General features: G+C 38.7%; 1 protein-coding gene across 2 annotated transcripts; it reads left to right on the top strand.

Moving 5' to 3' along the window:
• RAP1B (RAP1B, member of RAS oncogene family) lies at positions 80,237-127,571 on the top strand. 2 transcript variants are annotated; one of them, XM_018047553.1, is made up of 8 exons: positions 80,237-80,448; positions 117,099-117,180; positions 118,190-118,258; positions 119,473-119,529; positions 120,395-120,535; positions 122,515-122,658; positions 123,284-123,400; positions 125,512-127,571. In XM_018047553.1, the coding sequence occupies exons 2-7, from the start codon at positions 117,124-117,126 to the stop codon at positions 123,368-123,370; spliced, it is 555 nt and encodes a 184-aa protein (XP_017903042.1). In that variant the 5' UTR covers positions 80,237-80,448; positions 117,099-117,123; the 3' UTR covers positions 123,371-123,400; positions 125,512-127,571.

The raw sequence follows: 144,179 nt of genomic DNA, 5'->3' as shown, positions 1-144,179 counted from the left end.
CACTGCCATTTTCTATGAGCAAATCAAAAGTCAAAAAATCAGGGACAAACAATGTCCCAGACTCTAATAAAATATCAAGACTTCAACAGTATCAATGTATATAAGAAAAATGAAGACTAAGAAAAGGTCAAACACCTTGGTGATTAAGAGGTTCTTAATGCTCCAATGTTTTGGCCACTGGATGTGAAGATCTGACTCATTTGAAAAGCCCCTAATGCTGGGAAAGATTGGGGACAGGAGGAGAAGGGGATGACAGAGGATGAGATGGATGGCATCACCGACTCAATGGACATGGGTTTGGGTAGACTCCGGCAGTTGGTGATGGACAGGGAGGCCTGGCATGCTGCGGTTCATGGGGTCGCAAAGAGTCGGACATGACTGAGCGACTGAACTGAACTGAACTGAATGCTTTCAGGGTTCTTAAGATTTCTGGAAAGTCCTAATGGTGAAAGGCAGTGAAAGAAAGGAGTTAAGAGTGGGAGATGTTAAGGAAGTGAAACCCACTTTTAGCTGAAGCTCAACAGTCAAAGAGAAGGGAAGGATGAAATAGTACTTCAATGGAGTGACAAGCCTGAGAGGAAAATGGTTCTGTTTCTTGTTTGTGAGGTGGAATACACCCCTGCATATTGGTAGAAGGAAAGAAAAAGGCCAATGGAGATGAGCGGAAGGTACAGAAGCAAGATCTGGAGCTTATAGGAGAAGATGTGCTCTTTGCCTTCCCTCTGTTGTCTGCTCCCTGAGCTCTGCTTGAAGCAAAGGCGCTAAGGGTTGGTCAATGGCCAGGCTGAGCTAATATAATCACTGCTACAAGTTATTAATAATGAATGAACGTTATTTCTTCTATGCATTATTTTAATAGCCCTTTTTAAGAGGACTGTTGGAAAAAGACCAACGTATCTCTCCAAAGGGTATTTTTTAAATGCATAGTTACTACAAAAAAGTATCGCTGCACAGTAAAAACCAATATATATCTCATTCTCCTAACAGAATGTGTCCTACAAAGAAGAAAAAGGTGAAAAATATTATTAAAAATAGAATGGTTTTATACTGGGTCCAAAATTCTATCATGAAATGACCTAGACCTACATTACAGACAAAAAGTTCAAAGAGAATAATAGAAGTTCCCACTTAGTAAGAACTTACTATATGTTAGGTCTATGTTAAGCACTTCATACACATTTAATCCTTATAATACCTTATGAAATGGGTGTTATTACATTTATTTTATGCTGAATGAAATGAGTCTCAGAGAATTTATATCCCCAAGATATAATTGCACTATTCTATACCAGTTTTTAAAAATCAATTATGGCATCATCAGCTCCATGGATATGAGTTTAGGCACAATCTGGGAGTTGGTGATGGACAGGGAAGCCTGGCATGCTGCAGTCCATGGGGTCACAAAGAGTCGGACACGACTGAGCAACTGAACTGAACGGATTCATCTATACTGAGTGTTAACCATGTTCTGAGAAGTGCTAGGTACTTCCTAGTCTCACGGCAGCCATGTTGTTGTGTTTTTTTAATCCTTATACAGAAGCACATCTCAGGGCCAGAAAAGTAGCCACAGGATACTAGAGCCCATCCTTTCAACCCATATGCTTTGATGCCTACATAGATTTTAAAAAATGAAATCAAGGAAAGACTCTTTAATTTAAATATGGTTTCACAGGCTCGTTTAACATATCCAACAAGTATGAGCCAAATCTCCAGTTCCTTGACAGGAATAAAGTATAGTATGAACATCCAAGAATGAGCATGTGGTCTCTAGCATGTAAGCTTAGTAGTGTAGTTAAAAATCTTTTAAGTCAAAATCAAATGTCAGTCATGAGACACTGAAGTGTGATATGTTCAGTACTTTTTCCCTTTATAAAAGTCAGTAGTTGATGTTCCAAAGGAAAAGATGTGTTTGCCCTATGGTGCATTTCACTATTAGTGCATGTTGGCTTAGGCCTTTAAAGGGCCCTAGCTCATCACTTTTCCCTGAATTCAAAAATAATAACCAGAATAAAAAGAAATATTACAAAGCATCTCTCAGCAATGTCATTATTCCATTTAGTAGAAAGAAGGCACATTACACTAAGAACATTCTGAAGCCATAATGCTTTGGTTTATATCTAGGCTATTCTACTTACTTACCTATGTGATCTTTGGTGTTATTTTTCACCCTCTCTGGGCCTCATATTCTCAACTGTAAAATGGGGATACAGTGATAATTAAGAGAGTTAATGTATACAAAGCCTGGCACATAGTAATGAGCACCATATAAATGTTAGTTATTACACACACTTGGATGTTTATAACACTACTTGTGATTACCATATTCTCAGTTTACTCTTGCCTGGATAGATTCTTCATCTCTCTTGCCATCAGGCCTGGCTCTACCATTTGCTGGGCCCAGCGAAAAATGAAAATGTGGGGCTTCCTGCTCAAAATTGAGAATTCCAAGATGGCAACAGCATGAAAGTACAGAGTCCCTCTAAGTGCAGGACTTTGGGGGTACACATCACATGCCCATAAAGCTGACCCTGCTGGGCATCTTTTCTTCAGTAAGAAGATAAGATTCAGAAAGCACTCTAACTTCACTCAGTTACTAACCCTACCTTGTCCAGGAAAAAGTTTAAGGTATTAATAATTCTCCTTCTATGGAAATAGTCTGAGAATCAAAATATTCTTCAGAAAATCAACTTGCTATTCCAGGACAGATAGTCAGTATCTCATTAAATGTAACTGCTCTCCTGGAATGTGGGAATATCAATCTTTGAGTTAATAAGGATTCTCTCTGTTCAGGTGGCTCAGTCAGTAAAGTGTCTGAGACTCGGCTTCAATCCCTGGGTCGGGAATATCCCCTGGAGATATATCCCCTTGAGAAGTATCCACTCCAGTACTCTTGCCTGGAAAATTTCATGGACAGAGGAGCCTGGCAGGCAAGGGTAGGACACGACTGAAAGACTTCACTTTCTTTCCCTCTCTCTGTTCAGTGATAAGCTCAGAAACCTTTCCTGGACTGGGAACTGCCCCCAGTTGCCTAAAAGCAGGGGTGGAGCATCAGTGAAACCTGAGGCACAGGACTAAGTCCTCACCTCCAACCAACAGCATGAGTCCTGTACTAACAACTACAAGTTTTTATTGTAGTTTTTATTTATTCAGTTGAGATCCAACTGAATTTTCTAGCATGCCTTTCCCTTGCAGTTTTTTGCAAATTGCAAGTTTCCTAAATCATTCAAGAATATTCAAGGCTGAAATCTATTCACCTTAGTTCTGTATCACTATTGGTGATAATACTAATTGAACAAAAAGAAAAAAGCCAAACCCCTTTTCTTAATGAAGAACCTTGATTTTATTAGGTTCAAAGAGCAGAAAAGTATAAGCCTGCGCATTTCAAAACCATCTAGTGCTTAGCCTAGATTTATCCCACACGTCCTCCCTCTGGGCAGCAGCAAGGAAAAGCTCAATTGATAAAGGACCCAACGTTTACTCAGTCTCTTCGGAAACTTCTTTGAACTGAAAGCTGGGGAGGAGCCACCATTTGTTGAATTCAGTTGCTCCATTATCTTAACCTAGGCCCCCTTCAGAACTCTCAGCATTCTTGAATCTTCAGGAGTTGTTTAGAAGCAAGAGAGGGGTGATTTTTGCCACTATTGGCAGATATTAATCACATTAAAATAGTAATACCTGCTTAAATCAGCTCATTTTCTCGTGCTGTTCTTTATCAGCTTTTGAATTTGAGTTGTGGTTGGCAAGGCCAAAGCTAGGAAGCCAGACAGCCCTATAATCAGATCATGGAATAAGGCCAGGCTTCAGTTATTGAAGCAAAAGGAACCTTGAGTCCAAAGGTAGATCCCAAAGTAAGAGCATATGCAGGATAGAAGAACCAAGAAGTAGAGCCAACGCGAGTCCACATGCCAGGGCGCATATTCAAGCAGTAGCAGGGCAGGCGAGCAACAGAAAGCAATATAGCATGTGATCGCCAGGCAAGCGGTCCGTATGTGATTGGGGCCCAATTTTAAAGAGCAGAACTTATATGACTCAAACAACCCTGGGTAAAGAAGGCATCAGAGAGAAACCAGTATTCAGGACCAAAAGCATTGTCTGGACGGATGGTTGTATCCATGACTCCTTGGTTGTTGCGAACAAAGTACAAACTTGAGTCCTGAGGACCTGGATCACAGAGATTAGAACGTAGTAACATAGTGAGAGAGCTAATGCTACCTCAAAAAGCTACTGACCCAGAGCTTCTAATAAGTGCCCTGCTTAGGAAAAAGAAAGACTGGTCCCAGGAAATTTGGCTGGAAGGACCTATAGGGAAAGGAAGTGATGACAATGGTGCAGAGGAGTTGGCTCCTATCTGCTCAAGACAGCCAATTGTTAAAATTTAAGGAATTTTGTAAGGCAGCCGTTAAACACAGTTACTAGTAAAAATGAAATTATATAAACTTCAGTTCAGTTCAGTCGCTCAGTTGTGTCCAACTCTTTGCAACCCATGGACTGCAGCACGCCAGGCTTCCCTGTCCATCACCAACTCCCAGAGCCTACTCAAACTCATATCCATCACGTCAGTGACGCCATCCAACCATCTCATCCTCTGTCATCCCCTTCTCCTCCCACCTTTAATCTTTCCCAGCATCAGGGTCTTTTCCAATGAGTTAGTTTTCCACACCAGGTGGCCAAAGTATTGAAGTTTTAGTTTCAGCATCAGTCCTTCCAATGAATATTCAGGACTGATTTCCTTTAGGATGGACTGGTTGGATCTCCTTTACAGCCCAAGGGACTCTCAAGAGTCTTCTCCAACACCACAGTTCAAAAGCATCAATTCTTCAGTGCTCTGCTTTCTTTATAGTCCAACTCTCACATCCATACATGACTACTGGAAAAACCATAGCTTTGACTAGATGGACCTTTGCTGGCAAAGTAATGTCTCTGCTTTTTAATATGCTGTCTAGGTTGGTCATAGGAGAAGGCAATGGCACCCCACTCCAGTACTCTTGTCTGGAAAATCTCATGGACGGAAGAGCCTGGTGTGCTGCAGTCCATGGGGTCGCTGAGAGTTGGACACGACTCAGTGACTTCACTTTCACTTTTCACTTTCATGCATTGGAGAAGGCAATGGCAACCCACTCCAGTGTTCTTGCCTGGTGAATCCCAGGGACGGCGGAGCCTGGTGGGCTGCCGTCTATGGGGTTGCACAGAGTCGGACACGACTGAAGCGACTTAGCAGCAGCAGCAGGTTGGTCATAGCTTTTCTTCCAAGGAACAAGCACCTTTGAATTTCATGGCTGCAGTCACCATCTACAGTGATTTGGGACCCCTAAAAAGTAAAGTCTCTCACTATTTCCACTGTTTCTCCATCTATTTGCCATGAAGTGATGGGACCAGATGCCATGATCTTAATTTTCTGAATGGTGAGTTTTAAGCCAGCATTGTCACTCTCCTCTTTCACTTTCATCAAGAGGCTCTTACAGTTCTTCTTTGCTTTCTGCCATAAGGGTGGTGTCATCTGTATATCTGAGGTTATTGATATTTCTCCGAGCAATCTTGATTCCAGCTTGTGCTTCATCCAGCCCGGTATTTCACATGATGTACTCTGCATATAAGTTAAATAAGCAGGGTGACGATATACAGCCTTGACGTACACCTTTCCCAATTTGGAACCAGTCTGTTGTTCATGTCCAGTTCTAACTGTTGCTTCCTGACCTGCATACAGATTTCTCCGGAGGCAGGTCAGGTGATCTGGTATTCCTATCTCTTTAAAAATTGTCCACAAGTTTGTTGTGATCCACACAGTCAGAGGCTTTGGCATAGTCAATAAAGCAGAAGTAGATGTTTTCTGGAACTCTCGCTTTTTTGATGATCCAGCGGATATTGGCAATTTGATCTCTGGTTCCTCTGCCTTTTCTAAATCTAGCTTGAACATCTGGAAGTTCACAGTTCATATATTGTTGAAGCCTGACTTGGAGAATTTTGAGCTTTACTTTGCTAGCATGTGAGATGAGTGCAATTGTGCAGTAGTTTGAACATTCTTTGGCATTGCCTTTCTTTGATATTGGAATGAAAACTGACCTTTTCCAGTCCTGTGGCCACTGCTGAGTTTTCCAGATTTGCTGGTATATTGAGTGCAGCACTTTCACAGCACCATCTTTTAGGATTTGAAATAGCTCAGCTGGAATTAAATCACCTCCATTAGCTTTGTTTGTAGTGATGCTTTCTAGGGCCACTTGACTTTGCATTCCAGGATGTCTGGCTCTATGTGAGTGATCACACCATCGTGGTTATCTGGGTCATGAAGTTCTTTTTTGTATAGTCTTTCTGTGTATATAAATTTAAAGACATATTAAAGTCAAATGTAATAAACACTCAAAATTCATCACTTACTAATTATTTTACTACATTTACATACTGTGTAAATACATACATACTATATTTACATACTGTGCTCATCAAGTCATTTGCGTCCATTATAATGTGTAGGGAGAATATTTTTTAATGGTATAATACTGTGCATTTCTTTCTACATCCATATTCAGTAGTAACATCACATTGGTAGCTTGAAACTGGCTGTGACAGATAAGAAATATGGTCAATAATATTGTAATAATTTTGTATGGAGACAGACATTTGCTAGACTTATTGTAGTGATTATTTCATAATGTATGCCAATGTCAAATCACTATGTGGCATCAGTTCAGTTCAGTTCAGTCGCTCAGTCGTGTCCGACTCTTTGTGACCCCGTGAATCGCAGCACGCCAGGCCTCCCTGTCCATCACCATCTCCCAGAGTTCACTCAGACTCACGTCCATCGAGTTAGTGATGCCATCCAGCCATCTCATCCTCGGTCGTCCCCTTCTTCTCCTGCCCCCAATCCCTCCCAGCATCAGAGTCTTTTCCAATGAGTCAACTCTTCGCATGAGGAGGCCAAAGTACTGGAGCTTCAGCTTTAGCATCATTCCTTCCAAAGAAATCCTAGGGCTGATCTCCTTCAGAATAGACTGGTTGGATCTCCTTGCAGTCCAAGGGACTCTCAAGAGTCTTCTCCAACACCACAGTTCAAAAGCATCAATTCTTTGGCGCTCAGCCTTCTTCACAGTCCAACTCTCACATCCATACATGACCACAGGAAAAACCATAGCCTTGACTAGACGGACCTTAGTCGGCAAAGTAATGTCTCTGCTTTTGAATATACTATCTAGGTTGGTCATAACTTTTCTTCCAAGGAGTAAGCGTCTTTTAATTTCATGGCTGCAATCACCATCTGCAGTGATTTTGGAGCCCCCAAAAATAAAGTCTGACACTGTTTCTACTGTTTCCCCATCTATTGCCCATGAAGTGATGGGACCAGATGCCATGATCTTCATTTTCTGAATGTTGAGCTTTAAGCCAACTTTTTCACTCTCCTCTTTCACTTTCATCAAGAGGCTTTTCAGCTCCTCTTCACTTTCTGCTGTAAGGGTGATGTCATCTGCATATCTGAGGTGATTGATATTTCTCCCAGCAATATTGATTCCAGCTTGTGTTTCTTCCAGTCCAGCGTTTCTCATGATGTACTCTGCATAGAAGTTAAATAAGCAGGGTGACAATATACAGCCCTTTTCCTATTTGGAACAAGTCTGTTGTTCTATGTGGCATACCTGAAACTAGTATAACATTGTACATAACTATTTCAATTATATATGTATATATATATGTAATTTTTTAAAGACTGGTTGTGACAGAAGCATGTATACCATGGGAATCAAAACACAAAACAAATCAGAGCTTTGGGCACGGAAAGGGAAGGAAGAAGCTGTTAAACATATACTAGCACACCTCTGGTTAGTGTCCCCGTTACAGAGTTTGAGACTTGAAGAGTGTAATATTCATGGTTGTGAAAAGAATAAAGGATTTTGTGGCTGCTGCTTGCAAATTTCTAAACCTAGCATATAGCAGTCTTCATGATCTGACCCCAATATTCCTGCACAGGTTTAGCCCAGATCCTCTATTTTCTGGCCTCAACCATCATATAACCCATTAGGTTTTCTCATGCCTCCATTTATTCAACAGTTACCGAGCTCCTACTGAATACTGGGCACTATGCTCTGGATTGAGGGTTCAGGAATGTAAGGAATCCTTCCTGCCCTCAGGGAGCTCATAGTTTAGAAAGGAAAGGGAAGCAACAAATATACACATGTGAGGATTAAATGTCATCATAAGTGTAAGGCATTTAGTGTAAAGTTGATGATACAGAAATGCTTTTACAACATTTGTCTTTATATTAAGTATTAGCCAAGTGAAAATGAAGAAGGCAATGGCAACCCACTCTAGTACTCTTGCCTGGAAAATCCCATGGGCAGAGGAGCAAAGAGTCTGACACAACTGACTGACTTCACTTTCACTTTTACTTTCATGCACTGGAGAAGGAAATGGGAACCCACTCCAGTGTTCTTGCCTGGAGAATCCCAGGGACGGGGGAGCCTGGTGGGCTGCCTTCTATGGGGTCGCACAGAGTCGGACACGACTGAAGCAACTTAGCAGCAGCAGCAGCAGCCAAGTGAAGAAGGGAGTGAGGAATGTTTCTGGTAGAGGAAATGGTGCATGCAAAAACCTAGAGGCATAAAAAATTATGACATGTTTCCTCAAATGCATTTTTTTAAATACAACTGTTACCCAAAACAACAGCAAAGTGGGAATTTACCATCTTTTTAAAAAATGGTTGTTTCTGTAACTTTCTATAGCCACCACTCCAGCTGTGTGACCTAAGAATCATCTTACACTCCTTCCTTCCACCCACTCCATGTTATTCCATCACCAAGTCCTGCATGTGACTGCTCCTCAGCCACTGAAGACCTTAAAGTATTTTGAACAGAGTCATGACAAAATGTCTTATTGGGTTTTTGAAAGATGGGTCTGGAAACAGTATGATGGATGCATTGGGAATGAGAAGAGACACATGAGCCTAGAGAGACTAGTCTGGAATCTACTGCAGCAACTCCAGCAAAAAATGGAGAAGAGTTAGACAGAAGACTGGTTCCATAGACATGAAAGAGGTTGAAGTGTGAGAACCCTGTTGAGCAATAGGAGTGGGGAAGATAATTTCCAGATTTTTGTCTTGGTTCACTGGAGCCAATCGTTGATCAGAATGATAAGAGTAAGGAGTGGGTTTTGGAGGGAAATCACACACGCACTCCTTCCTTTCTGCTCAGTAGCAAATTCAAAGCTTCACACTTTTCTCAAGTCTCATAGGAGAGCCCAACAGAGAATCTCACTTGTTTATCCATCAGGGAAAAAGAAGTCATCAAGCAAGAATCTCTCCATTTCCTTATTCCTTAGTCCTGCTGACTAACTCTTCTGTATCTTGCTTCATACTCCAGTGGAAGAGGTTGCCCCCTCAGGTCTCACCCAACCCTATGCCCTCGACCTCAGCCCCAGTGAGAGTCTCTCCTCAGACCCTTTCCCTCTCCCTTATTAACTCTTTCCCGCAGCACATAGCTTTCAAATGTTCTCAAATCCTCTTCTACCGTTTTGCTTATGCCTTGCTTTTCTTTCTTTCTTCTTCTTTGTCTTTTTAAGAATATTTATTTCTTTGCTGGGCCAGATCTTAGTTGCAGCACTCAGGATGTTCAGTCTTCACTGATGCATGTGAACTCTTATTAATTGTGGCATGTAAGATCTAGTTTCCTGGCCAGGGACCGAACCCCAGACACCTCCCCCCCACCCCAGCACAGTCTTAGCCACTGGACCACCAGGATAGTTCCTATTTCTGGCTTTTCTTTAACCTTTCTTCTCTAAGATAAATCTCCACTGCTAACTTCAAGTTACATTTGCAATACATTATCATTGTTAAAAGTTCAAAAATACACAGAATATGAAGGAGAAATCATTTGTAATTCTACTATCCAGAAATAGTTCTTGCTAATGGACTGGTATATTTCTTTCTTTCTTTCTAGTAATTTTCTGTGTATATATCCAAGTATGCATAAATGTCTACTTTATAAATATGTTCACTTCAAATTCTACATGTTTTGCCATGTTATTAAAATTTTTTTCCATAAATATTATGTTAAATGATATATAAAGCATCTATTATCTGGCCTAAATGTATTTAATTACCTCTCACTTGAATTTTTTTAAATTTTTCTAGTAATTTGTTAACATAAATAGCACCAAGTATTATAAATATCTTTATTCACATTTCAGATTGTTTCTTTAGACTAAATCTGTAAAAGTGGGACTCTTGTGTCAAGAGTATAAACATCTTTCAAGATTTTGATACATAGTTCTAAATTGCTTTCCAGAAAGCTTGTACTAAAATACATTCCTATACACTCTGCTTTTGCTAGATTTATTATCATTTTCTTTTAAAAAGAAATTTTTTCACTTAATGATCAAAAATGAGATCTGATTTTGTTCTGTACTTCTTCAATTAAAACTGTTGATCATGGAACTGTTCACTTAAAAACGATTAAGATGATAAATATTATGTGTATTTTACCACAATTTAAAAAATTGAAAAAAGTATGGTTAGGCATTTTAAATATTTATTGATATCTACTTTCCCTTTAGTGAAATATACATTCTTGTCCTTTGTCCCTTTAACTATTGGACTCAATAGTTTTCTTATTGATATTTATGAGTCCTTTATACAGTAAAGGCATTAAGTCTCTTGCTGTCAAATTTATTGAAACTATTTTTCCCTATTAGTTTCTCATCATGTAAGTTTGTTTATGAGCTTGAATGTTTATGGAGGAGAGGGTAGTACAGACACATTTTAAATTTATTATATTCAAATCTTTTAATGATTTCCTTTGGGTTTTCTTCCATTTCTATTATGCTCAAAAAGTTATTTACTAGCCAGCCATCAAGTAATCATTCATCTGCATGATTTTATTACAGATATTGTTCTCCAGTCCTAGGTGTAAAACAATATGAAATTCAGTCTCTTTCTCAAGGAACTCCACTAGCCAATGAAGGAGACAGACATATACACACAGGTAAATGCAAACGTGTAAAAGATTGGCAAAGGAGTTTTCACCCTACTTAACAGAGGTTCATGACTAGGTCAGGGGGCCAAATTTGCCTAAAGCAGTTCATCTTGTGATTTTATCATCAATTAATTTTGGACCATGTAATACATGCACAAAATTGTGCTATTTCTAGAGATATATGGAATGGGAATATGATCGCCCATTCCAACTAATCAGCACCTTATTCCTGACTTGGGAGGTTTTAAAAGCAATGACTCATAAAATATTTCCCAGGCAACCGTCCATCTAGTTTCTTCCCACAAGTCTGAATTTGTCAGCCTGTCTCAATTTTGCCTAAGAAATTAAATCTCCATTTTAGTTTTATTAGCATTTTTACTGGTTTGCTGTTTTTAAAAGAAAACATGCAAATTATAATGAAAATAAACAAGAAATGAAAAGTCTACAATGGCGATGATTTTTAGTAAATGACCATTAGTAAAGGTTTCCAGAAATTAATCAAAACATATAGGTGTGGCAATCACTTGTGAAGGAAGCCTTCATAGAAATGCTTAGGGTTCTAGGAAATATACTGAGTCTCATACATTGATAACAGGAGTACAACCTTGCCATAGGATAATTTTTTTCAATATGAGTTAAGAGGCTTAAGGGGGTTTTAATTTGGGGGGGGGTTAATTTTTTAAATAATAATACCATTTCTTTAAAATTATTTTAAAGAAATCAGAGATTTATATATCAATATAGTGATATGTATTATGGCAAATATTCTAAACAGCCTCAGAAATAAAGGAAAAGATTAGATGAATTATTAATAGAGCTGTACTACAGAAAACTACATAACCATTCAAAAAATGGTTTCCTTTGGGTTTTCTTCCATTGAAGAAACAAATTTTTTTATGTTTTTAAAAATTCATATGTACAATGACATAAGAATATGCTTTGGATAGTGCAAGATGAAAAAAATCAGGTTACAAAAACTATGTATGGTTGATTCCAATTTAGATATAAAAGAGACTGGAAGAAAATACACCAAAATAGTTTTCTCTGGCTAGTGTGATTACAGATGGTCTTCACATTCTGGATATTCAAAATTTTCTACAATAAACTAAGTTCTATAGGGGGAAGGAGCTATTTTCTATAAATGTTTGCCCTGTACAATAAAAAGTCAATCCTTGTGATTGGCTCTGAGAAGGCCTATTTCCACCCACACTATTTCCAGAAAACAGGAAATGTTTAGAGGTCTGGAGCATACTGAACGCTTCCATGGAAAGGATAAAAAAAGACATGCTTCACACTTTACCTGAGAGATGTTCCATATTCATCTTTGGTCCCACCCAGATCTTACAACGTTCTCTATAAAGACCCATCACTTCTTACAGAAAACAACAAAAATAGAAAAATGCATTGAGTGTCCACAATATGCCAGGTAATTTTACATGCATTCTCTTATTTGATCCTCACGGAAACCTATAACATCGACTTTGAATATATCTAGGCAACTTACCCAAAGTTACAGATACATTAAGTATTAGAGCCAAGATATGAAATCTAGGCCACTGACTCCAAGTCAAGAGCTTATCACAACTGCCTCTTTTGCCTGCACCTGCATATCCGAAGTATTAATACGTATAGTCCAAAACGTGTCCATGCTGCTTCAACTACTTGTCAGCTTAGAGAAATGAGACATTTGTATTTTTCACTAATCTGTTAAGTGTCTGATTATTTATATGTTATGCATAAATATTGGCTACTTGTGTTTTATTTAAGCTCTGGTCCCCATTATCATCAATACCAAAAAACAAGTTCCAAACTTTTTCATGAAGAAAAGGTACATGGTTCTTCTCAAACAACAAACCTTCCCTAACATTTTTAAAAGATTTGTTTAAAAAGAAAAACTGAGTTAGAGATTGTGTATTTAAATTTGTCTTTCCAGATTCACTTCTTTAGATCACTTTCCAAGTAACTAGAGATATGTGTTTATCTTTCTGGCAATCCCTTTGTACTTACCATCCCTCCCCAGTCCCCCATGCTTCCTGCCACACCAAAGAAATCAATCTCTCTCATCTCAATTAATCCTAGATTAAAACCAATTTGAAATTTTTGTTCAACATTCACCAAAATAGTTTTCTAAGACTGGTCCGGTTCTGCTTTAATCATCTACCATTTCTCTTATTAGTGATGTATATGTTCTAAATGATTTCACACTTCTTCATGTATCATCTTGTGTTTGTTCTCCTTCATTTTATTTCTACCTATTTACATTATACATTTCTCAGGAATCATGACTAAACTTCTTTTTTCTCTTAAATCACCCCACACACTTTATTAAGTGTTACGTACATTTCTTCTGTTGTTGTTGTTTCATCTCCTGATTTATTAACTAGTCATAGGCCCCATCAGTGACAGAGGCAGTCTCACTCTTGTAACATTAGTTTTAAAAGTATGATTTTCACCCAGCTATAGAAGAAGGCTGAGCGCCGAAGACTTGATGCTTTTGAACTGTGGTGCTGGAGAAGACTCTTGAGAGTCCCTTGGACTGCAAGGAGATCCAACCAGTCCATTCTGAAGGAGATCAGCCCTGGGATTTCTTTGGAAGGAATGATGCTAAAGCTGAAGCTCCAGTACTTTGGCCACCTCATGCGAAGAGTTGACTCATTGGAAAAGACTCTGATGCTGGGAGGGATTGGGGGCAGGAGGAGAAGGGGATGACCGAGGATGAGATGGCTGGATGGCATCACTGACTCGATGGACGTGAGTCTGAGTGAACTCCGGGAGTTGATGATGGACAGGGAGGCCTGGCGTGCTGCGATTCATGGGGTCGCAAAGAGTCGGACATGACTGAGTGACTGAACTGAACTGAACTGATAGCCATTAACATGCTGCTGCTGCTAAGTCGCGTCAGTCGTGTCCAACTCTGTGTGACCCCATAGATGGCACCCAACAGGCTCCACTGTCCCTGGGATTCTCCAGGCAAGAAAACTTTATTTGATATGTACATAATGGTTTTCCAATAAATGCTTGTTAATCAAATGTTCCCAGCTTACTCCTGTTCACCTACAAATACATATTCCCAAGAAAATCAACAAAATGGAAAATAAATAGGTGAAGAATAAAATACCACGTTTTGAATTAGCATATAAGCCTATGCTCTCTTTCACTTTACTGGGTTCTTTTAGGCTGGGGAAAAGAAGTTTGGTATGTCTCCTAGCTTTTTTAGGAATTTCAGAATTGATGGCCAATTTCAGGGTCTGTCATTGTGACTGAGTTATCAGTGGAAATATTATGAAAGTTCAACTATTTACATTAGTTTGGTCTTTTCTGTGAAAAAAATTAGCAATGTGCAAAAATATCACTATGTATTAATCTAGCCCTACAGCTGCTGAAGGTTTCATAATAAAAAACAAAAAAACTTATCTGAGGTAAAAGCTTTTATATATAAGAATTTCTAATAACTAAATGTATGATCTTATTCGAGTCATTTAACCACTTGAGTAGCAATTTCTTCTTCTACACAATAGGGATAATAATACATTCTACACCTTAAATGGATGGTTGTAAGGATCCTATGAGATAATGTATGTGAAAGCACATTATAAACTCAGCTGAAATATACAAACATGAACTTACTTTTTTAATGCAGAGTTCCCCATATGCTCTTTCAGTTATGATTTTAATATTTCTAGTTATTTGTGAGGATGATGGATATGCTCCCCATTAATGAGTGACAACACTTTCTTGTCTTCATTAAGACCATTTCCATCTCCTTGCTTCCTGCTGGCTTTATTGAATGATAATCACCACAAACCACATGCTCTTTAAAAATAGACCTGTTTTAGCCACTGTTTCAGATCACAGTCTGATCCTTTTATTCTTCTAGTGCAGACTGTCCCTTCAGGCACAGTAAAAGAGCTGTATTCAATTAAAATCCTTGCACAGTCCTAAGTGGACAGATAAATAAGTCCACTTTAACTATGCAAGATAAACTGTGCTCCTTAAACAAGTTTTCATTCATTTTTATCACACACTATCACTTTATCAAAATTTTGCTTTAAAAAAAAAACCTTTTCTTTTTTAATTGGTTCTGGCAAAATTCCAAATATACACTCTTCCAAATGCTTAATTATTTGACATTACAATTCCCAAAATATCCCTAAGTAGTTAGAGGAAATGGAAGAGGGGAAAAGGTGTGAAAAACATTAGAAACATTAGAGGTAATATGGTGCCTTGAACACATGTTTCCAGCTGTCTCTCTCCTATTATCTTATCGAAACAATCCAGGAAATAAAAACACATCTATGTGAGCAAACCTACATCAGCAGTGGGAACGGAACTGGGGCAAAGATACAAACATTTACTAGCAACACTGAAGACAATCTGCTAGACATAGGGCAGACTAATATGCGCTGAAGAAGGAATCCTTGTGTCCAGAGGGGCTTAAGAACAGGTGATCCCAGCAGGCACTTAATACTAATTCCTCACAAGGAGGGACAAAGACTGAAGGCAAGACTAGAAAAGTCAGGGGCATTCAAGAAAGCCACCACAGAGACTCTTAGGAAAGTACTGGTCTGAGAGAGTATCCAGATGGGCTTGCTCTTGACACAGACGTGTGCATTTTTTTAACCCAAATATATGCTCTGCTTTGGCTATTTTCCCATAATGTATAGATCTACTGCACTATTTCTAATTTTTCAGTCACACTACTGTATAGCTGTATCACATCTGGGTATACTGCTGAAAGAATAGTTAGCTAAATTCCAAAAAGTAAATTGCTAATCTAAAGGTGTGTGAATTTCATTTTGATTAATACTGCCAAACCGCCTTCCTTAACACATCAAAGCCACCTATTTTGCACCACCAAAGTATGTGTCAATATCTACAAATCCTTACCAATTATCATACTTTAATTCTTTAGTTTTCATGTTATCTCCCTATTGCAATCTTTAAAAAAAAGTTTCTTTTTAGCCACTCTAGAGGGCAAAAGGTGACATTTCATGTTCTTTTATTTTTCTTTTCTTGAATGACTCATGAGGTTGAGCATATTTTCTTTTTTTTTTTCAAAGAGCATATTTTCACACATTTGTAAACCACTGAATTTTTCCTCTGTGAAATTTCTACTTTTTTCTTTTGTTTATTGTTCTCTTGGAGTTTTGTTTTGTTTTGTTTTTGGTTTATAAGCAGGAGAGTAGTTTAGAGAACAGAAGCTGGAGCCAACCCATCTTGATTCAAATCCCATCTCTGACCCTTAGCAGATACATCACACTGGAGAAGTTAATTAACCTCTCTGTACTTATTTCCTCACCTATAAAATGATGATGCTAGAACCTATCCCATAGGGCTACTGTGGGATTTTGAATGGCTTAAAATTAAAAAGCACTTAGAATAATGCCAGACACAGAGAGAAATGCCTGATAAATGTCAGTAATTTATAGGAGTTTATTGACCAGGACTGACAGGAATCATTTATCTGCAGTGATTATTTTCTTCCACTCTACCTCTACTCTTTTTCATTTTGTTTTGTTTTAATCTGTCTTAAAGTAAGGCCCATCTAGTCAAGGCTATGGTTTTCCTGTGGTCATGTATGGATGTGAGAGTTGGACTGTGAAGAAGGCTGAGCACCGAAGAATTGATGCTTTTGAACTGTGATGTTGGAGAAGACTCTTGAGAGTCCCTTGGACTGCAAGGAGATCCAACCAGTCCCTTCTGAAGGAGATCAACCCTGGGATTTCTTTGGAAGGAATGATGCTGAAGCTGAAGCTTCAGTACTTTGGCCACCTCATGGGAAGAGTTGACTCATTGGAAAAGACTCTGATGCTGGGAGGGACTGGGGGCAGGAGGAGAAGGGGACAACTCAGGATGAGATGGCTGGATGGCATCACGGACTCGATGGACGTTGAGTCTGAGTGAACTCCGGGAGATGGTGATGGACAGGGAGGCCTGGCGTGCTGCGATTCACGGGGTTGCAAAGAGTCAGACACGACTGAGCGACTGAACTGAACTGAAAGTATACTAAATTGTTTTCATTTTTATAGAGTTAAATCTGTCAATCTTTTCCTTATAGAAAATGATTCTTTTTTTAATTGAAGTATATTTGATTTACAATGTTGTGTTAATTTCTGCTGTACAGCAAAGTGATTCATTTATACATACATGTACCTACTTTTCCATTTTCTTTTCCATTATGATTTATCACAGGATATTGAATATGTTACTGTACTCTACAGTACAATACTATATAGTCCTAATATATTATACAGTAGGACCTTGTTGTTTATCCAGTCTATATATAATACTTTACATTTGTTAACTGCAACCTCCAAATCCATCTTGCCAGCCCCCCTTGGAAACCTAAGTCTGTTCTCTATCTCTGTGAGTCTGTTAGACAAAGATTCTAGTATCATGCTCAGAAAAGTAATTCTTACTCCAGGATTTTATAAAGGCTTCCTCCACATGTCCTTCCAATGATTTTGTAGTTTTTTTCTTTTTACACTGGGCTATTTAATCAATTCAAAACTTATTTGCATAAGCTAGGTAAGATAAGACAAACTTTACTCTTTTCTTCATGGATAGCCAATTGTCCTGCTCCCCTTCTACTTATTAACTTGAAATAGTGCATCGAAGTTCCAACTGGAACTGCATTATTTCCATATCACCTTGGAGAGGATTGGTAATTTTATAATATGAGTTGTCTTATCTTAGGACATAGTAGTTTCTCTGTTTATTCCAATCTTGCCTTGTGTCTTTGGTTAAAGTTTTGTGAGTTTCCTTTATAAATCTTACAATTTCTTGCTCATATATTCTTAAACACTTCTTTAATTTACCAGTTGAGTTTACTAATTAATGAATTACATTAATATATTTTCCAGTGTTGAATCATCCTAATTGACTATGGGGTTCCATTTGATGATTTCTTATGAAATATGCCAAACATACAAAAAAGTATTACATATATTTAATTTATATTATTCTTTGCTGTGCTTAGTTGCTCAGTCGTATCTGATTCTTTGTGACCCCGTGGACTGTAGCCCACCAGTCTCCTCTGTGCGTGGGGATTCTCCAGGCAAGAATACTAGAATGGGTTGCCATGCCCTCCTCCAGTGGATCTTCCCAACCCAGGGATCAAACGCAGGTCACCCACATTACAGGCAGTTTCTTTACCATCTGAGCCACCAGGGAAGCCCATGAATACTAAAGTGCATAGCCTATCCTTTCTCCAGGGGAATCTTCCAGATCCAGGAATCGAACCAGGGTCTCCTGCATCGCAGATGGATTCTTTACCAGCTGAGCTACCAGGGAAGCCCATGTTATACTTACATCTTATATTTAATTAATAGTTAATATAGTATAAATTAAACACCTCTGTATTATTCACCATTAATCTTTATCAAATCTAACGTTTTGCTACACTTAAGTAACTGGAGGGAGGATAGAAATTCATCAGTATAGGCCCTTTAGGCCCTTCCCTTGCTCCCTACTCGGATATAGCCATTATCCTGAGTTAAAGGCTTATCATTAGCATGGACATGTTTATAATATTAATTATGAAGAACTCACAAGCAATGCAGTATTTTTCAACCAGCATACAAAATGTATGATACTATATTATCATTCTTCAGCTTGGTTTTGCTTTGTTTTTTGACTCAAAAAAAAATTATAATTACTGATGTCTATAGTTCTAGTTTACTTATTTTGATAGGAGTATAGTATTCCAGTTTATGAATATATTACACTTTTATTTGTTCATTCTTATGCTGATAGACATTTAGGGTATTTCCAATGTTTTCCTATTATACACGGGGCTATGATGAAAACTCTGTACACATTCATAGATTTTCCTTAGAGCTATACTACCCACTACATTAGCCACGTCTCTAAATAGCTTGTTCATATCTTTGCTCATTTTTCTAGTAGATTTGCTGACATTTTAATTTTATACTTGTAGGAGTACTTTGTATAGTTAGAATATAAATCTTATATGAGTGGTATGTGATATAAACATTTTCTCCAATTCTGAGCTTTTCTATCAACTTCAATATGGTGTCTTTTGTTAAGCAAAGTCCTTTTAATTTTATCAGTCTTTGCCTTTATGCTCTAGGCTTTTGATTGTGTTATTCAACAAATCCTTTCTTATCCCAAGGTCAAAAACATATTTCATACATTTTCTCCTGAAATGTCCTGAAATATTAAAGGCTTTCATATTTAGGTCTTAAAGTCACCCCCTAGCATTAACACTTTAGTATATGGCATGATAATTTCCCCTTCTATGTGGACAGCCATCTGTTCCATGACAATATTTTGAGTAGCTCTGTTCCCAATTATCTGTAATGTCACATGCTATACCTCTATATGCATACGGCTCTTTTCTATGCTATTCTGTTACATATATGTATAGTGGGTCCTCTATATTCATAAATTCCATAGAAAGGTATTAAACCAACCATGAATTTAAAATATTTGGGAAAAAATTCCAGAATGTTCTAAAAAACAAAACTTGAATTTGTCATGCATCAGCGGCTATTTACATAGTATTTACTTTGTATTCAATATTATAAGTAATCTACAGTAATTTAAAATACACAGGAGGATGTGCATACATTATGCACGAATGCTATGCCATTTTATATAAATCACTTGCACATCTGTGAATTTTGGTATTGGGGACATTCTGGAACCAATATCCCATGAATATACTCAGGGATGACTCTATTTGTATATCTTTGCATAAATATGATATTATTTTAGTTGCCTTGGGTTTATAGTAGCTCAGACGATCAAGAATCTGCCTGCAATGCAGGAGACCTGGGTTCAATCCCTGGGTTGGGAAGATCCCCTGGAGAAGGGAATGGCTACCCACTCCAGTATTCTTGCCTGTTGAATCCCGTGGACAAACAGACCAGCGAGCTATCCAGTCCATGGGATTGCAGAGTTGGACACAACTGAATGACTAACATTTTCACTTTTCCAGGTTTATAGCAAGCTTTGATATGTGGTGGTATAAGTTCCCCAAATTATTCTTCGAAATTTGGCTTAGCTTTTGTTCTTTCTGATGAATTTTAGTATCAGTTTGGCAAGTTCCACAGACAGCACTGAATTTGTAGTTTGATTTGGAGAAAATGACAGAATTATAACATTCAATCTTCCTTCTCACAAAAATGGAATGTAGTTCTATTTATTCAGATCTTCTTTAATGTGATTCAGTGATGTTCTATCTTCTCTATAAAGCATCAAGGTTATTTTGTTAGATTTATTCAAACATACCTTATTATTTTGTTGCTGTTATGTAATAGCAACAAAATTTCCAAATAATAATTTAGAAGCAACTAATTTTCTAAATAATAATTACCAATATAGGAATGCGATTCTGTCTTACAAACCTGCTGAATTTTTCAATGGTCTTTAAATTCCCTATAGACAATCACATCCTTTGCAAATAAATTTTTATCTTCCTTTTCAATATCTTAACTCTTTTCCTTTTTTTAATGCATTTGCTAGGACTACCAATATAACACTAAATAGAAGTGCCAGAGGCCTCTTAGTCTTGCTCTTAACTAGAACAAGAATGAATACCTCCAAATTTTCACCACTAAAATATGATGTAAACTATTGTCAGGATTTTAAACTTTTCCTTCTATTTGTAGTTTTCTAACAGTCTGGATATGTGAGTGGGTGAGTGTATAAATGAGCTCTGAATTTCATCAAATGCTCATTATGCACCTACTGAGATGATGATCAGAAAGACAGAAATAACAAGAAACTTATTACTATATACCCTTTTGTACTTGTTGAATTTTTATCAGGACTTCCATTTCCAGTATTAAGGAGGGCTAAATAACTGGAACAATCCTTCACCTGAAAATACTAGATAAAATATTAGTAAAATCGCCCCCCTCAAAATTAGTAAAATCTTAAAAGCATCAAAGGAATGTTAAGAAGAAATTATTAAGATGGAAACCCAGAAGTGAATAGGACACTGAGGGCGCTTGCCAAACCTAGTCTATTTCAGCCTTGGTTTCCATTGCCTCAGGAAATGTGGAAGAACTGAAGACAAAGCCCTGAGCCTGCATGGGGAATCAAATAGCATACTCATTTCCCAGAGGACTGGTAAAAGGATGAACCTCTGGTGCAAGAAAAAATCAAAAATAAGTCCCACAATTCCTGGCCTAGAGAAAGCAAGAATAAAGGAAAGGAAGTCCCCTGATGAGTTGTAATGACAAGCCAGCCCTCATGAGGATTTACAAATTCACACAATCTGGATGATCCAAGAAAAAGTAAAGAACTGATAGTGGTCCCAGGCACACAACCAAAGCAAACATAAATTCACACTGGAAAAGCTCACCATCACCCAGGGCCTCAAAGAATGCTCACAAATAATTCTCTAAAGAAAATGAGCAGCTCACAGTCATGCAGGAGACAAAGAACTAAAGCAAAACCAGCAGAAATAACAGAAAACAGAAACAGAGCGGCAAAACCTCTGATACAACAATTATCAGACACAGATTACAAAATGCCTATGAATTACGCTATTAAAGTCAAGCGTGAAAATAAATCCAGATAATATGTAACAAACTATACAAAATAACCAAGCAAAAATTTTTTTAAAAATCAAGTAGAACCTCAAAAGCTGGCAACTATAACCACTTAAACACTAAATGGATGGTTTTAACAGCATGTTAGGCACAGCTAAAGAAAGAACTGGTAAAAACTGAAGTAGAGGCATGGATGTAGAAAACAAACTTATGGCTACCAGGGAACAAGGGCGGGGAGAGGGGAGGGATAAACTGGGTGATTGGGACTGACATATATACACTATTATATACGAAATAGATAATTAAAAGAACCTGCTGTATAGCACCGGGAACTCTACTCAATACTCTATTAATGGCCTTTATGGAAAAATAATCTAAAAAAAAAGAGTGGATATTTGTATATGTATAACTGATTCACTTTGCAGTACACTTGAAATTAACACAGTGTTGTGAATCAACTATGCTTCAATAAAAGTTTTTTTTTTTAAAAAGGCATTTTTGAAATGGAGGATAGATCAGAATAACTTGTCTAGAAAGAAGCACAAAGAGGCAGAGATGTAACATATGACAAAAAGGTTAAAAGACATTGAAGATGAGAAAGCAACATGCCTCTAAATCAGAATTCCAGAAGGAGAAAAGAGTGAGAACGAGACAATATCTGAAGACATAACAAGATGAGAATTTTCCCAACTGAAGGATCCTAACCACAAACTCAAGAAGTGAATTACAAACAGGGATGAATTTGGAACTTTGTGAATGTATTATATATTTGAAAAACTTTGTAATTTAAACACCTTTTTGAAAAACAAACAACTTTGGGAAGAGAGGGGCAAGAAACTACAAAGAGTCTACAAAGCAGATTGCATGTTGTTATGAACTACTTTGATTAAATTTCCCTTTGTGAATTAACTTGTACATCAGAAAGTATACTGAAAATAAATGAAAAAAAAATCCATCTAATTATTTAGCATTTTAATATATGAAAAATGCTGATCCAAATTTCCCTTAAATCTAGACATTAAACATTATTGAAGTATATATTCTGGAACGTTCTCATGATTTTTTTTTTTTTAAAGTATTGGCTAAGGAATCTAGCCTACTGAGTACTTTTTTAACTGGAATTTTGGTTCAATCACAGAAACATAAATTGAATCAGAAACCTGAACTAAAATGAACCCTGAATCAAAAACTCAAAATGAACTACACTAATCTGCAGAAAATACACAAAGGGAACCAAAGCCAAATATGGTAATAATTCTTCACAGAACCAAAATTCTCGCAGAAAATCATTTTCTTGCGCCTGTTTTTTCTCTCTCTGATATATTTTTAATACTTTTAGATAAAATATTATCTAACAAGATAATGTGTCCGTAAGAATTACCAGTTGGAGATTTAACACATTGGCCATTCCTCTCTTCTCTTCAGACACCCTTAGCCAGCCCAGTCTGAGTGACAAGCTGAAAATCAAGCATTAAAGCAAACCAAGCCTTAAAAGGAACTCCAGAGAAGCCAGGAAAAACACTGAGAAAAACTAAGAAAGAAGCTACAAATCCCTGGCTCTGTTCTGAGGTGGAAAAGGTTCTGAAAAAGGAAAAGAATAAGAAAGCTAATCTCTGTTTTGCTTTTTTATTTAAAACTCTCTCTCTTCCTCCTGATCTTTTCCCTCTTTCTTCTCTCTTTTTTTACAAAGGATCTTTTTTTCTACACGTCTTTGGTTTTTTATTTCCATATCTTTGTATTCTGTGTTTTCTGCTATTATCTCTCCCATTTGTCTTCTCTCATCCCTTTTATCCCCATTCCTTTCCCTTGCCTTTTTCTACTTTTTTCTTTCTTTGGGCCTCATGTTCTATTCTCCAATATTTCCCTTCTTCCATCTTTTTTTTTTTTTTCAATTATCTGACCTTGCTGCTGCTAAGTGGCTTCAGTCGTGTCCAACTCTGTGCGACCCCATAGACAGCAGCCCACCAGGCTCCCCCATCCCTGGGATTCTCCAGGCAAGAGTACTGGAGTGGGGTGCCATTGCCTTCTCCCTATCTGACCTTATTCCCTATCAAAAATAAAGGATGTTTATAATCTTATGAAACAGATTTGACAATATTTACTTATTTGCTTTATGCAACATGATGATATATTTTGTTCAAATACATGGGGAAAAATGATATTTACACACTTATCAGGACTTTTTGTTAAATATTATTTCCAATTTTATACTACTCCATAATTTGTAAAACACTTTTTAGTGCACATTGATAACCAATTCAAAATTGGTGGAGGATTTTAAGATAACGCTAGTAATTTTCACTGTTCGTTAGCCTTCAAGATTTTTCCCCAGTGATTCCCCCTCCTGGTATTTATGCTCTTTTGTAGTCCCTTGACCTGTTGTATAAGGGTTGGTTTGTGTGACTTGTTGAACATGGTGGAAATGATGGTGTGTGACTTCTAGGGCTAGGTGATTTAGAAAAACATAGCAACTTCCACATTGCTTACTTGATCACTTGCTCTGCGGGAAGTCAACTACGTGTTGTACAGACACTCAAGCAGTCCTATGGAGCAGTACACAGCTTGAGGAACTGAGGTTTCCTGTCAACAGCCAGCACATATTTGCCAACTATGTGACTGTACCATCTTGGAAGCAGAGCCTCCTGTCCCTGTTATGCCTTCAGATGATTGCAGCCCTGGTCAACATCCTGACTGAAACCTAATGAAAACACCCCTCCAGCAAAACATTCAACTAAGCTGCTCCTAATTCCTCACAGAAACTGTGAGAGATAAATGCTTATTATTATTTTAAACCACTAAATTTTGTAGTGATTTGTTATGCAGAAATAGATAACTAAAATGATTACAGTACTCTTTCAGACACAAACCCAAAGTAATTTGTATGTAAATAAACACTTGAAAACAGTTCTTTCTTTACTCCACCAGTAATAAATAGATACTCACCAATTCCAGAAAGGAAATTTTTAAAAGTTCCTGGAAATTTCTTTTATGCACTTAGCTTAATTTAGGAGTACTTTGATAATCTTTTCATATGAAAATGGAAAAAATAGCACACATAGAAGAAAATTTAAACTTTGTCTAATGAGCCTAGTTACATTAAAAAAAGAAATCCCTGATACTACTGACGATGTATCACAAGTAAGATCATCCAAAAAATGTTCAACTCTTTCAAAACAATGCATCTGCATTCTGAAATACAATCAGCCCTCTGTATCTATGGACTTTCAGATCTTGAACATCTTCAGATTTTGGTAATCACAGGAGTAGGGGATCCTGGAAACAATCCCTACAATCAAGGGCCAAGGGGCCACTGTATATTCTTTTAATTATCCGTAATATATAACCAAAGAATGTTTTTGGTATTTGCTGTCATTTCAAATAAATTTATACATTCCCTATTCACAATTATATTTTCTCTTTTACAATTATATTTTCAAATAAATTTTACATCAAAAGTAATATTAAATCTTACTCAATCTCATAGTCATTATTATCCAACTCCCACTACTGAACTTTTTTTAATTTAAAAAAAGTGAACCCAACCTTCTAATGACCCAAGGATATAATTTAACACTGCTATTAACTTAAAAGCAAAAACTGAACATCAAAACATCCCTCTATTTGAAAACTGAACTCTACAGTTATATCACTTAATTGTACCTCTAGATACTTTGAGTGCAGAGCAACCATAATTCTGATTTTTTTTCCTTGCAAAGTATCCTGATGGGTATAATGTGATGATCATTTACATGATCTAAGATTAGGATGATAATCAAAAAGAATTAGATCAAAATACCAGTCATTGAATCCTTCAGTATGTCTTTACAATAATAATCACATTGTATTTGTAGTGGCATATAAGGATTCTGATAATCTCTACAGATTAGATGCTGGGTGAAATTCATTAAGTGATTCAACAAATACTTTATTGAGCTCTGATTACATGACAGGCATTATCCTGGAGCTTGAGAAACAGAAATGAATAAAGAATGTCAGTTCCCTGCTTTCATGGTCTCCACATTACAATGGTTGGCAGACAGACCAAAAACAGATTAAAAATTAAAGGAACAGGCTCGCTCTAGGTGGTGATAAGCATCCTGAAGAAAATCCAAAGAGTGATGTGCAGGGTAAAACTTTGTAAACGATGGTCAGAGAAGGCATTTCTCAAGAGATGATGCAATCTTAAAGTTTGAGTCCAGTCATTCCATTTGGAAGAAATAATGACACTGGATCGTTTCTTTAGGTGATATACTACTATTATTTTTATATCCCCAAAGTGCTAAGACACACTGAGTGAGTGAAAGTTGCAGTCGTGTCTGACTCTTTGCAACCCCATGGGCTATACAATCCATGGAAATCTCCAAAGCAGAACACTGTTACAGGTTCCCTCCCTTCTCCGGAGGATCTTCCCAACCCAGGGATCGAACCCAGGTCTCCCACATTGCAGGTGGATTCTTTGCCACCTGAGCCACAAGGGAAGCCCAAGAATACTGGAGTGGTAGCCTATCCCTTCTCTAGCAGATCTTCCCTACACAGGAATTGAAACGGGGTCTCCTGCATTGCAGGCAGATTCTTTACCAACTGAGCTATCAAGGAAGCCCTAAGACACACTGCTGCTGAGTTGCTTCAGTCTGTCCGACTCCGTGCGACCCCATAAACGGCAGCCCGCCAGGCTCCGCCATCTCTGGGATTCTCCAGGCAAGAACATTGGAGTGGGTTGCCGTTTCCTCCTCCACACTCCACACATTTCCTTCTCCACACTGAGCCAGGATCAAACATATTTTGTCCATTGGTTTATACTGTGGTCCTCTAGATCTGATCCTAGAACAGATATGATGATCTTGTACAAAGGTACCAATTTGTTGGTACATCTCCACCTGCATCTTAGCAACATGGGTAATGAAAAATTCCCTGGGACTATTGGAAATAGAAATTTTTAATTAGAAATTAAAAATTCCCTGGGACCCAATTTATCCGGTTCTGAATTTTATCTCTTATTCTCCAGGATTTTGAATTGATTTTGAAAAACTGGTGGTGTTGGACATTTATGAAATGTAAGGCTGGGATCTTAAATTTCTTTGATACTCTACTAAAAGCATTATTTTCCTCTGCCAGCCTCTTAAATTAGCATTATTTTGAAGTCTAGCCAGTTCAAAGACTGCAAAATCAACTATGATTTTTAGTGTTTACTGCATCACATTTCCACATACCTCTCCACGAAGTAGCTTAAGACAGTCGCTTCCCGTCAGTGAGGAGGGTATCACAAAGTAGTGATTCTGGCCATAAAGCAGCTGGTTTAACCAAGGTGCCATAAGGAGTTCTCTAATCCCTTCAGAGATTTCAAAAAACCATCTAAATCTGTGAGCATCCAAAAAAATTCTTAACACTTATTCTGAGAGGTTGTTCTTTGCCTCCACTCTTGGGTCCACACAAGTTAACTCGTGTTCTAGTCTATCTAGACACAAGCCTAGCCCTTACTTTATACATGTTTCTATTTTTTAAAAAGACTTGCATCAAAAAAAAAAAAAAGACTTGCATCAAATATTTAATCAATTTAGTCATTTCAGCGAAGCTGTGTCCGGGAGGGAAGCAAGGAAGAGTCACGTGAGCAGAGGAGAATGACTCTCCGCCCCCTTGGTGGCTGCGGCCCCTCCCCTGTCTCTCCTGACGCAGAGCTGGGAAGTTATGCCAAATTGCTCCCTTTGTCTCAGAAACATTCCGCCCACACCCTAGCCCCTCAGGGGCTCTCTCCTACTCTCCCAGCTCTTATCAGGGTATTTTTCAAAGAAAATCCATTTCCCTTTCTAGGGGGAATTCTGGTGCCAACTATTAATAAAATAACCTTCCTCTGCTTTGTCACACGTGATGCACCACTTTTCATCTTAGGGCCGCTTGGGATGGACAGCAGGAGGTTCCGTGTACTTTAGAGCTTGGTAAGCCTGACTTTTACCAAAAATAAAGAAGTTTAAAAACAAAGTGGAGCCACAGGGAGGGCTGCTTAGAGGGAAGGAACTAACAAGTGGTTTTCTACATTTGCTCAAAGCTTTGGGAGGCTGCTGATCTGTGAAGTTTGTCACCCCTGGCTTCCAAAACTAAGTCACATAAAAAGAGCAGACCTTTTCACTTTCTATAGGGTTGTATTTTGGTGCAGACTGATCACGCATAATGAGCTTTTGATGCATTTCAAGTTGCTTGGTATAATCATAGGGTTTTGCGTTTTCTGATCCTCCCCTCTTAATTGAGGGATTGCCACACACCAGATGACATCACGAATTCCTTAGTTTCATTAGAAACAGCCCCTGCTCTGTCCACTTAGGTTAGGTTGTGAGAATTGCTTTTCTAAAGGAAATACATTTATCTGAAAGCCACAGAAAGTTTCTAAATATAGGGTAGCTTTCAGAAACAGCAGTAGCTAGTGCCTTCAGGATACTTTATTTATATGGTTAATGAAATTTGATTCCTTTGAAATTGACAAGTAAATGTAAGTGAAGGAAAAACTCAGTTTTTATGGAAACATTTCATGGGGCTCTTCCTTTTCACATCATTACATGTTCCTTGGCTCAGTTGACAATGGACATGTAAACTGCTTCATGCAATTGAATAGAGTATAATTTTCAGTTAATTTGGGGGTGTGATTATTATTCAAATATTTATGCATGATTATTATAAACAAATGCCCATAGAATTAATTTATCTGGATGTATATATCCATGTTCAAGCCTCCCTCTTCTTTCTTGATCCCTGCTTGGTAATTTCTTTTTTGACTCACTTTAATCTTGTCTTACCATCACATTGCTTTTTAATAAGACAGTTCTTGCCATCTTTCTGTAATGAAATGCTGTTCATGGAGCTTGATCTGTACAACCTAAATGATTTTTGCAGTCAGTACCACAGAATTATTTGTCTCAGACAGACCGTGAATGATTGTCCTGTTTCTTAAGCAGTTCTCCTTTGCAAATACCCAATTTACAAAGCTTTTCAAAGATATTAATAATAATAGCAATGAGCCTCCTAATCAATTTTCCTGTCTCTGACCATCTCATGGAAAAGCAGGTGACAAGAATGTAACCCAGAAGAAACAGAAATGACTGTTTTCTCAGCAAAGCTGTTTAGAACATCAATTGTCTGGTTTCCACAACTGCGAATCTCTTCATATGCCCAGGACCCCTACCAGCTCCATAAAAATCAGGCTCCCAGGGAAGACCACAAAACAGTAGGATCCAATCTATCTAAATGCATGTTCAAAAAAATAAGGTGACATTTAGATGTGAAAGATATGCTTTTGAGAAATGCACCATGAATTTAAGAGCATTCAAATCCTCTTTCTAACACTGGACAATACCTGCAAGGAGAACATGCAGATTATAACAAGAGTATTTTCAGGAAGCTGGAGGGCTAATTGCAACACACAATCTTATTAAATGTGGATTCCATTCACATTGTGGATGTGACAGTGTATGGATAATGTGAGGCGACAAGAGGAGTAAAACAGTTCTTTCCCTCAAGAAAGGAATATCCTCCCGGAGAATGGAGAGGGTATTCGTAGTAAAAATAACCCTGACTAGTATTTACTGGATGCTTGCTATGTGTCAGATGCCCCACATGCTTACCTTATATAATCTTCATGACAACTATTTAAAAGATGATTAAGGAAGACAATTTAGGTGATACAAACAAACTTTATTTAACACTTCATGAAGTGGACAGTTTCTATCCCAAGAAGTGCAAAAAGGGGCAGAAGGCAGGAAGCTCTGATAGGACAAAGAATAAGGAACAAGGAAAGACAAATAGAAAATATCTGACTGGCTGGAGCCTTATAGTCTGCCTTGTTTGGACTGACAGGCCCAGACTTGGGTTGGCGTTTGGGGATTGATAGACTGGATATCCTGCATTTCTCTTCAAGAGGAACGTTTACAAGGATGTTATCTCCATTTCTGTTTGCTGAGGTGACATCCAGTTAGAAGCAGCTACATCTTGAGCCTAGAAATTTGTTTCATCACAACCTGGAAATACAAGGAATGTCATTATCCCCGTTTGCAGATGAGAAAACTGAGACGGGTTAAAAACTGCACCAAGGCCAGCGGCAACTGCTGAGCCCACACGCCCTGACTACTGAAGCGGGAGTGCCCTAGAGCCTGTTCTCCGCAACGAGAGAAGTCAGTGCGATGAGAAGCCTGCATACGGAAACTAGAGGGTAACCTCCGCACACCGCAACTAGTGGAAAGCTCGCGCTGCCAAAATTAAATAACTGCATCAAGGCCAGAAGAAAGTGCTGAAGTCGAGATCCAAACTCTGCGTCTGCTGCCAGGGATTCCACCCCTAGTCCTTCTGCTCATGATGACGGGGAGACAGAATATGCCTGGGGCCTTCCAGGGAGCGGGGAGTCCATGACATAAAGGAGAAAAGCTTTGCAGAGCTTGGAATGCTTGCTCTTTCTCTCCCCAACTCCCCCTCACCCGCGCCCCCAATACACATAGAATGTCCATTCACTTGAACTGAGAAAACTAAAAGCATTATTCAGAAAAAAAAAAGAAACCAAAAAATCAAAAGATGAGAGAAAAACATTTTCCTTTGCCCTATCTCACCTCTAAATATCAGCTCCCTGTTTATTTCAAGTGAGAAGTTTGGGGGCTGAATTACTCAGATTTGCCCCTTTACTCATGTAATCAAATCATCCCTCCAGACTCAGTCTGACAACTTTCATAAGGAAAATGAGCTCCATGGAGTAGTGACTACATTAATCATACTCATTTTATTCCATGTTCTAAAAATGTTGAGAGTTGATTTCCAACCATGGTCCCCAATTTTATGGGCAAAGTTCCCAGCATCGTCAGTGGGGGCAAGTTTCAAACATCAAGTCCAACAGCTGGACTTGTAGGAAAACTTCATTGAATTTAATACCCAAATGCATTAAGGTTTTTCAAAGATTTAAATCCTGATTAGGTAAACATTGGTAACACAGAGAAGAATATTAGATCTCATTCAGTCACTTCCATTCCCAGATTGTTACTGTAGTCATTTACGATTTTTAGATTGACTCAGATGGAGACACACAGATAACTAGTTAATGCAAACATTAATAACCCTACGTGATTAAAAAAAAAGAGAAATAAGATACGAGAAGAAATTAGCCCTAACAACAGAAAATAATGCAAGTAAACAAAGCAAGCCTCAATCTCCACACACCCCAGCCTCACCATTTCCGCTTTCTGAACATATGTACATTTCCGCTAAAAACAAAGTCCAAACCAGTGCTACATCTTAACAACTTCCTACCTTCCTCTTTCACTCCCCTGCTCCCTTCAGCAGTGAGCAACTCCACTGGGTCGTCTAGGTCTCAGCAGTATTTGTAGATTTGTAGCTCAATTTTTTTTTTCTAAGAGCTGAGGAAGAGACTAACAGATGTTCTCTGGTGCCCTTGCCCTGGCTCTTACAGGGACACCTCCAAACAGGGCAAGGAGCAGACTCTTTTAGACTCTGTGGGAGCCAAGACTGCACAGTCACATAGCCTCAGATCAGCATTTAGATCTGGACTCACACATCCTATATAACCCTGAGTACAGTAGTGAAATCCCTTTGACTTCAGTTACCTTATAAATAAAACACACTTACCCTACTAGGGCTTTCGTCTGAATTAAATAAACCTTGTTTGAAAAGCAAAGTATCAGAAGCAGAGCAGCATTCACCAGCCTCTATTTGTGCATCTTTCTGCCCACCCCCACCGCATAAATACCCACAGCTTCCTATGATTGATAGTGATATCAAGGAGTCTTTCCTCTCTAGGTCACATTACCTTTTCTGGGTTTTTCCTGCTCTCTCGCCTTCCATTCTGTCAAAATGACTTATCCTCATGCTCCCAGAAAATCTGATCACCACCATGGGGGTTTTTATTTTCTGTATTTTATCTTTGATAATAACAATCTATATCTGCTTAGCCAGGATAGTCTGAATGTTTGTGTTTCCCTTAAAATTCATATGTTGAAACCCAATCCCCAGTGAAATTGTATTCAGAAGTGGGGTCTTGGGAAGGTGATTAGGTCATGAGGGTGGGGCCTTTATGAATGGAATTAGTGTACTTATAAAAGAAACTCCAGGAAAGTTCCCTCCCACTGTCTGCCCTGTGAGAACACAGGAAAAAAAGCCATCTATGAACAAGGAAGTAGGTTCTCACCAGACACCAGATCTGCCAACACTCTGATCTTAGACTTCTCAGCCTCCAAAACTGTGGGGCCTCCCTGGTGGTCCAGTGGCTAAGACTCGAGCTCCCAATGCAGGGGGTCCAGGTTCCATCCCTGGTCAGGGAACTAGATCCCGTGTGCCACAACTAAGACCCAGTTCGGTCAAATATGTCTGTTTCTGGACTTTCCTCGTAACTCAATCGGTAAAGAATCTGCCTGCAATGCAGGGGACCCAGATTCAATTCCTGAGTCGGAACTATCTCCTGGAGAAGGAAATGGCAATCCACTCCAGTATTCTTGCCTGGAAAATCCCATGAACAGAAGAGCTTGGCGGGCTACAGTCCATGGGGTTGCAAGAATCAGACATGACTTAGTGACCACCACCACCGCCACCATATAAACCACTCCAGCTAGCTGTACTTTTGTTAGCAACCTGAACAAAGACAGTCCCAACATTTTACAGAGTACCATGATAGCCAGGCCCTCATTTGATCCTTCTGATGAAAGATACATGGGATGGGTGTTATTTTTTTCTCATTTTATATAAAGAAATCAAGGGTCCAAGCAATGAAGGGATTTGCTCAAGGTCACATCAAGAAAGAAAGAAGTATAGCCAGGGTTTAATGACAGGCTTTCCGTTTGGGATAACTTGCCCTTTTCCACTCTTCATGGATTCATTCGACAAGTATTTGTTGTGATGCCACCTTTGCACTGAGCACCATTCCAGAGCTGAAGCTACCTCAGGCAAAGCAATGCCTCTGCCCTCATGGAGCTTAATTTAAACTACACTGAGGTGAGGTGAAGTCGCTCAGTCATGTCCCGACTCTTTGCGACCTCGTAGATTGTAGCCTACCAGGCTCCTCTGTCCATGGAATTTTCCAGGCAAGAGTACTGGAGTGGGTTGCCATTTCCTTCTCCAGAGGATCTTCCCAACCCAGGGATGGAACCCGGGTCTCCCACATTGTAGGCAGACGCTTTACTGTCTGAGCCAAACTACATTAGATTTATCCAAATTAAATTAATTCTTGGAGTGAAGTGAAGTGAAATTGCTCAGTCGTGTCTGACTCTTTGCAATCCCATGGACTGTAGCCTACCAGGCTCCTCTGTCCATGGAATTCCCCAGGCAAGAATACTGGAGTGGGGTGCCATTTCCTTCTCCAGAGGATCTTCCCGACCCAGGGATCGAACCCAGATGTCCTGTATTGCAGGCAGACGCTTTACCGTCTGAGCTACCAGGGAAGCCATTCTTACATAAAAACAAATAAGTGACTGGCTGTGCTAAGACTTATAAGTGCTATGAAAAAATAATGAAGCAGGGAAAGGGATTAATGAAAATGACTGGATAGGGGTGAAAGAGGAGGCTTTTAAAAATAGCATCATCCTGGAAGACCTCTCTTGAGCAGAGACCTCAATCTGGGGAGGGAGGTAGTGATGCAAATATCCAGAGAAACAGCATTCCAGGCAGAGGGAACAGTGAGGACAAAGGCTCTGAGGTGGGTGTGTGCTTGGGGGGTGAGAGAACAGCGTGTTCATGGAACACTAATTTTGCTGGTGGTTATTAGGTGTTAGCTGACAGAAGCTTTCTGTGGTTCAGTAACTTTCAGAACCTCTGGGTAAAGCAGAACTTCTAAGAGCCTCCAGCCTATGCAGGCACCTTGCAAATCTTCCCTGAGCCAGAGGCAGTGTGTGGCATTGCACAATGTTGTTCAACCATGGAAACCTTTCTTCAAGGAGTATCTCAGGGGATTCTTCCTCCACAGAACACTCTGGAAAATGCCGCACCACACCCTGATTTTACTGGAAAGAGGAAGCTGGGCTCGGAGCTAGAGCTTCAGGCATGGCGTGAAGACTTTAGAGTCCACCCGCAGAGGCACCAAGATCACAGCAGGCAGAGGCTAGCTCCTCTTATCCACAGGGGTGAATGTTCAGCTCATCCTGAGTTCTGTCAACTATCTGAAAACACTCTTGGTTCTTATTTCCTGTTTGAACCTCTGGTGTTTCTCATGCTTTAACCCTGGTTAGCTGATTCCCAGCCCTGCTGGCCTTCCTCGGGGCTCTCATTTGGGGAAATAGGAACAGGGCAGAAGAGGAACGGTGTAGAAATCTGCTGAGATGATGCTTCCCCTCGGGTCGGAGGTGGGAGGCAGGGCAGGGGGGATTTCCAGTGTCCTGCACCAAGTGTGCAGGAGGGTGGCCTCCCAACAGCCCATGGCAGGAATTCCTCTCAGCTCCATCATGGGCTCTGAGCTCTGACTGCCTGGGACACATCCAGCAGCCATGCAGGTGGGCAGCGCTGCAGCAGGAAGGCTCCGTATGGCAGGAAAACTGCCCACTGTGAAGAACACTGATCGCTGCCTCTCTTGGGAAGTATTCCCAAGCCCTCTGCAAGCTGTGAAGCCAGGAAATGAATGGGAAGCAGCTGGAGTGGGCCAGGACAGCCTGGAGAGAGAGAAAGAGGGCCAAGCAGGGGCCAGACCCAGGGCGCCCAGCACAGGTCAGCTGGGCCTGCTGCACCAGAGGAGGAAGTGAAGGGGCAGAGGCTGGTCCCCGGGATATCACCCTGCAGGCTTAAATCAAGTCGCATCAGACAAGTGCCAGCAGGAGTCATCTGTTGGTTTAAAAAAAACAAAACTGTATAACTAGACCTTGATTCCAGATGTTGCTTACTCTTAAAAGGCATAAAGTGTAAGTGCTCAAGTGTAAATACCAAATGAATTCTTTCTTTGAGGACTTTCAAAGGAATCTTGCAAAAGATCTGACCACAGATTAACAAATACATTCCACGTAAACTTAGAATTTTTTTTCATTATGATGGCTTGTCACAGGAGTTAAGAAGTTGACTCAGGACTATGATCCATGCACAACTGAGAAATCCTACTGAAAACTGCAAATGCCAAATGCCCAGGTCAGAATTTGTGAGCATTTTCTCTTTATGTGATGTAACAGATAATGTTAAAAATAAAGTCTGTTGTAGCTTTTATTGTGTTGATAGCTTGTGAGGCAGCAGATGCCTCACACGCAGCGTTTAAAAATTTTTTGTTGAAGGACAGTCGATTTACAATGTTGCTAGTTTCAGGTGTATAGCAAAGTGATTCAGGTATGTATATATATGCATATATATTCTTTTTCAGATTCTTTTCCATTATAAATTATTACAAGATATTGAATATAGTTCCCTGTGCTATACAGAAAATCCTCATTTATCTATTTCTCTATGGTAGTGTGTATCTGTTAATCCCAAACTCTTAATTTATACCTCCCCACCTTTTCCTTTGGTAACCATAAGATTGTTTTCTATGTCTGTGAGTCTGTTTCTGTTTTGTGAATAAGTTCATTGTATCATTTTTAGATTTCACACGTAAGTAATGATATGATTTTAAAAAACATATTTGTCTTTATCTGATTTACTTCACTTAGTATAATCATCTCTAGGTCCATCCATGTTTCTGCAAATGGTATTATTTCATTCTTTTTTACAGTGGAGTAATAGTTCACTATACACACACACACACACACACACACACACACACACCTCATGTTCTTTATCCATTCATCTGTCAATGGACACTTAGGTTGCTTCCATGTCTTGGTTATTGTAAACAGTGCTGCTATGAACATAGGGGTACATGTATCTTATTGAATTATAGTTCTGACTTTGTATACACCCAGGAGTGGGATTGCTGGATCATTTGATAACTCTATTTTTAGTTTTTTGAGGAACCTCCATACTATTTTCCATGGTGGCTGAACCAACTGACATTCCTAACAGTGTAGGTAGTTTCCCTTTTCTCCATACTCTCTCCAGTGCTTATTATTTATGGTCTTTTTGATGATGGCCATTCTGACCAGTCACACATAGCACTGTTAATGCTTACAATAAGCTAGCATTACTAAGCATGTTTTACAAATGAAGAAACTGAGGTTCAGAAAGGTTAAGTAACACATCCAATGCCACAAGTTTAATTAAGTGATTCGTCTAGGGTGCAGACCCCACTCTCTTGAACTGGAAAGTCTCTCTTCCTTGTATCACCTACTGTTTGTGTTATCACATCAGTAGCACTGTAAGGTAGTTAGAACTGAGGATATGAAGTCTGAGAGATGATTAAATTATTTCCTAGCACAACCATCCATCTACCAGCAATTTTCCACCAGGCTTCCCTGGTGGCTCAGAGGTTGAAGTGTCTGCCTGCAATGTGGGAGACCTGGGTTCGATCCCTGGGTCGGGAAGATCCCCTGGAGAAGGAAATGGCACCCCACTCCAGTACTCTTGCCTGGAGAATCCCATGGACAGAGGAGCCTGGTAGGCTTCAGTCCATGGGGTTGCAAAGAGTCGGACAAGACTGAGTGACTTCACTTTCTTTCTTTGACAGAATTAGAAGAAAAGTGCTAGATTAAAAAATTATTGTACTACAAGATAAATCAGATCTAAATTGGACTGATTTGACTGCTCTGTCACCAACATGCCAGTAGTTTTAGGTCCTCATGGGAAGCTGCTGGCTTAGATTTCCCTGCAAGATATTAAAAGCAGTTCAGCCATGGTCACTACCTTGCCAGCTTCTGGGAAACTTGGTGTTCTTCTCATTCTCCTCTACTCCTCAAACTGTTCTCTCTCTGAATACCCTTTCAGAAGCAGGTAAAAAAATGCAACCACATAACTTATCAAATTGGACTCTGCAGGATCTATGGAAATCTCATGGATTTTATGGAGATCATGTGAAAATCCCGTGGATCCTCATATCCTTGATTGCTTAGGTAATCACTTTTTTTCTCTCCCTATAACATATGCTTCCAGAGCTCACTCATGTTTTTAACTAAATCCTTTTTGTTTAATTTGCTATTATTTTAATAAAGTATTCAATTATTCAATTCATAAGCCTACTACTGTGTGCCAGCTACATGTTCCCAGAGAAAAACAAGGAGAAGGGATTGGTTCCCATCAAACAATTAGCCACTGAAGTTGTCTTTACATTTTGTTCTTATTAAGAAGGCTGTGCATTTATACATTTTTTTAATCTACATATTATTGCAATACACAACCAGAGCCAGAAATAGTGCTTAAACTCTCAACCACAGTTATCATTTGACTAGTATGTAATAGGTAACCCCAGGGTTACCTAGGTTGTCTAATTTCAGTTTGTCCAAGTGATATCTGTGTAAAAAAAGAGAAGAGAAAATATGCTTTATGTGACTATAATCTGCACACTGATATTCATGATCATGTCTTAGAAAGAGTACCATGTTATACAAAACACTTTTTCATAGTTTTTATTAACAGTCTCTATTCCCATGCTATGTCCATAGATTGAAAAGATCTACAGTTGAAAGAGAAATTGAGGGAAAATTTAATTCATTTACATAAAACTACCAAGAAAGTTAATAACAGTGTGCAGTGTGGAATCTAGTTCAATTTAAGTTCAACATTAAAGTTACTGCATAAAAATTCTTTGTAGTAAAATAAGCTTTAATTTTAAAGGGCTTTGTAGCCATTCTTATAATCATTCAAGGTCAAAAGCAAAAAGAGCAGAAAAAGAACAAAGCTTGCCCCTGTTTGCAAAAACAGAAGCAAATTTCCTTTCAATCTTTTCCCTACTTCAATTATCAGAGACCAAGTCTTTCCCAGCCTGGTGGTGGTTTAGTCACTAAGTCGTGTCTGACTCTTAGGACCCAATAGACTGTAGACTGCCAGGCCCCTCTGTCCATGGGGTTCACCAGGCAAGAACACTGCCATTTCCTTCTCCATTCCCAGCCCACTTTTAAGCAACTATATCTATTCTTATCTGCCTACCACCTGAATGACTGCAGCTTTAAATGATTTGTTTTAGCATTTACACCCAAAGCAACATTCATTTTATGGACAGATGGAGTTAGTGCTATAATCTGAAGACAGAAGAATAACTTCCTTTTGGCCTTAATAACCTGAACTGTGAAATTCTTCTATGAAAAAATTTGTTTCTTTGGGCAAAGATATTGCCTCCTATTAAAACATGAATATTCACTTTTTATCATGCATTGGAATAAACTTGAATCACTTTGGATAATTTATTCAAAGACGGATTTCTGAGCCCCATGTCTAGAATTTCCCATTCTTTAGGGTCAGTTCAGTTTAGTCGCTCAGTCGTGTCTGACTCTGCGACCCCATGAATCGCAGCACGCCAGGCCTCCCTGTTCATCACCATCTCCCGGAGTTCACTCAGACTCACGTCCATTGAGTCCGTGATGCCATCCAGCCATCTCATCCTGGGTCATCCTTCTCTTCTTTAGGGTAGAGCGCCCAATTTTGCATTTCTCACAAGTCCTTGGTGATGCTGATGCTCTTTGTCTAGGGACCACACTTTGAGAGCTTAGTATATCAGTTCTGAACATCTTGGGTGATACCACAGCTGTTGCCATCAGGGGGAAATAAGATATAAATCTGGGACCACAAGCATACATAGGCTATATGCCCAGCTCTAAGAAATAAAATGTCATGGACCAGGTAGATGTAAAAGAAACTAAGAAGCAGCAGCAAAAAAAAAAAAAAGAATAAGAAACACTGCAGGCACAATGAGAGAAAGTACTTGTGAGAAGAATATCACCTCTTATAATTCACAATTTGGATGCTTGATTAAGCAGTTTATAAGAAGTAAATAGCATTCCTGGTATTAAACTTGAGAATACTATCACTGTTTAAGGTCCACACATTAATTGCATTTGTGTTTTGCTGAAAGAGGGCACTCCCAGGTTAAACAGGGGAGAGTAAACTGTGTAGGTGTGTCCTTGGCAGTGCTGGGATAATCAAAAGGTGAAGAATGCTTCTTGAAATCATGGCTAGCTAATGGTTATACTTTGATAGTTTTAGTCCTTTCTCTTTTTTCATTTTTATATATGTATGTATGTATGTATGTATGTACGTATTGGTTCCAACTTCTCCCTAATTGCCTTTCCTCAAATATCACTTCACTCCTCTAAAAACATAGAACTATATTTTAGTTATATGAGGACTAAAAACATAACTATTTCTAGGGATACCATTTGGTCATCAATCTTTTCTTTGTATTTATTCTTGAAATTTCTCAGAGGTAAAAAAAAAAGGAGCCACTTTCTTTTTTCTTTTAGAGTTCCTTGTCTCATTAAAACAGAAAAAAATACCTGAACAAGGTTACAAAAATTACATAAATGTTAACATTTGGCAATGTCATACTTTTAACACTCTTTGCACCTCACTCACCCACAGAACAATGTGATAGTCACAAGATAATTGCAAGATTTATTCTAAAACAATAATTCATGGGAATGTAATCCAGTGATAAGATACACATTTAACACTGTAGAATGCATCTGGCAATGAGACTCTACATGTGACTACGTTTGGCAGCGGTATAACAAAAATCCAAATTTAATATTATTTGTGAATATGACTGTCCCCAGCCACAATAAGACCTTATTCCTTACAAGGGAAAAAAAATATTTGACAATGTGCTTTCTTCTAGAACAAGGAAGAAAAGGACATATTTGTATGTTGGATTTCCAATTTGACCATTCAAATTTCAGAAAAGGGGAGCTTAAATCTGAGTTCCTTTGAAAGCATCATCCTATCAAGAAGAATTTATTATGCAGCATGCAGTTATTTCTCCCACACTGTCCAGCCCAATGATTTAAACATTTAAAACAAAAGAAGACTACCATGCCAGTTATGTCAATGGCAGAGTACAAGTGTATTCATATTATTCATTTATCAAATGTTACAATAATGGCAACACAAAAATTTAATAACCTAACTTTATCTTTCTTAAATTATTAAAATATTATAGAAATATGGCTTAAAATAAACTGCCTATGAGGCATTCTTCTAAGAGGAAAAAAATTGTACAAATATTTATGGCTCCAGATAATTTTCAGTATATTTGCCAGTTGAAACATATCATGATTCTACCTGATTATATAAATTTGAGCCTCACTATTAAGTAATGGTTTCTTTAATTTTAAAATATGGTAAACAAATGATTTTTCATCCTAGCTTTGATATTGTCAAAATCAACCTATCACCACGTTTATCTGTCTGTTTATAAAATGTATGGTTCATTTTTCTTCAACCTTTCAGCTCCACTAGAAATGCTGGGCAACAGAAAAGAATGAGTTTATGACTCAACCAGCTTATTAGGCTACTCTTCCCAGTGACTATAAATGCTGCTGTCAGTCTCATTTTTATGGTGCTAATAAACGAAGGTAACCTGTACAAAGGAGTTAGTTAAATGATCCAAAATATCATTGCTCAACACTGGAGATGCATTAATTTGTAGTCCTATAATTGGAAAACAGGATATGAAGGCTTTAGGGACTGACTGGCCAGCTGGTCAACCAAATAGACTACCATTATTACAGGAAAAGGAAATGTCATATAGCTCTTCCCTGAGTATATCACAGGATTTATTTTGCAAATCCTTTTCTTTTTTATTGGTTCATTTGCAGATTTTATTTGCTTTAGTTCAGTTCAGTTCAGTTCAGTAGCTCAGCCGTGTCTGACTCTTTGCGACCCCATGAATTGCAGCACACCAGGCCTCCCTGTCCATCACCATCTCCCAGAGTTCACTCAGACTCACGTCCATCGAGTCCGTGATGCCATCCAGCCATCTCATCCTGGGTTGTCCCCTTCTCCTCCTGCCCCCAATCTCTCCCAGCATCAGAGTCGTTTCCAATGAGTCAACTCTTTGCATGAGGTGGCCAAAGTACTGGAGCTTCAGCTTTAGCATCATTCCTTCCAAAGAAATCCCAGGGTTGATCTCCTTCAGAATGGACTGGTTGGATCTCCTTGCAGTCCAAGGGACTCTCAAGAGTCTTCTCCAACACCACTGTTCAAAAGCATCAATTCTTCGGGGCTCAGCCTTCTTCACAGTCCAACTCTCACATCCATACATGACCACAGGAAAAACCATAGCCTTGACTAGGCGGACCTTAGTCAGCAAAGTAATGTCTCTGCTCTTGAATATACTATCTAGGTTGGTCATAACTTTTCTTCCAAGGAGTAAGCGTCTTTTAATTTCATGGCTGCAGTCACCATCTGCAGTGATTTTGGAGCCCAAAAACATAAAGTCTGACACTGTTTCTACTGTTTCCCCATCTATTTCCCATGAAGTAATGGGACTAGATGCCATGATCTTCGTTTTCTGAATGTTGAGCTTTAAGCCAACTTCATCACTCTCCTCTTTCACTTTCATCAAGAGGCTTTTTAGCTCCTCTTCACTTTCTGCCATAAGGGTGATGTCATCTTATTTGCTTTAGCTTCTAATTAAAATATGCTTTACAATGACTGTGTCTTTTCTGGAAATTATTTGTATTCATTTCTATAGGACAGTTTCTCTTCTTAGTAATATGAAGTGATGTTTGTGGTCACTTTGGAAAGTAGCACAGTTAATGAGATTGCCATTAATTCAATAACACAATGAAATATAGGGGGACTTTAGTTCTATGCATTTCCTTCTCGTAACATTATTTGATGTTCTATGAGCACATTGTTTCAAGTAGTTGTATAAACCATATCATAATGGCACCCCACTCCACTACTCTTGCCTGGAAAATACCATGGATGGAGGAGCCTGGTGGGCTGCAGTCCATGGGATCACGAAGAGTTGGACACGACTGAGCGACTTTACTTTCACTTTTCACTTTCATGCATTGGAGAAGGAAATGGCAACCCACTCCAGTGTTCTTGCCTGGAGAATCTCAGGGACAGGGGAGCCTGGTGGGCTGCTGTCTATGGGGTCGCACAGAGTCGGACATGACTGAAGCGACTTAGCAGCAGCAGCATACAAATTGAAATACAAAAACACAGAAAACATGAGATGTATGGAAAGAGTAACATGGAAACTTACATTACCATATGTAAAATAGATAATCAATGGGAACTAAGATCACGGCATCCGGTCCCATCTCTTCTTGGGAAATAGATGGGGAAACAGTGGAAACAGTGTCAGACTTTATTTTTTGGGCTCCAAAATCACTGCAGATAGTGATTGCAGCCATGAAATTGAAAGATGCTTACTCCTTGAAAGGAAAGTTATGACCAATCTAGATAGCATATTGAAAAGCAGAGACATTACTTTGCCAACAAAAGTCCATCTAGTCAAGGCTATGGTTTTTCCAGTGGTCATGTATGAATGTGAGAGTTGGACTGTGAAGAAAGCTGAGCACCAAAGAATTGATGCTTTTGAACTGTGATGTTGGAGAAGACTCTTGAGAGTCCCTTGGACTGCAAGGAGATCCAACCAGTCCATTCTAAAGGAGATCAGTCCTGGGTGTTCATTGGAAGGACTAATGCTAAAGCTGAAACTCCAATACTTTGGCCACCTCATGTGAAGAGTTGACTCATTGGAAAAGACTCTGGTGCTGGTGCTGGGAGGGATTGGGAGCAGGAAGAGAAGGGGACGACAGAGGATGAGATGGCTGGATGGCATCACCGACTCGATGGACCTGAGTTTGAGTAAACTCCGGGAGTTGGTGATGGACAGGGAGGCCTGGCGTGCTGCAATTTATGGGGTTGCAAAGAGTCAGACACAACTGAGCGACTGAACTGAATGGGAACTTGCTGTATGGCTCATGAAACTCTGTATCAACCTAGGGGGATGGGATGGGGAGGGAGATGGGAGGGAGTTTCAAAAGGGAGAGGATATTTGTATACCTATGGCTGATTCACATTGAGGTTTGACAGAAAACAGCAAAATTCTGTAAAGCAATTATCTTTCACTAAAAAATTAAAAATTTTTTTGAAAAAACAAAAAACAAAATGTGTTGGGGAATCAAAATCTATATTTAGGGGTTAAAGAAAAATTTCAGTAAAATTACAAAAATAATATTGAGACATGATTTAACAGAGTTACTGTCAGGTGAGGCATTATTCCACATTAAGTGATTATACCAAAACCAAAAATACCATCGAAAACACATTTGATAGATGGAAAACTCATTCAAGAGTCCCCCCCCCCAAAAAAAAAAACAATAAAAAAATATACAGATCCAGTGGCTAAGACTCCACACTCCCAATGCATGGGGCCTGGGTTCGATCCCCAGTCAGAAAACTATGATCCCACATGCCCACAGCTAAAGAGCCAACACATGGCAGCAAAGATCCCACATGTCACAACAAAGAACCCAGCACAGTAAAAAAAAAAAAAAATTGTACATGTAACCACATCTAGACCTCAACAAAAATGAATATATATTATTACATAGAAATCTGTAAGGTTAAAAAATAAATTTAGGCCTAATTATTTTTGAAAGTGAGAGGAAACTTATTTTCAAAAATCCTGAATTAAAATTAAGTTTTTACTGTGGGAAAGATCTAGCTTTGTGTAAGAGAGTGTATTCAAGTAAATAAGGGTGTGGGAAAAACATATTTTCATCATCCTGTGACCAAAAGTATAAAGACGGAGGGACTGTCCTGAAGAAGACTTTTTTTTAACGGTGAGGACCGAAGAAAAAAATAGGTCAAAGAAAAGATCATGATAAGCTTTCTGAACTATCAGAAGATTTCCATAGTCGACCCAACCAGGACCCTCCCAGTGATAAATCAGAAACATTGCTTATTGACACAAAATTCTCTGCTTCACAAGAGAGGCTTTTTAATTTTGAGTAGGAATCTGCTGTGGCTAAATCAAAGTAAATTCTAAACATCAGGCTATGAAATGTTGAAGACTCTTCACACTCTAGAAATAATTTCTGTGTGTTTCTAAGAATTCACAGGAGAAAACTCAAGACTATAAGATTTTCTTAATGATGCTCTTTCAGGATATCCATGCATACGTGTATGCTAAGTAGATTCAGAAATATTTGACTCTTTGCGACCCTACGGACTACAGCCCGCCAGGCTCCTGTCGAAGGGATTCTCCAGGCAAGAACACTGGAGTGGGCTGCCATGCCCTCCTCTGAACCCACATGTCCTGCGTCTACCTGCATTGGCAGGCGGGTTCTTTACCACTAACAGCACCTGGGAAGTCCCCATTTAGAACATCAGTTCAGTTGCTCAGTCGTGTCGAACTCTTCGCGACCCCATGAATCGCAGCATGCCAGGCCTCCCTGTCCATCACCATCTCCCAGAGTTCACTCAGACTCATGTCCATTGAGTCCGTGATGCCATCCAGCCATCACATCCTGGGTCGTCCCCTTCTCCTCCTGCCCCCAATCCCTCCCAGCATCAGAGTCTTTTCCAATGAGTCAACTCTTCGCATGAGGTGTCCAAAGTACTGGAGCTTCAGCTTCAGCATCATTTCCTTCCAAAGAAATCCCAGGGTTGATCTCTTCAGACATGCACTTTATTTCTGAGTCTCCAAGAAACTTTCCCAAACGTGGCTGTCACATTCCATCCCTGGTGGAATTCCTAATTCTGTCTCTCATTTCTACTATTCAGCCGTAATTGAGAACAAAAAGAATGGAAAATAAACCTGAAGCCCATTCACAGTAATAATGAATGCCTTGATCTCTAGGAGAGCACTATCAACAAGCATTCCCAGACATGCAAGGGAAAAGGACCCCACCTTTTAGATTCTTTTCTCTCTAGGATTAAGCTTAATGATAAGATTTCCCTTACCCAAACACTATACTACCCAGCCTACCTCAAGCAGTTGGAAACTATGACATAAGAGTACCTCGGCCATCCTTGTTAAAAAGGAAATTTTGTTTGAAGACATTTTCTTACTGGCCTCATCCCAGCTCTGCTGCTGCTACTAAGTCGCTTCAGTCGTGTCTGACTCGGTGCGACCCCATAGACGGCAGCCCACCAGGCTCCCCCGTCCCTGGGATTCTCCAGGCAAGAACACTGGAGTGGGTTGCCATTTCCTTCTCCAGTGCATGAAAGGGAAAGGTGAAAGTGAAGTCGCTCAGTCGTGTCCAACTTTTAGCGACCCCATGGACTGCAGCCTATCAGGCTCCTCCATCCATAGGATTTTCCAGGCAAGAGTACTGGAGTGGGGTGCCATTGTCTTCTCCGCATCCCAGCTCAAGGACACTTTATTAGCCACTGTGTGATGCTGCTTCCACAAGGAAGGTAGGTAGATGAAACCAGTTGAAACCCAATCAAATCTAGAAAAGAACTGTACAATTGTAATGTATTAAATACGGATTTCATGATCTGAGCCACAGTCAGCTCCTGGTCTTGTTTTGGTTGACTGTATAGAGCTTCTCCATCTTTGGCTGCAGAGAATATAATCAATCTGATTTCGGTGTTGACCATCTGGTGATGTCCATGTGTAGAGTCTTCTCTCGTGTTGTTGGAAGAGGGTGTTTGCTATGACCAGTGCATATTCTTGGCAAAACTCTATTAGTCTTTGCCCTGCTTCATTCTGCATTCCAAGACCAAATTTGCCTGTTACTCCAGGTGTTTCTTGACTTCCTACTTTTGCATCCAGTCCCCTATAATGAAAAGGACATCTTTGGGTGTTAGTTCTAAAAGGTCTTGTAGGTCTTCATAGAACCATTCAACTTCAGCTTCTTCAGCGTTACTGGTTGGGAGATAGACTTGGGTTACCGTGTTATTGAATGGTTTGCCTTGGAGACGAACAGAGACCATTTTGTCGTTTTTGAGATTACATCCAAGTACTGCATTCCAGACTCTTTTGTTGACCATGATGGCTACTCCATTTCTTCTGAGGGATTCCTGCCCGCAGTAGTAGATATAATGGTCATCTGAGTTAAATTCACCCATTCCAGTCCATTTTAGTTCGCTGATTCCTAGAATGTTGACGTTCACTCTTGCCATCTATTGTTTGATCACTTCCAATTTGCCTTGATTCATGGACCCCCATGGAAAAGAAATGCAAAAAAGCAGAATGGCTGTCTGGGAAGGCCCTACAAATAGCTGTGAAAAGAAGAGAAGCAAAAAGCAAAGGAGAAAAGGAAAGATATAAGCATCTGAAGGCAGAGTTCTAAAGAATAGCAAGAAGAGATAAAAAAAAGCCTTCTTCAGTGATCAATGCAAAGAAATAGAGGAAAAGAACAGAATGGGAAAGACTAGAGATCTCTTTAAGAAAATTAGAGATACCAAGGGAACATTTCATGCAAAGATGGGCTCGATAAAGGACAGAAATGGTATGGACCTAACAGAAGCAGGAGATACTAAGAAGAGGTGGCAAGAATACACAGAAGAACTGTACAAAAAAGATCTTCAAGACCAAGATAATCACAATGGTGTGATCACTCACCTAGAGCCAGACATCCTGGAATGTGAAGTCAAATGGGCCTTAGAAAGCATCACTAAGAACAAAGCTAGTGAAGGTGATGGAATTCCAGTTGAGCTATTTCAAATCCTGAAAGATGATGCTGTGAAAGTGCTGCACTCAATATGCCAGCAAATTTGGAAAACTCAGCAGTGGCCACAGGACTGGAAGAGGTCAGTTTTCATTCCAATCCCAAAGAAAGGCAATGCCAAAGAATGCTCAAACTACTGCACAATTGCACTCATCTCATATGCTAGTAAAGTCATGCTCAAAATTCTCCAAGCCAGGCTTCAGCAATACGTGAACCGTGAACTTCTAGATGTTCAAGCTGGTTTTAGAAAAGGCAGAGAAACCAGAGATCAAATTGCCAACATCTGCTGGATCATGGAAAAAGCAAGAGAGTTCCAGAAAAACATCTATTTCTGCTGTATTGACTATGCCAAAGCCTTTGACTGTGTGGATCACAATAAACTGTGGAAAATTCTGGGAGAGATGGGAATACCAGACCACCTGACCTGCCTCTTGAGAAATCTGTGCGCAGGCCAGGAAGCAACAGTTAGAACTGGACATGGAACAACAGACTGGTTCCAAATAGGAAAAGGAGTACGTCAAGGCTGTATATTGTCACCCTGCTTATTTAACTTCTATGCAGAGTACATCATGAGAAACGCTGGACTGGAAGAAACACAAGCTGGAATCAAGATTGCCAGGAGAAATATCAATAACCTCAGATATGCAGATGACACCACCCTTATGGCAGAAAGTGAAGAGGAACTAAAAAGTCTCTTGATGAAAGTGAAAGAGGAGAGTGAAAAAGTTGGCTTAAGGCTCAACATTCAGAAAACGAAGATCATGGTATCTGGTCCCATCACTTCATGGGAAATTGATGGGGAAACAGTGGAAACAGTGTCAGACTTTATTTTTTTGGGCTCCAAAGTCACCGCAGATGGTGACTTGCAGCCATGAAATTAAAAGACGCTTAATCCTTGGAAGAAAAGTTATGACCAACCTAGATAGCATATTCAAGAGCAGAGACATTATTTTGCCAACTAAGGTCCGTCTAGTCAAGGTTATGGTTTTTCCAGTGGTTATGTATGGATGTGAGAGTTGGACTGTGAAGAAGGCTGAGCCCCAAAGAATTGATGCTTTTGAACTGTGGTGTTGGAGAAGACTCTTGAGAGTCCCTTGGACTGCAAGGAGATCCAACCAGTCCCTTCTGAAGGAGATCAACCCTGGGATTTCTTTGGAAGGAATGATGCTAAAGCTGAAACTCCAGTACTATGGCCACCTCATGGGAAGAGTTGACTCATTGGAAAAGACTGTGACGCTGGGAGGGATTGGGGGCAGGAGAAGAAGGGGACGGCCGAGGATGAGATGGCTGGATGGCATCACTGACTCAATGGATGTGAGTGTGAGTGAACTCCAGGAGATGGTGATGGACAGGGAGGCCTGGCGTGCTGTGATTCATGGGGTCGCAAAGAGTCAGACACGACTGAGTGACTGAACTGAACTGAATGTATTAAAATGTAGCATTATTTCCCCATAATTTGTTAATTATGCTGATCTAGATTGACATGATAAATATTACAAAAACAAAACTGCAGAGGTCTCTATAATTTTTAAGACTTTAAAAGGAACTTGAGACTAAAGAGGTTGAGAATCTTCTCTTAGGGTAAAACAAAGCAGGTTTTAGAGAGAAGGATCTCGTCACTGCCCCATTGCCCTCTAGTATTTCCTTCTCTCCTACCTTCACACAAAGCCCTGCCTAAGCAATCTGTGGAAATGTCAACCTAGTCCTTCCATCCCCTGGCCTTCTTTGTCTGCTTCTCCTATGTACTATTCAGGGGAAGGTCATGGCTCTATTACAGAGGAAGTGCTGCATTATCAGAGAACCTGCCCTTCTCAGCAGCTGCTCTGATCTGCAGCAACAAAAGTATTTTCTCTCTCTAATGAATACATTTTTATCCCATAATATTTTTGGAATTATTAAGAACTGTGGCCATTTTTCTATGAGTCTAGCCCATTCTTACTTTTGTGCATCTTTGTTGCGTTAGCCTGGCTGTTCAAGCAGAAAGATATCTACTGGGACATCTCCTAAAAATTTCAGTTAGATCAACAATAATTATTTTATTTAGTCAACAAAATTTCATTAGATCAACACCATGCACTTGCTGAACTTTAATCATTGTGATTTTGTCGTATGCATAAATACGTTCAAATGAGTAAGTTGTTCTAGTCCTGATTAATGAGTAAAGAGAAATGTATACTTATGAGGAAATTATATCCTTAATGAAACATCCACATGCCTAACTTGTGTTTAATGCTAATGCAAATGCTTTAACTTAAGTTACTTGCTACAAATATATGTATTGATACATGAATGTTTCCTGTGCTTTCTTCCTATTCATTTAATTCATATTTGAGTAAAGTGAATTTCCTCTGGTCTAATTGTATTATGTTGCATTGAGATTGTTTCATTTCTAAGACTTGCAGCCAGTACTTTGGGACCTCACATAACAATTTTCATGTCACAGGTGCACATTCTGACAGACACTGGATTGACAGTTGGCCCATAATAGCAATATATACTAACATTGCTTCTCTTCATATGTCGTAAAGGCAAAAGCTCTATTTCTTAGATTCTTGAAGCTAGATGTGTGTGTGTGTGTTTAGTCACATCCAGCTCTTTGCGACCCCAAGGACTGTAGCTTGCCAGGCCTCTCTAGAGAAATTTCCAGGCAAGAATACATGAGTAGGTTGTCATTTCCCACTCCAGGGAATCTTTTCCACCAGGCATTGAACCGGCCCCTCCTGCATTGCAGGCAGATTCCTCACCATTGCACCACCTAGGAAGCTACTTGAAACTAGGGTTCTGGGTTAACTGAGGCTCTACCAGTTAGATCCAATTGTGTGCGAATTGGTTTTGGAATGGAGTTAAGTGAGGCCAGAAAGAGCATGGGGCACCATTTAGGTGTGGATCATGCTGGATCTGATATAGGCGGCAGCTGTGTAATGCTGGAGTTAAGCCCTCAAGCAAGACTGCTGATTTTACAGATGGTTTCTTGATCATGGCAGGAACAGCAGTGCAATCCTCTGGGAGCTTTGATAGTTGTTGGTGGAAACTAGGCCCATGCTATTCTTCACCTTCTTGTCCCCAGTGCTTTTGTAGGCCTTTTAAAATCCTTCTGCTGTTAGAGTTGACCCTGTCCTCTCAACAGTGACCAAGACTTGCATTTAAGGCCTTGTTTATCATACATGATATTATCATTGAAAATCACTTTCTTTACCCTTGTCACAATTATAGGACATGTAGCTGGCATCATTTAATGGTTCCATGACACAACCATTTAATTTCCACCTGGACTTAGAAAATGCATTATCAGAAGTTGACAGGTCAATATAGAGATGGGATTGTTTCTTTGCTCAGGGTTTCAGGTATGGCTGGTTTGCTGGGGGATCTGCTACACTTACTCTTCTCTGATTATAGCTTCAGGCATCCTGCAGGTACAACATACCTTGCATGTATGCAATACTTTTATAGTTAGTTGTAAAAATGCTTTCGCAAACATTGCCTCAGTTAAATTTCACAACAAACAGGAAGCACCAGGAAAAGAATGGTCACTGCTAAGTAGCTGCAGTCGTGTCCGACTCTGCGCGACCCCATAGATGGCAGCCCACCAGGCTTCCCCGTCCCTGGGATTCTCCAGGCAAGAACACTGGAGTGGGTTGCCATTTCCTTCTCCAATGCATGAAAGTAAAAAGTGAAAGTGAAGTCGCTAAGTCGTGTCCGACTCTTAGCGACCCCATGGACTACAGCCTATCAGGCTCCTCTGTCCATGGATTTTCCAGGCAAGAGTACCGGAGTGGGGTGCCATTGCCTTCTCCAGAATGGTCACATCCACATTTTAAAATAAAATATTAACCTTTCAGGAAATTCAGTCATTTGTTGAAGGTGTTGCAGATACAAAGTGGGCATTTGTCTGCTAGTTCGATGCTCTTTCTCTGAATATGGGTATACTTAAGTCCCCATGTATATAATGTCATCATAGCTGCCACCTAACATCCACTCTCTTTTCTCCCTTAGAAATGAAATTCCAGTTTAATTGGAGCCAACAAGACACCTTGTTATAAGATTACATTTCTCATACTGCCTTAAACCTGCATGGGACCATGTGACTAAGCTCTGGTCAATGAAATATAAATAGAAATGTTGAATGGCTTATTTATTGAGAAGGCTGCTAAAAAGAAGCTAAGTTGGCTGAGAGAAGAACTTTTTATCTTTCTGTCTGAAAATTTATTTTTAGATTTTATTAGTATTTCCAGGTTTCTCTCCTTGGCCCTCTCTTAGTGGTGTTCACTCAACCAGGGCCATCTCACATACCCCTGGTTTTGGTGCCCATCACTTTACATACAGTCAACTCCTGGTCCTGTGCCTCTCACCAGGCAATTCCTCTGAGCTTTGAGCCTGCATTTCTAACCGTTTCCTTGGATATTTTCAGGCACCTCAATCCAAGATGTCCCAAATTGAACATCTTTCTCCTCAAACCCTTTTTGCTACTTGAATGCAAATGTGGTGGCAAGAACATCTGCATTGAATCATAAAACTAGACATTGCTTGGTAAGAATGGAGTAGTAAAAAGAGGGAGACTGGGACAGTAACTTTATAGAGATGTACTGCTCCTAGACTTCTTACCTCCGGACTTTTTTATACACAAGAGAAAATATGATAAATATCTATTTTGTTTAAGCTACTGTGATTTGGCATTTCCAGTTATATGCAGCAGATCTTAATCCTAATTGATACCTATAATTTTCCCAAATTGTTTCTATTTTAGGGTTATAGTCTTTTAAGTAGATGCTTTTTCCAATGAGTAATCAGAGAATGGGGTGATTTTCTCAAGATAATAGCCATTCCCAAGTTCAGAGACAATCTCTGGATATATTGTCAGATACATATTAAATTTGGAAAAGTAAAAGCTAGATTCTCCTGTAGGCATCTTGAAGAATAAGGACTTAAACTGCATAGCATATTATACATACTACGTATTCCCCTCAGTCTTGGTACAGGAGGACTTCTGCAGAAATCCACAATCTACCTGAATCCATTACTTTACTAGCGTGTGAGATGAGTGCAATTGTATGGTAGTTTGAGCATTTTTAGCATTGCTTTCCTTTGGGATTGGAATGAAAACTGACCTTTTCCAGTCCTGTGGCCACTGCTGAGTTTTCCAAATTTGCTGGCATATTGAGAGCAGCACTTTCACAGCATCATCTTTCAGGACTTGAAATAGCTCCACTGGAATTCCATCACCTCCACTAGCTTTGTTCGTAGTGATGCTTTCTAAGGCCCACTTGACTTCACATTCCAGGATGTCTGGCTCTAGGTGAGTGATCACACCATTGTGATTATCTTGGTCTTGAAGATCTTTTTTGTACAGTTCTTCTGTGTATTCTTGCCACCTCTTCTTAATATCTTCTGCTTCTGTTAGGTCCATACCATTTCTGTCCTTTATTGAGCCCATCTTTGCATGAAATGTTCCCTTGGTATCTCTAATTTTCTTAAAGAGATCTCTAGTCTTTCCCATTCTATTGAACTGTGGTGTTGGAGAAGACTCTTGAGAGTCCCTTGGACTGCAAGGAAGTCCAACCAGTCCATTCTAAAGGAGATCAGTCCTGGGTGTTCTTTGGAAGGAATGATGCTAAAGCTGAAACTCCAGTACTTTGGCCACCTCATGGGAAGCGTTGACTCACTGGAAAAGACTCTGATGCTGGGAGGGATTGGGGGCAGGAGGAGAAGGGGACAACAGAGGATGAGATGACTTGATGGCATCACTGACTCAATGGACGTGAGTTTGAATGAACTCCGGGAGTTGGTGATGGACAAGGAGGCCTGGCGTGCTGCAATTCATGGGGTCGCAAAGAGTCGGACACGACTGAGCGACTGAACTGAACCTGAATTCATGCCTGATATACTGTAGATAGAAACACAGTATATCTTGTTTGGCTATTGACTACTGGGGCCTGTTCACATCCCTGGCCATGGGCTGGTTGGTCTTCCTTATGTTCAAGAGTTCTGACTCAGACCTGTTAGACTGAGGGTCAGTCATCCTTGTTGAAAGCTAGAAAGGTAAATGAGGCTCTCTGGATACCACACAGGGAGTTTGGCTTACAGGCTACGTTTGACCAAAGCACCCTCAGGTATGACTCCCTGTGCTATTCAGTAAATCTTGGCTGCTTTTCTATTGGGTATAGAATAGTTTGTATCTCTTAATTTCATACTCCTCATTTGTCCCTCCCCACCTTCCTGCTCCCCTTTGGTAACCATAAGTTTGTTTCTATGTCTGTGAGTCTGTTTCTGTTTTGTATATAGATGGATTTGTACTATTTTTTCGAGTCCACATATAAGTGATACTATATAGTATTTGTCTTTGTCTGACTTCTTTTACTAAGCATTATTTGCTCTAGGTCCATACATATTGCTACAAATGGCAATATTTCATTCATTTTTATGGCTGACTTAATATTCCATTGTATATATATGCTACATCTTCTTAAGTCAATCATCTTTTGCTAGGCATTTGGGTTGCCTCTGTTTTTGGCTATTATAAATAGTGATGCTATGAACACTGGGGTACATGTATCTTTTCTAATTAAAGTTTTCAATTTTCCTGGATATATACCCAGAAGTGGAATTGCTGGATCATATGATAGTTCTATTTTTAGATTTTTAAGTAACTTCCACAATATTTTCCCTAATGGTTGCACCAATTTACATCCCTACATTTATGAGGGTTCCCTTTCTCTAGTGGAGCCCTTTTAGAAAAATATTTCCAAATCAATGAAATTAAAATAATAAGATTATAAGCCAATAACATCAAAGTACAATTATCAACAAATTTTTAAATATTATTTTAAGATATGTGCTTCCTTATTAAAACATTCAATTTTAAAATATATAATAATATCTGGCAATTACTGTGACTTTAGAGACAGGTGTAAATGATATTTTGTGACATTGGTAATAGCAGTAATGTAATGACTGAAGCGACTTAGCAGCAGCAGCAGCAAAGGGAAAATACCTATGATTTCTAAGGCAGAATCACAGGTATTATCAATGGGTAATATTAATACTACTGTAGTTTGTGGCCTGCCTTCATAAGGAAGAAAATTCTAAATTTCAGCCAGAGATTAGTGAAAATAAATATATGTTTTTATTTTCTTTTTTTTTCCAATCAAGTCTACTTAATTCTAAACAGATACCTTGGGGATCTATGATTCCCAGGTTAAGAACCCTACTTTAAATCACGAAAAAATCCTCATGACTTCTGCATTTCATTAGAGACCACATAGGAGTTCTGGTTTATAAGACAGTTTTGAACACTTGACAGGATTGGTCCTGGATTTTAGCTCCTTTCACAGTTCAAGAACCTTGTGAAAGCTGTCATATATGGATATCTGATTCCAGTCACTGTCATCCAGGGAAGCCTGCATTGTACCTTAATTCCATTGCAAATAACGAATGACATCAGATTGCAGTGATAGGGCAGTGCATGGTGGTAGTGGTTTAGTCACTAAGTCATGTCTGACTCTAGCCAGGCAGGCTCCTCATCCATGGGATTATCCAGGCAAGAATATTGGAGCGGGCTCCCATTTCCTTCTCCAGGGGATCTTCCCGACCCAGTATATGGATTAAAGGAAAAATGAACTACCAGCTAGCCCCTGAGGATCTCTCTGAGGGTGCATTGAGACTCAGGAAAATGGTTGTGTATTCACTTTGGAAAGATTCTGTTTTGGCTGATCTGCAAATAAAAGACTTTCTTTGAGGTATCCTTCTGAACATTAAAATCAAATATGAAACTAAGAAAAATAGTAAAAATCACATTCTTTAAAAAATTCCCCATAAACATTAAGCTCGCCCCAAAATCCAATTTAGTGAAAGAAAATTCTGCCATGAAGTGGTACTTCGTAAGAACAGTTCAAGAAGCAGTTGTAGTATCTTTGTCTACTGTTAAAGAGACACACCCAAGTAAAAGATGATGAAGTGCTCATCACACACACACATAAAAAAATACTTGAAGTTTTTTCAAAAATATAGGAAATTTAAAAAGATAGCCTTGGTGTTTATAAAAATGGACACTAACCCAGCCTTAACAAAATTTTGGAAGCCTAAATTTCAGTAAACTCAGTGAAATTACGAAAAACCAAGAGAAACTATTCTCACTTAAAATATACTTTTAAGTGGAACAAAACTTGAGGATAAAATTGTCTTTTAGTGAAAGATGTATTTTGTTGAGATAATGTATCATTAATTGCATTAATAGAGGCAGAAACATACAGAAAATATATAAATGTGCCCTGACAATTCTAAACACAGAAATGTACCACACAAGGCCAGATTTAGAGTCAGTTTAGCTCAGTGCAGTTCAGTTCAGTTTCTCAGTCATGTCTAACTCTTTGTGACCCCATTGACTGCAGCATGCCAGGCCTCCCTGTCTATCACAACTCCCAGAGTTTACTCAAACTCATGTCCATTGCATCAGTCATGCCATCTAACCATCTCATCCTGTGTCATCCCCTTCTCCTCCTGCCTTCAATCTTTCCCAGCATCAGGGTCTTTTCAAATCAGTCAGTTCTTCACATCAGGTGGCTAAAGTATTGGAGTTTCAGCTTTAGCATCAGTCCTTCCAGTGAATATTCAGGACTGATTTCTTTTATGATTGACTAGTTGGATCTCCTTGCAGTCCAAGGGACTCTCAAGAGTCTTCTCCAACACCACAGTTCAAAAGCATCAATTCTTGGTGCTCAGCTTTCTTTATAGTCCAACTCTCACTTCCATACATGACTACTGGAAAAACCATAGCTTTGACTAGACAGACCTTTGCTGGCAAATTAATGTCTCTGCTTTTTAATATGCCATCTAGGTTGGTCATAACTTTTCTTCCAAGGAGCAAGTGTCTTTTAATTTCATAGCTTCAGTCACCATCTGCAGTGATTTTGGAGCCCTAAAAAATAAAGACTGTCACTGTTTCCACTGTTTCCCCATCTATCTGCCATGAAATGATGGGACCAGAGGCCATGATCTTAGTTTCTGAATGTTGAGTTTAAAGCCAACTTTGTCACTCTCTTCTTTTACCTTCATCAAGAGGCTCTTTAGTTCTTCTTCACTTTCTGCCATAAGGGTGGTGTCATCTGCATATCTGAGGGTATTGATATTTCTCCTGGCTATCTTGATTCTAGTTTGTGCTTCACCCAGCCCAGCATTTCTCATGATGTACTCTGCATATAAGTTAAATAAGTAGGGTGACAATATATACCCTTGATGCACTCCTTTATCTATTTGGAACCAGTCTGTTGTTCCATGTCCAGTTCTAACTGTTACCTCCTGACCTGCATACAGAGTTCTCAAGAGGCAGGTCAGGTGGTCTGCTATTCCCATCTCTTGAAGAATTTTCCACAGTTTGTTATGGTCCACACAGTAAAAGGCTTTGGCATAATCAATAAAGCAGAAGTAGATATTTTTGGGGAATGTTCTTGCTTTTTTGATGATCCAATGGATGTTGGCAATTTGATCTCTGGTTCCTCTGCCTTTTCTAAATCCAACTTGAACATCTGGAAGTTCGCAGTTCACGTAGTGTTGAAGCCTGGCTTGGTGAATTTTGAGCATTACTTTACTAGTGTGTGAGATGAGTGCAATTGTGCGGTAGTTTGAGCATTCTTTGGCATTGCCTTTCTTTGGGATTGGAATGAAAACTGTCCTCTTCCAGTCCTGTGGCCACTGCTGAGTTTTCCAAATTTACTGGTATATTGAGTGCTTCACTTTCACAGCATCATCTTTTAGGATTTGAAATAGCTCAACTGGAATTCCATCACCTCCACTAGCTTTGTTCATAGTGATGCTCCCTAAGGCCCACTTGACTTCGCATTCCAAGATGTCTGACTCTAGGTGAGTGATCACATCATCGTGATTATCTGGGTTGTGAAGATCTTTTTTGTACAGTTCTTCTGTGTATTCTTGCCGTCTCTTCTTAATATCTTCTGCTTCTGTCAGGTCCATACCATTTCTGTCCTTTATCATGCCCATCTTTGCTTGAAATTTTACCTTGGTATGTCTAATTTTCTTGAAGAGATCTCTAGTCTTTCCCATTCTATTGTTTTCCTTTATTTCTTTGCATTGATCACTGAGGAAGGCTTTCTTATCTCTCCTTGCTATTCTTTGGAACTCTGCATTCAAATGGGTATATCTTTCCTTTTCACATTTGCCTTTCACTTCTCTTCTTTTCTCAGCTATGTGTAAGGCCTCCTCATACAACCACTTTGCCTTTTTGCATTTCTTTTCCTTGGGGATGGTCTTGATTGCTGCCTCCTGTACAATGTCATGAACCTCCGTCCATAGTTCTTCAGGCACTCTGTCTATCAGATCTAATCCCTTGAGTCTATTTGTCACTTTCACTGTATAATCATAAGGGATTTGATTTAGGTCATACTTGAATGGTCTAGTGGTTTTCCCTACTTTCTTCAATTTAAGTCTGAATTTGGCAATCAGGAGCTCATGGTTTGTGCCAGTCAGCTCCCAGTCTTGTTTTTGCTGACTGTATAGAACTTCTCCATCTTTGGCTGCAAAGACTATAATCAGTCTGATTTCAGTATTGACCATCTGGTGATGTCCATGTGTAGAGTCTTCTCTTGTGTTGTTGGAAGAGAGCGTTTGCTATAATCAGGTCATTAGAGTCAGAGAAACCTATTGTAAATCTTTCCTCTACCACATATTTAACTGTGTGAGCTTGGGTAACTTTCTTAGCCAATCTGATCCTCAGTTTCCTGATCCTCAGGAACAACAATTGTACCTGTCTCTTAGAGTTGTGTGGAGAATTAAGTAAGTAAATAACTTTAATGCCTAGAAGCATGCTTGGTATATTCTAAGCATTATATCTTTTATCATCAAGAAAGTCTTATGAGGATTAAATGTAATAATAACTCCAAAGTTCTTGACATAGTGTCTGACATATACTTAGGGCTCAGTAAATGATAGTTTGTATTAGATAGTTTGTGTCAGAAATAGTAGAAGCATTAATGTTGGCATTTAATAATTTTGGAATTAGTATTGGCACCAGCATTAATAAAATATTAGGATTAGTAAGGGCATTTGTATTGGTTTGGATTTCAGTATTGGTATCAGCATATGATGTTATCCCAGAACAAACACCTACCAGGTTGTGGAGCCCCTCCTTAAGATGCTGTTGTTCTGAGGAACTCCTTTCCTATCTTGCATCAAAGAAGATGAGGGCTGGGACCCACCATCTTTCTTTGGGCATATTTTAGAAATGGATTCCAAATCAACAATTCCATGGCTACATACAGCCATGGCCATAGACTCCATGCCATTGTTTTGGGGTTCAGACAATAGGGCCATGTAATACTAATAATACATCTCTCTCAATAAATCCTGCTGACAAGGAACTAAACATACCTGAGTCAGTCACTGCCTTTGGCCCCTACAGCCACAAGACCAGCTCTGAAAAGACTAGCTGTTTTTGTGCTCAAGCCGGGCTCATTAAGAAAGGGTTCAACAGTTCAATGATTTCTTAATTTGTTCGTGGTGAAAATTTTTTTTTCTATAAAGTCTTATTGTCTGGAATGCCTTAGAAATAAGATCTTAAAGTTAGCTATATTTCCTGCACACAGAGATGATCCTAGACTCCATCCGTAAATCATCAATCAACTGTAACAGGGTATTGAGGAGTGTCCTAGTTTCCATGCCCGCTTCAGGAACCCTGAGCTCTCTCTGTCATATTGGCCAAAAGAACCATGCCCCTTTAAACACCAGTCTCAGTCACCATCGACTAAGTGTCTGCAACATCCAGGGATCTTCATGAAGCGCTCCTGCTTCTCAACAAGCCTGTGTAGAGACATTAATGCCTCCAACTTATGAGTAAAGAGAGTTCCAAATTTTGAATGACTTGCCCAAGGTCACAGGATTACCCAACGCTAAGATTCAAACCTAGGTCTTCCCAGTTCCAAAACCTACATTTATATCCCTCATTTAAAAGACTAGCCCAGGTCAACAAGACGAGCCATCACCTTCTTGGGCAAATCTCTCTTCTGATTCCAGGGTCAGCCAAGCTGAGCCAATGCCTTCACACTGACAGCATTCCTCGTGGTGGCAGGAAAAGGTCGAGTAAAAATGAGATCTTGAGCAACAGGAGTCACAGCAAGATGGCCAGGGCAGTAGCATTAGCTGTGGGAAGCTAGAGGTGCCACCAGGCCCACGTCGTGAAGCTCAGAGGGGACCCAGAGTGCAGAGCTAAAGTGAATGCTCACCTCGGCTCTCCCCACTGCCCACTTAGTTACCCAAACACTGTCTGAGTGACCTGAATCAGGAAGATAGGTCGATGCCTGTGAGTGAACACAAGCGCCAATTCCACCCAAATAGCAAGGTGCTGGGGAAGTGTCGTTAGTGACAGAGTCAGCTGCACTGCACCCAGGCACAGACAGAGAACATCCTCATTTGCTTTTGTAAGACATAGACTCACCCACTGCCCAAGAGCCGTCCTGGGCTTGTCTCTGCAAAGATCTTTGTACGAATCATCCTTGAGTGAGCAACTTGTATACCCTTCCAGGAATGATGTGTGTCAGGAACTCAACCAGATTTAAATATCAGATTTTTAAATTTTTCCTTAGGAAGAGCAGGAAGAGACAGAAGGGAGGGAAAGGAAGGTCCTAGAAAGAATCTGGTCTTTAGACTCTCCCTTCCTTCTCTGCACGTCAGCACGTCCCTGTTTATCAGCACACTTTCTCTTTCATCCCTGCTGTCTGGTTGCCCAAATTTTCCCTCAAGGGCCCCCAGTAAAGGTTTCTTTTCCCCTTAAACTCCCAGTACTCAAAATGTACTTCTTGCTCATTCTCCCTCATTTCCCCCATTCTCCTCAGAAGTCCCTTCCCTTGGTTCAAGAATTCGAAAAGCATTTTAATTACACTCATTTATCCCAAGTGTAAATAATAGACATTCTGCTTCAGGGACTCCTCCAGATGAATGTCTGATAGGAAGCAGGGAAGCACTGTGGAGAAAAGAGCTTTGAGCTGAGGGCCTTTCCCTCGAGCACATCTGTCAGTGAATCCTGATGGAGAGTAGAGACAGGGCGGTCTCCACTCCTGGTGACAGTCAGAGAAGAAGGAATTGGAGCACCTAGGGTTTTCTTCAAGAACCACAGGGGTAGTTATGCAGCCAAGTCCCCCCATGCGGCTGAGGTGGGGGACTGCTCCGTGACCCACGTGTTTTTGGAGGTCCTCAGTATATCAGGGCGATGACTATGAATTGTTGGGAGTCCAGACACAGCGATAATAGAAAACAGGTTTTGCTAAAACAAAGCTCGTCCTTCACTCCACGCTGGGTGCTGACTCTGACTCTACCAGGATTGGTTCTGGCAGTTGAACCTTTCAGATTCCAGCAAGAAACTGATGGGGAAAGAGGGGGAGAACACTGGCTGATTCCTCCATCAATACAGAAGTAGATGAGTGCTTATCCCTCCTCCCAAGAGAAGAAGAATTCAAGAGCGCTTCCTGTCCCTTCTCCTTCCAAAACCACCTCTCAGCCCCTCTACCTTTTGTCAGAAAACCACAGCTACCTAAGCCTCAGAGTCACAAGTCTTCAAAAAGGCCCTCAGAGCAGTTTCCTGCTCTTCATTTTATTTTTCACTCTGTTGGCTTGGTGTGCAAAATAAATACGACACTAAAATGAACTACTTACCATTTATGCTGTCTTATCATGTAGCACAATAATAATTATAGCTATCATTAAATATATGCCTAAATTTATTATAAATGTCCTTGATTGGAATCCTAAACTGTTCACAGATATTCATATTTGGTAATTTATTGCTCACGTGGTACGATCATTCACTCAGAACTTTAAAAATATTAGGGCAACCATTAATTAAGAGGCCAGGTTCTAGTCCCAACTCTGATTATAATTAGCTGTGTGATTTGGGGCAATTCCCTTAGTCTCTTTGGGTCTTGATTTCCTCAAACATAAAACAACGTAATTGAACTATAAAGCTCTCTAATTTACCATCCATCTCTAGAATTTCACAAGGTTGTGATTTCACTAATATTGAGTATCCTTTAACACTGTTAAGACTTTTGAGACTCTTACACAATCTTGAAAAATTATTATAAAAGCTGCATGTACCATCATGAGCTTTCCTGGTGGCTCAGATGGTAAAGAATCCACCTGCAATGCAGGAGACTCAGGTTCGATCCCTGGGTCAGGAAGATTCCCTGGAGAAGGGAATGGCTACCCACTCCAGTGTTCTTGCCTGGAGAATCCCATGGACAGAGGAGCCTGGTGGGCTACAGTCCATGCGGCCCCAAAGGTTTGGACACGACTGAGCAACAAGCATGCTATGATAGCCTGACATCCACTGGACATTATGTTTATCATAGACACTATCCTTGATATTTCACAAAACGGTCTCATTTAATCTTCTCAACAAACCTATCAAGTATGTACTATTGCCCTGATTTTAGAGATAAGAAAACAGAGGCTGATGCTCCTGAAGTCAACTAAGCTGGGATTCAGTTAACTATATGAATTCTATATGGTTCCAAAATCTGTGTTCTTCAAGCCACATTGTGATGCCTTCAAAATAATTTTGCAAAATGTAAATGAGGCAAGAGATTGGTTTGAATCTGTCCCAAGTTGGAAATATACCTTGGATTTTTCATGTCTGGTGTGTGTGTATGCTTATGTGTGTTTCCTCCTCCTTCTCCTCCTCTCTTTTCTCCCTCTTCTTCAGATAAATTTCTCTATAAACTGACTTTTTCTATCATCTATTTCTTTCTTACAAAATAAAAGTTTAGAACAGCCACAAACATTCCTGTAACAGGAATTAATTAGTTGTTGGAAAGCCTGATAAATTCAAATTTATTAATTTATCCTAAAATTTAAAAATCATATAGAAAATATCCTGTAATGATTCACAGTCCATAAGCAGAGGGAGAAAGTGCAGTGAGATGCATAGGCTTTGGAACTAGATAGTTGAGGCACAAATAACGACTCAGCGCAAAGTTCTGAGACTTGGGGTCAGTCACTAGGCTTCACTGGTTATGCATTTACTCATCTGTTAAATAGATGCAATAATGCCTGTCTCACAGAGTAATAATAAAAACCGAGGCTGTTAATGTAAGTGGAGATAGGTAGCTACAACAGTCAGAATGAATGTCGATTAAGGACAGGTACCATGCTAAATACTGTACCGTATTATCTAATTAACACTCACAACTACAACTGAACTATGTCCTGTCATTATCTCCATTTCACAGACAGCAAAATCAAGGTATGTAAGATTAAGTAATTTGCCCAAGTCATGCAGGTGAGGGTGGCGGCACTTGGATTTCAACCTACAAAGTCTATCTTCAGGGGTCAGACCAGAGTTAGGTGCCTGACATAGAAGAGAAATTTGATAAAGACATATTTCTTTCATACCTATAAGAATTTTTAAAGATTTAGAGTAAAAAACTGATCAACACATTAATGAATGAAGTGAATTTAATTTCTAACCTTAAAAACCTTGGATTTTGTAGAGAATATTGTATCAGAATGTTGGAAAATATAGAATGACCTACTTCAAGTAAAGAAGCCTTAAATAAGGTCTGTTTTAAATAGCACGCCCTAGAGTATTCACCACAAAAATTGCCAACCATTTATCAAGTGAGCTACCAGTGTGTGTGTGTGAGAGAGAGAGAGAGAGAGAGAGAGAGGGCACCTCACCCACTCCTTTATCCTCCAGACATTTGGTAAATAGACTTGTGATATCGTTTTTGTTTTTGACACCAAATAATTTAGCCTGAACTTGACCCTTGAGATTGAATGCAATGTGAAGCAAGGTTAGTCACATTTTAAGGGAAAGTATTTAAGCATCTGAGACCCTTATTAGATTTCTAAGTTTTTGTTACTGGATTTTTATCAAATAATAGAAATCCCACAAAGGAAGGAAGGAAACGAGAGGAAAAAAGGAAGAAAGAAAGAGAAAGAGGGAAGGAGGGAGGGAGGAGCTTCAAGCTAAGGCAAAAGAATATAGCCACAGACCTCCAAATCAATAGGAGAGCATTTCAAAAATAAATTTGAAAGATGATGTCCATCAAATACTTCAAAAGCAAAATTAAATGAAACACACACACAAATAAATAAATAAATAAATGAAACACTTTTAGTGAAACAAAAACATACTGTTTGTGTATTTATCATACACATTAAAATTCAGATTTACATTCTGTAGCTTTGATGACAAAGGAACCAGTCTAGTGCTGCAAATAAGAAGAGGAAATAAAGGTTTCATTGGCAATCAAATGCAGCTACTCAGTAGGAACTGCGAAAGGAGTCTGCAGGCTGTGGCTGTGGACAGTTGGACAAGCACTGTGACATGACATCTTATACAGTAGGGCAGACGTGCCCTTTCTCATCAGAAATCACCAGTTCTGGGCTCTGTTTCAGCCTTGTTATTTAAGTTACTATGTGGTTTACAGTAAATTATTTAAACTCTTTGAATGCATTAGAAATGATGATACAACCACAATTAGGCTATGTAGTGTGTTTGAAACTCTTAATTTAGAAAAGTAGTTTGAATGAAATATCAGTGACATGATTTCTTCCATTTCTGCTTGTTTTCAATGTATTTCAGGTGAGATGAGACTAAGAATATATATTTTAAATATGGCAATTTGTGTCATGTTTATGGCAAATAGGAAGAGGTGTACCTAGTGAATTCTTACTAATGGGTCTCTTCTCTTGGGGTTACTCTTCATGTTCCAGGGGAGGAAAAAAGTATGTAAAATTGTAGAAATATGAAGTCCATTAGATGAGAGGTGTATTAATCAAGAATAAAAGTTCTAGCCTACATCCTCAATTTTGTTTTCTTGATTAAAGTTAGATTTTTTAAAATGCTAATTATAGTGAAATTCAATAGCAGGGAGAAGGAAAAAGTAACCAAACTGACCAAAATTTATTTTTCTTTAAGTCAGTTTGTTAATTGGGTTAGAATCCTACTGTTAAAAAAAAAAGGAGACTAGAGAAGATTATTTTTAGCTTGTTGCTCTAAAATTCCTTAGTGCTTCTTTCAGCTTCGTGTCAAAAGAAGAATAAATGTCTAAACGTGATAAAAGGTTAAAGTTTCTTTCACACTGGCAGCCTGGTTCTAATGACCAGACAGTTTGATTTAAAGACGTCAGACCTGTATTCTGCTCGTTCTGTTTGTTACTAGTTCCCAACCTCTGACTTATGTCGGTGGAAGTTTTACCATTCTCAGCATTAATGTATTGCGGTTGAGTGCTTTGTCACTTTAAAACATACACCACAGCCTCATATGTATTCATTTCAAACTATTTACCAGCTCACTGTTTTTTTTTTTTCATCCGTGAATAATGCATAAGAGAACAAGTGGAATCAGCCTTTTATTTCTCCACCATCAAAAATAAAAAAGAAGAAAATCCTGTGCCAACTCTTATTGAACACCTTTCCAACCTAAATCTTTGCCACTGAACCACTGGGAAGCCCTGCTTATTCCATCTTGGATGACTCCCCAGGGCCAACCTCCATGTCTTGCAGACAGTATATATTCAATGCATTTTGCTATTACTTTTCTTTTATGAAAGGTATCCTTTTTATAGAAAAGAAAATGAAGAAATAAAAAGACTTGCCCAGGGCTACAAACTGATTAAAAAAGAAAGTGCCAATTTGCAAGATAGCCTTAAGGTGTTTATCATTCTATTATTTAATGGGCCAAGAAAGTTATCCCCATCATTGAGTTACTTTATCAGAGGACTTTAAAGGGACATTCCCAGATTTGCCTGGCTGTGCTCACATGACTTCAGGCCATTCACAGTAAAACCACAAACCTCACCACCTCTGAGGTCACTAAAAGCTTTATTTACTGGAATGATGGCCACATGGAGGTTAGACTGTTTACTCAGATTTGCCTCAAAGCAGAGTGCTGTCAGTTGTCACAAGGTGGAAGGGGCTGGGCTCACTGCCCACTATTTAGTAAAAGGCTTCCCAAAAGTCCAGGTAAGGCAGGAAGTTGCAGGTGACTCACTGTTCAGAGCCCTCATCCTGAGTCATTCTCCACCAAACTTCTCAGGATAGTGTTAAGGAGAGACAGGGCCAGAGCATCATGACCCCAGGGAACTGTGAAATAAGCCACTCTTTTCTCTGATTTCCCACTCTTCTCCGTGCTGCCTTCCTGGCCACGACTGCCCCTCACGCTGCCACACCTTGCCACTATAATTGTTGTCTTCCTCACTCAAACTGTCTTTCCTGATTCTTCAGAACCAGCAATTAGTTTTATAGCAAAGAAGCTCTTTTGTGCTAAATTGCCCTGGTTGTGTCCGACTCTCTGCAACACCGTGGACTGTAGCCTGCCAGACTCCTCTGTCCATAAGATTCTCCAGGCAAGAATACTGGAGTGGGTTGCCATTTCCTTCTCCAAATGAAGCTCTTACTCCTGGTCAAGGCAATCTCTTTCTTGCCAGGAGACACATTTTCATCCTACTATAACCTTTTAAAGTTAAGGCCACTGTTCTCAGTCTCTAGTCCAAGGATGACAAGTAGGTTTCATCTTACATGTTAATTCCAGCTGGTTGGTTAGTGGGGACTGGGATGCTGGGCTTGTCGGGGTGCTAAGGACGTACCTAGGCTCAGTAGTGGAGAGGACTGTGATAGCGAGTCGGTACTCTGGGCGTGGGCATGTCTGCCATATGTTGGTCATCCCTGACCACAAGGAAGTACTTTCAATAGAGGGAATCTCCAGAGATGCAGGAGAAAAGGAACTACCATAGCAGTTCCATGTGACTGAGTATTTAACTAGATCAGACTCCATGGCTTTCTGCAAATTATTTCATTCAAGAAGCCTCAGACTTTGCCATACGCAGAATCAGTTTAGACCAGAAATGCTATCCAGCAAATACAATGTTCTTATGAGGTTTTAACTAACATTATCTGAAGCACTGTCCCATTTTTATATTTTTTTCTTATTGTTTCCTTCCAGAGTAAACGTTGGAACTCTACCTCTTGGTCCTAGTTATAAACTGGGTGATTACTTACTGTCTTTTTCTCTGGAGAGCCCAACTGAACACACTGTTTTTAATTTCCTCTTCTAAAAACAATGTTATATAATGACATTGGGTACTACCTCACACCACTAAACTGAAAATGCTGCCAGAGTTGTAGAGTGATCTCGATTTACCACATATTCACAGAAATATGAAGTATTTGAGAAATAAATAATTCTCATCACTACCTTCAGATCTAATACACTTCCAAGTAAGTACAGAAGGCATATTTTCACTTAAAAATATCCTTACTTTCATTTGACTTCCATGTAATTTGCAGAGGTGCTGGAGGCCACAGCTACCACCTAAAGACCTCTTGTGACAACCCCTAAGACTTTCGCACTTGCCGTTAACAAGCAGACTGCTTCAAAGCCTGTCCTTTCAAAGCCCATCAAAGTGACCACTGCCAATGCGTAAAAAACCATTACAAGTAACAAGGGTCTCCTTGCATTCACTGTCAGAGGTACTGCCTAGTCACCAAGTCACCACAAACGCCACTTGTTCAGGCAATGAAGGAACCAAGACCAGCCCAAGAAAACCTGGAAAGTGGAAAAATGTCTTTATGCTGGCCTTTAGCTATCATCCAAAAAAGACTTTAAGCTCTGCGAGGGTGAAGACCATGTCTTTCTTACTCATTTTTGAAACTTTGGTAGCAGAGTGTATGACACACAGCTGGAACTCAAGAAATCATTATTGAATGTGTAGATGATGGATGGAAGGATGAATGAATGGGGGGAGGATGGATGGATGGATGGGAGGATGAGTGAATGTTGCTCCCTTCCAGTCCTTTGTGTTAACGTGTTGGCATCGGCATGAAATAAACAACAAACCCCCAGATGGCTGCAGAAACATTTGATAGTTTTAGTTTGACACAGGAAACAGCTATCAAGCAGATGATTTTTTTTTTTTTTTAGTATCAGGAGAAGCCTTTTTGATGTCATACTCAATCTGAAAGTTGTTTTCTTCCTGTCACCCTTACTGCGGTATGACACACTGAAGAGACAGAAAAATTTCAGGGTATTCGCAGGCAACTCTAGAAATCAGCATTTTCCATGGAGAATGATTTCTTGTACCCCAGTAATACCTGAATCTGTACAATAGCAAATAAGAATGGGAATAGCTAGAGCTGTGTAAATATAGTTCTTAAAAGACTCCCTCCCTAAAGTTTCAATGCTTAGTGTTCAATGCTTAGACTCCATTGTCTATACATGAGTTACCAGTCCTGATAAGAGAAATCCACTACACTAGGGTGGATCAGTGAGGGGATGGAATGGGACTGGGCGTAAAACATTATGAAGCCCAAACGAGGTTCAGCAAATAATGCTGGACTAAAATAGAGATTTCTTCTTTCTTAATTATTTTTATCTATAGGTTTTACTGGTAACTCAGTCAAAATGACTGAATAGAAGAGAGAAGAAGCTTTATTGAGATATAACTTACGTACCATAAAATTCATCCTTTAACAAGTGTATGTTTCAATGATTTTGGTAAATCCATGCATTTGTACAACCACCACAGCAATCTAGCTTAAGAACATTTTCTATCACCTTCAAAATTTCTGTCATTCCCATTTGTAGTTAATCCTCACTCCCATGCCCAGCCCAGGCAATTACTGTTCTGTTTATATGTCTCTGTAGCTTTACCATTTCCAGAAATTTTATATAAATAAGATCATGCAATATATAATCTTTTGTGTCTTTCTTCTTTCACTTTGCATGGTAGTTTTGAGATTCACCTATGTTGTGCACATATCAATAATATGTTTCTTCTTATTGCTAAATAATATTATATAATAATACCACATTCAATTTAACCAGTCAATGGACATTCAGATTGTATCCATATTTTGCCAAGAGCCAATGCATGTGAGCATGCTAAGTCACTTTAGTCGTGTTAGACTCTTTGCAATGCTATGGACTGTAGCCCACCAGGCTCCTCTTTCCATAGGCTTCTCCAGGCAAGAATTCTGGAGTGGGTTGCCATTTCCTTCTCCAGGGGATCTTCCTGATCCAGGGATTGAACCTGCATCACTTATGTCTCCTGCACTGGCAGATGGGTTCTTTACCACTAGTGCCACCTGATCCATTTTTTAGCTATTGTGAACAATGATTGTGTGAGCATTTTTAGACAAGTCTTTGTGTGAACACATTATTTATTTCTCTTAGGCATGTACCTAGGAAAGGAATGGCTGGTTCATATGCTAAATTTATGTTTTACTGTTTAAGACATTGCCGAACTATTTGCCAAAGTGGATGTATTGTTTATACTCTCACCAGTACTGTGAATGCATTCCAGTTTCCCCACACCTCCTATACTTGGTAAAGTCACTCTTCATCACCGTCATTCCAAAGAGTTTAATATTGGTATCTTACTGAGATTTTTAATATGCATTTCCCAAAACAAGGATGTCAAGCATCTTTTCATGTGTTTATTAGCCATTCAGATAGCTTCTGGTGAAATACCCTTCAAATCTTCTGCCCGTTTTTCAATTAGTCAGTTTGTCTTATTATTATTATTATTATCGAATTTTAAGTGCTTGTTTCTTCTGGACTCAAGTTCTTCATTAGATATATGATTTACAAACATTTCTAGAAGTATTTGGCTTGTCCATTCTTTTAATGGCACCTTTTTTTTTTTTAACCATTTTAGCCTACTTTCTTTTTTTTCTTTTTTAAATTTATTTACTTCTTAATTGAAGGATAATTGCTTTACAGAATTGTGTAGGTTTCTGTCGAACATCATGAATCAGTTAATGGCACCTTTTAAAGACCCTAAGTTTTTAATTTTGATGAAGCCCAATTTATTAATTCTTTTCTTTGTGGATTGTGCTTTTGATGTTTCATCCATATTTTTTCTTTTATTGTTTTTATTTTCTTTGTTTTACTTCTTTTCTTGATATCTGATATTGTTGCATCTGTATTTATGCCTGAGTCCCCAAATAGGTATTTCAGCCAAATAGATATTTCATAATGAAGTGTTTATCTGATTGTGTTCCTCTTTCTTTCTTACAGTTACATATTAAAAGAGCCCCACTGGGTATTTTTAAAGTGAGGAGAGCCCATTTGATAATTTCAATGAATATTATGATGCCTCAAAAGCTGGATAATAATAGTGATTTATCCAGGGCTTATTGTGTGCCAGGCACTGTTTTAAGCTCTTTGTTGGTATTAGCTCATTTAATCCTAATGTTCTCATGTAGTAAAAACTATTACTATCATCACTCTAGAGAAAAGCAAACAGACACACAGAATACTTAAGCGAGTTGCCCAGGAAGTGATGGTGCTGGTATTCAAGTTCAGGCAATACAGCGCCAGAGCCGGCGCTCTTGACCACCTCACAACTCCCTATACGGAATGACTCCCCAAAGAAGATCTGTAGGAATATGTGGTAGTTGTGGAAGATCTGTAGGAATATGCGTCTGTAGGAATATGTGGTAGTTCTCTAATACAGTGTTAGCCCAGCCCCTCTTCTCTGGAAACTGCCCATGGGGAGGGTTCCTGTTTCTGTTGTGTAAACTTGTCACTGTATGGATCCCTGCCCCTTCCTGTCCCCACAGCCAGTGCTGATCAAGTCAACTGTGAACAATCACCTAAGCTGAACACAGTATTCTCACTCTAACTTGAGGCTCAAGATATACTGAAATCAGGAGCCAAGTAAAATCGCTGATTACTATAGGCTGGGACGTCTACCAACTACCACTGTCATCTCAGAACCTTCCTTGGTTCCTCTTTTCCTGAGGTCTGTAGTGGTTTAGCTGCTAAGTCGTGTCCGACTCTTTGCAACCCCATGGACTAGGCTCCTCTGTCCGTGAGACTTTCAGGCAAGGATACTGGAGTGGGTTGCCATGCCCTTCTCCAGGGGATCTTCCCAACCCAGGGATTGAACCTGGGTCTCCTGCATTACAGGCAAGATTCTTTACCATCTGAGCCACAAGGGAATTTCCTAAGATTTGGTTGCCCCTTAATTCTAGGATTCCCTGAGATACCTCCCTATTCTTCTAATCTGCTCCCTTTCTGCTTAAGGTACCTCAGGCTGGTATCTGCTACTTACAACCAACAGACCATCATTATCCCAGGCAGCCGTGACTGAGGCCCACACTGTCCCAGGGTCCACAGTCGGCCCCATCACTATGTGGGTTTCAGGATCCCTACCCAGACCTGCTGGGCTCCTGGAGCACTGGTGACACTTGCTTGTCAAGTGTGTTTTCCCAGAAGTAGCCTTTCTAGGCTTTCCAGGAGACAACAAGCTTATGTCATAAACTGTGCTAATGAGAGAGAGCAAGCACTGCTTCTGACTCCCAGGTATATACTCTAACTAGGGCTTTCTGAAGACTAGTGCCCTTTTGTTTTCCAAACTGAGTGGCTTTAATAGTGGCTATTTCAGGTCAAGAAGGAGGTGAAGAAATATTTCAGGGCGAGAGGGGCTTTATTGTGCCCTCTGGTTCACTTCCTCTGCGTGGCAGCTCCCCGCCTTAGCAGAGGGTGGGTTGGCAAGCAGAGCCACCATCACAATCATCCAGGGACAGTGGTCGTCTCCAGAAGATGATTTCAGAACCTGAGCAGCTCCATTAGGCACACTAAGTCCAATGACAGTAACAAGAGGCAAGAAGTTCTGGCTTGGAGAGTGTGGTTTGAGAGAAAGAACACAGCGTTGGCGCCAATCTACATTTAAATTCCAGTTCATTGCTCACACAGGCAAGTTCCGAGCCTGTTTCCTCATCTTTAAAATGCAGTGATGGCCAAAAAAAAAAAAAAAAAAAGTTTTTTCATAAATAAATAAAACTTTAAAAAGAATTTTAAAAATGCAATGATGACAGTGGTCACATTGAAGTGTTGAGGATTTGTTTGCAAAAAGCATGGCACGCTTTCTCCTTTGTATTATTCAGGTTTATCCTTTTCCAAAAGCAGCAACTTCACAGCTTTTTCTACTGTTTATTCTATACACACACACGCACATAGATGAAAAATGATTCACAAAGAGATCATAATTCTGAGTGTAAAATTGAGACATTTCACAATTATAGTTCTGTAATTATTCAAGTTAGCAGATGTATCCTCAGTGCCAGCTTTCCAGAGAGCCATGATCCAGGCTGGAGGAAATTTCCCCATGGTTGCAACTTGGAGAGTATCTCTTGGATTATGCAGCAAATGCCACAAAACTATTGAAAAACTATCTCAAGTTTCAGATTATTCAAAAATCAACATTATTTTCCTTACTACTTATTTCCTTGCTGAGAGAAAGTGGCTGAAAATTTCATTTCCCAAACATAAAGGGATACTTTTAACACAATTCCAAAATCTTTGTTTTTTCCACCAAGTTTTGCAAACTCATCAAAATGTCATGCTGTTCGTTAGTATCTCTGGATCAGCTACCTTCGCAGCTGATCTAGATCCTGAATCACCTTCCTGGATCCACATAATTAAGACATCTAAATCTGGAGTAAATTTCCAAAACCCATAGGAAAATCTACCCATCTAACTTGGGCTTTCCTTGTGGCTCAGCTGGTAAAGAATCCACCTGCAATGTGGGAGACCTTGGTTTGATCCCTGGGTTTGGGAAGATCCCCTGGAGAAGGGAAAGGCTACCTACTCCAGTATTCTGGCCTGGAGAATTCCATGGACTATATAGTCCATGGGGTCACAAAGAGTTTGACATGGGAGCAATGAAGTAGTAGAATCTTTAAAAGTGAGCTAAATGTAAATAAATGGTCATAAAATTACAGTGTCTAACATTGATTGAGTGCTATGTGCAAAGCAACATATTAATATAAATGATATTAGAGAGAAATATTTAATTTTCACAAGCCTTTGCTTGTTTGTTTAGAGAGGAAACAGGTTTAGTTAGGAATTGTTGCTCTCCCCATCATATATTTAAGTATGTACTCTTCTTAATCCAGATTTTAGGTGAAGCAAATCAAACTCAAGATGTAGAAATAGTGTGGATTCTCAAAGCTAAGTGAAGTGAAGGAGTCATAATTTGAACACAGGTTTTCTGATCCAGAGTCCAGTTTCTTAACAGTTTTTTTTTAATCGTAGTAAAATTTGGGTAACCTAAAATCTACCAGTTTAAGCACCTTTATGTGTGCAGTTTCATGGCATTAAATACCTTTACACTGCTCTGCACCCTTCACCACCATCCACCTCTAGAACAATTTCATCTTCCCAAATTAAAACTCTGTACCCATTAAACACTAGCCTCTTACAATCACCATTTTACTTTCTGTCCCTATGAATTTGACTGCTCTAGGTACCGCATATAAGTGGACTCATGCAAATTTGTCTTTTGGTGGCTGGTTTATTTCCCTTTGCATAATACTGTCTTCAAGGTTCACCTATGATATAACATGTTTCAGAATTTCCTTTAAGGCTGAATAATATTCCATTGTATGTACACACCACATTTTGTTTCTCCATCTATATGTCAGTGGACATTTGAGTTGCTTCCACCTTTTGGCTATTGTGAGCAATGCTTCTAAAAACAAAATAATCTATTCTCCCTGACACTTCAGTTCTTTGGGAAATATACCCATTAACCAAGACATTGTAAATACTTTCCTTCTCTTGGCTATTGGTCAGTTATTCTTTGCTTTTTGTTTGTTGTTTGTGGATGTCTCTATTCATGAAGCAATTATAAATGTGTGATTTTTCAGGGCGATTCTTGTGTCATCTTAAGCTAGTAGCATGGAGAAAAGCAGGAGGAGGCCAGGCTAGCTCACAGCTGGAGTAAATGCAGGAACATGCAGGCACACTGGTGAAACAGACAGAATTTTTCAAGCCAAATACATTTTAAACATAATTTCTCTCCCTTGGTTAACATAGCCCTTTGACATGTCTTCTTAGGCATTAAGGACATGACAAGCCACTGAAGAATTTAGAGACAGTTAGGAGGGGCAAGGGATCCTAGTGAAAAGAAGCTGTGGTTCTGAGGTCTACAGAAAAGCAGGAAGGAAATGTATAAGCATATTAACGATGTTAAAGTCCGTCTTAAAAAGGCAAAAGGATATAATTTAAAAAGAAAAAAGAAATGGACAGAATCAGCAAGAGCAAGAGGGCACTGAGAGATAAATGCCCTTAGGAGGCTGTTTCTGTCACTGTTCGACTTTTATCAGACTTTTACCAATTTTCATTGGGATTACACTGAGTAGTTACTTTCTCATATACATTCACCTTATTTCAAAATAACCTACTCCCCCTGATATACACTCAAGTAGGACTTGGACTCTTTTATTATTTTTTCTAAAGCTGGTTGAAGAATCTACCAGAATTGTCTTTTGATAGTTTTTCCCTATTGAAACCACCTTTCATTGCTTTATTACTATAGCAGTGTGGCTGGATGGAGAGACCATGAGCCTCTGGGAAACAGTCTGGGGCTTCGATTCTGACCCTGTTTCAGACTGAGGCCATAGTCCCATATTTTTTATTTAGCCTCTCTCAATCTGTTTCTTAACCTGAAGACAGGGATAAAAATATCCAACTCAAAGGATTTTTTAAAGGAGCAAATGAGATAAGTTCTAGTATGCAGTATATTCACTTCTCTGGATTTTGAGATAAATAAATAGTTTTTGATCCATCTTCCATATTTTTTGACATAATGTAAATATGTGAAAGGAAGATCCTTATTTTCTCAGTCTAGCATTTGTAGATAAGTATGTGTGATATCAAAGCTATAGGATTTTTTTCTAAAGCTATAGGATTTTGCCACAGTTATCCACCAAAAGTCATATTATTTATACAGAAGTTGAAAGATGAAAAAAAAAAAAAGGCACATCACACACACAAAAAAACACAAATGGTTATCCATTCAACAAAAGGAAGAGAGCTATTAGAGATTAAAAAGGATTTAAGATAATATTTAACATTTAAGATAATATTCAATTAAATATTGTGTTTGAACTTGCTTGGATGACAAATGGAACAAATCAACAGTAAGGAGCCATCCTGAATACAATCAGAACATTTTAAATTTGGCCTGGGGATCATATTTTGTTAAGGAATCTTTTAAAAGTTTATAAGGTATGATACTGACATTGTGGTTATATTTTTTAAATGTTCCTATCTGTGGGAAATACATACTAAATTATTTATAGGATTTTCCTTAAACTACTCCAACCAGAAAAAAAAAAAGAGGGGACAGATGAAACAAGAGTGGCAAAAATTAGGATAAATGTTGGAATTGAAAGATGTGTACATGGAGGCTCATTAATTCTTCTATGTGTAACTGAAATTTTCCATTATAAAAAGTTTTCTTAAAAAACTAAGATCACTTTTAGTGAATGGATGGAAGGAAGGGCAAAAGTATATAACTGAACCAGACAATGAAAATGGAGAAAAGTGGTCATATTTTAGTGGTTTAGGAAGTACAGCTGATCCTTGAACAACATGGGTTTGAACTGTGCTGAGCCACTTATATATAGATATTTTTCCAAGAGTAAAAACTACAGCTCTATAGTACCTAAGTTTGGGTGAATCTGCCCATGAGGAACTGAGGATCTAGAGGACCCTCCCAACTCACAAGGAGATCCAACTACAAATTATACTCAGATTTTGGACTGAGTGGAGGGTCAGTGGCTCTAACCCCCATATTATTCGAGGGTCAACTGTAAAATCAACAGGACTTGGTAAAGAATTTGATATGTGGAGTAAGGCAAAGGGAAGTGATAGTTCTCAGTTGTAGGGAGCTGATACCATTGGTTGATAGGAGGATTCCTGGAGGAAGAGAATGTTTGGGGAGGTCAGCCAAGGAAAGTTTTCGTGGAGGCAATTGGTTCTATGCATGTGGAGCTCAGCAAAGAAGTTTGAACTGCAGATATAGACCTATGAGCCACTGGCACTTAAGTGGCATACAAAGTCATAGGAAAGACTAGAAGTGCCCAGAGGAAAGTATCCAAGAAGAAAAGGGCCCGGGATCAAGCCCTGGGGACTCCAACCCTTAAAGGTCAGGAGGAAGAAGGGATAGCAATAGAAAGGGGAAGATGAGAAAGCTGGAGAGAAAAAACCATGAGAATAAGGTGCCTTGAAAATTAAGGGGAAAGTGTTATAAATGCTGATTAGTAGCAGCTGAAATAGTACTTTTGGAACTGTGTTTTTCAGTGTCAATGGATTAAAACAGCCTTTTTTTTTCTCACCTTTCCTAATAATCAAGTCATATTTTAAGGTAGCCACACTATAAACTTTATAGCATTGTTTCCATTCCATAAATATTTTCAAGTTACAAACTGTTGATGTGAAGAAAGTTTAGAACACAACCAATCCTTCACTGAGGACTGTCACATTGTTCAGTCACTAAGTCATGTCCGACTGTCATAAAAAGAGCAAAAGGAAAGTTTAACAAGCATTTGTTGAACTCTTACTATGTTTGTACAAAGTTTTATTGTGCCAGAGGATGCAGTACGAACCAGCATTTATTGAGAATCTTTTCATGATGACGTAGCCAACATTTATAGAGTGCTTAGTTTGTGGTGGGTACTATTCTATTTGCACTGTTAACTCTTTTAATCCTCACAATAAAACCATAACATAGGTTCTATTGGTGTACTCCTTTTACAAATGAGAAAACAGGAACCAGAAATAAGTTCCCTAAGATGAATGGAAACTCCATTTGAACTCGTAATCTGACTCCAGCACCAATCCACTTAGTTGTTACTCTATATTACTTCCATTTTTATACAGGATCCCTTATTTTAAAATATCAAAACTATATTTTAAATACTTTTATGTACATTTTAAAGATTACTAGTAAGAAACTCTGAAAGGTTAAATAACTGCCAGAGGTCACAAATCCACTTTGATCAGCTTGGAGAATCCAACCAAGATTGGCAAGACTGATGTCCCCTCAAACTACATTTTTATTTCTAATATGTGATGCCAAGCAGTTTGGTAAGTACAAAGAAATGTTAAGATATGTTTGGGTTCTCAAAGATCTCAGGACGGAGAGAAGACAAAAGCAATTTAAGTAAGGCAATGTTTGATAAGTACCAAATGAGTGTTAAAAACAATAATTATTAAGGAAATTCAAGGAAGCAAGAAACCACAAGGTCTTGAACGATGACTAAGATTTAGAAAATTACAAGAGACAGAAGAGATTTTCTGGCTGAAAGAACAGCCTTAATAAAGGAATAACAGGACAGTACGGTGCCAAACCCCACTCCAGTACTCTTGCCTGGAGAATCCCAGGGACGGTGGAGCCTGGTGGGCTGTCGACTGTGGAGTTACACAGAGTCGGACACGACTGAAGCGACTCAGCAGCAGCCTCAGCAGCATGGTGCCAGATGAAGGTAGGCAAACTAAGATATACATTTCAACTTTACCCACATTTTTATACATAGCCTTGGTCACTCTGCCTTTCTAAGCTTTGGCCGTCTCATCTATATAATGGATTATTATTCAAACCAACCTCCTGGAATTGGTCATCATTACTTAAGTATGTGATTCATACACTGGACTTGGGAGTGATTGAGAATAGAAGCCAGGACTGTCATAATGATAGTCTGAGAGGACACCTAACTTTTGGGCATCTTTGGCATACTTTTATTAGATGTTTGATTTGGAGAAAGCCCAGATTCTCAAAGTACTTTTATGTGGTTTTTGAAGATTTTCTGAATTTCTTTTGAAAGTTTCACAACAAGGGGAATTTTGTGAAGCTGGTTCTTCCAGTGGTTTTCTGCTTCAACATTCATTTACATGGTGGCTCTGGGAATGTCATTTTCATTTGTATGGTTTTTCTCAGCTATAGCTTAAGAAAGGGGAAAAAATTGAAGTATAATCTGTTCCTTACACTATAGACATTATCAATGACAAAATTATAGAACTGTTAAGAGTTATTTGACGTGGTGTAGGCAGACCTGGTGGTCGAGCCTACAACTACTGAAATAGAGTACAGACAGAATTTGAAACCTATCTTGAGACAAATAAGCGGTTATAGCTATTAGAGTAAAAACCATGCCAAACTACCTCATTTTTCTTATATATAAGTATGCTGCTGCTGCTGCTGCTAAGTCGCTTCAGTCATGTCCGACTCTGTGCGACCCCATAGATGGCAGCCCACCAGGCTCCCCCGTCCCTGGGATTCTGAACACAGGAGTGGGTTGCCATTTCCCTCTCCAATGCATGAGAGCGAAAAGTGAAAGTGAAGTCGCTCAGTCGTATCCGACTCTTCGAGACCCCATGGACTGCAGCCTACCAGGCTCCTCGGCCCATGGGATTTTCCAGGCAAGAGTACTGGAGTGGGGTGCCATTGCCTCCTCCGATATATGAGTATGAGGTTTCCCCAAATCAGAAATCTTAGAGAAACACAAACTACCCTAGGAGAGTATGAGTCCTAAGTTGTTTTCCTATAATAGCAATGGTCTAATATGCTTGCCTGTTCTCTCACATGATTAAATGCTAGAATTTCTAAAATAACTGCATAGAGTTTGAAACACAATCATGAACCAAGAAAACAGAACAAAACTAACCTGGGATTTAAGTCATTGTTTTTCCTCTATTGTATCAACAAACAGCCTTCTTAGCCTTCTCAACCTCCAACCCCAGCTATGCAGGGTGTTGCAAAGAAACAGAACTACATTTATATAATCATATATTACACACACACACACACACGTACACACTTACACAATAGAAAAACTTGTAACAAAGTGTCTTGAAAGGATCAGATTTTAATATTATCAATTTGTGAATGAAATAATGTAATAATATTTAACGTTAATGATTCTCAATGCTACTGATAACCATGCTTAATTGGAAGTTAAACAGCATGACTCTTGTTAATGCGAATAATCATTAATTGTTAATTAGGAAAGTTGTAAATGTGAAGGTTCTTTAAAATCTAATTTTGCATTTGCAATAAGACCTTTACTTATGTGGACCATTGAAATGAAACTAATGAGGTATAAATGGTATTTGAAGTACAACATTTAAAAGAGCAAGTACATAGAAAATCAGAAATATAATATCAGGTTTAATACAGCAAGAATTATGGGTGAGCACACTATTAATTCACTTCCCCTAAAAAGGGGAAACCTAATTTTGAGGTTCTTCGTCTAGTCGCAGGAGCTAAGATATGGTTATTTTCTCTATCTGACAACAGTTTTGTAAGGCAGAGGTTATGTATCCCCATGTTGCAGATGAGAAAACTATGCCTTGATAGAATTAAGGAATTTGCCCAAGACTATGCTGCTAATTGGCTTCCCAGATGGCACAGCGGTATAGAATCTACCTGCCATAGCAAGAGATGTGGTTCAGTCCCTGGGTTAGGAAGATCCCTTGGAGTAGGAAATGGCAACCCTCTCCAGTATTCTTGCCTGGAAAATTCCGTGGACAGAGGATCCCGGGGGGCTATAGTCCATAGGGTCACAAAGATTCAGACATGACTGAATGATTGAGCACCACCATCACATGCAGCTAGTAAGGGGTGGAGCTGAACTCTGACTCTGGTGTTCTCCACTGTTTCACAGTACTTAAGGAACCGAAAATCCATCACTGCCTATTAGAGGAAAACCACCATGCCAAACATGAGAAATATATATCCTTATCTTATAGACTTTATCTCCCAGTACCAGTAGGACCCACTAGCTGATTTGAGGGACCTAGTACAAAATGACAATGCAGACCTCTTTGTTCAAATATCATTAAAAATTTCAAGATGATGACATCAGAGCTCACTGAAACAATTATGGGGACTTTCTAAGCACAGAGCCCTATCACATGCCTGCAAAGCTGGCCCTGAGTACAGCCAGGCAAACAATGGCAGCCCACCATCTGTTTTTGTTACAGCCATGAGCTAAGAATAATTTTCACATGTTTAATGTTACTTTTAAAAAGAAAAATATTTGAATTGTATGAAATTCAAATTAGTATCCATAAATAAAGTTTTATTAGAAATAGTCACTCATTCTTTATGTATCCTATGGCTGTTTGCACAACAAAGGCAGAGCTGAGTAGCTGTAGATCTGGCCCACAAAAACTTAAATATTTTCTATCTGGCTTTATATAAAAAGTTTGCAAGCCACTGCCCTAGTAGGAAGGTAGAAAATAAGTGACAAAAAAAGGGAGCAGTAGTGTTACGGGGATTCAGTAGAGAAGAGACCACGTTAAATTGGAACTATCAGAAAAGATGCTCTTTTTTGGAGAAAGTAAATGGACCTTGAATGAAGGGCAGAGGTAGGAAGGGGCATTCCAAGCAGAGGAAATCACCTCTGCACACCAGAGAGGTGGGGAAGCACTATGGCTGGGCAAGATGAGAAGTCTACTCTGACTGTAAGCCATTTTTAAGTGGAAGGGAAAAATAAGATACAAGGATTTTAATTTTAGTAGGACAGGGGAGTAACTGAATACTCTCTTAGGAAGAGAGTGGCTTGCTTAGTAAGCTTTAAGGTAATATCTGGCAACAATGTGTAGAAAGGATGACAGTAGGAACAGAGAGGAGGCCACAGGCAAGGCAGGAAGGTGCCCCCGGAGTCCAAGAGTTGAGAAGAAACGCCAAGCCAAACAGCGCGGATTCGGGAGAAATGAATTACTATCTGATAGACCTGCCAATTGACTGATGGCTTCAGGAAAGGCAGAAAAAGGAGTATCAGGATTTAAGACTGATAATTTAGTCTAATTTAAATTAGACAATTTAAGGTAATTTAAAAGATGATATAATCAACAAAGGAGAAGAAACTTGTTTGGTGACAAAGGTGATGAGTTCAGTTTGCCCGCATGACCTATTAAAGCTGCCAGTGGAATATCATGGTGCAGGTTTTAAGGTGACAGGAGCTTTCAAGAACTCAAACCCAAAAATGAATTCAGTGCTTAAAAGATCTTTGCCTGGATTTCCAGTCTAACAGAAGAAAACAAATGTTTTTCTTTTCTTTTCTTACAAATATATTTTAATTAAACTATTTTACATATTCTCTCAAACTCGAAATAACTCTAGCTCCAATCTTCTAAAACCTACTCTTTCTGGGGAAAAAAGAAAATCAATTGCCCAAAGGTCAAAGAGTTTAAAAAGAGAGAGAGAAAGGAAAAAACAGGATAGCCAAGTAACATTGCTCCCATGAACTCAGTTTCAGGCTTTCAGACTTTTCAAAGTTTTCTGCAATAATTGAAAGGTCAATAAATTTAAGTTTATTGGCGATTCATTCATTCAGAATTTACAATAATTCCTACAGACTGCTCTGACACTTGCCTTTGAAATCTCCATTTTAAAAGGATTTTCTAAGGAAACAAATAACCAAAATACGTAACATATTCCATCAACCTAAATCATGAAAAATCTAGAAAGCACTTACATACAAAAAAACCAAGGATAATTATAGTTCATTCTTATCTATTCCTTTAACTTAGTTTTCGATTACTAGTATTCTTAAAAAGAGTAAAAGTAATCATATTTTCGCTAATCTTCCAAATTTATAAAAATTCATAAAGATTTATTTCAAGAATGCTTTATAACAGGGTCCAGTTAAACTATGGACTAAGCAAAAATAAATCTTTAATGACCTCCCAATCCCAAATTCTCCCTGCACTTTGCTGTTTGAATACTTTTGTCCACCAAAACTCAATTTTATAAAAGCTAACATCTTGTGTAAAGGGTAGTTGTATTTTAGCCTTTTCTCTAATAGTGGTAAATTCCACTGTTAAGTCCCCACCCTTTTTGAAACGAGGCATTTTAGAAGAGAAAGTGCTTTCTGTTGCCCAGTAGTCACATCATAAGGACCCCTATAGGTAATTCTTTTAGAGTGCTCGAGTCATGCATTTAAATACACGCTTTATTTCACTCATATAGTTGATTTAGGTACAAAGTTGTTTGGGATTATGTATTGATTAACTGAGTTTGACGGCGTAATTTGGAAAGAATTGTAATAGATTAAGACACCTGACCTTTCAGGAGAAACCATTTCAAGAATGAAAAAGACTGTGCCCTGGCCTAGGCACGCACCTTCACGGGAGCTCTAGGTGTGGAAACAGCGCTGTTACTTCTCGGGCCACTTTCCCCAACACAAAGGAATACGCGAGCACCAACTGTTTGGTGGCGTCGGTGATTAAACTACAGTTTGCACTAAAGGCATCTTTTGAGTTTCGGACGGTTTCTAAGCCCTTGGCACCAGCGTAAACCCACTAAGGTCTCAGAAGTCAAGGCGAGGCCGAAAGGGCAACGTGGAGAAGGAAGAGAAACACCGAGGACGAAACGCTGCGAAAGGGGCCCGGCGTCTGCACGAGCGGCCCCGCCCCTCGACTCTCTCGCCCCGCCCTTCGGTGCCGCCCCTTCCCGGGCCGCGCACCCGCGCGCCCCGCCCGCGGACGGAAGCGAGAGCGAGGCTGAACGCCTGACGTCAAGGCGACACCGCCAAACCTCGCCCAGAGTCAGGCGTGTAAACCAGCCGGAGCGGCGACGGCGGCGGCGGCAGCAGCAGCAGCAGCAGCAGCAGCGGTAGCGGCAGGACCGCCGTGGCGCCGGGAGCAGCGACCCGGAGGGAGCGTGAGGCGACGCTGGCTGCGGGCACCCGGTGACAGCGCGAGAGGTTGGCAGAGTGCGTGCGTGGCCACTGAGGGGAGCGGCGGCGGCCGCGCGGGGCGGGGGCCGGGCGCCTGCGGAGGGGAGCTGATGGGGTGCGGCGCGGGCCGGGCGGGGCGCGCGCGACGGTCAGGGGGCCAGGGCGGCGGCGGCGGCGACGGCGGCCTTGCAGCGCGGCAGGTGGTGCTGGGGCCCGGCGCCGGTGCGGCGAGCGCGCTGCCTCCCAGGCCGGCGGGGACGAGCCGCCGCCGCGGGGGAACAGCGCGCTTTGCGGAAGGGGTCAAATGTCTGAAATATGGCGGAGGAAGTGAGAGCCCGAGGACCCCCCCACCCGCCTGCTCTTTTCTGGCCGCGGCCGCCGCTGCCTCTCAGCTGCCCGCCGTCCCTCGCCGGAAGACTCATCTCCCCGCCCCGGAGCCCCCTTGCCGGCCGCCTCGGTTCCTTCCCGGGTGTGAGTGGAAGTTAGAACGGAAACCAGAAAGTTGTCTTTTGCGGAGACTCAGCTTCCCCCAGTCCCGAGCAGGGGCGGAGAGCTTTCGGGAGAAACCACTCCCCGGCGCCTTGCGGGCTCGAGCCTGACAGGGGAAAAGTTTGCCTGAAACCGGGCTGGTTTGCTCCATTTGTTGCGGGAAGTGGCAGGAGGAAGGCAGCGGAGGGAGCCCCACCTAATCTGGCAGCAGCCACCGCGAAGAGAAAAAACTGTTAAAGGGGCCTTTCCAATCGTCAGGAAGAGGAAATCTCTTTCTCTTACAGAGGGAAAGAAAATCCAGGAAGTTTGTCGTCTTCTCTTTTTCGGACATCTCGGTGTGTCTAATCCTAACACTGTCTGTCAGCGCCATGAATATTGTTTAAAACTACCCCCATTGAATCTAACCATCCTAGTTTTCCTTCTCAAAACACCGATAGCTTTTGGAGAAAAGACTTGCTGAGTCTTTGGAGAAAAGACTGTCCTTGCTGAGTTTAAGCTGACCATTTGCTTCCTCTTTGCTTGCTCCCTCTTACTAGTTTAGAACAACATTTTTGCCCTGCAGCTCTTGTTCGAAGTGAAGATGAGCAGTTGTGTGTTACTGTAATGGGAAATCACGTTTTAACGGGGTAGAAAGTTGACACTGAATGAAGATTGTGATTTTAATATTTTAAAATTCAAGCTGATTGGATTTTTGTTTTGCTAGTAGCATGGCATCTACTATATAAACATCTAAAATATAATTTATAATTCTTATAAAACTTAAAGCTTTCAACTCGAAGATTCGTTTTTTTATCCTCTTATTTTGTAATTAGAATGCTATTTGGACTTGCTCAACAAAATCTTAGCAAGAGGTAACTTAAAAAGGGGAGACGTTCATTTAACTTAAAGCTGGTATCACTCGTGAATACTGAACCTTGAATAGTATTTGAGTCATAATGTAGTCATGGGACTTTTTAGGGCCGGAAAGGGCTATTTAGATCATCCACTCCCACCCTCTGAACTTACGGTGTAGGAAACTGAGGCCTAGAAGAGATAAGATAACTAGTCAGTGGCCCTGCTGACTTGAAGGACAGTAAATGGCAACCCACTCCAGTGTTCTTGCCTGGAGAATCCCAGGGACGGCGGAGCCTGGTGGACTGCCGTCTATGGGGTCACATAGAGTCGGACATGACTGAAGCGACTTAGCAGCAGCAGCAGCAGCAGTCTATCCATAGTAGAGAAGCTGGAGGAAAAAATACGACGTTTTTATGGTGAGTTATTACATTTTGTAGAGGATAGACGTCCCATCAAGTACCTTAGTCAGTGTAGAAGAACCCTTTGGGTAGTTTCATTACCAGATTTTAAGAGAGGAAGTTGATATTCAGAATGATTAAATAACTTTAAGAACACAGAGCCGTGAATGATAGTCTTATTTGAGCCCATCCATACTTTTGGTCTCTTCATTGTTGTGAAGGTGGTTTCACTTGCATTTTCTTTCTGTCATTCATAATAAATTCTGAGACTCCCTTATCTGAAGAAGCCAGAAAGTAAATCTTTGAAACACCTGTATCCAGTTTGGTTTTAATGTTCCAGGTATGGAAATACAACTGAAGAACCCAATAATAAACTGACTTTTTTTTAAAATGTGATGTGGGTTCATGACAGTGTTGTTCCTTCTGCCCCCTAACCCCTACCCTCCCCCACCCTATGAAAATAGTATCGTGTCTTCTATGACAAGTATCGCTTCCTCCCGTCTGTTACTTTACCTGTTTTTTGTTATCCCGCTAAGTTATAAACTCCATGTATTGTTTGTATGCCCTGAAACACAGGCATAGTATCTTAACGTAGATACTACCGGTTTGTTAAATGTAAGTACCATGAGGGTAGGAACTTGACCCGTTTTATTCTCTACTGTATCTTCATTCCTAGAACCTTGCCTGTGCGTAGTGTTTAGCATTTATATTTAGATATTAACTAATGAATATTTAAAAGAGATGATATTTGAAGAGATCTTTGTATTCCTTCAAAAAGAAACATTTCCACATTGGCTTTGGAGCCATTTGAATTTTTACAGATTGATTTTTATCCTCAAAGCAATCTTGTACTGTGGCATTTCAGTATTTTCTCTTAGCTGTATAAAGTGAAAGAGTCCCCATGGTAAGGAGCCACCATGTAAGGAGGGTGTTATCAAGTGTGTCCTCTGATATAATTCAATATTGGTAGAAGGCTGATGCGGAGATTGATAACATAGTAACTAATTATACATGTTGTTTTAAATATAAAGTCTAAGCTTTGGGTGAGAAATTATCCATGTTCAGTTTTCTTTGACTTTTGTTGTAGGTATTTGATCAGTGTTTATTAAGGCAGTGAAATTAAATAGGGAATAGACCTCATACAAATAGAATTTGGTTAATTTTTCAAAGATGTCATTTGTTTTTCTTCCAAAAGTGTAAGTAGACAGTTTTATTATTGAATATCAGGATCTTATTGGTATGAATGTGTCATTTTCCCAAAGACTTAATGTGTTTTTGGGTTATGTATTGGTAAAGAGGGAGTGGTTATTGATCTGTAGTGTTTAGATTTGACCGACCTGGGGAGTAGTTTAGTATTTATGAACTGAATAGTCAAAAGCTGTCTTCTATTATGGCAGTGATGTAACATGTTCAGTCTATAGAAAATCTTGATTAAGATTGGTTGTAAACTTTGTAAGACCATATAAGGTTGTAACTAAGTTTATGCCTTGATTTTTTTTTTTCTTCTATCAGTTTTGAAGACTCTTAATAAGAGTTGCCCTTTTCAAATTGGATTTCTTTTCGAAAAAGTTAAAAACATTTTGGCTGATGCAATGATTCATTGTAACATTAGACATCTGCAAATGACTTGCCCTTGTGCTGAAAACCTAATGTTTTTCAGTGTTCTTAAAATATTTTGCAGTAGTACTAAAAGGTACTAATTATTACCTTTTGAGAACTTAAAAAGTCGTGAAAAGACTTTTAAGTCATTTATTAGTCCTTTGGAAATTTTATGAATACAATGGAAGCAGTAGGTACAAGGAATAGAATGAAATTATCTATTTGCAGTAAAGACTGGCTTGATGGTTAATCTTGTAGTTTGTTTGAACCTATTTGGTCACTGGATTCTAAGACCAGTCCCTTTAATCTTATATTTTATAGAAGAAAAGTTACCAGGAATTTCTTGCTGCCTTAAAAAAATTAAAATCACTTTTTAAAGTACACCACTAACAAAAAGAAATACAGTTCTCCATACTTCCTAATACTGGTGTCTTTATTACTGATATTAGTCAAATAAAGGCTACATAGCAACTGATTATTATTTCAGTAATGTCTTAAAGAATTTTTCATTGTATCAATAATGGATCAAGATATTTGAACTTTTTTTAAAGGAGCCAGCCTTAAAACTTATTAAAGAAAGGCATGACAATTTGAGGAAATGTATCCGGGTTTTAAATAATGTTTAAATTACTTACCAAAAGGAAAAATACTGGGGGAATTCCCTGGCGGTCCAGCGGTTAAAACTCCACACTTTAACTGCACAGGGCCTGGGTTCAGTCCCTGGTCAGGAAACTTAAGATCCCACAAGATACCCTGAGGCTAAAAAAGAAAAAGGGTGTATATTTGCCATATGAACTTAAGAATTTCCATCTGGAATTTACTGTGTAGAACAATATTCTGGGATATTACTAAGTCTAAAATTGTATATGAGGTGCTCAAGTACTAGAAATATGTTCACATTTAAGTTAAGAATCTTAGTCTATTAAAAACTTACAGAATAATTATCTAATGTTCTGATTTTGTATTTCATATTGGACTGGTTCCTGACTGTTTTGTAATTTTGTAGTTGTGCGTGCACTAGGTGGTCTTGTCCAGTGGTGGATGGTGAGAGGTTTTAACTTGGACAGGTAGACTTAAAGATATTAAAGGAAGAGAGCATCCATTTAAACCAGTTACACATAATTTTGATCACTTGTACATAATTTTGATCACTACTGATTTCTTGAAATCATCACTTTTACTACATGATAGAGCTGCTTCTTGAGTTTTTCAGTAGTTGCTTTGAGTATTTATTTCAGTAAATAGTACTTTTAATAAAACAGTTTTCTTTCCTGTATTTAAAACTTAGCATTTGGCTAAGTAACTTTATTTTCAAAGTATACAGTGGACTAATTGCCCTATTGGTGGATCACTTCTACCTGTTGCTTTCCTCCTCTTTGCCTTCTGGGAAAGAAACAAAGATGAAAGAAAATCTGTTTTGTCCATTTAATAGCAGTTTTTGGCAAAAGCTTCCAAAGAGGAAATGGAAAATGTTACTCAAAATTCTAATTATCTGTATTTTCTATAATTTTTCCTTATTAGAATATATTTTTCAAGTCACTGTGTTCTAAAAAAAAATGGAGTTTCTAAAAGTTCTTAGATACTGGGAATAAGGACTATAAATAAAAGCTCTTTTTGTTTAATTAATAGTTTCTTGGTGTCAAAGTGGTGTGCATGTTGCATCCAACTTTTACCTTGTGCTTTAAGGTTGTAGTGAGACTACATTATGCCTGCATAGTTACATCTGCTGTTTCTAAAATTTGTAGTTATCGTTAAGCTCTTCAGTATCTATAGCAAAATTGGGGAATCCCTCAGGAATCTTGAATTCTGTACTGTACAGATAATAACAAAGGATGGTAATGAGGTATATAAACATGTGTATTATTGTGCTGCTCTTGAAATTGTTGAACTTGAGATATTACACTAAAGTGCTTTGAATACAGATAAGTATAATGAAGAAAATTAATATCACTTGTAATTTTTACCAGTGCAGTGAATTTTAAGGCAAAATTTGTACTTCTTTTCTGAAGTTTTCCTAACCTCTTTGCTTCCTTGGTGGGAAAGATGGCATATACTACTTAGAGATATTGAGGATTCAGTGCAGTATCATTCATAAATGTTTATAAAATACACTAACGGGTAGTATTTTTATTCTTTATGATAAAGCTTCTCTTCACCTGTAGCATTGCTAGTGCCAAGTAAAGTTGATTAGGTTACTTAATTTTTAAGATTCCTACTAAGGTGTGAATGAGAACTAAGGAAGAAAATTGTGATTGTGAACAAATAAATTGTCTAGCTCAGTGGTTTTCTAAGAATGGTCGAAGGAATCCTGGGGATTGCCTCAACATTTGCAGGGAGTCTACAAGTAGAAAACTTTTTACAGTAATACTGAGATGTCCTTTGCGTTTTCACTGTATTGATAGCTGCACCAATGTACAAAACCAAAAGTCGATAAAGCTTGACATCTTAAATCAGGTCAGAGTACCACACTGTATTAGCAGTCATTGTCTGTATTCTTCATTGCCATATACCCACACTTTAAAAAAGAAAAAAGAAAACCTAAACACACTTGATGAAGAAGTTAAAAAAAAAATCAGAGCAACTTTATACACATCATTTTAGTATACTATGACTAAATAGAAAGTATGCTTAAAATACTTTTTTTTTTTTTTGCTCCTTACGGAAGTATAATGGTTGTCTCTATGGAAAGCATTTGTGTGATTATTTGAGTTGCAAGCTGAATCAGCCACTTTTTTAATGAACTCTGTTTTTATTTAAAAGAATGCTTGACAGACTGAAGAAGTTTTTCAGACTTGGGTATTACATTTTCTCTAAAGTGAACCTGTTGCTTTAAAAGGAAAAGATTGACAGTATTTATAAGCAATAGTTAAAGTTCTAATTTTCAGGTGAAAATTAAAATTTTGTAAAATTTGTGTTAGTTAGCAACTGTGCTCTTCACAGTTTCTCAATCTTTTTTTTTTTTTAAATTTTAAAATCTTTAATTCTTATATGCATTCCCAAACATGAACCCCCCTCCCACCTCCCTCCCCATAACATCTCTCTGGGTCATCCCCATGCACCAGCCCCAAGCATGCTGTATCCTGCGTCAGACATAGACTGGCGATTCAATTCTTACATGATAGTATACATGTTAGAATGCCATTCTCCCAAATCATCCCACCCTCTCCCTCTCCCTCTGAGTCCAAAAGTCCGTTATACACATCTGTGTCTTTTTTGCTGTCTTGCATACAGGGTTGTCATTGCCATCTTTCTAAATTCCATATATATGTGTTAGTATACTGTATTGGTGTTTTTCTTTCTGGCTTACTTCACTCTGTATAATCGGCTCCAGTTTCATCCATCTCATCAGAACTGATTCAAATGAATTCTTTTTAACGGCTGAGTAATACTCCATTGTGTATATGTACCACAGTTTTCTTATCCATTCATCTGCTGATGGACATCTAGGTTGTTTCCATGTCCTGGCTATTATAAACAGTGCTGCGATGAACATTGGGGTACATGTGTCTCTCTCAATTCTGGTTTCCTTGGTGTGTATGCCCAGCAGTGGGATTGCTGGGTCATAAGGTAGTTCTATTTGCAATTTTTTAAGGAATCTCCACACTGTTCTCCATAGTGGCTGTACTAGTTTGCATTCCAACCAACAGTGTAGGAGGGTTCCCTTTTCTCCACACCCTCTCCAGCATTTAATTTATCTCCACGGCGCTGCCCCTGTGGGACAGAGCCCTAACCCGGTCTTCGGGTGGGAGGCTCACGTCTCCATGGTCAGACATGAGGACCAAGACGTCCTGTCCCACGCAGACGACTCTCGGCGCTTCCCAGTCTCTCAATATCTTAAAAAAGGTTTTCTGATGATATTGGTGATGTTAATGAACATGGTTTTTAAAATACTATGTAATAAAATATGTCAATATTTGAAGATGGACATGACTCTATAAGCAAGTATATTCCAAGTCACCAGTGCATGAAAATCATGCAGGGATAAGAAATCCTTCCAAAGTTCTAGCTAGACCACTGAGTCTTAAAGAGAACACAAGGTTTACTGAAAAGGTTTATTGATTTATTGATAGATTCCAGTATATTGCAGCTAATAGAGGTTGGTATAGCATCAAAAGAGAATATCAACATTTATTTGAAAGGCTATTAAGATATTCCCATCTGTTTGTCTGGTTATTACTTTTTTGTGTGTATTACTCATTTTTCCATGCTTTACAATATATTGAACAAATTTTTGTTGTAGGGGAAGAGAAGAATAGGAACCATAGATGAACACTGTGAAGCAAGTTTAGTTTCTTTTTTGTTTTTTGTTTTTTTTTCCTGTTGAGCAGTCTATTCAACATTTGTGGGGGAGGGGGGCCACATCTCACTGCTTGCAGAATTTTAGTTCCCGGGCCAGGCATTGAACTGCCAGGTTTCCTGGCAGTGAAAGCACTGAGTCCTAACTACTGGACCAACAGGGAATTCCTCTCATTCAATTGATCACAGTAATAGCTTATGTAATTTTAAAAGCCACTTTCTAGTTTTAATACTTGTTTTGTACATCTGATGACTTAACCATAGATAGGTTACTGTATTCAAGTTTTGGCATAACCTTGAATATATTTTTAATAGTTGTCTTTCACAATTTTAGGATATGTAGTAGCTTTCATCTGGTGACTCAGACAATAAAGAATCTGCCTCCAATGTGGGAGACCTGGGTTTGACCCCTGGGTTGGGAAGATTCCCTGGAGGAGGTATGGCCACCCACTCCAGTATTCTTGCCTGGAGAATCCCCAGGACAGAGGAGCCTGGTGGGCTACAGTCCCTGGGGTCAGAAAGAGTCAGACGCGACTGAGCAACTAGGCACAGCACAGTAGCTTTCATACAGTGAAGCTATGTATTTTTTCCCCTTTCGAGCTTAATAATGTCTCTTTGACCTGAGAATTTGACGTGATAGTTCTCCAAAACAAATGATGTTTTTACCTTCTAGAAGAAAGTTGTTTCTTTTTTATGTTTGTTTAAGAACAAACCTCATTAAACAACCATTTTTATAAAAGTCGTGTCTTAGAGTTGTTCCAAATTTTAAAGGATTTTTAAACTAACCTGCATGCAGTTCAAGTAATTTCAGATTATGAAAGAAGTAAGATACATAAATTATAGTCTGTAGTGTACCTAGTTTCTTGGAAATTTAGTGCCAGTTATTTCCCTTGAAATAATGGGTACGTTCTGTGAAGAAACAGAGTATTGAGTCTGAACATCACTACTTGAAAGAACAGGGTGTGTATCAGAGAGAGGATATGATGTGGTTTAGAGAAGTGTAAAAAGGTAATAACTTCAGAATAGTTTCAGGGATTAAGTATTTAGAATTTCTGCTTCCATGAGCTAATCCTGCAGTAAGGTAGGGGAGTTTAATAGGAAGCTTTCGTGCTCCCTATATTAAATAATTAACTGGTCAGCCATCTGGCTGTTCTGAATTAGAGAACATACGAAGATCATATTTTATGTCCTGGACATGCAAACGAGTCACAAAGTTGCCACTTGCAATTGCTTATATAGTTCTATTTGCTAACTAAACAAATGTTTGAAATTCCCTCTATTTTAGGCTTTTTTATACTTAAGCTCTTTTTTTGAGAGCTCTGTCTCGTATTTGGTCATCCTTCAACAAAGAAAGGGCTTCCCTCATAGCTCAGTTGGTAAATCATCTGCCTGCAATGCAGGAGACCTGGGTTCGATTCCTAGGTCGGGAAGATCCCCTGGAGAAGGAAATGGCAACCCACTCCAGTACTCTTGCCTGGAGAATCCCATGGACAGAGGACCACAGGCTACAGTCCATGAGATCGCAAGAGTCGGACACGACGAGGCAACTAAACCACCACCAACAACAAAGAAAAGATTAGATTTGCAAGCTTTTAAATACAGAAGAGCATTATAACACTTTTCTATTGTTTACATGAAAGTAATGATAATAGGCAATTAAGAGGTGAAAGGGCAGGAAGTAAAACAGAAAAAGAATGAGAATGGTGATTAAGAAGTTCTCTTTCTAAGGAGCAGGACTGCTATTGAGCAAAAGTGGTAAACTCCACTTTGAAAAGCACTATGGTGCTTTAGTGGCTGATGTATCTTGTCCACCAGAGGGTCCTCTGTAGAGGATAATCAATATTATCTATCAGTTAGAAATTATGGTTTTAGAGTAAAAGTTTGATCACTGTGTGTGTGAGTTGAGAGTACTTTTGCTGTTTTTACTCTCTTTGTCCCCCCTCCTTCCCCTGCTGTGTGCAAAGTCTGTTTTCTATGTCTGCATCTCTATTCCTGCCCTGCAGATAGGTTCATCAGTACCATATTTCTCGATTCTATATATATATATGCGTTAATATACGGCATTCGTTTTTCTCTTTCTGACTGACTTCACTCTGTATAACAGGCTCTAGGTTCATTCACCTCACTAGAACTGACTCAAACGCATTTCCTTTTATGGCTGAGTAATATTCCATTGTGTATATGTACTACAACTTCTTTATCTGTTCATCTGTCATTGGACATCTAGGTCGCTTCCATGTCCTAGCTTTTGTAAGTAGTGCTGCAGTGAACATTGGGGTACATGTGTCTTTTTCAGTTATGGTTTTCTTAGGGTATATGCCCAGTAGTGGGGTTATTGGGTCATTTGGTAATTTTATTCCTAGTTTTTTAAGGAATCTCCATATTGTTCTCCATAGTGGCTGTACCAGTTTACATTTCCACTAACCGTGCAATAGGGTTCCCTTTTCTCCACACCCTCTCCAGCATTTATTGTTTGTAGATTTTTGATGATGGCTGGTCTGACAAATTGTATAATTTTAGTTGAGAGAATACAGTGTTCAACGGTTTGTCCTTATCAATTCCCATCATAGGCTGTTTCTTACACTGAATTTTTTTAAGTGTTACATTTATTTCCAGCTATAATCCCTCATTATTTAGGGCATCTGTCTCTTGAGGACTCACTCATCTGACTGCCTGTAATTGAGAGCTAGTTGTTCTCAGTTACTGTATGTTATGATTAAATTGCGTTATTATGCACAAAAGATTCTTAGCAAAGACATGAAAATTTAATCATCACAAAATGTAAATGGAAGTTCCAGATAATACCCAAATGAATGATATAGATGAGTGCTTATAGAATCAAAGGAAGAAGTGAAAACTCTTAGACTTTAGTAGTCCAAGATGACCTTGAAAGTGAGGTGAGAGTGTACATGACATTGAAGGGGTTAGTTTTAGACTAACAGTGAACCCCAGGTAGACAACACAGAAATTAGAAAAGTGAAAAGTATGTTCAGGAGTATTTTGCTGTAGTAGATGTTTATGAAATGGATTATAGGTCCATAATACTTTACCTATAACCCTTGTGTTAGTCACTCAGTCGTGTCCGACTCTTTGCAACCCCACAGACTGTGTAGCCCGCCAGGCTTCTCTGTCCATGGAGTTCTCCAGGCAAGAATACTGGAGTGGATTGCCATTCCCTTCTCCAGAAGGAGATTAGGTGCCAGGTAATTAGGAATTCAGAACTTTGGGGAAAGTTTGTTTAGAATTTTAGTAAGAGTAATCAAGCACTTAATATTTCTAAAGTGAAGCATGAATAATTATAGTAAATGGGATAAATAAAAACTGTAAATAGCTTTACATCAGTGCTTAGGTGAAATCTTGCTGTATAAAAATTTTATATAGGTCAGGTTTTGCCACTAAATTAAACTTTAGGTTTCAGAGGTTTTCTGATTTCAAATTTTGTGAGAAATGGGTCTTAAATAGTTGGAAAGGCTTTATTCTTTATTACTTTGTGTCTTTGGTGAGGACATCAGGGTCTGAAAATGTTACTTTGAAGCAGTTAGTATAGAAACAGTCTCTGCCAAGGAGTTCATTTTGACACAGACTTAGGGTGGAAGGCACTGCTGAGGGTGTGAAAGTCTTTAAAGGTATGGGAGAACCACCTAATTTGAGTCCAGTTAAAATGTATGAAAGTAGTAGAGATTCATGAGTATATATTAGTGCCTGGAAAGTAGTAGTGTTTTTTGTTTTTTGTTTTTTTTTTTAATGTAATGCTTGAGAGCTCATATTTTAGCTAAGGTTTCTTCTTTGATTTTGAAAGTCTTATACCCTGCAGTTTGTCTCCCAATTGATAGATTTCTAAGAATTATATAATACATTTAATTGTGAGCTAAGAGCACAAGAGAAAGTTAGAATAGGCATATTGTAGGACTAACATAATCTCTGTTGTAACATCTTTGGTGGAATTACTTGGTATTGACAAGGAAAGAATTTTAAAAATCTGAAGATCCTACTTTGAAACTCAGGATTGATCATAAGAAGTACCTGCCCACTTTTTGTGTTTTCCACGTATGCTCACCTTATTCTAGCAGCCTAATTACCTCTAACTTCAGTCCTCATTGCCTTTATCCATTTATTTGGTGTATGTTAATGTCCAAGAATGCAAACGTGTGTGCTATTTTTAGACATTGACTTGTATCCATAATTGCCAAGACAGGCATGTTTCAAAGCTACTTAATTTTAAAAAGTGCTTATTGACCTAATAATTATACTAGTAAGTGGAATAATGTATGAAAAAGCCAAAATGTAAGCATTGTTTATAGCTTCCAAATGTGGCATGCCTTTTATTTGTCTAAGTGCTCTTTATTTTACTGGGTACTAAGTGCATCTGTAAATAAAGTGAGGAGGCTAGAGTGTAACAGGAAGAACTATTAAATTAGACAGCTAGCTACATACACCATTGTGGGCATTAGCTAATATAAACTGCTGCTTAGATTAAGATAATGACATTATTAGAGAAAACTATGTTAAGTACCTGTGCTTCCACAGTCTTTTGTTGGTTAATTTTTCTCCTCTGAACTTGTGGCACATTTATTAGGAAATTTTCCATTAGGAGTGCCCTGGTCTTGAAATTTCACTTAGAATATAATGCAAATTATATAAACCCACAGTCTAAAATTATGGCATTCTTATTATGGTTTCAAGTGCATTTGGGGGCAGTCATGTTAAGCTTTGTCATTAAAATCTCAGGAAGGTAACACTAAAATGAAATAAAAATTTGTGTAGTCATGTGTCCCTTGTCTCATAGAAGACTAATTCGGTTTATTTCTGAATTCAGCCTTAAATTGAAACGGACTGTAAAGTTCTGTTTAAAAAGTGTTCTCCTATCCTTGTGGGGGGTAGTAAAAAATCTAAAATCTAAATATAAAATCTAAATATCTATGTTAAAATAAATGTGACATTTTTCCATTCATAGAAATGAATGTGATTTGTTCCGGAATCATTACCCTTAACTTGAATTCTAATCTGTCTGCTGGTAGTAAAGAGCTTCACTTCTGATTTCTCGAGATGCGTGAAAACAAATACTTTCCCTAAGTAATGAGGATATCTTTGTAGTTGATGTAATCATTTCATCCTGCAACCTGTTCAGCAAACAGTATTGAGCACCTTTGTTGTAAGTGTTAAATTCTGGACTCACAAATTCAGGAGGCTTGGAGAAAATATGGCTTCACTAGGAACATAGTAAAATATCTGGTTAACCTTCTTACTCCTCCAAATAGTCATCCCTTTGGAGTGGTGGTGTCTCTTCTTTCGTGTGATGTGTGGAAGCTAAGCTGTTAAGAATGGATTATTTGAATGACTAAGAACTGTTTAAAATATTCTGGAGGCCTCAGGAACACAAAGACCTTTCTGTACTAAATTTTGAACACTTAATTGGAAGCCAAAAAAAAAAGGGATATAGGTCTTTGGATCTTGAGGAAAGGAGGTATTATCAGTACTTTTAAAAACACACGCATATCCAATTCCTATGATATTGAGAGATGTTACTGATAACCACTGGTCTAATATCACTTAATTCTCCTAGACTTTAGGGGCTTTAAGATTTAAATTTGATCTGACCTTGTGACATCCCAACCATTCCCATCAGTGCCTTGCCACTTAAATATCGAATGCATGGCTCTTTACTTTCTATCCCACCAGGGTATGGCCAATACCTTGGCCAGGCTGCATCTGACAGAAACATAATATCTGACTATAAATGTCATATATGAACATACAGATGTGGGTGTTCACATTATCTTTAGAGAGACTCGGTATCTGAAAACCCGCAGACCTAAATGAGTCTTGGTAGACAATCTGAAAATGCCAAGTACTAGGTTTTGAAGACTCCCTTGGTAGCTGGGGCACAAGTACTTGACATAGGCCCAAGAAACAAAGAACTTTTAAAAATAAAATGAAAGAAAACTTTGCAGAGCCCTAGTGACATGAATACTTTAATGTTAGGCTGTTTATTATATTAGCTACTTCATAATCAAAGTGAGAAGATTTAATAAATCAAATTTAGCTTCACATGTAAAGAATGTACTTTACCCAAGATACCCTTTTCAGTTTTATATGTAAAACATGATGGAGTTTTGGGATATGTTGGAGTCTTACCTTAAGTTCTCCTAATAATACTTTTTTTTGTCCTTACAAATAAACAACTGAATCTGTGGACCAAGTGAATAAGGTGCCTCTTGAATGTTGTAAAATAGAGCAACATCAACCATACCAGAACCAAAATTGTTGTTTGTGAGACAGTCCTAAGCATTCACATGGACCATTCTCGATTCCTTTTGGGGTTTTCTGTTGAGGTTTTTGCATATTATTTTGCAGCTAACTCATCTTTGTGAAACTATCAAACAATATGAAATATTCTATAGCAGAAGTTTTCAAAGGTTTTTTATTTACAATCCTGTTTCTCCTTTTCCTAAACCATAACAGACATTGATTATTGAGAACTGTACTCTTTTCCCTTTGTGTCCCAAATCATTATTAACAACTGCACTCCTGGTAGCCATTAATATTTTGAGTAGCTGTTTGAACTAAAGCCCTTTTGCCAACAGTGAATTAATAGACAAGATCTATCCTTAGCTCTTCCAGGACAATATCAGCAAACTTTCTGTAAAGGGCCAGTTAATAAATGTCTTGGGCTTTGTGGACCATATAGTCTCTGTCACAACCACTCAACTCTGCTGATTTAGTATGAGTAACTGTAGACAGTACGCAATTGCATGGCCGTGTTCCAAGAAAACATTATTTACCTAAGACAGACATGGTAAAATTTGGCCTGTGGGCTGGAGTTAGCCAACCTGTGCTCTAGGGCTGGAAACTGGTTTTGATTCATTCAACAAATAATTGCCTTTGTATTCCAGGCACTGTGTTAAGTGTGGGTTATAGGGCAATTAACATTATATATAGATCTCTGGCCATGAGGTATTTAAGCCTTAACTGATAATTTTTTTAATGCTTTCTGTGTGCTTAGTCACTCAGTCATATCCAACTCTTCTTGACCCCACAGCTTGTAGCCCACCAGGCTGCTCTGTTCTTAGGGATTCTCCAGGCAAGAATACTAGAGTGGGTGGCCATGCCCTTCTTCAGCAGATCTTCCCAACCCAGGGATCAAACCCAGGTCTCTTGCATTGCAGGCAGATTCTTTACCATCTGAGCCACCAGGGAAGCCCTTTAATGCTTTAGGTATACTCAGAGCAGCTTGAGGAAAAATGTAAGAAATAAGTGTTAGTCGCTCAGACGTATCGGGCTGTTTGCGACCCCATGAACTGTAGCTCTCCAGGCTTCTCTGTCTGTGGGATTTTCTAAGCAAGAATATTGGAGTGGATTGCCATTCCCTTCTCCAGAGGAATCTTCCTGACCCAGGGATTGAACCCAGGTCTCCTGCATTGCAGGCAGATTCTTCACTGTTTGAGCTTCAGGGAAGTCCAAAAAATATGGCCTGCCCCATATATTTGCCTCGTTTGTCAGTACAGATGCGATCTTAGGCAAGTACCCTAAGTGCCGTGTTCTATGGTAGTGTTATTAACAGTAATCTCAGGATGCTTTGGATACCAGATGGTGAAGTGTGAAAGTTAGCATCTTGTTGTAAAAAGGATGGGGGAGCCTAGGATACCTGGGTCTAGTATCTTCTCTGTCTGAATGTAATAGCTGCTTCGTATTCATATGGTCTTGTGGGGTAAAACTGAAATGTCTTAAGTGTCTTCTGTCAGTCTCTTGCAGTTTCTTTCCTCTAGGCAGCATATTGCTTCTAACCTCTTAATTTTGATTTTCAACATGTTGGTTTATAGATTTTATCTTACAGATCAATTCATGCATTTTAAAAGTAGGCCATATATTAATCATATTTTAAAAAATGCTGAACTTTTCTATATGTATTATCCTGGTTTCTGTTAGAACTCCTTTTATTCATTTAAAAAGTATCTCATGTATTAACAATGCATATATATATATGGAATCGAGAAAAACGATACTGTTGAGCCAATTTGCAGGGCGGCAGTTGACACAGACATAGAGAACAGACCCGTGGACAGTGGGGGCGGGAGGAGAGGGTGGGGCGAATGGAGAGAGCAGCATGGAGACGTGCACAACACTGGATGTAAACCAGATGGGTGACTCAGAGAACTCAAACCAGGGCTTTGTGACAACAGAGGTGGGATGGGGGTAGGGGTGAGAGGGAGCTTCAAGAGGGAGGGGATGTATGTATGGGGCTTCCCTGGGGCTTAGTGCTAAAGAAACTGCCTGCAGTGCGGAAGATGCAGGAGACCTGGGTTTGATCCCTGGGTTGGGATGATCACCTGGAGGAGGGCATGGCAACGCACTCCAGTATTCTTGCCTGGAGAATCCCAGGGACAGAGGAGCCTGGTGGGCTACAGTCCATGGGGTCATGAAGAGTTGGACACGACGCAAGTGACTGGGCGCACACATGCATGGCTGAATCATGCTGAGGTATGGCAGACAACACAGTACTGTAAAGCATAAAGCAGTTATCCTTCAATTAAAAATTAATAAATTTTAAAACGGGGAAGTGCCTTTAATTTTCTCCATATTGGTATAGTTTTCAAAATATCCACTACGGTTGATTACAAAAGGAGTCAGATCTCTTGACCAGTACTCAGAGATCTTCGTTATAGCTTAACTGTATGTAGATTCTCTCGCTATTTTTACTGTCTTGTTCTTTTTTACCTTGAGATCCACTCAGACCGTGCTTTCTCTTATAGTCTAATCATATTCCTACATTTTGCTGACTTCTGTGCCTTTGCTTTCACTTTTCTCTGGTATGTTTTCCTTAGTGCCAAAACTTTTAGTCATTTGCTGTCTTCTTCATAAATCTGTTCCTGACCTTTTCCTCAATTTCCATAGTACTGTTGTATTTCTCACAGTTTCCATGATTTTTGTCTCATCTTTCTTAGAAAATTGTAAGCTTCTTGAGAACAAACATGTTTTATTCATCTTTGTAACCCTCATGATCATTTGCACTAAATACGTATTCAGATACTAATTCGATGAAAGCTGTAATTTCCTACTTAAGCAAGGGACACTGTTCCTTCATGACAAATTCCTTGGATTTTTATCCAAATGAGAAAAGTCATGTCAAAATACATTGTAAATTGTAAAGGCTGTACAAATACTGTTTGTTACCATAAACACTCAAACTTGGCTCATACAAGTGCTGCTAGGCACAGTTTGCTTTTTAATTTCCATGTTTTGTTTCAGAGAAAAAAATGATAGTGAAAAAAGATAAACTTTGTAGTACATTTGTAAGATTTTTTCTAAGCTTCCACAGTTTCACATCTTTAAAACTATGAAACATGAGAGGAAGAAAATTCCTATCAGTATGTGTTCTAGCAAAGGTGGCCAGCCACCTTGTTTTGCTTGGACTGAGAAGTTCCTGGGACACAAGACTTGGAATACTAAAACCAAGACTGTTGGTCACCCTGAGTCCCCTTTATGATGTACTGTCTTTTTTGCTTATAACTGTTGTTGTTCAGTCGCTAAGCTGTGTCCAACTCTTTGCAGCCCCATGGACTGTAGCCTGCCAGTCTCCTCTTTCCACAGGATTTCCCAGGCAAGAAGGCTAGAGTGAGTTGCCATTTCTTTCTCCAGGGGGTCTTCCTGACCCAGGGATCCAACCCATGTCTCCTGCATTGGCAGGCAGATTGTTTACCACTAAGCCTCCTTGAAAGCCCTATAACTGTTAGGACAGTTTAATAAATCCCTGGTAACTAGGTGATTGGCTTAGGAGGAGAGGGGTGTTGGGACACTTGGGCTTTTATTAAGTTTCTGAATATTACTAATTTTGGACAGACATTCTTTAATGTTCAAATGAAAACGCATTTGACTAATTATCTATTTAGGAATATGTGTATGATGTAGTACCTTTATCAGAACATAGTGCTAAATTTTTTAACATCTGTCACATGGTTAATGCTTTATTTAAATGTACTTTTTAACAAGATACAGCAAAGTCCAAGGCAGCTTGAAATTTACCTCTTCAAGTGATTTAAGCCTGGGCCATGGATTAACAGAGACTGTGTTTGTAAGGAAACATCTAGGGTAATGTGTGCATAGGCATTCCTGTGCTGGAATTAGCTTTTGTGTCTGTTCATGTTATGTAAATCAGAGTTTGGCTGAGAATATCTTTAATAGCAGGTGTATAACTTAAAGTGGCTCCTAAAAATCCTTAGAAATTTTGTCAGCAGTTAAGCCATTGTGGGACAGAAACTATTCTGGGACACGCACTAAATAGTGTCCTTAATTTGAGGGCTAAAATAGGCCCTTCTGGGATGGTTTTTTTGGTTATTATTCTTTTGTTATTTTTCTTGTTTTAAGAATGTGAATAGACTCCATTTGGTATTTTAGCTTTTTATGGTTCTTTTTGCCACCTTGTGAGACTTGCAGGCTTATGTCCTGGGCCACATTGCTGTAGAAAAATTACTTGTTCCCTTAAAACAAGTGTATCCAACATTAAATCTTCTGTAGAAATGTAAAGAGGGATCTGGATGTTGAAAAAACTTGAGAAGACAAGAAAACAGAAACATTTACAAGTTGAGAAGAGCTATATCCTTTCACATGAGAGAGAAATCTGCCCTTTTTTGCTTATAGTAGTTTTTTGTTGATTTTTAATAGATACATTTTATTTTTAAGCTAGACTTTCTTTAAAAAAAATATGGAATAAACACTGGCAATAGTGTCACTATAGCAGTTGTATCTGTTCCTAGAGAAATCAGAAATAGGATGTAAGGTGCTTAATCTCCCATCTAAAAAATAAAGAGGAAAAAGACAAAGTCCAAAGACACAGTGTAGGCAAATAATTTTTATATGTTATGGTTGGTTGTACAATACAAGCTAGTCACTTGCGTGTTTTATACTGAGAAACTCATTAAGCCTAGAATGGTTTTTGGTTTTGTACAGCATTTTTTTCTGTTCATATTTCTGTTTCTCATAAACAGGCAAAAGACTCTATCAGGGTTGATTTGATAAAGGTTTACAACTAAAATTATAAAACCTTAAAATTGAGATTTGTTGTTGTGAAGTCGCATCTGACTCTTTGTGACCCATGGATTGCAGCACACCAGGCTTCCTTGTCTTCACTATTTGATAGAGTCCTTCCCTATCTCACAAACTCATGTCCTTTGAGTCGCTGATGCCTTCCAACCATCTCATTCTATTGCCCCCTTCTCCTCCTGCCCTTAGTCTTTCCCAGCATCAGGATCTTTTTCAGTGAGTCAGTTCTTTGCATCAGATGGCCAAATTATTAGAGCTTCAGCATCAGTCCTTCCAGTGAATCTTCAGGGTTGATTTCCTTTAGGATTGACTAGTTTGATCTCCTTTCTGTCCAAGGGACTCTCAAGAGTGTTCTCCAGCATCACAGTTTGAAAGCATCAATTCTTCAGTGCTTAGCCTTCTTTATGGTTCAAGTCTCATATCCATACATGACTACTGGAAAAACCATAGCTTTGACTGTATGGACCTTAGTTGGCAATGTGATGTCTCTGCTTTTTAGTATGCTGTCTAGGTTTGTCCTCCCAAGGAACAAGTATCTTTTAATTTCATGGCTGCAGTCACTCTCTGCCGTGACTTTGGAGCCCAAGAAAATAAAGTCTCTTTCTGTTTCCATTTTTCACCATTTATTTGTCATGAAGTGATGGGACCAGATGCCATGATCTTGTTTTTGAATGTTGAGTTCTATGCCAGCTTTTTCACTCTCCTCTTTCACCTTCATCAGGAGGCTCTTTAGTTCCTCTATGTCCATTTGTTTGATCATGCTACATCTCATTTCCCTTTCCTCACCCATTCTAGTCTGTCCCCATGTTCTCTTGATTCTGACTTAGACATTTCTCAAGTATCCATTCTCTTTATTCCTTCTATCACTATCTTGACTTAAGTTGTGATCTTTTACCTATACTAAACTCCTTCCTAGAGTTGAGAAAAGTAATACTCTTTTTCTGTTTTCTTTTAAAACACATATGTTCATTCCCAACTTGGAAACTCTTTGTTTCTCAGTTTCATGGAGTACAGGTCAGGAGTCCCCATCCTCTTTGACCTGCCACCCTTTCCCATGTACTCATGATGTAATGAATTCTCATGCTAATCTTTTTTTCCCAGAATGCCCTCATCTCCCCGTGAATCTACCTGTTTCTTAAACTATCCACTGGTCTGGATTAAATATCCATTTAGGGAAACCTTGCCTAGCATATCCTTGGTGGTGGTTTAGTCTCGCAATTCATGACCGACTCTTATAACCCTGTGGACTGTATTCCGCCAAGCTTCCCTGTCTGTGGGATTTCCCAGGCAAGAAGACTAGAGTGGGTTGCCATCCCCTTTTCCAGGGGATCTTCCCAACCCAGGAATTGAACTCAGGTCTCTTGCATTGCAAGTGGAAGACGTGGGTTTGGTCCCTGGATCTGGAAGATACCCAGGGAAAGGGAATGGCTACCCACTCTAGTATTATTGCTTGGGGAATTTCTTGGACAAGGAGGTTCATGGGCTGCAGTCTATGGGGTCACAAAGTGTCGGACACGACTAAGCATATCCTTATAGGCAGTCTATTCTCTTCTGTGCAATAGTGTTTTGTTCTGTAAATTCTACTTGGTTGTGAGCTAACACAGTACAAATGCTATAAACATTTTAAAGTTCTAAACTTACAAAGCATCTTCTAGGATATAAAAGCTACTGAAATACAGCTGTCATATTTGTTTTTTCTCAAGTTTCTAGAATGCCCTGCCTCTTTATCTTTGCAATTAAGGCTAACATCTCTCATCTGGTCATGAACATTCAAGTGTGTAATAAATTAATGTTTTCCCTTCATATTTGCATCCTATATCCCCCTTTTTCCACATGAGAAATAATGAGAGCCCTTATGAGGTAATGGAGTGGAGAGAATGGAATTGATTTCAGAGACATCAAGGTAGAATGGATCAGACTTGGTAATGGGGTGAAAAAGAGAGACAAATGACAACTCCCTGGGGTATACGGTTTTCTGGTATACTATAGTGTGCTTTTGAAGCCTTTCAGGTGTTTCAGGTTTTAAGTGCTCTAGACAGCTAGATAGTATAAAAAATTTTTAAGTACCATTGTGTTAAGCATTTTGCGTGGAATAAGTTACTTTATTTGAATTTGTTTTAGCTTAAAGAAGTACTATTTTTTTCCATTTTCAGATGAGGAAATGAGGCACAGAGAGATTAAATAACATGACCAAGATCATTTAGCTAATAATATGTGTTAGAACCAACATTCTAACCTGGGTAATCTGATCTAAAATCTGTGCTCTTTAACTGTTGTTATATTTTCCTATTTTACCTTTGTTTTTTTTCCAATTTAAAATATAGTTAGCTAAGGCCTCTTAGTTATGTGTATGTATGGAATTCTAAGATATGTAGCAAATAATAAAGCCAGTGTCCACACTGCATTACCTACATTCAGTTCGGCAAGCACAGCAGATCTTTGAGTCATTATGTATGCCTATAGAATTTACAATTTACAGCTAGATCTGGCAAGAGGGAAAAAGCTGACAGGTAATTTTTAGGACATGTCCGAGGACCTGGGGGACCAGGGGGGCACACAAATCCAGCTGATAGAAACTAATAAGGTGATCTTGAGCCCCCATTAATTTATTCTTGCCTGCTTTTGAAACATTGTTGGGATCTCCTTTTTTGTGATTTTTTTTTTTTTTTTTGGTTCACTTAACTGCCCTGCTCATGTATTGACAAGAAATCTATTAAGATTTCTTTATGTGGTTCTTCCGCAGTTGTCAGATTACTAATAGTTATACTCTAGTTAGTATATTCTCTCAGAGATGTCATCAAGTACTGAACTGAAAGGTAACTGCTGTAGAAAGTTCAATAATAAAACTGGAAACTGCTTAAATTGCACATCATAGTGTATGTTGGAATAAGCTTCATTTACAGACAATATTAATCCATGAAAAGTGTGAAAGGAAGAATTTTTTTCCTCTGTGAAGTGTTATAAATACGGTCAGGCTAGAGAAAATGCTATGAACAGTTTGATGGTCTGCAAATTCTGTGCTTGAGTAGATTTAGAAATCTAGTTTACAAAAAAGGCCTTTTTCTTGGTGGAGTATAAAATTAGTAAGATTGCAGACATTTTCCATTTGTCCTCTCATATCAGTGGTATTCATTTTTAAGTTACTGTTTATTTTTCAGTTCCCTGTTAGTAGTTGTTTGGTTTTGTTTGTTTGGGAGGGTGTTTTGTTTTTTTGGCTGTGTTGTGAGACATGTAGGATCTTAGTTCCCCTACCAGGAATCAAACCCGTGCCCCTGCATTGGGGGTGCAGAGTCTTAACCAGTGGACCTTTTAGTTCCAGAAGCTCCAGATGTTTTATTTTTAAGAGAGGGTATGAGCTAGTGGTTGGACATCTTAATTTTTCCTCCAAAAATTTTTTTATTCTAATCAGAAGTTTTGAATTCTAACATTGTATCTAAAAGATTAGTCCAGATTCTTTCAACATTTGAATTAGTTAATTTTATTTAAGAGTGAGAAGAGGGCACAGTAATCCTCTTTAGCTACTAAAATACTACTTTGGGAGTAGGAGGCAGAAAGGAGAAATCAAATATCTCTTCCAGAAAGTGTTCAGTGGGAGAGGTAGTGTCACTTGACTTTAGGAACCAGTAGTTAAGTTTTTACTTAGCCCTTTATAGTTTAAGATCACAGAATTTCAAATGGGAGTGGGATAGGGGTATGCAGGGAGGGTTGTAGCTAAACAACTTGAGGATAGGAAAATCGCTTGAATTACCAATGTTTTAGTAGACTTTTATTTATTTTTAATTGGAGGATAATTGTTTTACAATGTTGTGTTTGTTTCTGCCTTAGATCAGCATGAATCAACGACAGGTATAGATATGTCCCCTCCCTCTTGAACCTCTGTCCCATCCTCTACCACCCCTCTGGGCTGTCACAGAACATTGGGTTGAGCTCCCTGTGTCACACAGCAATTTAGAGGGAATTTTAATTTGACTGTAGCTATTTGGAGATCCTTTTGACTTAATATTTTAATGGAAACGAATTAAAAAATGTTGCTATCACTTTTAAAGTATTGATTCTTATAAACTGACTTCCCTGGTGACTCACACGGTAAAGCATCTGCTTATAATGTGGGAGACCTGGGTTAGATCCCTGGGTCGGGAAGATCCCCTGGAGAAGGAAATGGCAACCCACTCCAGTACTCTTGCCTGGAAAATCCCAAGGACAGAGGATCCTGATAGGCTACAGTCCGTGGGGTCGCAAAGAGTCGGACACGACTGAGCAACTTCACTTTCTTTCTTTCACTTTCTTATAACCTTCTTTCTACATTTATTAATGAGACTGATTTAAAGAATAAGATTATAGAGTTAAGAGCAGGTAAGTTGCGAAGAGTTGACTCATTGGAAAAGACTGATGCTGGGAGGGATTGGGGGCAGGAGGAGAAGGGGACGACAGAGGATGAGATGGCTGGATGGCATCACTGACTCTATGGATGTGAATCTGAATAAACTCCGGGAGTTGGTGGTGGACAGGGAGGCCTGGCGTGCTGCAGTTCATGGGGTCGCAAAGAGTCAGACACGACTGAGTGACTGAACTGAACTGAAGTGTCTCTGGAACCCAAAAGTTGTTGGTTTTCATACTGTTCTGCTGTAGAGCATTTTCTTTTCGACCGAAGTTACAGTTCCTACAGGGCAAGTATAAAAAACTAATTTTTTTTTAATTGAACTTTTTGGGATATATGCCCAGAGCATCTCGTGTATGTATGTATGTATGTATGTATTTTTTTAGCTGCACTGCATGGCATCAGGATTTTGGTTCCCCAGCCAAGGATTGAGCCCGTGTCCCCTGCAGTGGAAGTACAGAGTGTTAACCACTGGACCACCAGGGAAGACCCTTAATTTGTATTTAATGTTAGGATTTGTGTAATTCATTTTCCATTGGAATTCATGATAATCTGTCAACAACTAGTTAACTTAAATGGCATTTTACCTAAAAATAGTTAACTTGTTAGTGGCCTTTAAAAATTTTTAAATATTCTTTCCTTTGCTGAAATGAATTATTAGTCTTTAAGTCATCCTTTTATTTGACAAACATTTCTGAACCAAATAGAGAACACCAAAATAAATATGGTAATGACTAACATTTAAGGCTTTTATAGACATTATGTGTTCTTATTTAACCTGCCCACTAACTCTGTGAAAATTGGAATCACTGTTTTATAGATAAAACACAAGCCTAGAAATCAGTGAAAACTCACTGGTAAATTGAATTAATAGCCAGTTTTCTAGATCTTATTTCTGGAATCCATGTTTTACAACCCTGGACTGCAAAGGTAGTATAGTTTTTACTTTTATGGTATAAGGAGAAGTTAACTTTGGTCCTCAAACTTATCTAAATGACTCCTTATTGATAACTGAATTGGCCATACTTGGCTAAGGAAAGTTTCTAAAAATGTCAGTTGAGTATTTGTTTGGTTTCACCTTCTTAAAATATAGGATTGTTTTGTTTATTAAAACATAGGTCAATCATTTAAAAAAAATGTGTTTGTTTTTTAAGATAATCTTGATTTCAAGCATTTTCATGGTAACTTTATGGAAACAAATTTTGTTACTGGATTAATATACCAAGTTCCTTTGGTTTGATGGTGTATTGTATTTTATCCAGAATAGAATTAAAGCAATCTTTAATTAGAATCCATTATTCAGGGTTTTATCTGTCAGCCCTGTGACATTTGGTCCCCAGTCCATGTTTTTGCATATTTTATATGCAAACTTTTCTCTTGCAACGACCTTTTGCTTCTTTTTATAGTTTACTTCCCAGACTTAATCCTTGTAATCAATATGTATAATCCTGTACAACCAACCTCTTCATTTGGGTTGATAGTTGAAGTATATTTCCTGAGGGAGAACCTCATGCCTAGGCCCTAATCTTAAATTAGTTTGAAAGAACCCTTGATTGACCTCACAAAACACTTTGGACTAGCATGCCAGAAGGGAGAAGAAAATGTAGAAGGCTTTTGCATCTTGCCTTGGTTGTGTGCCCAGTAGTGTTGATAGATAGGACAGCAAATGAACAGGAAGATTGTCCTTATTGTTTCAAGCCGTTTTATTTAGCTTTATCTGTATTACATTTGAATGATAATTCTAAAATGTCTATAATATTAAACCTCCATTATGTAGTTAGGAAAAAAATTTTACATTATCATTAAATTTTATTACCAAAACAGAATTTCACAGTTGGCCCTTGAATAACGTGAAGGTTCAGACAAAAAATTCAAGTGTAACTTTACAGTCAGCCCTCAGCATCTAAGGAGTCAGCCCACCTCCAGTTGTGTGGTACAAATTAATTTTTTAAAATAAGTGGACCCCACATGGTTCAAACCCATGTTGTTCAGTGGACAGCGATATATCATTTTATACTAATTAAGAAGGAGTATAACAATAGAATACTTTAAAAAAATTGTTTCTCTTTGTAATTCTTCAAAACTTGATGTAACGATACATTTTGGAATTGAAAGGGACCTTAGAGTTCATCTAGTCCAGAAGTAAAAAAACTGGTGGCCCAGAGTAAAGATCTCCGTAACTCAAATAAGTGTGTTGGTTTTCACCAAGTCACAGTTTTTAGATTTGGAATGACTTTGGCTGTGTAAGTGTTCACTTTATTTGGCCATAATCCACACTATTCCCTAATAGTAACACCTTGCTGCTGGAGGCGTTTACATACCTACAACTTCTAAAATACAGCCAAGCGTCTTCAATCACAAGATAATATTGCCTTCTACAACCTTTTGTTTCCTCTTAGAAAGCAAAACAAGAGTGTATAATCAAGTCCTGACCTAACAGAAGCAGAAGATATTAAGAAGAGGTGGCAAGAATACACGGAAGAACTGTACAAAAAGATCTTCATGACCCAGATAATCATGATGATGTGATCACTAATCTAGAGCCAGACATCTTGGAAAGTGAAGTCAAGTGGGTCTTAGAAAGCATCACTACGAATAAAGCTAGTGGAGGTGATGGAATTCCAGTGGAGCTGTTTCAAATCCTGAAAGATGATGATGTGAAAGTGCTGTACTCAGTATGCCAGCAAACTTGGAAAACTCAGCAGTGCCCACAGGACTGGAAAAGGTCAGTTTTCATTCCAATTCCAAAGAAAGGCAATGCCAAAGAATGCTCAAACTACCGCATAATTGCACTCATCTCACGTGCTAGTAAAGTAATGCTCAAAATTCTCCAAGTCAGACTTCAGCAATACGTGAACCGTGAACTCCCTGACGTTCAAGCTGGTTTTAGAAAAGGCAGAGGAACCAGAGATCAAATTGCCAACATCCGCTGGATCATGGAAAAAGCAAGAGAGTTCCAGAAAAACATCTATTTCTCCTTTATTGACTATGCCAAAGCCTTTGACTGTGTGGATCACAATAAACTGGAAAATTCTGAAAGAGATGGGAATACCAGACCCACCTAACCTGCCTCTTGAGAAATCTGTATGCAGGTTAGGAAGCAACAGTTAGAACTAGACATGGAACAACAAACTGGTTCCAAATAGGAAAAGGAGTACGTCAAGGCTGTATATTGTCACCCTGCTTATTTAACTTCTATGCAAAGTCCATCATGAGAAACGCTGGACTGGAAGAAACACAAGCTGGAATCAAGATTGCTGGGAGAAATATCAGTAACCTGAGATATGCAGATGACACCACCCTTATGGCAGAAAGTGAAGAGGAGCTAAAAAGCTTCTTGATGAAAGTGAAAGAGGAGAGTGAAAAAGTTGGCTTATAGCTCAACATTTAGAAAACAAAGATCATGGCATCCGGTCCCATCACTTCATGGGAAATAGATGGAAACAGTGTCAGACTTTATTTTTCTCGGCTCCAAAATCACTGCAGATGGTGACTGCAGCCATGAAATGAAAAGACACTTATTCCTTGGAAGAAAAGTTACGACCAACCTAGACAGCATATTCAAAAGCAGAGACATTACTTTGCCGACTAAGGTCCGTCTAGTCAAGGCTATGGTTTTTCCTGTGGTCATGTATGGATGTGAGAGTTGGACTGTGAAGAAGGCTGAGCACTGAAGAACTGATGCTTTTGAACTGTGGTGTTGGAGAAGACTCTTGAGAGTCCCTTGGACTGCAAGGAGATCCAACCAGTCCATTCTGAAGGAAATCAACCCTGGGATTTCTTTGGAAGGAATGATGCTAAAGCTGAAGCTCCAGTACTTTGGCCACCTCATGGGAAGAGTTGACTCATTGGAAAAGACTCTGATGCTGGGAGGGATTGGGGGCAGGAGGAGAAGGGGACGACCCAGGATGAGATGGCTGGATGGCATCACTGACTTGATGGACGTGAGTCTGAGTGAACTCCGGGAGATGGTGATGGACAGGGAGGCCTGGCGTGCTGCGATTCATGGGGTTGCAAAGAGTCAGACACGAGTGAGCGACTGAACTGAACTGAAAGTATTTGATGCAGCCTGTCAGAAAGAGGAACAGTCACTATGGGCTGAGATAGTGTGAAAATACTTCAGATGTTTCTGACATTACCCTCCTAAGGACTGCATCCCAAGTATTTGTGAGTCAGGAACATTCTGTCCTGATCCCTGTGTTATTTTTTTCTACAGTGAAGGATAATGAATATTCTCCTATATAGAGTTAGCAAAGGGAATCACCAAGGGGCATTTTGTACATATTGAATAATGCTACCTCATAAGACCAACTATGTTTGAAAAGTGAAAGTGAAGTTGCTCAGTCGTGTCCGACTCTGCGACCCCGCGGATGGTAGCCTACCAGGCTCCGCCGTCCATGGGATTTTTCAGGCAAGAATACTGTAGTGGGCTGCCATTTCCTTCTCCAGGGGACCTTCCCAACCCAGGGATCGAACCCAGGTCTCCTGCATTGCAGACAGACGCTTTACCATCTGAGCCACCAGAAATCCCATTTATATCCCAATTAGCAAAGGAAGGAGGGACATTGAAGTCTTGAGCTCTCTTGTGGATCCCAAACAAATGCCTATAACTATCTCAAATTCATATTTAAGTTCAGCCACAAATTAATTAAACATCATCCCACCAAAGATGTTGATTTAAAAATACTGAGCAGAACAAAGCCTGATGATAGAATCTTTTGTGGAAAATAGGATTTGATAACAGTTTGTTGAAATGACTGAGTACTGAGCTAAATAGTACTTTGACTTCAAGTCCTTCATTACCACCCTGATTAACATAATCTCTCCATTCCTTGCTATCTCCCTTAACTAGTTTTATACTTTTTTCTCCATAGTACTTGTCGAATTACCATGTTTTATACTGATTTTATTTGTCTCAACCCCCCCCAACTGTAAATTTTGGGGGCAAGGTATTTTATTCACTGCTTTATTCTGTTTGCCTGGAACAAAGCCTAACATGTAGAAGGTACTCATATATGCCTGTTGAATATTGAGTGCTATAATACAGTAATCTTGATAGAGGGTGTCATTTCTTAGATTTTCTTTTTTAATTCTCAGGTTTTAGCACAATCCTTGGTTTAGAGTGGGTCTTCAGTAAATGTCAACATGAACTAAAGAGCCAAGAGGTTTTTTACTGCATCTGTTTTTCATTTTGTAATGGTGTTTAAAGTTTCCTCGGTTTGTTTGTTTGTTTGACTGCATGAGGCCTCAGTTGTGGCGCATGAGATCCTGGTTGTGTCCCGTGGGATCTTTTGTTGGGGTGCGTGGGCTCTCTAGTTGGGGTGTACGGGCTCAGTAGTTTCTGCGAGTGGACTCTCTGGCTGTGGCGTGTAGGCTTAGTTGCTCCATGGCATCTGTGATCTTAGTTCCCCTACCAGGGATCAAACCCATGTTCCTTGCACTGCGAGACAGACTAACCACTGCACCACCAGGGAAGTCCCTCCCCAGTGAGTTTTATGTTTATTTTTTATTTTTTTCCCCCAATTAGTGTTAGATGTGTAGTCTTGTAGTTCTTAATTAGGGACAGTAATGTCTGACCTTGGGTGTGTCCTGGGTCTTGTTAATGTAGAATATTGTATGCAATATGTGTGCATGTGCACGCGTATGCGTGCAGTCTCAGTCACGTCTGACTCTGCGACCCCATGGACTGTTAGTCACCAGGCTCCTCTGTCCATAGAATTTTCCAGGCAAGAATAGTGGAGTGGGTTGACATTTCCTACTCCAGGGTATCTTCCTGACCCAGGGATCAAACCCATATCTCTTGCGTCTCCTGCATTGACAGGTAGGTGGGTTCTTTATCACTGCACCATGTGGGAAGCCCATTAGACGTAATACAGAATAGTAAATATTTTTATCAATATTTTATAATTATTATTCATTGTGAGTTGAGTGATTGGCTAAACTTGGCGTTTTTGAGTTTATATTGGCCACCTTTTTTTTTTTCCTGATTTTATTGAGAGAGAATTTATGTACAGCACTGTAAAAGTTTCAGGTGTTCAGCATAATGAATTGGCTTAGATACATTGTGACATGATTACCACAAGTTAGTGAACATCCGTTGTCTCATATACATAGAAAATTAAAGTAGAAAAAAGTATTTTTCCTTGTAATGAGAACTCTTAAGATTTACTCTGTTAAGAACTTTTATATAACATAAGCAGTGTTAGTTTTATCCTGTTGTACATTATATCCTTAGTATGTACTTATAACTGCAAGTTTATACCTTCTGACTGCCTTTGTGCACTCCCCCCCTTTTTTTATAATTCTAATAGATTTCACCATTTTTAAGTTATAATAACATGCTACAATTACAGGACAACTCCATGACTCCTCTTTCACCTTCTGGCTTTAATTTTCATTTGTGTATTATAAATTTACTGTTTATTAGTAATAAAACTCTCAGAAAAAAACTACATTTTAAAATGATTCAAAATACTGATTGATTAGTATATATTAATATATATATTACATTTTGTATTGACAGTGGGAGTTTCCTATAAGATACATTCCAGTTTCAGAGATGTTAAAATATATTTTAAAAATGCCTCTTAGATTTTAGTGGAATATAGTAAGTATAGCTAAATTTATAATATAGTTCAGTTAGTTTTTAACGTATTCTAAACTGGTTGTAGTAATAGGACTAAATTAAGGATGGAAACCCACATATGATTGGAAAATAGTTTAAGGCTATGCATTGTATCTTTTTGCCTACCTAGAAGAAACTTTCTATTAATAAACTAGACAAACACTGAATAGCAGTAGTCCTCCTCCTTTCTTAGTGTTTTGTTAAACTAGTAGGTAAAAGGGTAGAGCAGTGATTCTCAGATGAGGGAACATCAGTTCTGCTACACTGTATTGAGCAGTAGCCCAGACCATTGCTATTACAATTATTTTTAAAGCTATCTTTTACTGATTATTACTATGTGCAAGGACTCTTGAGGGAAATTACCACATTTCATATGCCAGTCACTGTTTGAGGTTCTGGGGATATAAGAAAAGACAAACATTGTCATTTTTGTGGACTTGTATATCCATCTCACAACCTTACCGTATAGGCATTACTGTCTCCATTTTCCCTGTAAGGAAAGTGAAGCTCTAAAAGGTTTCATGACTTGCCAAAGATTATACAAAATCAGGTTTTAAAATGTAGATGCTGTGAACCACTCTGCTGTGCTGTCAAAATTGTCCCTCTTTGGGGTTCAGTGAATGAGAACAAGTGTTTTCAGTGACTCAGACAACAATTATCATAACCCCTTTGAAATTCTGATATAACTCTACCTATCTTAAAATTATGCATGAAATTTTAAAAACTGAACTAATGGCCATTGCCAACCATTCGGGGTTGGCATTCATAATGAAATCCTCTTTTTATCGTTGGCTTAGAATCTGTAAACAGTTTTTCAAAGCTGGTGTAGTAGAAGGCACGAATTTAAAAAATAGGTATTAGTTCCAATCTTGGCTTTTTTTTTTTTTAAATTAAGGAAAATACTATCCCAAGAGTTGGTATTTAGTAGGATTTAAATAAGAATATTTTGCTTTTTTGTCCATATAAGGAAATATTGGCAAAAAAATTAATGAAAGAGAATGACTTACTTCGTTTGTGGTTCCTTCTTATCAGTGTTCCTTGTTAGAAAGCTGCTTATTGGTAAGTTAAATTTGTTTTGTCACTGTTTTTGTATTCGAAAGTCTGTTGATGATTTTCATATTTCCTACTTGAAGATTGAAAAGTTTTCAATTTCTTGTTAATTTAGGGCTCTACAGTTAAAATTCTTGTTTGTGTTACTAAAATTAAACTGATAAGTGTTATTTATAATTTCCACAAGCTGGAAACAAACCAAAATATCCATGAGCTGGTGAATGGATAAAGAAAATATCACCTATATCCATACTATGCTTTTTATCAATAATAAATAGAAGGAACAAATTACTAATAAAGCAGTAATATGGGTGAACCTGTCTCATCCTGGCAATAAGTAATACTTTGGATAAATGAAGCAACTGGGAAGAAAGAAGGACCCTAGTCATCTCATTAGGAAATGTAATTCCCAGAAATGTTTACATTTTATAGTATATACAAGTGTCCTCATTCACAGCTTCCCATTTCTTAGAAAACAAAAGCCTTTTGGTTTAGTTTTTCTTTCTGGCTTGTTTACTTTGTGAGGATCTCTGAAAATGCTCAACTATTGTAGATTTTCTAATTTTTCATTTTCAGTTTCCTGTTGGGGTCTTTAGACCATTTACAGAAAGAACATGTCTCTCTTTAAAATTTCCTGAAGTTAATATATTTTGTTTCCTGTGTTCATTCTGTTTACAGTGTTAAATGTTGAGCAGTCTACCCCTGAAATAGTATATTTCCTAAATTTTTCTTCTCTCAAGGCGAGTTTTTTTTTTAAATATGCTGGACTGTTTGAATCTGGTCTTTACTGTCCTCCTCCTGTTAATCTCTTTCTTCTATGATAAAATTAAGTACTTAGTAATTCAGTTGGGATTCTACAACAAATTTCTGTTCATCTACCTGAGATTTAGAAAAATCTTTAAACATAACTCCAACTAAATTCTAGACCAGTTTTTAAATTCAGTTTCTACAACTCTGACTTCTACTCTAGCAATTTAAGAGATTTCTTTGCTAAGAAACTGTCAAGAAAAGTAATGCATTTCAGTGGTATGGTCAAGGAGTAAGTGGAATAGAAAGGCATTTTGGGAAGTATAAAGAGACAGTGGTTCAGGGAGGGTAGGTTTCCAAAGGTTTGAGCAGGGGAGTAAAGGAAGGCTGTCTTAGTCATCTTATTTTGAATCTTTGGAATACCAATTAGAGGAGTTGATTATTGAATGTTATTTTTTTCTCATAATTATTCTATGTTTATAATTCCTCTGAAAGTGTTAATTTTTACATTTTAAAAGTTGGCCATAAGTCCTGTTGTTATTCTGTAGTTGTCAAAGTCCCCATTTTTGTAATTTAGCGATGAAAGTGCAAGAGTCAAGATTATATTGGAAGTTTATAAAAGACACAGAAGTTTTTCCTAGAAAAGGTATGGCCTTGACAAATAAGAGAGAGATCACTAGAGTCAAAAAAAATGGTGTTGGGGTAATTAACTGGAAAGAGATACATTGGGAACTGTTTGGATAATGGAAGTGTTTTAAATGTTAATGAGAGTTGTGTTTGAGGTTGGAGGGTATTGCCATATGCCAAAATTCATTTAACTGTGTGCTTAAGATCTGCTTGTTTACTGAATGTAAATTATTCCTCAATATGATATAAAGTGAAAATGAAAGTAAAGGTCGTTCAGTCGTGTCTGACTCTTTGCGACCCCGTGGACTATACAGTCCATGGAATTCTCCAGGCCAGAATACCGGAGCGGGTAGCCTTTCCCTTCTCCAAGGGATCTTCCCAACCCAGGGATTGAACCCAGGTCTCCTGCATTGCAGGTGGATTCTTTACCAGCTGAGCCATAAGGGAAGCCCAAGAATACTGGAGTGGGTAGCCTGTGCCTTCTCCAGTGTATCTTCCTAACCCAGGAATCAAGCAGAAGGGGTTTCCTGCATTGCAGGCGGATGTTTACCAACTGAGCTATGAGGGAATATGATATGATCTAAGTGTGCTTTAATTTTTTTTTCCATTGAGGCATTTTCATATTTGTATTATCCCTAGAAAAAGGATCCCAGGAATTTCTCTCCTGTGTTTTTATCTTGCTTCTTCATTGTCCATGATGCCAGCTCAAGTTGTCAGTTCAGTGAAACCATACTGACGGGTTAGGAGCATATTATTCTGCCATTTTTCTAGATCTTTTAGTGGCACCTCAGATCTAGGGGCTGATCACTCCACACTTGTTTGACCTGCCTGTGAGGTTCACAGTAGTTTTCTCAACTCTGCAATCATTGATTTCAAATTCACTAGTGTAATCATGCTTCATTATCATATTATCACAGAAACTGACTGGAGCAAGCCTAGTAAGAACCTGATACTTGCCTCTCCTTTCAGCATTATTGATGCTCTTGAGAGCATCAGCTGGGACTTTCGTGTGCACCATGATAGCAGCACAGAAAGAGTTTAAAAAATTCTTTTTAACAAAGGTATTCTTACAAACAGATCTTCAGGTCTCTTGACCAAGCAGAAGTTAGGAAGGTGCCCCATAATCAGCCCCACAGTTCATGACCCTGTAATGCTGTCATGAAAGTGAGTGACCCACGGTGAAGTTTGGCCCATCACTCACCTTTGCCTGAATTGGTCACTGATTGTACTCATCTTCAACCTTTAGTGCTTGGGGCCAGTTTGAATTTCACTGGAGGCTTTTCAGACCTATGTGTCCATCCATTCCAAACAGCTCTCCCTTATACAGTGAATGTAAACAAAACAGTTCAGGACAAAATAGAACATGAGACAAAATTTTGCGCAAGTAGACTAACAAAAAGCAAAGCAAGTAGCTGAAGAATTATGAACTAATGGCAAAAATACATATTAAGTAGTACACTGCAGGCCAAAATCAAAAGCCTAAATTGCCTTATACAAAAACCTACTTGGTACAAATCCTAGAATAACAGATTTAACAGTGTGAGCTCAAGGAACTTATTGGAGCACCCATCATTGTTGTTACTGACTCATGTGATACGAAAATCTAAGAACAAACAAGCTGGACACAGGCAGCCCATTCAGTACGCTTGTTTGTCTGAGGGCATCCTTTGGAATGATGCCAGAGGAGGATCTTAAGTGGACAATCAAAGAATGAGCAATACCATTCAATAGCTGAAGTTATTGATTACTTAAGGAAACGCTACCCTGGTCTCATATTGCCTGCCCTGATCTGAGCAGACTACTAGTCTTACAGAGTCTTTAGGGAATTTCAAAGTCCAGAGATCCACAAACTTTCAAAGGCAGGAATGAATTAATTATCAACTGTAAAAGCAGCATCAGTTAAGTTAGACAGTTGCTGATTGTTGGCATTTTTCTGGGTGTTCACTGAAGTCTCTCTCTCTTTTTTTAAGTTATGACACTTGCAAAGAAGTGAATCAATAAGTGGCACAGCCCAGCTGCCTAAAGGATAAAAGATTCAGGGAAATAAGTCTGTTTGTGTTAAAGTTAGTTGATTTGCTCTTTGGGATGCTGTTTAATAAATTATTGACCCCAAAGTTACCATGTTCCGTCTAGCTGGGTTCAGAAACACAAATTTGAAGATGTCTTTCGTTAGAGTCCTAAGTTTATTTTTAAATATTTCTCAAATATTAATGTAGGTCTGGGTGGTTGGATAATGTCTACATGGAGCTGAATAGAATTACCACCTAAGTAATCCTATTTTTAAATGACTTTACATTAAAAGAAATAAACCTGACCAGTTACACATTTACAGAAAACAACTTTTTTGTCATGAATTAAATGCGCACTACCATGTGGGATATTCTTTAAAGTGAAAGGTGGTTCAGCTTTTATTTATATCTTTTTTCATGAAATATCTGGTAAGAACTGTGCAGTTCACAAAAGTTAAGGAGTGTTCCAGTACTGGAGAGAAGTCTATGGAAATGATAAGTTCACTAAGTTTAGAAATAAAATATAGGAACTAGTAAGTGGGAAAGTTAGCAACTGACTTTTTTGGTATTTTTTAAATTTGGTCTCTTCCAGGGCCCCCTACCCCCCCCCCCCCACCCCAGTTAAGGAATGGAGAAAAATACAGTAAGTGATCCATGTATTTAAAGGCACAAGTGAAGGAGAAGTTTTTGAAAAGTCATCCTTGGTATTAAACATGGCATCCTAAGGAGAAATAAAAGGATGGCATATAGTAGTAGTTAGTTGCTCAGTCGTGTCCGACCCTTTGGCAACCCCATGGACTGTAGCCCTGTTCCAGGCTCCTCTGTCCTTGGAATTCTCCAGGCGAGAATACTGGAGTGGATTGCCACTTCCTTCTCCAGGGTATCGAACCCAGGTCTCCTGCATTGCTGGGAGATTCTTTTACCATCTGAGCTACCAGATGAATAAAACACAGGATTTCTTCCAAGAGTATGGACCAGAAAGAAAGAACATATAAAGAGGTTTAATACAAAGAAATATGTCAAAGTGAGTCCATTCTTAATTGACTGAGAAGTAAGAGGCTATCAATAAAAGGCTGGTCACAGAAGCATATTCACTAAAGTAAATGGTTATTGGTGGGTTAAATGTGTTCAGACCAGTCCTGGTATTGTGTTACTATAAGTAAAGAACTCCGACTCTTTGCAACCCCATGGTCTGTAGCCTACCAGACTCCTCCGTCCATGGGATTTTCCAGGCAAGAGTGCTGGAGTGGATTGCCATTTCCTTCTCCAGGGGATCTTCCTGACCCAGGAATCGAACCTGGGTCTCCCTCATTGCAGGCAGACGCTTTACCATCTGAGGTACCAGGGAAGCAGATATCAATAAAAGGCTGGTCACAGAAGTGTATTCACTAAAGTAAATAGTTATTGGTGGGTTAAATGTGTTCAGACCAGTCCTGGTATTGTGTTACTATAAGTAAAGAACTGTCATCTCTTCATTGAAGAGGATTTAAAGCCTGGTCTGGTGGCTACTTTTGTACCATAGCCACTAGCAAATTATTTTTTTTTTTCTAGAAATGTGGGAGCTTTGTATTCTCACGTTATTCCCCATCCTGGAAACTTGCAGATCTTCTTTCCCTCTCAGTAGTAAGCTAAAATTTTAAAATGATGAGCCTTGGTATGGGTTGTTTCTTTGGGGTTTTATGTTTATTTGATTTTCCCTGTTTCATCATACTGAATACTCAGTAGACATTTATCAGTCTGGACACTCACGTTCTTGAGATTTACTTTTGATTCCTGACCGTTTTTGGTCTCTTTGCCACCCCATCCAAACACCACCCTCAACCTTCTCTCAGACACACAGGCACACAAACTTCAGTAATAGATACTTGGTCAGCTTTCTCTGCTAACTCATTTACCATTTATGTATCTCAGAGGCCAGCAAGTTTTTTCTGTGAATGCTTCATATTAATAGTAAGTATTTAGTAATAGTATCTGTGGATCAGATAGCTTCTGTTATAAGGACTTAACTCTGCCATTACAAGACAGCAGCCACAGACAATACAAATGAATGGATGTGGCTGTATTTCAGTGAAGCTTTATGTGCAAAAACAGGGAGTTGGATTTGTTTGCAAATCCCTCCTCTATACTGTTCATCTTTACCAGAAAGTTAGCTCAGTTGAGGGCAGGAATTTTATTTGCTGTTCATTGGGGATATCCTTGTACTTAGTAGACCTCAACTACTTGTGATTCAGGATTACAAGTGGTTCAGAAAAGGAGATAACATGTTTATCACTGCCGTCTTTTAGCCAATAGAATGCCCCTTAATGCAGTTTTTCAGTCCTCTCCCCCCACCCCCGTTTTTCTTGATGGAGTATTTTATAGTAACTGAATATAGTAGGACTAAGAATCATGTCTAGAATTCTGCAATTTCTTTCTTCGGATGTTTTATAAAGAGCCCTACCAGTAGCATTATTTACTAAGTTTGTTTATGAAATGCTCCATCTTAGTATGGTATAGTAGTCATTTTAAATAAATGCATGAATGTTTTATTTATATAAGAAGCACATGAATGCAAAGATATTACTTAAGAATTCTTTCTTTTTTTTTTTCTTAATAAGGTACTAGCTTTTACAAGTTTGCACCATGCGTGAGTATAAGCTAGTCGTTCTTGGCTCGGGAGGCGTTGGAAAATCTGCTCTGGTAAGACATTCTCACTGTACCCAAGCTATTCACACTTAAGACATGTTCTTTTTCTGTTGAGTGTTAGGTTTTGCTTATTTTTTTGTTAAGGTGAAATCTCATTGATTTTAGAAGTAATATGATATTTTTTCTTGTAATTTAGACAACTTTTAGTTGTATCTGGGTAGATCATATTCTCTCTGGAACATGGGTTCCAGACCAGAATACAGTTTGGACTTAAGCCCAGTTTGGACTTGAGCACATACAAGTCTATGTCTGTCTGCATTTCAGAGCAAGATAGAAATAAATATTGGTCCATTTCATTGTGAGTTGGCTTAAAAAATATAAGTTTTATGTTATAAAAATTAAATAACTATATTTTTAAAACTTTTTTCAAAGTTTACCTTTGACTGTCCCACCATGTTTTTTATATCAAAAAATAGTAAAGTAAGAAAGAAGACACAACTTGACAATGGTAGGTAGGAAGGGGAGAAACTTAGGGGAAATAACTTGGTGAATGGTTCAGAGTTTAGCAAAGCCCCACCTCAAGATAGACTGACCATCTTACTTTGCCACTTGTTTGTCACATAAACACCCAGCACAGAATTTGACTTGCTTGGATCAAACTGAGAAGTGTGTACCATGGAATATGAACTGTGTTTTCATTTGTAAACATATTCAAAGTGATGGAGAGGCATTGTGAGTGTGCACATATGTGTGTTCACCAAATAATTAGCCACTTTCTAACTAAAATTCACATTGAAGCCCTAAAACTGAAATAGGAACCATTTAACAATTTTTAAATATAAGCTCTAAATTTAGACCTACCCAATAAGGAACATTATGATTATTAATATTTAAATAAAGCTTTCTGAGGTAATTTTCCCACCAAATACTTATGTTCGAAGGTAGTTGTGGTTATTTTTTTTTTATCAGTGGTATAACTACTTATGTGAAATTAATATTTTTGAATGTACAGACTTGGATTTTTCTTTTTGAGGGAGTATAATGGTATGTTAATTTTTTTCAGACTGTACAGTTTGTTCAAGGAATTTTTGTTGAAAAATATGATCCTACGATAGAAGATTCTTATAGGAAGGTATGTTACTTTAGAAGGCTTTTGCTTTCAATTTTACTGTAAACATAAATTATTGTTTTTAGCTTAATAAATATTAAATGTTGTCTATAGAGTATAGGATGAGGAGCAGAGTTAATTTATAAAATTAGTGGGGAGAACTCACATCTGATTATTTCCTGGCATTGCATGTTTACCATCTTACAAGAATCTTAATCACTCTTGCTTTATCTTTCTTTCTTGCTCACAAAGAATTTTAAGTTTACACTGACCCCCAAGTTGTAATTTGTTACAATTTGGCTTTAGAGTTGAGACATCCACTTCAGGTGGGTAGTTCCATGTTTCTCCCCTCTTTCTGCCCACCAAAGACTGAATGACTCTCAGGCTCCCTGCTTTTTATATAAAGATGTAAGTACAAAAGTCTCCCTAATTCCTATTTACAACTCCTTGAGAAAATTCCACTGCTCATAATAGTAGAAAAGTTTATTGTTCATTTCTGTAACACGTGACAATAAAACTTAATATGCAGACATTTTTAATTTACAAGGGAGAGAATTACCCGCCACCTTAAAGCAGCCAGCCTGGCCCTTGCTGCGGTGCAGACACTGTTTCCATTCCTCTTCTGTGTCCACAGTCTGCCAAAACTAGAAACCCTTTCTGGACCCCACCTCTGAGGCAGCATTACTCTTTTTTCTGCATCTGTATCTTTTTTTCCTAGGAAATGTTAGGTTTAAAGGGTACAGGGATATATAATTTATTTGATAGCTCTTCTTCCTTGCTACCAAAAATTTTGTTCCAATATAGTGAAGGGGATGTAGTTATAAGCAAAAGGAAAGTATATCTAAGGTATGGCAGAATTGATAAAGATAGTTACTTCTGACATTATTGGAACTGTTACTGCATTAAATAAAAATTTTTTGAGCTGATTTGAAATTATTTCCTCTGCAGAATTAAGTGCTGAGTGATTCACATTGAGATTGGAGCTTGTATATCTTGTAGATATCTTTATATTAAATTGAGAACTCATGGTTTTTGCACTTGGTGCAGTTTGAGGGTCAGTAAACGTTAGTTATCCAGCTATTTTTTTCTCCTGTTTCGTTAAAGCATGTATTACTTGAGATTAGTATCAAAGTTGCTATAATCTGTGTCTGTTTTAAATATCATATTAATATTATACATATTAAAGTAGTCTTATATACAGGAAAAAAAATGAAGATCTACCTTAATTTCCCCCCTAGCAAGTTGAAGTAGATGCACAGCAGTGTATGCTTGAAATCTTGGATACTGCAGGAACGGTATGTAAAGCACTACCCAAGTGTATGCACAGCTTGTGCAGTGTTGGCCTTATAAATGCTGGTATACTTACAGACAAGCATTATTTAACAGTAAGGCTTGCATTAAGTCTTAAAGCTGTCTTCCTTATCCTCTTGAATTATTTTCTTGTGTGCATGGGTTATTTACTGAAGAAATAAGTAGAAAATTTGTATGAAAATTTTCATAGCTTCACTAGTACTTTTAAAGAAAGTTAGGCTATATTTCCATATATTAAATTATGTGGGAAATACCTGAGATTCCTCAGTGACTGTGTGAAGTATTTTGAATAGTACCTTTCATCCTTCAATATATTTACAGAACAGCTAGATCTGATGGTATCTGAAGGTGAAGGGAAGATTTACTCTGGATGTGTGGTATTCATTCATCTAATGTTTGAGTACCTGATATGTGTCGTGGCTTGTATTCTTACACTCAAAAGCTTACAGTCGAGTGAAGGAGGAAGTGTGGGGAAAATGGCACCATGTAGGTAACTTGCTGGTGGACCTCGGAGAGCTGGAGCATTATGAGCTAGCTGTGAGTAATGGTGATTCGATTTGGGTGCCTTCCGTATGGTGGCTTGAAAAGCTGCCTTCAAGCAGCGTTTGAAGATGGGACGTTTCCACTTCAGTGCATTTACTGCACATAAGCCTGCTCTGGTGTATATTTTTAAACAAAACACTTATTTCTTGAAATACCAATTTTTCAAATAGCCACGGACTACAGTTTTAAGAGATGTTACATAACACTACTACATTCTTCTTTGAGCTCTAATTATAGACTTTGAAAATTGTCAAATTAACTGTCAAAACATTATTTTTTTTTAATGATTCTTTCTTTCAACTGTAGGAACAATTCACAGCAATGAGGGATTTGTACATGAAAAATGGACAAGGCTTTGCATTAGTTTATTCCATCACAGCACAGTCCACATTTAATGATTTACAAGATCTGAGAGAACAGATTCTTCGAGTTAAAGACACGGATGATGTAAGCTGGCTTCATAATAACTACATTTTCTTTCAAACACTTATTGTGGTGATATCCGATTTAAAAGTTTGAATTTAAATCCAATTTAAACTTCATCTATTTTGAGGAGTTTGTTTTTCAAAAGCTTTTTCTTTGAAAGCGAAAAACATACCTTTAACACTGTATAAAATGTAAAAAGTGAGAAATACCTTCCTCCTGTGTAAAATAAAATTTATACCCTTCCTGTTTTTTTCCCTTCATATTTTTGAATCTTGTGTTTGGTGGAGAAGGGGGAGAGGTGTCGGTGGCAAATATTATAGTAGAGCAGATGACGTTCTGGTAGATTTAAGAGCCTTTTTAATAGGAATCAGAACAACACATGAACACATCTCAAGCAGTTATGACAGAAGGAGCAAGAAAGCCAACAAATATATTCAATTCTAATGTTAAGTAACATGCCCCTTCCAAGTACACCATAATGGAGTTTAACCCTGTAGGAAACTACAAAAGGATTTTTTAAATTCCTCGTCACGCTATGTATATAAATTCATCTTGCATCAGAATCACCTGTAAAGCTAGTTAAAACAGATTGCCAGGTCCCACTCCGAGAGTTTCTGATTCAGTAGGTCTGGAATAGGGCTCAGAAATTTGCATTTCTAACATATTTCCAGATGGTATTGGTGCTGCTGGTCTGGGCATCATACTTTTAAGAAGCACTGTACTATGTATAGTTTAATTATAGCAACTATTTCGAGAGCTTGAGAGCACCTGTTAGAAATATCCACATTTCCTTGCCTTCTGAAGGACGCCTTTGGGGGGACCTTAACATACTTAGGGCTTCCCTGGTGGCTCAGACGGTAAAGCGTCTATCTACAATGCCGGAGACTTGGGTTCGATCCCTGGGTCGGGAAGATTCCCTGGAGAAGGGAATGGCAATCCACTCCAGTACTCTTGCCTGGAAAATCCCATGGACGGAGGAGCTTGATGCAGGCTACTGTTCGTGGGATTGCAAAGAGTTGGGTACGACTAAGAGACTTCCTTTTCTTTCTTTAACATACTTTAGTTTAGCAGCTTTAGTTGGTAAAGCTGTTTACCAGTGTCTCTGGTAACTACTGTAGGTTTTCTATCAGTTACATTAAACAGGTATTTACTAGTATAATACTGTATATCTGTTCCTTAAAAAGCCACAAATCTTGATTTTCTAGTTTGGATTTTTTCCAAAACTTCTTTAGAGAGCCAATGTCTAAAGGATTAATAGGAGTTTTACAGAATAAGGATTATTTTTCCTGTAGTGTCCAAAAACATGATTCATATGGTCTAGATGTTTAGTAAATTAAGATGATTTTAATTTTTGACTTTTAATATAGACTATATGAAAAGCTAAAAATTCTACCTTAAATTTTATCTACCTTCTAAATTTCTCCTTTTTTTGTGTTATAAAATTGAGAGTGACTTATTTGATAAATACTTGTTAAGAAACCAGAAAATCTGATATTTATTTATGTCCCTTGGAGAAACACTTTAAAATTTTGGAATATGTTGACTTTTTATGAAATTTCCTTTTGCATTTTCTTTTTAAAAAGGTTTTGTGTTTTCTTACTATAAGCTATAATTAGTTCATTGTGAGGAACTTCCCTGGCAGTCCAGTGATTATGTCTGTGCTTCCACTGCCAGGGCATGGCTTCAGTCCCTGATCAGGGAGCTAAGATCCTGCATGCTGCTCAGGATGCCTAAAATAAAAGTCTGTTTTGATACAATTTTCATGGTTTTTCCTCCCTCTTTTATAAGTAGATCATAGCTAGTTTTCTAAAAAATTTATGTGACAAGTTCTTAAGTTAATTGCTAATGCTTTTATATTTAACTGTCAGTTTTAGCACACCTTATTAATTTAGTGTTTTTCTTTGGCATAAAATAAAAACTAATCCTTATGGTTGACTCTTAGAATTTTGATTTGAATTTATGTAGCATATTTGTTTACTTATTTGTTTTTACCCGTTTAGGTTCCGATGATTCTGGTTGGTAATAAGTGTGACTTGGAAGATGAAAGAGTTGTAGGAAAGGAACAAGGTCAAAATCTAGCACGACAGTGGAACAACTGTGCATTCTTAGAATCCTCTGCAAAATCAAAAATAAATGTTAATGAGGTATGGTATAATAGAACTCTTGATTTGGAATTTAGCTTTCAGAATTAATGGAAAGTAATGAGTGTGTATTAACACAGCCCCAAGTTAATTAAATATGTTAATTAGCATGCTAACAAGCAATAATACTATTTGAGCCTCTTTTATTAAACACTGGTGGTACAGTAGAATTTACCATAAAATGAAATAAGATTAAATGGAAAAGAATAGGGGTGGGGAAGACAGATTTAATCCTCAGATGTGTGAACAATGGTATGTAAAAGATGAAGACAAATTCAAGAGGAACTTAAAATTATGTTGTAGAATAAGAATACATAGAGTCAAAGAAGAGTAAAGGATTGTTCTCTCTGGATGATGATAAATGTTCTGACTAAACTAAGGTTTCTGCAGCTACTCAGTATTTACTTTAGGGAGAATGATGTTAGCCCTCCCAAAAAATAAACAGAAAAGCACTTGACAATTACAAGAATACCTGGCTTTACTCTCGTTCCTTAAATGAACAGAATATTTGCTTTCTGGAGAAGAGTTATGGAAAGTTCAATTTTTTCATTGTACTCTTTCACTTGTAGTTTGGGTGGGGGGGCGGTTTCCCTGCAATTGAAAATAAAAAATTAATAAATGTTTGCAGATCTTTTATGACCTAGTGCGACAAATTAACAGAAAAACTCCAGTGCCTGGGAAGGCCCGCAAAAAGTCGTCATGTCAGCTGCTTTAATATACTAAATGCATTGTAGCTCTGAGCCAGGTATGTTAATTTATCCTTTCTTCTGTTTTGTTTGTTTCCTCTAATTTTTAACCTCAACTTTATTAAAGGTCAAAAAAGCAAGTATAGAGTTTTCTGTTGTAGAAAACAAATGGTTACGTCTTACGAGTTAATATGATATCCTAGTAATTGAAATAATTATTTCACTTATATATGATCATGAGAAGTAAGGTATTCCACATAAGTATTCTAAATGAGTTTATCCAGTATATACTCACGTCTCAGTGAGTCACTGGTTTGTGCTGGCAACATAGTGATGATCAAAACCAATCTTCTCTGTTCTCTTCTTTGTTGCCTTAAGCTAATAAAGGTCTAGTGTAAAAGTCAGACAAACCATTGCAAAATATTATAAATGCTGTTGGCGGAATAAATGCAGCATGGTACTGATAATTAAAACCCCTGACATCATGTAGCAGACAAAGTACTGCCTATATGTTAGTTGAATTCTCAGAACAATTCTGTGTGGCAGAATTATTATAATTCCCATATTACAGATGAGTGAACTGAGGCACAGAAAGATTGTTCAATCCCTATAGTTAGTGAGTAGCAGAGTCAGAATTGAATCTAATGATCTGAGTACATGGCTCAGAATTTGAACTCTGAACTGATTACCTAAGTCCATAATTAGTCACTATGCTGTTATGGGTACTATCAAGAGTATTTAATTGGGGCACCAAACCAGTCAGATGTGAACTATGGATTCAGGGAAAGTCTCAGAGTGAGAGCATCTAAGTTGAAATCTGATGGATAAGTAGAAATTAGAGGGTAAAGAGTTCTTGGGCAGAGAGAACCATGGATGCAATCTTGAGATGAGACCACAAAGGAAAATTGAGCAAACATCAGTATAACATAGTTTTTGAAAACAGTTATATCAAATGAGTTAATACTTTCAAAGCAGTTAGTTCAGTACCTGGCACGTGGTAAACCCTCATCTGTTAGCTGCTGTTTGCCAAGTATCATTAAGCCGTATTTTTCTACTGTATTCTTGCCGTTGGGAACTTTGGACTAGCTCTGCTTCTTCCCATGTTAAATGACCCTGTACAACCATAGTACTCTGATTCTGTAGTTTTCTAGAGTTTTGTGCCTACTCTCCACTTACGACTTAGTGCTTAGAGATACAACTTTTCATTTTTTATATCCTCTCCTTTCCAACCACTTGGCCATTCTTAACAGCACACTTGTGCCTGAGCTCACTCTGCCATCTGTCCTTTCCAGTTTGCTCCATTCAGTCTGCTAAGATTTAGAAAACTTAGGAAACTCGTTCAGTCTGTAAACGAGGGCTTAAAGTTCAAAGCATTTGTGGAAATTATTTCATCAGCCATATCTATATTAACATTCTGGAGCAAGTCTGATTCCCAGAAAACCAATATAAAAAGGAAGTATTTTTTTTAGCCCAGGCGTATGTACAGAAAATCATCCAAAGTAAATAAATAAATGACAGACTGATGAATTCTGATTTTACCCTTTTAAGTTTAGATAAGATTTTAGTGTAATAACAGCCTTTTCTGACATTTCTCTTAAAGTAAGTAGGATCTGTTTTATAGAATTAAAAATCTATATAACTGCCAACTGTAGAGAGCCTTCATGAAATAAATTTGCTTTATTGACTTCTCTACACCAGCTTTTTAGCCGCTTGCTGAAAGAGTAGGGAAGAGAAGTCTTGGAAAGCTTGGTCAGATGTGCATTCTGTACTCACGATGTAATTCTAGGATTATAAACCCTCTCATAGGCCAGCCATGTTGGTAGTATTGCTGCCTGTTTGATTCTAGTCAAGTTGACTTGATGTAAAATTTTAATATGGGGTTTTGTTTTTGTTTTTAGTTTTCCTGCTTTTAATCTCTGGGAGGTAATACAAAGAAATTTGCGTTTAAGTACATTCAGCTTTCACTTGAGTGCCTTTCAGGAAGGCAGCAGAATATATCTACCCGTGCTTTGCTGTGAATCATAGTACATGGTCATAATGCAATGATGAGGATAGGAACCTGTATTATATTTATTTCTGATACTTTAGCACTGTTGTATTAATATGTCCTTTTGATCTTTAGTGTGCTGTTTACAACCTGTGTTTTCAATTAATTTTCTCCTTTTGACAGGTCTGAAGAACTGTTGCCCAATTCAACAGTGCCAGCATTCCAACTTTGTTAAACCTACCAACATCTTAAATGGACTTTCTGTGGTGGTACCCTGTAAGAGGCGGATGAAAACTACTACATCAGTTTGCACATTCTAATCACTTTCCAGTATCACAGAGAGATTTTTACTTATATAATAGTCCTAGAGTATGCAGCTGGTAAAACCAGAGGCTACAATCCAGTATTACTGCTAAGAGACATTTTTCATCCACCAATGTTGTACATGTATGAAAATGGTGTACTGTATACTTTAACACACCCCATACTTTGTATTGGAGAGTACAATAATGTAAATCCTAAAAGCACCACTATTTTAGCATAATAAAAGAAAGTCCAAAGAGCTCCTATATAGACTACTCCAGATAACTTTGCTTCTTTGATACTTGTAGCTTATTGTAATTTTTTTTAAGAAATTCAAGGTCATTATCATTGTATTGTACAAATAAGCGCTTTGATTAACACAGCTATATAGTTTTTTTAATTTTTAAAAAACCTGTGGAGACAGTGATCTTGTCTTTAAAATATGATAGTCCTTTCGGTATAATGTCTTAGATTAAAGACGTTGCCTTTAATATCTGTTGGGAAGGAAATGTCCAGACTTTTCAAATCTTTTATTATATGTTTCCTTTTTTGTTTACATAGGGAACAATGTTTATAGTTGTGTGTACAGTGGGGGTCTACAACAAGAAGTGTATATTTTCAAACAATTTTTTAATGATTTAACAATTTTTGTAAATCATTTTCAGGCTTCTGCAGCTGTAGATTCTCACTGTGAATCCCCTGCTTGCTCATGCATAAGTGTATTTGCAATACCAAATATACAGGTTTAGTATTTTTGCCTGTTAGTGATTGTTTCCCATGTGTAACGTTTTGGTTGAGATGTTAAATGGTGGAAGAGTACTGTGGATGTGAATGTGGGAAGTAATTTTAATCATGTGTAATTGGTCACAAGGCCTAAGTTGCAGTAACTATTGCTGTTTTATTTAACAATGCCTTGTTGCTTTGTATGCATTAACGTTTGGGTGTAAAGATTGTGTGTCTATCCAACAGGGAGCCACAGTATTTAAATTGACCAACCTAATGTTACAACTACTTCTGAGGTGGCCAAATGTAAACTAAAAGCCTTAATTAAAGTGGTGCAATTTTGTATAACTTAGCATCAGTAGTTCAATAAATTTGGATTGCCATGCAAGGGCTTGCATTATAATTACTTGCCACTTGAATGTGTTTTGTGTAATGTTTAACAGTGCTAGTTAAATAAATATGGGTTTAACTTCTTTTTAAATGTGATAGGTGCGTTTTGCATAGTGTGGTTTCATAATTTAACGTTTGGGCAAGCCAGACTCATTTATTAATTACAGAAATGATGAGAGAAAAATGTCAGGTATTTTTCTTAGTATTGTTTGAATATCCACATAACCATCTTTTGAATTTTTCCTTTGGAAAGAGTTCTGTAAATCAAGCAATATTACTTACGAACGTATGCCTTCTGGGTAGTGTTCAGTAGCTCTTTGAGGTATAGGAGGAAGAATTGAAAATAGTTCAGCAGGTGTTACACTTACAGATTTTTTTAAACTAGAGGATGCAGTTACACTTATGGTCATAAAAGTCTTTTAATCAAGTGGACTCAAGTACTACTTTTTATATAATGGGTCTTTGTCTCAGATGTGCTGTAATTTCTGTTCTTTTTTGAAATCTGTAAATGAATCTTAAACTTTCTCAAAATATTTTCCAGCCGCTGGAGAATATCAGCAGTTAATTAGTAATACCATCTAATTTAGGGATGTCTGTTAATCCCTTAGATACTTGGTATTTGAATGAGACATTTAGAAGCTTTTATTTTAAAAAGAAAGAAATCTTATTCCTTACCTATTTAACTCACAGAGTTCCATGTATTTAAAGGTTCAATGTATCTTAAGAAAAAAATGTTGTTCTCTCAGAAATCCCACTTAACCCACTTGTTTTGGCAGAATTGTTTTTATTTATAGTCGTTGGGAGAAAATTAAATCTGAAAAAAGTGGCATTGTGGAGCATTGAAATCACTTCAATTTGTTATGTCCTGTTATATCTCTTTGGTCCTTTTGGGGGGCACCACCATTAATTCAGGTACCTTAATAAATGTTTGTTGCCTACCAGCTATGTGCCAGGCTGAATTCTAGGCTCTTAAAAACAGATAAATAGTCAACAGATAAACTTAAGTAATTTCTATATCTGATGATAGAACAGCAACCAAGATCAACTTAGAACCCTGCCCTCCTAGAATTTATACTCCATTTAGGGTTTTTCAGCCTCAGCACTCTAAATGCTGTGTGCTAGATAATGAGTTTTCCTCTCATATTATGGGATTTTTAACACCATCTCTAGACTCTACCCACTGAATGTAATACCACCCCCAAGTTGAAACAATCAGAATTATCTCCAGATATTGCCAGGTGTCCTTAAGTTAGATTCAGGGAAGAGGGAGAGGGGTATTGAAGGGCAAGATTGCCCCAGTTGAGAACTGTCGATCTGATGGGAACCAGTACATTAATTATAGATAAGGGTTAGGGGTACAGAGTGGACAGTTTACTATAGTGAATAAGAACATGGGCTCTGGAACCATATTTCCTGGATTTCTAATCCCTGCTCTGCCACCTCCAGCATGTAAGCCTGGGTAGGTTCCTCAGTTGCTTTATCTGTAAAACAGAATGTTAGTAACATCTATTTCATAGGCTTTAAAGGGGCTTCCCAGGTGGTGCTAGTGGTAAAAACCCTGCAACATAAGAGATGCGGGTTCGATCCCTGGGTTGGGAAGATGCCCTGGAGAAGGACATGGCAACCGACTCCAGTATTCTTACCTGGAGAATGCCATGGACAGAGGAGCCTGGTGGGCCACAGTCCATGGATTCACAGTCGGACACAACTGAGGCGACTTAGCATGCGTGCACAGAGAGAGTGAAGTACTTGGCCAGTGTCATCCTCCAAGTCAGTATTTGTGTTGTTTCTTATTTTGCATCTTGCTAACAGAAATAGGGCTGGGGTTTGGCAAATGCACCATTTGTCTCCCATACAAAATAACTGCAGCTTAGGAATGCAAATCATGGACTTTTCTGGTGCTTAAATGGTGTGTAGCGGAGGGGCGGGGTTACTAAAATAAGTCAAAAAATTTGAGTTCTTTTTCATGTCCCCAAGGATACTTGGAGAAAGGTTTAAGTTTTTAGAGAAAACAGTGGTATTTCACTTTATTCTGAAAAGTGTAAAAACCCTGTTTTAACTTTCATGTTGATTCAGTTCTTTTTCTTAAATGTATAGTCTTTACCACATGTGGATATTATGAGTAGGAAGTTTTAAAGTCTCTATTTATGAAAATGTTTCCTTTTTTAAAGTCATCTCATCTTTAGATGTGGGGCAGCAAACTTAGAATCAGTACTTTTTACTGCAACATTTTTTATTCTAGTTTATCTGTTTTCACTGAATTTAATCCTCATCTATTATTCTGCCTCTTTAAAATCATGAAGTGTAGAGTTTGTTAGTATTTTATAATTAATACTCCTATGACCTTGTCTTGGAAACCAGTGTTTGCAGTTTTATCTCTCAAACTAACAATGAGCCTTAAATTGTGACTTATAAGACTCAAAAAATTTTAATCTATTCTGTAATTTGTTACAGTGCATCCATACATCTGGTATTTTATGACTGCATGAGAGAAGTGAAATAGATTGAAAATAGAACTAAACTTCTGTTCCTTTAACTGACCATTAAAAGAAGAATGTATGAGTCCTTGTTATGATATTGATGATAATTGTCAAAACTCTAAACTTGTTAATGGAACAACTAAATTTGTAGGCTTAACATTAGTTTATCTTTGAAAGGTAGAAATAAAATACTGCTAAATAGGTCAGTTTTCTAAGTGCTGCAGAAGCATTCCATATGTTGCACATACTCTGAACTTGGTCCCTTAACACCCTTTGGGTCACTTATAGATTACTGACCTTACAAATGATTTGTTTTTTCCAAAATTAGGGCTCTCTACGCAAATTTTGTATCAAAAGCATCAACAAACACATTTGGTATATTTACTATGTTCCAAGCACGGTTTACTATGCTAGCGTGGATAGAGCAGGGATGTTCTGCCCTCACAGAGCCTAGATTCTGCTGGGGGAGAGAGAGTCATCAAATGAGCAAAGGTCAGTTGGTAATTTGTTAAACTATCTCAGAACTTTCATTTGGGACAATTGAATGATTTAGGAAAGTATAGTATCATTTAATATGTATAAAGGTTTTATTATTTATTGGCAGAATTGTCTGAAAGGGTATGGAATTTTTACTGTTCTTTTGTTGTGTTACAAAACAGTAAACCTGATTTTTCACCTTACAAAAGCAGGTTAAACTTAGTTTAACCTGATCTTCCTTATGCAATGTCTTCAATGCAAAATTATCCATATTTAGTGTTTTGAGTCAGAACACAGGTTTTTTTCCTGAAAACTAAATAATGCAGATTCTACAAAATTTGAATATGAATAATGTATTCAATTACATCAAAAGGTTACAGGAGTTTTCAAAAGCCTTCAGTGTTTTTGTCATCTGTCATTATTATTCATTCAAATTTCTATTTATAGTGTGTTATTATGTCCCCTGGGAGAACTAAGTTCACAAGGGGAAATTCTGTTACTGTCAAACTTCTGAATAAGAAAGGTACTGTGCTTAGAGGAGAGTGGAGTAGCAAAAAGTAAATGAGAGAATAAACCCAGTCCCTGTTGCCAAGGTTCTTAATGTTTCAGTGGTGGGGAAGGCCAGTCAGAATAAGCAAAAATCCAGTACCTCACTTCTAACCACAGAGTTCATGCTCCATTATCCATACTAATCCAAGTGACTAACAGTAAAAAAAAAAATTGTATTTTGCTTTAAAATGTATGGACTGTTGATTTATATTTCTCTTTTATTCAGGTCAGTGTTAGATTCTCAGAGCAGATCAACCAGTGATGGAAAACTAGACAGAAATAAGTGTCTTTACATACTGGAAATGGGAGAGATAAAGTAGGTACAGTACAGAATGGGTAGTTACTAGAGAGCCGCTCTGCTGTTCTAAATGGGAGTAAAGGAAAGCAGTGTATTTTTTTTCAAACTTAATTGAAGGAAAATCACCTCACAGTATTAATATTGTGTTGGCCTTTGCCATATATCAACATGAGTCAGCCATAGGTGTATATGTCCTCTCCCTTTTTAATGTCCCTCCCATGTCTTACCCCTTTAGGTTTTGAGAGTCCTGGTTTGAATCCCTGAGTCATATAGCAGAGTCTCATTGGTTATCTGTTTTACACATGGTGGTATATATCCTTCCATTACTGTCTTCATTCAGCCCACCCTTCCGCTAGCTCATGTCCATAAGTCTGTTCTCTATGTCTGCATTGCCATTTTTGCCCTGTAAATAGGTTCACCAATACCATCTTTCCAGATTCTATATATACATTAATACACAATATTTGTTTTTCTCATTCTGACTCAGTTCAGTTCAGTCACTCAGTCGTGTCTGACTCTTTGTGACCCCATGGACTGCAGCACGCAAGGCCTCCCTGTCCATCACCAACTCCCAGAGTTTATTCAAGCTCATGTCCATTGAGTCGGTGATGCCACCCAACCATCTCATCCTCTGTCGTCCCCTTCTCTTCCCGCCTTCAGTCTTGCCCTGCATCAGGGCCTGAATGAGTCAGTTCTTCACATTAGATGGCCAACATATTGGAGTTTCCGCTTCAGCATAAGTCCTTCCAATGAATATTCAGGACTGACTTCCTTTATGATTGACTGGTTGGATCTCCTTGCAGTCCTTGGGACTCTCAAGAGTCTTCTCCAACACCACAGTTCAAAAGCATCGGTTCTTTGGTGCTCAGTTTTCCCTGTAGTCAAACTCTCACGTCCATACATGACCACTGGAAAAACCATAGCCTTGACTAGACGGACCTTTGTTGGCAAAGTAATGTCTCTGCTTTTTAATATGCTGTCTAGGTTGGTCATAACTTTTCTTCCAAGGAGCAAGCGTCTTAATTCCATGGCTGCAGTGACCATCTGCAGTGATTTTGGAGCCCAGGAAAATAAAGTGTCACTTTTGCCAGTGCTTCCCCATGTATTTGCCATGAAGTGATGGGATCAGATGCCATGATCTTAGTTTCCTGAATGTTGACTTTTAAGCCAACTTTTTCACTCTCTTTCACTTTCAACAAGAGACTCGTTAGTTCTTCTTCGCTTTTCTGTCATAAGGGTGGTGTCATCTGCATTTCTGAGGTTATTAATATTTCTTGCAGAATTCTTGATTCCAGCTTGTGCTTCATCCAGCCCAGCGTTTCTCATGATGTACTCTGCATATAAGTTAAATAAGCATGGTGACAACATACAGCCTTGACATACTCCTTTCCCAATTTGGAACCAGTCTGTTGTTTCATGTCCAGTTCTAACTGTTACTTCGTGACCTGCATACAGGTTTCTCAGGAGGCAGGTCAGGTCATCTGGTAGTCCCATCTCTTGAAGAATTTTCCACAGTTTGTTGTCCACACAGTCAAAGGCTTTGGCATAGTCAGTAAGTTAGAAGTAAATATTTTTCTGGAGCCCTCTTTTTCGATGAGCCAGCGGATATTGGCAATTTGATCTCTGGTTCCTCTGCCTTTTCTTAATCCAGCTTGAACATCAGGGAGTTCACGGTTCACGTACTGTTGAAGCCTGGCTCGGAGGAATTTTAAGTATTATTTTACTAACTTGTGAGATGAGTGCAATTGTGTGGTAGTTTGAGCATTCTTTGGCATTGCCTTTCTTTGAGGTTGGAATGAAAACTGACCTTTGCGGTCCTTTGGCCACTGCTGAGTTTTCCAAATTTGCTGGCATTTTGAGTGCAGCACTTGCACAGCATCATCTTTTAGGATTTGAAATAGCTCAACTGAAATTCCATCACCTCCACTAGCTTTGTAGTAATGTTTTCCAAAGCCCACTTGACTTTGTATTCCAAGATGTCTGGCTCTAGGTGAGTGATCACACCATTGTGATTATCTGGGTCATGAAGATCTTTTTTTATGGTGGTTCTGTGTATTCTTGCCACCTCTTCATAATATCCTCTGCTTCTGTTAGGTCCATACCGTTTGTGTCCTTTATTGTGCCTGTCTTTGCATGAAGAGTTCCTGTGGTATCTCTAATTTTCTTGAAGAGATCTCTAGAGTTTCCCATTCTATTGTTTTCCTTTATTTCTTTGCATTGATCACTGAGGAAGGCTTTCTTATCTTCCTTGCTGTTCTTTGGAACTCTGCTTTCAAATGGGTATATCTTTCCTCTTCTCCTTTGCCTTTCACTTCTCTCTCTTCTCAGCTATTTGTAAGGCTTCCTCAGACAACCATTGTGGCTTTTTGCATTTCTGTTTTTGGGGATGGTCTCCTGTACAATGTCATGAACCTCCATCCATAGTTCTTCAGATACTCTATCAAATCTAATCCCTTGAATCTATTTGTCACTTCCACTGTATAATCATAAAGGATTTGATTTATGTCATAACAATGATCTAGTGGTTTTTCCGTACTTTCTTCAGTTTAAGTCTGAATTTGGCAATAAGGAGTTCATAATCTGAGCCACAGTCAGCTCCCGGTCTTGCTTTTGCTGACTGTATAGAGCTGCTCCATCTTTGGGTGCAAAGGATATAATCAATCTTATTTTGGTATTGATCATCTAGTGATGTCCATGTGTAGAATCTTCTCTTGTGTTGTTGGAAGAGGGTGTTTGCTATGACCAGTGCGTTCTCTTGGCAAAACTGTATTAGCCTTTGCCTTGCTTTATTCTATACTCCAAGGCCAAATTTGCCTGTTACTCCAGGTATTTCTTAACTCCCTACTTTTGCATTCCAGTCCCTTATAGTGAAAAGGACATCATCTTGGGGTGTTAGTTCTAGAAGGTCTTGTAGGTCTTCATAGAACCATTCAGTTTCTTCAGCATTACTGCTCAGGGCATAGACTTGGATTTCTGTGATAGTGAATGGTTTGCCTTGTAAACGAACAGAGATCTTTCTCTCGTTTTTGAGATTGCATCCAAGTACTGCATTTCAGACTCTGGTTGACTGTGATGGCTACTCCATTTCTTCTAAGGGATTCTTGCCCACAGTAGTAGATATAATGGTCATCTAAGTTAAATTCACCCATTCCAGTCTATTTTAGTTCACTGATTGCTAAAATTTGCCATCTCCTGTTTGATCACTTCCAATTTTCCTTGATTCATGGACTTAACATTCCAGGTTCCTATGCAGTATTGCTCTTTCTGACTGACTTCACTCTATAATGGATTCTGGGTTCATCCGTGTCATTAGAACTGACTCATGGATTCCTTTTTAATGGCTGAGTAATATTCCACTGTGTATATGTACTACAGTTCCTTTATCTGTCTGTGTGATAATGGACATCTAGGTTAAAGAACAAGTTTTGACAGCTGTGTGAAAGATAGCTCAGGAAGTGTGATGTTAGAGCTGGAGCCAACCCACCCAGTGTGTATGCTGCTTGAATCTGTAAGCATGAAGTGATTGGCTGGAGCTGTGGTGAGAAAGGGAGCCCAAAAAGTTTTTAAAAGGAATAATTGGAGAATTGGTTAGTGGCTTAGGTGTGGGGGCTGAAGGAAAGACAGACATAGTGGATTATATTAGCCAATTTGGAGATGAACATCAATGGTGATAAAATACAGAAGCCAGCAAGGTATTTCTGTTTTTAGTGCATGAGTAAAGAACTTTTTGGTATGACAAAGTTTAAGTGAGATGTTTTTAATTAAAGAGTATCTCATGAGGAGAGATGATTTTAACAGACTTTGAAGTCGTTGGTGTACAAGAGGCAACTGAAACCATAGTGAATGAAATTATAAGGATTAAGTATAGAGAAATACAAGAAAACCTGGTCTAAATGGGGTGGGGAAGAGAAGGATTGGAGAGCAAAGGATTGCTCTTAAAAAGATAAGGGCAGAGAAGGCAGCAAATAGCCTTCTATAGCCAGAGAATACAGCATCTTCGATGGCAAAATAGTAAGACTGTGACCCCACTTTTTGTCTTGGCACTGTTCAGTTCAGTCACTCAGTTGTGTGACTCTTTGCAACCCCATGAACCGCAGCACACCAGGCCTCCCTATCCATCACCAACTATGGGAGTCCACCCAAACCCATGCCCATTGAGTTGGTGATGCCATCCAACCATCTCATCCTTTGTCATCCCCTTCTCCTCCTGCCCTCAATCTTTCCCAGCATCAGGGTCTTTTCAAATGAGTCCGCTCTTTGCATCAGGTGGCCAAAGTATTGGAAGTTTCAGCTTCAACATCAGTTCTTCCAGTGAACACCCAGGACTGATCTCCTTTAGGATGGACTGGTTGGATCTCTTTGCAGTCCAGGGGACTCTTAAGAGTCTTCTCCAGCACCACAGTTCAGAAGCATCAATTCTTCAGCGCTCAGCTTTCTTTATAGTCCAACTCTCACATTCATAGACCAGCAGTAATTCATTCTCTAGATGTATCATAATTTATATTTGTCTCTTCATATACTACTTGGTGGGGAATTAGCTACTGCTCTAAGGAAATGATAGGATAGTTTTGGAAATACCATCTTCTTCTTAGTATCAGGTCCATGTATGTCTGCAGCAGCTACAGGCGCACTTCAGAGTTATTGGCAGGTTTAATTCAGACCATTGCAATAAAGTGAATATTGCAGTAATGGAAGTCAACAAGTGTTTTTGGTTTCCCAATGCATGTAAAAATTGTACTGTAGTGTACTAAGTGTACAATAACGTATCTTAAGGAAAAAAACTACAAACCTCATTTTAAAGTACTTTATTACTAAAAGATGTTAATCATCATTCAAGCCTTCTTCGTATCCTAATCTTTTGGGTGGTGGGGAGTCTTGCCTCGGTGTTAATGGCTGCTGATGGATCAGGGGAGTACTTTCTGAAAGCTAGAACGGCTGTGGCAGTTTCTTAAAATAAGGCAACAGTGAGGTTTGCCACATGGGTCAGCTCTTCCCTTCGTGAACAACTTATCTGTAGCATGCAGTGCTGTTTGGTAGTATTTAACCCACAGGAGAGTTTCTTTCAAAATTGGAATCAGTCGTCTCAAACCCTGCTGCTGCATTATCTAGTAAGTTTACATAATATACTAAATCCTTTGTTGCCATTTCAGCATTTTCACAGCATCTTAACCAGGAATAGATTCCATTTCAAGAAACCACTCTGTTGATCCATAATAAGTGGCTCCTCATCCATCTGAAGTTTTAGTGTGAGATTGCAACAGTTCCGTCACGTCTTCAGGCTCTGCGTCTAGTTAGTGCTCGTTCTTTCGCTACTTCCACCACACCTGCACTTACTTCGTCTACTGAAACCTTGAACCCCTCAAAGTCCTCCATGAGAGCTGGAGTCAGCTTCTTCCAAGTTCCTATTGTTGATATTTTGACCTCTTTCTGAATTAGAAATATTCTTGGGTTTTTTTTCCCATTATGATTTATTATAGGATATTGAATATAATTGCCTATGCTATAGCATAAGACCTTGTTGTTTATCCATTCTATATATAATAGATTGCATCTTCTAGTCCCAGACTCCCAATTCAACCCTCCTCAACCTCCCTACCCCTTGGCAACTACAAATCTGTTCTCTGTGAATTTTCTGTTTCAGAAATAAGTTCATCTGTGTCATATGTTAGATTTCCAATGTAAGTGATATCATATGGTATTTGTCTTTCTGATTTCACCTAGTATGTTAATCTCGAGGTCCATTCATGTTGCTGCAAATGGCACTGTTCCATCCTGTGTGTGTGTGTGTGTGTGTGCGTGTGTACACACCACATTTTTATCCATTCTGTCAGTGGACATTTAGGTTGCTTCCATGTCTTAGCTACTGTAAATAGTGCTGCTCTGAACATAGGGGTACATGTATCTTTTCCAATTATTGTTTTGTCTATGTATGTGCCCAGGAGTGGGATTGCTGGATCATATGGGCAATTCTATGTTTTTTAAGGAACCTCCATCTAGTTTTCCATAGTGGCTGCACCAATTTACATTCCCACCAAAGTACCAGAATGTTTCCTTTTCTTTACACCCTCTCCAGCATTTGTTATTTGTAGACTTTTTAATGATGGCCATTCGAATTAGGTGTATTCTTAATATCATCTAGAAAGGTGAATTCTTTCCAGAAGATTTTCAAATTAATTTGCCCACATCCATCAAAGAAATCACTATGTGTGGCAGTTATAGCCTTACAAAATGTAGTTGTTTAGTAAAAGTTGAAAGTAAAAATTACCTCTTGATCCATGGGCTGTAATACAGATACTGTGTTAGTAGGCATGAAAACAACATAAATCACCTTGTATATCTCCATCAGAGCTCCTGGATGACCAGGTGCATTGTCAGTGAGCAGTACTGAATTTGAAATAATCTTTTATTGTGAACAGTAGATCTCAACAGTGGGCTGAAAATCTCAGTAAACTGTGTTGTAAGCAGGTGTGCTGTCATCCAGGCTTTAATTTTCTATTTATAGTGCATAGTCATAGTAGTGAGTGAATGAAGTTGCTCAGTTGTGTCTGACTCTTTGCGACTCCATGGACTGCAGCCTACCAGGTTCCTCTGTCCATGGGATTTTCCAGGCAAGAATGCTGGAGTGGGTTACCATTTCCTTCCCCAAGATATCTTCCCAACACAGGGATTGAACCCAGGTCTCCTGCATTGTAGGCAGATGCTTTACCGTCTGAGCCACCAGGGAAGTCCACTAAATTATGCTAACTCATAGTAGATTTAGCATAATTCTTAAAGGCCCTGGGATTTTCAGAATGGCAAATGAGCATTGGCTTCATCTTAAAGTTGCTAGTCATGTTAGACCCTAACAAGAAAGTCAGCCTGTCCTTTAAAGCTTTGGAGTCAAGCATTGACTTCTCTCTAGATATGAAAGTGCTAGATGGCATCTTCTAACAGAAGACTGTTTTGTCTCATCAATAATCTATTGTTTAGTGTAGCCACCTTCATTAATTATCTTAGCTAGATCTTCTGGGTAATTTGCTGCAGGTTCTACATTAGCACTTGCTGCGTCACCTTGCACTTTATGTTATGCAGGCGGCTTCTGAAATCTCAGGAACCAACTTGTGCCAGCTTTCGTTCTGCAGTTTCCCCACCTCTCAACCTGCATAGAATTGAACAGAGGGCTTTGCTGTGGATTAGATTTTGGCTCAAGGGAATGTTATGGCTGGTTTAGTAGTTCCACTGTAGTTTCACTGCAACTTTTTCCATAGCAGCAGTAAAGAGTAGCACTTTTAATTTCCTTCAGTAACTTTTCCTTAGACTCACAATAGGGCTGACTGGTACAAGAGGCTTTGGACATGCTTCTCTCACTAATTTTAATCATTTCTGGCTTCTTATTTCAGTTAAACGCTTAGAGACCATTGTAGGGTTATTAACTGGCCTAATTTCAATACTCTTGTGTATCAAAATAAGGAAGCCTGAGGAGAGGGTAGAAGACAGGAATAGCCAATCAGTGGAACAGAAAACCATGCACAAAGTTTGAGGCCATATACAGGCATCCCAAACAGTAACAATACTAACATCAGAGATCACTGTAGCAAATACAATAATAATAGAACTGTTTAAATATTACAAGAATTATCAGAATGTGACGGCAAGCAAAATGTGAGCAAATGCTGCTGGAAAAAATGGTGCCATTAGTTACTGGATACAGGGTTGCCAGAAAGAGTTTGTAAGAAATGCTGTACCTGCAAAATTGCAATAAAGTGAGGCATGTATAAAGTCTGTTTTCAGAACCAGTGTTGACAGCTGTACCAAGTCCACAAGGCATCTTTCAAATATGTATCATTGAAATATTTCTCCTTTCCAATGATACAAACATTTTTGTTCCTCTTAATGTTACCAAGTCCAAGCTTGCTCTGCTCACTGCTCAGCAGACCAATGAGAGCGAGAGCTGAAATGTCAAGACAAAGAATACAACTTTATTCAAACTGACTTCTCAGTCAGTAAGTCAACTGACTGAGAAGATGGCAGACTAATGGGTCAACCATCTTACTTGGGTCTGGATGCCAGGTTTCTTTTATGGATCAGAGAAGAGGAAGCAAAGTAAAAAGGCCATTAATCTTGCAGATATCTTCTAGAATGGCGAGCCTCCTGCAGGGAATCTGTTTACTTCTTTCCTGCCATCTACAGGTGGACAGGGTTCTGAACAAAAGCACTATGGTTGAAAGGTAAGGGGCAGGATTCTCTGAGGCAGACCTTTATGTATGATTATAATAACAAAAACAACAGAAAACAAGTCAAATAGTTTAAACATGGAGTCAGAATTTACTTCTTGCAACATTATTTTTTTTAATCTGACAGCTTGGTGCTTTACCCCATAAAAATGTATTAGGATGGTAAATTACTGTTAACTGGGTTCTCATTATTTTTACAACATGTTTCTTAAGATCTTCTAAAAAGATACTATTGTCCTAGCTAGGCACTATATATTAGTTCCTAGGGCTACTGTAACAAATTACTACAAATTTGGTGACTCAGAACAGAAACTTTAGGAGGGTTTAAAGGCCGAAAGTCCAAAATCAAAGTGTTGGCAAGCCTCGCTCCCTCTAGTAGCTCCAAGAGAGAAATCGTTCCTTCCTGCCCATATTCCTCGGCATGAGGCCTTGATCTCTCCAAACTGCCTCTTTCTCCATATATCTGTATGTGTCTCACCTCTCTTTTAAAGATACTTGTGTTGGCATTCAGGACCCACCTCAATAATCCAGCATAATCTCAAGATCCTAAATCACACCTGCAAAGACCCTTTTTTTTCAAATAAAGATAAAATTCACAAGTTTGGGGATTAGGACATGAACATACCTTTGGAAGCCATTATCCACCTACCACACAGTGTTTTATTGATTTTGCAATGACAAAGACCAGCATAGGTCTACTCTAGGATAATTCAAAATGTGCTGAATTGAGTCAACAGACCCAAGGGTCTCGAGAGATCCTACCTACGAAAGCTTCAGAATTAAAGCTACTCTGCAGAGATCCTTCTAAGGGAAACCTGGAGAGTCAGTAGAGACCTTCAGGAATTAATAAGAGGTCCAGTCTGGGCTATTTCCACAATTCTAGAACCAATGGAGTAAATTCTGTTAACCATTATCCCTGAATTACTTTATTACTTATTACTGAATTACCTTCCACTTGGGTTAGCACACATCCTGTCTATGCAACATATTTTATATTATTCATTGATCAATGATGACAGAAACTTCCCCCTTCTACTGACTTAGATTTAGGAGTGATATAAATAGAAAACTTTATTTTTGCTGCTTTTCATTTCCAGACACAACAAAAAGGATTTTCCCTCCACCTCATCCTCTCACCTTTAATCAGACTTGAATGATTCGTATTAGAAGAAAATGAGTGCTTCTGAAACCAGTGTCATGATTTAGAAGGTTTTATTCAACTCCCACACTGAATTGAATGGTTTGTTTACTCCCTTTGTTTTTAGAAATAAGAATAATGGATGGGCACAAGAATTAAATGGTAAAAATTCATTTGGTTGGAGTAAACTACATTGAACATTCAAGCAAAGTAGGGATTAATTCAGTCCAGTGGGGTTTGGGGTTTTATATTTGTTAGGACATACTGCATTAGGTTTCTGCAGAGTTTCTCAAAAATGAATTTGGACCTTCTCCAGATAGGCTTTATCTGTTTATTATTTCTGGTAACTATTTGAGGTAATGGTAAAAGGAGAGAGTAACCATCTGTAGGATTTACACGTTTAAGATACAAGCTTAGAGTTCCCAGAAGTTGGTTCAATCATTCTCTACCAGAACTATTGTGGAAAATGTTCTCGTTTCATTCATTTATTCCTTTGGGTCTTCAAACTTCACTGAAGTATCTTGGATCATGCAAGATGATGTTAGCCACCACCATGCCACCCAATGGTGTCATAGAGGATGGCACCACAGAAGAGAGGCACCCAGCATGTCTCCCCTCATCCTTCCACTCTGAACCAGTACAGGATATTCTGATGGTCAGGGCTTCCTCCCCTTGTTAGGATGTGGCTAATGCTGGATACAGAATTAATGATTTTGTTGTCCTGGGCTCCCTGCAGGGAGGGTAAAGAGGACAGATCTCAGGATGTCATCCAAATAGGAAAGAAGTAAAATGTCAAACCGTGTCAACCCTGGACAGTGAAGACAATTCACAGTGCCACCTCCCCGCCAGTTGTCTGCTGGAAGATGTCAACAGCGCAGCTCCCCAAGGCTATTGCATCATAAGGGAGGACTTTTTTTCTTAGCTCACTTACTTGTGAAACTCACTGAGAGGAGCAGTAGTAGTCAAAATTGGCTCAACTGCTCTCTCTCACTTTGAAGAAGATAACAAATTCTAGGAAGCCATAGATTTTGTGACAGGTCTCCTTGACCTGCACACAATAAACTCAAAAACACCCCATGAGTTAAAATATATTCAATATCTAGCATTAAACCTAGTTTGTAACTTATCTTTTCGAAAGGAAGATAACTGTGAAGTGGTAATGTTTCCTGAGATAGTTGTTATAAAAATTATGTACTAATTTAAGTTTTTATTTATTCAGTTCAGTCGCTCAGTCGTGTCCTAATCTTTGTGACCTCGTGAATCACAGCACACCAGGCCTCCCTGTCCATCACCAACTCCCGGAGTTCACTGAGACACACATCCATAGAGTCAGTGATGCCATCCAGCCATCTCATCCTCTGTCATCCCCTTCTTCTCCTGCCCCCAATCCCTCCCAGCATCAGAGTCTTTTCCAATGAGTCAACTCTTTGCATGAGGTGGCCAGAGTACTGGAGTTTCAGCTTTAACATCATTTCTTCCAAAGAAATTTTACTTATTACATAATAACAATCTATGAATCATTTCCAAACATAGACTATTTCTCTGCTCTCTTGCTGTCATTGTATCATGATGAAAGAATCACAAATAAAAGCTTACGAAAGTTGTTATCAAGGCTCCCCAAAACCAATTAAAATGGAGAATTATGTTCTCATGATGTTTCCATGAGAAAACTGAGATTGAAGAACTCATAAACTCTTGATAGTTGAGAAGTAATAACAATATTAATTATTTCTTGGACCCCTTACTATGTGCCACCCACTGCTCTAAGCAATTTCAGGTGTTTATCTTATTTAGCTTTTAGAACAATGCTATAAAATGCTGTAAAATATTAGTGTTCCCTAGTAGTGCTTATGGATGCCTTGTCAATAGACTGAAACATTAGAAACACTAGAAAATGAAATTATTATAAATGAATACCCTAAAGGCTCAAAAAGTGTATTAGAATTATTCGGGAACTTAGGGAAGTAGGGCTTCCCTTGTGGTCCAGCTCGTAGAGAATCTGCCTGCAATGCAAGAGACCTGGGTTCGATCCTGGGGTTGGGAAGATCCCCTGGAGAAGGGAAAGGCTATCCTCTTCAGTATTCTGGCCTGGAGAATTCCATGGACTGTATAGTCCATGGGGTAACAAAGAGTTGGACACAACTGAGCGACTTTCACTTAGGAAGGTAACTGAATACAGAATAAATATGCCAAAAATCAATAGTTTTTTTTCTGTTTTCACCATAAGTACTTAGGAGTTGAAAGTGAAAGTGAAGTTGCTCAGTTGTATCCGATTCTCTGTGACCCCACAGACTGTAGCCTGCCAGGTTCCTCTGTCCATGGGATTTTCCAGGCAAGAATACTGGAGTGGGTTGCTGTTTCCTTCTCCAGGGGATCTTCCCAACCCAGCGATCAAACCTGGGTCTCCCGAATTGCAGGCAGACTCTTTACCGTCTGAGCCACCAGGGAATCCCTATATGAGGGTAAATTTTATAACAAAAATTATAAATGTCTCAAGGAATAAAGCAAACAGGAAAGAGTTACATAAAAGTCTTACTGAGGCTTCCCTGGTGGCTCAGTGGTAGAGAATCTGCCAGTGCAGGAGACACAGGCTCCATTCCCTGATCTGGGATGGTTCCACATGCTGCAGAGCAACTGAGCTGGTGTACCGCAACTACAGAACCTGTGCTCCGGAGCCCAGGAGCTGCAGCTCCTGAGCCCATGTGCCGCAACTGCTGCAGCCCGGGCACCTAGAGCTCGTGCTCCACAAGAGAAACCGCCACAATGAGGACCGTCACCTGGCAGCTGGAGAGTGGCCCCCCCTCCCCACAGCTAGAGAAAAGCCCGTGCAGCGAAGATACAGCACAGCCAAAAGGAAATTAAAAACTATTTTTAAAAAATAAGTCTTATTAAAAAGAACATAAATCATAAATCTAAACAAATTCTTTATTCTTGAATGGGGAGACAGCATCATAAAATTTCCCCATAATAACATTTTAATGTAATACAATTCTAATTTGAATTTCAACGGGTGAAGTATTGAAATTGACCTAAATGATTCTTAAAGTTCAAGTGAAAGGAGAAATACCCTTAATTGGTAGAGTTGAATTGAATCCACAAGTAGCTTCTAGTATACAACGAGTTACTCTATGACAAAATTTTATTTCGATAAGAATGTAACTTGGAAAATGCTAACACAACTAGCTGTCCATTGGAAGAAAATGAAAGTGCAACCCCTTTATCACACAAAAAGCAAATTCCAGATATATTAAATTTTAAAAATTAAGTATAAAGTAAAACAAAGCTAAGAGACTGGAAGTATAGTCTGGAGATAAGGGAGAACTTCCTAGCAAATTTAAGAAACTCAAAAGCTACTTTAAATGAAAATATTTCATACATTTAAATTAATGAAATTAATTTATAAATTTAAAATTTGGCAAAATATATTACAAAGTCAATTGATTTGGGAAGGTACAACAAAATATATAGTTGTTGCTGCTGCTCCTGCTAAGTCACTTCAGTCATTGCCAACTCTGTGACCCCATAGATGGCAGCCCACCAGGCTCCCCCATCCCTGGGATTCTCCAGGCAAGAACACTGGAGCCGGTTGCCATTTCCTTCTCCAATGCATGAAAGTGAAGTTGCTCAGTTGTGTCCAACTCTTAGCGACCCCATGGACTGCAGCCCACCAGGCTCCTCCATCCATGGGATTTTCCAGGGAAGAGTACTGGAGAGGGGTGCCATCGCCTTCTCCGTATATATAGTTGTTAATATCTATAAAATACAAAAGGTTCTTAATGAAGAAGAAACAATCCAAAAGAAAAATGGGTGAAAGATGTTAGTAGGCAGTTCAGAGGAAAGCAAATTCAAATGGCCATAAACATAAAAAGTTGCTCAAAATAACTAGTAGCCAGAGAAGTGCAAAACCAAGAACCCCAAACACAGGCAAAATTTGAAAAGGAGATAACAACAATCTGAGAAGGAAGGTGAGAGGGCAAGAAAGGAGTCATATATGGCTGATGGAAATGTGCCTTGTAGAGATTTTGGTAAGCAAAAATCTTAATTTGCTGTCTGCTATTATCTGGTAAAAGTCAAACTAGGCATATTTGACTCAGCAATCCTATTCCTGATAACTACACCAAAGACACACACATATACAAGGCTGATACAATGTAGTAGAAAAAACAGAACCAGGGTGAATGATCATCAAAAGTGAGTAAATTGTGATGCATTCATAATATAGAGTATTATGCATCCATTAAAAATGAATGTGATGTTTGATGGTTGACTTAGAGGGATTT

Source organism: Capra hircus, chromosome 5, assembly GCF_001704415.2.
Source record: "Capra hircus breed San Clemente chromosome 5, ASM170441v1, whole genome shotgun sequence".
Lineage (NCBI taxonomy): Eukaryota > Metazoa > Chordata > Mammalia > Artiodactyla > Bovidae > Capra > Capra hircus.
This window is presented reverse-complemented; position numbering and strand designations above follow the sequence as displayed.

Bases quoted from the DNA above. Each gene is read 5' to 3' on its own strand.
- RAP1B (XM_018047553.1), top strand. From the start codon at position 117,124: ATGCGTGAGTATAAGCTAGTCGTTCTTGGCTCGGGAGGCGTTGGAAAA. The intron at 119,530-120,394 runs GTATGTAAAGCA...TTTCAACTGTAG, and splicing joins TCTTGGATACTGCAGGAACG to GAACAATTCACAGCAATGAG. The intron at 120,536-122,514 runs GTAAGCTGGCTT...TTACCCGTTTAG, and splicing joins GAGTTAAAGACACGGATGAT to GTTCCGATGATTCTGGTTGG.